The sequence below is a fragment of the Triturus cristatus genome, chromosome 11 (assembly GCF_964204655.1).
Source record: "Triturus cristatus chromosome 11, aTriCri1.1, whole genome shotgun sequence".
In the NCBI taxonomy this organism is placed as follows: Eukaryota; Metazoa; Chordata; class Amphibia; order Caudata; family Salamandridae; genus Triturus; species Triturus cristatus.
Window position 1 is genome coordinate 653,976,056 of NC_140594.1, and position 144,179 is coordinate 654,120,234.

The 144,179-nt window shown below is 44.8% G+C and overlaps 1 protein-coding gene and 1 pseudogene across 2 annotated transcripts; one reads left to right on the top strand and one right to left on the bottom strand.

Moving 5' to 3' along the window:
- The first annotated feature begins 13,271 nt into the window (after nt 1-13,271).
- On the top strand, nt 13,272-120,738 carry RNF168 (ring finger protein 168). Of its 2 annotated transcripts, none has more exons than XM_085634184.1 (7): nt 13,272-13,709; nt 26,401-26,735; nt 28,314-28,390; nt 49,665-49,841; nt 71,330-71,460; nt 74,784-74,868; nt 119,449-120,738. In XM_085634184.1, the coding sequence occupies exons 2-7, from the start codon at nt 26,432-26,434 to the stop codon at nt 120,376-120,378; spliced, it is 1,704 nt and encodes a 567-aa protein (XP_085490310.1). In that variant the 5' UTR covers nt 13,272-13,709; nt 26,401-26,431; the 3' UTR covers nt 120,379-120,738. The 2 variants fall into 2 exon arrangements, with proteins under 2 accessions (XP_085490310.1, XP_085490309.1); XM_085634183.1 differs by having other exon boundaries at nt 13,466-13,603.
- A 1,205-nt stretch (nt 120,739-121,943) lies between these two features.
- Nucleotides 121,944-122,639, bottom strand: LOC146785250 (cell division cycle-associated protein 4-like; annotated as a pseudogene).
- Between the last annotated feature and the right edge of the window lie 21,540 nt (nt 122,640-144,179).

A 144,179-nucleotide genomic window follows, 5' to 3' on the forward strand; every position in this document is an offset into this window, starting at 1 on the left:
TGGCGTGTCAATTTCAAGTACAATTCTTGTCATGTGTAGTGAAGCTGACTTACTGAAGTCACAGATTCCATTTAAGCGAGTACCATCACACGCAGCCCTCACGCTGCCATCATCTGAAGGGAAAAGTTTTGTGACGTATCACGTTCCATGTCACTGGCGTCTATTTTGGCAGAAGTCTTGTTCCAATTTGATACGCTTCATTGTATCCTAGTGCTTGCACGATGTCAGACGACGTACATGGCCATTTTGTAGGAGAAAAAGGATATTGTAACTGTTATTCAGCATTACAGTGTTTGAACGCAGTGGGGTGACGAAAGCAGCCTTCGAAATAAGTGGAAAGAGGGCAATTTTATCGGAATTCATTATTACAGGATTCTATGGCAAGACCAGAGGCTAAGATTATGCTTCTCAATCTTTACTGCATAATTAAACAACAGCCAATGAAAAAACAGTAACATATAAAAACACTACAAATTCGATGAGGCTTTGAACCACGCCTCCTTCAAACAAAAATCATATTAGTCCAATGTCTACAAAATAGCGAGGCACCATCTTACTGCCTCTTTCTTTGTTGCTCCCCAGTCAAGATAAGTGCCTCGTTATTTTGTATACATTGGTTAGGAATGAATTGCTTATATATGGCTTATATTTACTTTTATAGGAATGTATGTTACATATTGTTTATGCTCACAATTGCCCTTGTTAATGCATACCACCCGATTGAGATAACCGCGTGTTCCGTACCAGGAATGTTCTTCTTTCCTTTTGGGAGTCCGCTTTTCCTCCATGGTCATTTATCATATCCCCTTGGCGTGTGTTGCGCCTTCCTTCCCCGTTCGCTTTTCAGCAGTTTTCTGCCCGCAATCGTGGTCCGAGTGGCCGGCTGTGGCAGCCACGAACTGCGTTGTTCCCTCTGGAGTGGCCCCTCCCTGGAGCGAGGTCGCGTAGGCAGCCTAATTGGGCTCCATACGCGTACCTCGGGAACCTGCATGCCAGAGTGCATGCGGCAGCCTCCTGGTCGACGAGCTGGTGACGTCTGACCCGGGCTCGGATAACAGGTTATTTCCTCAACTAATTGACTATGTTACAGGGCCAAAACTTTATTTATCTCAAGTTTCAATGGAAAGACCAGTGGTTCCTATATCCATCCCTACCCTTTGGCCTCTCCTCCGCCCCTTGGGTATTCACCAAACTCCTGAAACCTGTGGTGATACGATTAAGGGAAATGGGAGTTTGCATGATCGTCTATCTCGAAACCTAGGCTTTGAGATAAATCTCAAAAAGTCCATAAACGAGTCCCTCTCAGGAGATAGAGTTCCTGGGATTCCTGATCCACTCAGTGTCAGCTCAATTACTACTTCCCCCAACCAAGATAACATCTATCAAGAGGGAAATCAAATCGACATTGTCGAGATAGATGGTTTCTTTGAGGTGCCTAGCGAGGATTGTTGGCCTACTGGCCTCCTCCATCCAGACGATCTTCCCAGGGACGCCTCACTATTGAGCGTTACAGCGCCTAAAAATTCTCTCTTCAACAGAACTTCAGCTACGATCACTCCATTGCTCTGACACCAGAAGCGCAAGAGGTGATTCTTAGGTGGCTAACACAGGAAGCGTGGATGGCAAGGCCATTTTTGGAGTTTCTCCCGATGTAGTCATCGAACCGGATGCCAGTTGTAGGGGCTGGGGCACAAGACGCGGAGATTTCGCTACCGGCGGTCGCTGGTCAGCAGAAGAATCGAACAAGCACATTAACTGTCTTGAGTTGTTGGCGGGCTTCTTCACCATCAAGTCGATCTCACCATTGAAGAGCAATTGTTGCATCCCCCTCCGGATGGACAATGTGTCAGCCATACGCTACATAAATTGCCTAGGAGGGACGAGATCTCGTCTGTGATCATGGTCATAACGGAAAGACAACTTAGTGCCAGACTGGAATTCCAGAGAGACTTCAGCGACTGGAAGCTCGAGCCATCAATATTTCAAGAGATCATGGCTATTCAAGGCCCTTGCCTCATGGATCTTTTCGCCTCTCGTCTGAACGCTCAACTTCCCAGACTCTACAGCTGGAGACCGGATGTGATTGGAACTGGCGCCTTTCTCCATCCTTGGGGATCTCAGACGCATTACGCCTTTCACCCCTTTGCGATGATCCCGAGAGTAGCGGCTCAAGTCCGCCGTCAGTCAGCATCGTTGGTCTTAGCCATACCTCTGTGGAAGACACAATCTTGGTTTCCGACTTTTCTGGAGTTGTCAGTAAATTTCGACTTCCTGTATTTCCACAGCTACTCCTGGACCCAGTCGGGTCCCCACAGCCGTTGATTCTTCTAGATCAGCTGGTTCTTATGGTGTGGACAATCTCAGGAGACACAAATTGGGCTCCCTCCACCCGTAAACGATATTCTGCTGCATGGAAACGTTGGATGGGTTGGGGCCTTCAACGGGAGGTGGATCCAATTTGAAAGATGTTGTGAACTTCCACTCAGAGTCCGGACTGTTACAGGTCGGTTAACAATCTTAGATCTGCTTTGTCTTTCAGATATAATCACACAGATGGGAAACCGGTAGAAATCACCTGTTTTTTTTCAAATTATTGAAGGGCATTAGGGTCGCACAACTCCCCGAAACCGAGATACACGCAATGGGACGTTTCTATTGTGTTGTCTTTATTAGAATCTTGGTCTGAAAATAAAGATTTATCATTAAAACAACTTTCTGCGAAACTTACTATGCTTTTGTGTCTCATCTCCTGTCGGAGAGTGTCAGACGTACATGCACTGGATATAGCAGGTAGGTTATTTTCCCCTCATGGTGTATCATTCAATATATCCAAGAGAACTAAGACTATGTCACGTTCAATTGATTACCCTGCGTTTCTTCATAATGACAAACTATGCGTGGTGAAATGTTTAAAATCATATGAAGAACGTACTTTGTCTCACAGAACAGATCCTTTAGGGCCTGTGCTTTTATCTATTCAAAACCCTTTTTGTCCTGTTTCAGCAGCGACGTTAGCTCGCTGGATCATAGCTGAAGCTGGTATAGATATTTCTGTATATGGTGCTCATTCGACAAGGAGCGCAATAGCGTTCAAAGCCTTTGCCATGGGATCAAGATGAGCAGATATTCTTAAGGCAGCTGATTAGTCGTCTGACTCAATGTTTAAAATATTTTATTACAAACCAATTTGACATGTTTCTTCTGTTGTTGTTGATCAGCTTTGAACCAGCATAATCTGAGCCTCCGGTCCTGGCATAAAATAGAAAGGTTTCCATCATAGGCAACAAGAATTTTAGATTCTATTAAGGACACGGAGGCAAGTATTATCCCACCCGGTGGGACAGGTAAGAATGAGTTCTTAACTGCCATGATATAATATGATATATTTGACATGTTTTTTCCCTCCCTTGAGATAAGAAGGTTCTTGGGTTCTATGATACTCAAACTTCTTTTTGATTTCCGGAACAGATTCCAAACAGAGTTGAATATGGAATTGATCAGATGGCATTCCGCATCCCTATGGATAAGTTGCCTCTTTTGGGACCTGCTATTTTGAAGCTGGAACTGTATCCTGTTTTGATTCACTTTTAAGAAGACTACTTGTGTAAAGAAAGAGGCAGTAAGATGGTGCCTCGCTATTTTGTAGACATTGGACTAATAATTGGTGTTTGGAGGCGTGGTTCAAAGCCTCATGGAATTTGTAGTGTTTTCCTATGTTACTGTTTTTTCACTGGCTGCTGTTTAATTATGCAGTAAAGATTGAGAAGCATAATCTTCGCCTCTGTGTCCTTAATAGAATCTAAAATTCTTGATGCATATGCTGGAAAATGTTCTATTCATCTTTAGATTTAACGAGCGCGACTGCGTTTATAACTAATTTTACACCTTGCAAACCCAGTAAAATTCACACAAATCTCCACAAGGTTCTTGACCATTGGTAACATTTTTAAAGCTACATTATATTTCCAAGGTACTTGACAGCTGCATTTACACATGTACCACGGTGAGCTTTGAAACATTTTGTGAGATGACTTTACATTATCTGTTTTGTTTAATCAGTTCACAAGACGTTTCAGAAGATTGTTGTGTGTGCGCTATGGCTTCGGGTAATACATTGAATTTAACAACTCCTCAGCATTTTGCACCTTTTTTCCCCGATAATTCCTTAAAATGGTGAGGAGAGAGAGAGTATTTTTTGAATTATATATCAACTTTTGATGAGGATGATGATGATTTCACTTCTGAAAGGAAAATATTGTTACGCTTGTTAGAACCTTTAGGGTTAAGAGTTTACAATCAAATTGTGAAAAAGCCTAGAGGGTCAGTTCAAGGAGATGTATTTATGATCAAACAGGAGGATTTGGATATTTACTATGCACCTACTGTGTTTGTGGTAATCGACAGGTACACATTTTATCAAAGAAAGCAGATAAAAGAGGAGATGGTTGAGGAATTTGTATCTGCATTGAAAAACTTAGCTTTAATATTTAGGTTTTGTTCTCTACATGACAAGTAAATAAGAGACCAGATTGTGATGCATGCCATCAACGCTTCAATACAAGACAATTCTTGGACCTATGGTGAAGCTCCATTACCAGAGGTTAAAGAGACAGTTAAGCGAGCTGAACTTACACGGCGATTACAAGAATGAGGAGAATGACAATAAAACGGAGCCTAAAGAGTGTGTTAACAAAATAAAGCAGAGTCAAAAAACAACTTTTAGTCCAGAAAAGAAAAGTAGTCAAACTAAACTGATTGTTAGGAAAAAATATTTAGACTACAGTACAAATATTAAATGTTATAGATGTGATTTCAGTGGGCATCTGGCTAGTGACAAAAAACGTGCTGCACAAAATCAGAAATGCTCTGCATGCTGGCTAATAGGGCATTAACAGAAGGTATGTAGGAAAAAAAGTGGGATATGCATCAGTGAAAGTTTTGGAGGAGAAATCACATTCTATTGACTCTGAAAATGATCAATGAAATATGTGTGTTTTAAGTATTGATAATGTCACAGAGGTTTCAGAAATTCTTGGTGGAAATCGTAAATGAGATATAAGCATAGGAGGAGTTACAATAACCATTACTGCAGACTGTGGATCACTCTATACTCTAGTAAATGGAAGGATCAATTTGTAACTGTTGTGGGGGGTGATCTTGAATCACCTGATATTTCTCCTAAAAGCTTCAACTTATTGGTTATAGAGTATTATTGTTTGCATTTAAAAACAGAAAGGCAGATTGAAATTAATACACCCATCTCAGGTGGGATTCTTAAAACACAGGCTCTCCAGTGACAACACACGTCTGTTATGTCATACCATAGAAAAGGCTACACTCCTTGAATCTCCCACGGTTGCCATCACAATGGATGTGGAGAAAGCCTTTGATAAATTTGATTGGAGGTACCTAAAGGCTGCTCTGGAGAAGTTTAATTTGGGCGATAACCTGATCAAAATGATAATGGCTCTCTACCACAATCCCACTGCTAAAGTTAAAGCTGGAGGTGTAGTCTCCTCTGCATTCAAACCTGAACCAGGGGACATGGCAGGGCTTTCCTCTCTCGCCCCCCCTTTTTCTCCTGGCTTTGGAGCCTGTCCTCCAACATATCACGGAAAATAAGGACATTACTGGTGTCACCTTTGGTGACTGAATAATAAAGCTTGCTGCATACGCAGACGATGTATTAATTGTCACTGAAGAAGCCTCCACTGCAATCCCAGCACTGATGAATACCATACACCATTTCTCAGAAATATCTGGATAGTCCCTTAACAAGGACAAATCCGAGGTAAAACTACTTAGTCATTATGGTGATAAAAGTATTCTAAGCTTGTTTGGTCTAACCTGGCAACAGAACTCTATCAAATACATTGGTCTCGAGCTCACAAATGAACTAATCACCACTCTACACACTAATGAAAAAATGTTGTCTAAAAAAATAGACTCACTTCTAGACAACTGGTCTTGCAAATTTTTATCATCGTGGGGAAGAGCAGAGACTCTAAAGATGATGATAACCCCTCTCGTCAATTATCTTACTAGCATGCTGCCCATGTTCCTATCAGAATTATTCTTAGAAAACATTGACAAAACCTTTAGCAAATTCCAAAGGAAGGGCAAAAAGCCCAGAATCTCTATGAAAAAGCTCAAGCTGGCCAAGGATAAAGGGGAGATCTCCCTGCCCAACTTCAGAAACTATCAAACGGCCTTTTTTTGTAAGCAGGGTGCAAAATGGTTTATTGATATCCCATCACATGTACCACCCTGGGTGACGATAGAAAAGTCCCTTATACATAACATCCCTCTCGCTGCATTAGCTACGATGGACATATCACACGTACCGCACTCTAGAAACATTACACAGAACACCAAAAGAGCCATCCTACTCCTTGATTCACGTCTGGAGGTCAAGATACAACACTCTTATCTAGCCTCCCTATGGTATAATCACACACTCAAAATTGACGGTTCCTCATTTTTCTGGTCAGACTGCTCACACAAGGGCATCAACCTAGTGCAAGACATTTCCGAAAACACTTCTCCTCTACCATTCTCAACCTTGCAAGATCGGTTCAATCTTGCTAATCTAGATTTCTACAAATTCCTTCAGCTTAAAGTAGGGCTTGCCAAAAAGAGTCCATCGGGTACTAATCTTTCTATCACTACCCTCCTTAACCATCTATCCAATGTAGGGCACCTGGTCTCGTGCATATACAAAATTCTCTTGACGAACCAAAACAAAACTATCTCGTAATCAATGGAAATGGGAAGCTGATTTTATCAAGTTAAACAGCCTTTAATTGGGCCGCCAACAACAAATCCCCCTTTTCACATAAAATGTTGCCTATTCTTTCACAAACTAAATATATGTTAACAAATAGGACTTACTGGACTCCCGCAAGACTCTTCAAGGTAGGCCGTACAAAAGACCCCATCTGCTGGTGCTGCAGCAAGCATGAGGGCTCCCTTGCGCACAAGCTATTCGAGTGCCCCCTCCTCCAAGACTTTTGGGTTAAAGTGTTTGACTACATTACACATACCCTAAAGATTCTCCCCACAAGAGATTTCTCATATATTATACTGGACCCTTTGGATCCCCAACTCAAGGAAGATAATGATCGGTTCCTTCTGGACTTACTCCTTACTCTAGCCTGCAAACTAATCCTAAACAACTGGAATAACTTCAAGGCGATCTCTTTTTCTAAATGGTAAGAGTGGCTAACTGTTCTTAGAGGCGCTGATAACATTGCTCTCTAAATTTCCCCTGGGAGATCTTAACGATGCTCAATTTGGAATGCGCTAGACACAAGTGCCTTTATTTATAAACCGCCATGACTTCTTCCACAGGCAAATCCACCTCCCCCTCAAATCTCTCCTTACACGCTGTATTTGACTTGCCCATGCAACTTCAACTTGATATACACTAGGCCCTACAGCCATCAGCACCACCATCTTCCCACAATCATGTGAGGCAAAATCATTTTAATCACTCCTGTGCATTCTGATATGTCATAGGAGTCAAGGTAAATAACTCTGCCTGTTTTTAACCTGCCTGTTTCTAACCCTCATGGTCATATAAATAGTGTTGTTTAACATGTATGTACTGTATTGTAGCTCACACCATACGAAATGTAATGACATGCTACGCAACCTTGATGGTATTCATTACTACATGACTATGTATTATCCCTAGTGCAATGTACCGATCAACTCCTACTGCAGACTGTTTACTATATCATTTTAGGCACAGCCTCCACCCCCTCCCCTTGGTGTTTCCTACCCTTCCTACTGTATATTTATTTTGTTTACCACTGTCTATTTCTGGCTGCAAAATGTAATAAAATACTTTGAACTCAAAACAAAGAAATGCTCTGCATGCAGACTAATAGGGCATTAACAGAAGGTATGTAAGAACAAGCATTGGCATAGCCAATAGGTCTCGCCTTTGGAACCTTATAAGTATTTAGTTATGCAGCACAATATCCTTGGTGCAACAACATCAACTGTTGCATGGCTAAACACTTATAAGGTCCCAAAGGCGAGACCTATTGGCTACACCAATGCTTGTTTACAAATGAAATCAATTCAGAGGGGAGCAAGAGACTAAGTCTGTAGAGGGTCAAAAGATGAGATATTTATTTGAACAAATTCAATTTTAGAGTGCTCACATAACAAGTAAAGAAAAGCATGGTGTGAAATAGTGATAGTGGATTTTTTTTAAAAAAAGGCATCGAATTGACAACAATATAGTGGAACTCCATAAATGATTTATACATATTATGAGGAGTTCATATTGTGGGGTGGTCGACGTTTCGAACCCAATTATTGGGGTTCTTCTTCAAGACAATGGTGAGCAAGCTGAAAAAAGGGGGAAGTGAAAGTTTAAGACCCTGTATACATGTATGCAAAAATAATACTGTGTACATTCTTAGTTAAAAGAGCAGTCGCTCCCTAAAAGGAAAAATTACTACATTTGACAAGCATTGTAATCATACATATTTTTAGGAAGTCAAAATTATTTTAGGGGTTCATAAAGTAAAACAAGGGTAGGGTTCACTGGATTTCACTGTTGGTGTTTGCTAATATAGCTATTGTATCTAAGTAACAGAAAGGTACAATTACCACGGTAGCAGCTAGAAAGACGGCAATCAGACAAGCAGCAGGTGGTATTACTCAATTCGGTGCAGAAAACAATCAAGCTAAACGTCTACTAGGTCCAAGGAATTAACATAAGGAAACTTAGGTAGCGTGGGCGCTGACTGCAAGTCCGATAGAAGCGCGTTAAACGGTAAAAAAGGGAACACAGTGGTAACTGAATTAAACCTACTTAGATTGCATGGAAGTCAGAGAAAATTGGAGAAAGAGGTCCGAAGTAATCTAGAGATCGGGGGAAAACAAGTTATGCATTTAGCCTTGCGATTTAGGACAAGGGAAATGTCTGAGGTCGGGTGAGGGCGCAAAAACACGTACTTTTATTAGCTGTAAACCCGAAAGAAGCTGGGTGGTTGCTGGGGACAGTGCTCCATTGCGGAAGTCAGGAGCTCCTCGTGGGCAGTATTAATTTAGAGCCACACTGGGGAGAGAAATAACTATGGTTGGAAAGTGAAAGGTGAGATGCCTGAGAATGGGGAGGGGGCGAGTCAGAAACTTACTGAAAAGGTATGAAAAAATCAATCAGATATTAGGCTGAGCAGCTGGGCAGTGTAGAGACCCGCCTTGGCAGTATCAATCTGAAATATAGATAAATGTGAATTAAGAGCTTCAAGAGCCGAGCGCTCTAGAAAACTATAAGCGCGGGGGGGTATTTTAAAATAGAACTTACTTCTTTGGCGAGGCGACAGGGCATTAAACGGGTGCCTGAAGCCGAGCAGCCGGAGGCGTCCTGCTGCTGATGCTGGCTGTTGAGTGCGGAAGTAGCGCCGTGTGTGTGTGCTAATTATACTAGGGCTCAGCTGGAGGGAGCCTCGGGCATTGCTAATTAGGGAACCTCGAGCGCACATGAAGTTACTTCCTTGAAAAAATGCCTGTTGCATGAGTGATTTAGTGGAGGAGTTAAAATGATATGCCTCGTATGCCTAATCGGCGGGAAAATACGAAAAATGAAGTATTGCAGGGCGGAAAATAACAGAATAGTTATTTGAGGCTGCAAGGAAAACCATACATATTATTCCGGGTGATTCGGAAGGAAAATGCCTGCAGCTGAGTGATTGAGTGGACGAGTTGTTGAAAGCTGCCTCGTATGACCAATCGCAGCAAAGTACAAACAAGCACGGTTCGATTTCACTTTCGTCCGTTGTGAAAGCTTTCTTGTCTTTATGGGGCCATGTGTTTGAAACACATGGCCCCATAAAGATAAGAAAGCTTTCACGACGCACGGAAGTCAGACGAGCCGGTCCAAATGGGACGGCTCAAAAAGCCAAACGAAAACATCACGACCAGCTCTTTTCCAATGGCTGGCCACCGTTTAGCATAAACGGTGACGCCAGCCAATGGAAAAGAGGGGCAGGTCTTAAAGCCCTTACAGAAAATACTTAAAAACATTCAATATTACCAGCGAGACTGCGCAAGCCACGCAGGCGAGACCTAAAAAAAAGTGGGAGATATGCATCAGTGAAAGTTTTGGAGGAGAGAACACATTCTATTGACTCTGAAAATGATTAATTAAATATGTGTGTTTTAAGTATTGATAATTCCCCAGAGGTTTCAGAAATTCTGAGTGGAAATCATAAGAAACTAAAATATTATAGAAGTATAGGAGGAGTTATAATAACCATTAATGCAGACCACTCTATACTCTAGTAAATGAAAGGACATGGAAGGATCAATTTGTACCGATTGTGGGGGGTGATCTTGAATCACCTGATATTTCTCCTACAAGCTTCACGGGGAACCTAGAGTATTATTGTTTGCATTTAAAAACAGAAAGCTGATTGAAAAATATACATAGCTAAAATTGGACCCTTGGTTTTAGGATGGTGGGAACAGGGGGAACTAGGAATCATTCTAAACCCCAACAATCCTGAACCGGTTTTATTAAGGAGGAGTTCAAAGAGACAAGGAAATTTTAAAAGATTTCCTAACGTTTTTTTAGGAGACATTGGGCAACTCAAAGGGTTCCAATACAAGATAATTTTAAAAGGCAATGCTGTACCATGTATACATAAAGCCCGTAACATTCCAATGGCCATAAGGGATGAAGTGTTCAAAGAGTTGGACAAGTTGTAGGGATAATAGAGGCAACTGAGTCTTCTGATTTGGTTTCCCATTGGTGGTCGTTAGACAAGCCAATGGGAAACTTTGATTAGGTGTAGACTTATGAGATCTTAACAAAAATATTTTATTAGACCAGTTTCCTTAACTAAAGATTGCTTAGCTTTTGTCAGTTACCAAGGACATGAAATGGTTTACAACATTAGATTTGACTGCGGCATATGACCAGGTACCCTTGCACCCTGACTGTTGCAGATGAACAGCTTTTATCACATTTGGATGTTTTCAGTTTGTGGGGGTCACTTTTGGTCTGGCATCTGCTGCTGCGATGTGCCAGAGACTGATGTTTCAACTTTTTAAGGGAGTCAAACATGTTATATTTTTCCATGAAGAAATTCTGGTGATAGGAAAAACAGAGAGGGAACACGATTCCAAATTCAGAAAAGTGATGGGGGTATTACAAGATCACTATTTGACTGCAGTGTATGCCAAGTTTAAACTAAAAAAAAAAAAACACTGGTACATATCTGGGACAGGAGATTAGTTGGAAGGGAGTAGAACCAAATGCTATTTTGGTTGATGCAATAATGAATGTCCTGGCACCGGTTAACAAACACTAAATAAGAGCTTTTATGGACATGGAGGAATAATATTCCAAGTATGGTATGAATTTTTCAAGTAAGACTTTTCCCTTTAGGAATTTGTTGAAAAACGATTTGAGAGTTCAATTGATAAGGTGAATGCCAGAATGGTTTTCAGTTAATCAAAAATATTTGCAATGCACCCGCATTGCAAGGGTTTGACCCAGAGGTAAACAGTGTGAGAACCACTGATGCTAGTTGTAAGGGATTAGGAGCAGTTCTGACGCAACTAGACAGAACTGGTAAAGAATGTGTCATTACATTTGCTTCACGCTCTTACCCCCACGGCGGAAAAATACACTGTAATCGAGAAGGAGGCACTAGCGTGTGTGTGTGTGTGTGGGGAGTAGAGCATCTTAAGGCATATGTATGGGGGTCAAAAATAACTTCACAGTGATCATAAACCTTTAACCAAAGCTTTAACCACTAAAGGTTAAAGCTTCTCCCAGATTGGCTTGCATGTCCGTTGAGTTATTGGATTACAATTACCAGGCAATTTTGTAATCTTATCTGAGAACACAAAACCACTTCCATATATCTGCCTGCTGAAAATGGTGTTGTCGAGCGTTTTAACAGGGTGTTAAAGAACACCATTAAACTTGCTAAAGGGGTGAATTTGTCATGAATAAAGGAAGTTTGGAGCACAGTTTTAACTTATCGCATTACAGTGTCGATCAACAGGGTTCAGTCCTTTTGAGCTAATGAGGGGACACACACCTATCCTGAAGGCAAATGCAGGTATGATTTCAAGGATGAGTGAATAGGCACCGTTGGAAGTAAGGAAACATTTTTCAGTTACTCAGAAGAGCAAGAAGTATTATGACAGGAAACACAATTGTAAAAATGTTGTGTTACAGGTAATAGATTAGGTAAGAAACCAGGTGTGTACAAGAAGGTGGAAGGAAGGTTTTGACAGCCTTTAAAAGTAAAAAAAAAAAAAAAAAAAAAGATATTTTGCAATTCGGTTTTGTTGAGTGATGGTAAAGTGTGGAACGTCAGTCACATATCCAAATGAAAAGCAATGAATAGCATGGGAACAGAAGTGCTGAGAGACACGAGACCGGAAACTGATGTAGTCCGTGGATCAAACAGGAAGCAATAGTTGTGGAAATGGAGCCTTTCATTGTCGGAGGGGGGGTGTGAATAAAGAAAGAGAATGTGAAGCAGGGACTTCAAAAAATTGAATCTGGGGAAGAAAATCTACAGAACGATAACCAATGCTTAAATCAGGTTGTGAAAATGAGACTGAGAATAACACAACCTAAATACAATTCTAAGATTATGTAATTATTAATGAAGGATCATATTGTATCTTGTATAGTGTCTCACCTTATTAATTGCTATAGTATTAAAGAGGTTTTGCTTATACTATAAGACTTGTGATAATAAGTTACACAATTTTTGTGAGGGGAAAGTGTTGTGGTGTAAATTGTCAGTGTGCATTTTTGATCCAATGGTCCTTTCTGGCTTATAGTTTGCCAGGGCATTATGATGTCATATCGAATACTTGCATTAAGGCTGTGAGGAGCTGGAGGTAGGAGCCTGTCATTTTATCTGCTTACATCTGGGGGTCTCTATATTTAATAAAGAACTTATTAATAATTCTTCTACTTGTGAGCAGCATTCCTACATGGGGACGGTAGAAACCAAACAAGGCTCGTTATGGACTTAAGGGTCTAACCGGTCCTGGAGCTGAGCCACGCGTCAGGCTCGAGCTTTCTTTCAGTGGTTCGCCAACCTTTACTATCTGATCATCCATCCGCCTGCTTCTTTTCACTCGTCTGCCTTTTTTGCGCTCCCCAGGACACGCCATAGCCCAAATCTCCAGAACCTTTCATTTTATTTCGAGCACCCTCCATAGACGCTAGTATATTCCTCCTTGGCGAAGTTCCCGTCTAGCCCGCTCAGCTGCGCTCTGCCTTTCCGGCCCTGTTTCTCACTGCAGAGGACGCACTATCTTCCAACGGTGATGCTGACTCGGCAAACAGACGTGCAACGAACGATTCTTGTTCAGACCGGAAGGTTGAATATCTGCCCGGGCTTGTTGTGTAAATCGTGGGCGGAAGAGGAGAAAGGGGGCGTTAAGCTGCCTGCACGAGGAGGTGTTCTGGGAAAGGAAGAGGCGGGGATTGGAGAGCGCGAGAAGAGGATCCAGCGGGAAGCTGCTGCACAGCTGTCGTTAGACCCGCCTAAAAACCGGACAGCCTCTTGTTGATATTTGGTCTCATGCTGTTCCCGCCTTTTCGCTGGTACGCAACGCTTCAGTACTGCATACTCTGGCGGTTTGTGTGCCTTCTGTACTCTATTCCTGGACAGGGTTGTGTGTTCGGGGCCAACGGTGTTATCGCAATTTTGGTGAGTAGGGGGCGGGTCCGTGTTGTCTTGACTCAGACTGTGTATTGAGCATCCAGGCCACTGTAACTTAAGCTTAGGTGCTCCCAAAGAGACTATTCCGCTTCTTTTTACAGGTGTAGTAAAGATTTGTCACGTCACCTGCAGCGTGTTAATACTCCCTCTCGGCCCCGGCTCCAGGATTCCCTATATATGGAGGATCTTACAGGTTCATGTGGGAAGCAGGCAAAAATCACTAAGCCGTTTAGATGGTTTATTTAGATAAGGAGATCTGTTCAGTATGGACATGTCTAAGAAGCGAAAGTTGCATATCTTGGATCTAATGGGAATTAGCTGTGATAACGCTAATTTTATTGGGCTCTTAACTACCTTCTGATGGAAGCTTTCTGTGGGCTGTTATTAAATGTCTCACCAGAACATTCACATTCTATCACCCAGACAACAGGGATTCCACAATCCAACCATAAGTAGATTACAACAGCTGTCTATTTCTACAGTGGTGGGAGCGTCGTAGGGTGCCCTGCTGCTGAGTTGTGGGTGGATGATCGTTGTGCCAACACGAGCAGTGGCGAGAATCAAAATGACGACTCACAGCAGATGTGATGCCGATCCCGGGTATCCCATATATATATCACAGATATTCTTTGTCATTAGGCTTAATGAAAACCCATAATGGGTTGGGTCTCCCCCCCCCCCTTCCCATGCCTCGGTGTCAGCTTCATCAAGTTTTGTAGGGCCCTGGTGAAAACCTGCTTGAGGGCTTCATCCTTGATCTCGTCACAATGTTTTCGAGCATCAATACACTGTTTTGTTGTAAAGCTAATTGATACAGTGTCATTGGTTCAGTGTTGAGAATACTTCAACTTTTTCACAGGATTGGCAGTTATTAAGGGATTTTAGGGGCATAAATGACAAATGAGCTTTATTCCTTCAAAAATTGTTTACTTAAGTCTTAAACCACAATAAAGCATAAGACCCGAGGACCAAGATGTAGGGGAGGTGAAAATAGAAATCGGTTGTAATTGAACATTCCCCACCAAGAAGTTTACTGTCCACTCAACATTCCAACCCATACAATACCCTGCCCAAAAAATTACTGTAATGAAGCGATTGAGTTGCCAAAGAATAACATTTTCAGAGTTTAAGTGCCACTGTCAAGGCCCACAGGTGAGGAGAACAACACATCCAGCCGTCACCAGATCCAATCGCTTCTCACTGCACATTTCAAATGACGTCTAAAATGACATAGCCCCCATTCCATTATAACACCCACTATTTTATAATCCATACTACATGCCCCTTTTTTAAAATATATCACAAGAAAGAACAAAATAATGTTAAGCATAATAAAATCACAATAAAAGAGAAGAAATGGATGCAATACCGTTGCAAAATACGAAGCAATAGAAAAAAAGAACACAATATTACATACCTTACACAGGCCTCTAAAAATTACAACAATGTTACTAGACCTGCAGGTCTAGTGACTTAAGTGTGTGTGTGTGTGTGTGTGTGTGTGTGTGTATATATTCATTCAACCTAATTGTAATTCTCTTGACCCCAAAATGATGTGATTATGGGAAAATATTTTAATTAATTGAGCTGCCATTGTCATCATTATCACATAGAGCACCTTCAAATAGGAGAGTTCAGCATGTCTGCTGTACAAAAACTCTCTTGTTTGATTTAATAGACTAAACGTTTGCTCCATATATAATGCAAATCTAGCCACATATATGATACATGCGAGTCCCTGACTTGCTTCTTATTTAAGTAACAGCATTGTCATCGGGGTGGGGGCAGGACTGTTTCTCAAATCAGGTTAAAAACTACCACTTTTAATCAATACATAACTAAAGCTTGAATTGGTAGCACACTGTAATTTGCAATCAGCAGATTTTACATTGAAAAGGTCACACAATTTCCCACTGACATGTGGTTTTACTAATAAAACTATAAAGTGTACAATGTTCGGAAATAGTTTCTGCAAATGTGTGTGATTTGCACATCACCAAGTAAAGTGTTCTGATTTCTTTTGCTCCCATTTAACTTTTTTTTTATTTTTTTGTAAATAAAACATCGATTTGCTCATTACAAAGATGCCTTCAGGAATATTGTTGATTTGGAAGATGATGAATTGGTTTTCGCATGGGTGCCTTTCTGTCAACTGCTGTCCGCGCACACAAAATGATGCTCACTGTATAACTGACATTTCTATCTGCGCAGGTTTTATGATCATTATGAACTTATGTGTTTATGTATTATTGTGTGACCTGACCTTTTTATGGATATATTTTATCCAAATAAAATAATTGAATTGAAACTCTGTTTGCATCACACTTCTTAATTTAAACAAAAAATGTGATTTCGTAAATTCCAGATCTATTATGAAACATTTGTATTCTTCAGTATAATGCTATTTATTTAAATGTTATGTGTTAGAGAGGAACAAATGACATCTTCAGACAGCCCACTTGACAAAAACCTCTAATTGTAGTAAGAGAGAGAAAAATAAACTCAATTTTCCAAGCAGCAATTAGTAAAAAGACAGTGACATTTGGCCTCTTTCCTTGAACAAACAGCAAATGTGTCAGTATAAACCAGATTTAATGGCATCGTTATTGCTCATTCACCTTCTGAATGAACAGAACACCTGTTTCTTTCCAGCATAAGTTCAATTGCGAGTGGGCGAGGCCTGCTTACAGGAAAGTGGCAAGAAAAAGATGCTAAAATAATACACCTACGCAAATACAAAGGTAGAAAAGTATGAAAATTCACTATACCATTCCTAAGGAAAAGAGAATGAAACAGTACTGTAGTAACAGATGAAAGAAAAAAAACTTGAAATGACATAACCAATCCAAAAATTCTTTATTTCGGCCGTATAGGCCATAAAAGATACAAAAATAAAACCGTTAACATTGCATACAAGAAAATATGTAATCACGCCTGAGAACCATTGGATTGCAAATTTAGAAATAAAAATAGTGTCCATATTTACAATAAGAAGAATGATGATCACAACATTTTCCAAATTTGCATCAACTAAGCATTAATTTACGCCTTTTCGTCCACATGGCTGTCAAGAACTTGCTTACTGCAAACACAATACAATTTGAGGTACTAGTCTTTAAAATTCTAAACGTTTGTAAACCGTTTTTAAAACCTAGATTTCTGCATAACGGAACCACCCAGTACTTCCTATGTTTACTATAGGCGGGACAGAAGAAGAGCACATGCATTTCATCTTCTGTACTACAACTGCATCCTGTGCAGGTCTTATCTACTGAAACTGTCCATTTACTTGTAAACACTTTAAGAGGGAGAGTACCATATCTCCATTTGATAAAAAGCTTTCTTGCTAAAATTGGAAAAACAATATCCATAAAATCCTCAAATTTATAAGAACTTTTGGAAACGAAGAATGATTCAGTAAGGGTGCCAATATTAGGGGCGCATAGTGCCGAATTCAAACTCTTCTCTTTGAAGAGCCCTGCCAAGGTCCTACGCGATAGCTCAAGGCATCCCCTCTCTGGGTCGCTCCACATGTCAAACAAGCCCAAGCGTTGGAATTCACGTTTGACAAAAGCCAACCAAGGTATTTTATCTGCGTTGCAGAGGCTCAATACCTGCTTCAGCTCCTGTCTATAGTGTGACAATTCCGCAGTGGTCCATAGCCTATGCCAGAACCTAAGTGGTTTCAGTGCTAATTCATCTTCTATAGGTAAGAGTCCCAGATCTAATCTTAAAGGGAGGAGTGGGGTGCCTTGTGGAAGTGACAGCAGCCGTCTAACAAAATTAGATTCCAGTTTAGAGATTTCAAGACTAACAGAATGATCCCACAGCTCTCCGCCGTAAAGTGCTGCAGCCCTGGCTTGAGTTTTGTAAATCTCCAGAGCTGGGCTTACTGGCTTAAATGTAGATGAGTTTGAAACCTTCAAAATGCTACCCGCCAATTGAGACAGCTTTAAACGGGATTTTGCTTGTTGTGGTCCCCAAAAGAGGTTTTCATGCAATGTTACCCAGAGATACTGGAACGTAGTGACCCTTTCGAACCTTACAGACCCCAGGGTCGGGTTTAGACGTGTAGATGCCGAAGGATTGAATATCATGTACTTTGTTTTATCAGCATTTATCTCAAGGCCCCTGCATCTGCAAAAGTCCCCAAACCCGTCCAGTATCCGTTGTATCCCCATAGGGGATTTGGAGAGCAGGAGGGTATCATCAGCAAACATGATTGCTGGTACCCTCCTGCCCGCCAACCTTGGTGCATCATTATTGGGGAGACTGTCAAGATGCGAAATTACACCGTTGACATAGAGGCAAAACAGGGTTGGTGCTAGGACACAACCCTGTCTCACCCCCCTGCCAACTGGGAACCTAGATGACAATGCCCCGTTACTTCCGCATCTGACCTGAGCAAAATTCCCATCGTGGAGCCTTATCAGTAGATGCAGAATTTGTGGTGGAACACCCAAGTCCTGGAGAACCCCCCACAATTTCTTCCTTGGTACTAAATCAAACACGGCCCTGGGGTCCACGAATACCATGTATAGGCTGCCACCCTCGATCTGACATAACTCTAAAATAAAATCCTCCAACTTCTTTGGTAGTCTCACAACCCTTTTTAGGTCTCGCCTAGCTATTGCGTACCAATCGCTATGCGAGACTCTAGTAAGGGGCTCTCAAAAGTGCTCCCAAAAGTGGATTGCATGGCGAGCATGCACACAATCACGTGCATCGTGCCGCCATGCAATCCGTTTGGCATCGTACTTCAAAGGGTCCGCTCCCCCGCCTGGAATGCGCGCCCCCGCCAAGCGCGCGCGCCACGCTCCGCCGGGCTTGTCTTGTTTAATTAAGCTCTGATCAGGCTCGTCTTCTGTTGTTTCTTATTTAAAGGATGTCATTTGTCAATAATATTAGCGCTTCGAGGTCGCGATTGTAAGGGAGGCCGCGCGCATTTCTTTTTTCTTACGGCATCATAAAACTGAATGTCTTGTAGGCTTTATTTATCATAGCGGCGGGTCACTGATAGACCCACGCTGTCCACTTACAGTTTGAAATCCTCATTTGTTTTCCTTCCTTAGATGCACGCCCTGTTTTCTTTAATAAACACAGCACCCGGCGCATTTATTTTATTTTTTAATTAGGCTCTGATCAGGCTCGTCTTCTGTTGTTGCTTATTTAAAGGATGTCGTTTGTTAATTATATTAGCGCTTCCAGGTCGCGTTTGTAGGGATGCCGCGCACATTTCTTTTTTCTGTACCGCATCTTAAAACTGTATGTCTGTCTCATCAGGAAGACCCAATTATGAAAACTCCCCACCTCCCTTTCCTCAGCTTTTTGTTTTGTACACATTGGTTTCATATGCTTTATTGTGCATGCTTTATTATGGGCAGCAGCCATGCATAAGCACACAGCATGGCGGCCGGTTGGGGAGGCCGTACGCATTTCTTTTTTCTGCACTATACACCTCAGAGCTGAAGGGAAGCAGTATGCCTCTGTTGCCACTGCAAAACCCACTGGAGGTGGGGCACAACAGAGCACGTTGCCTTAAATGGCGTCCAACCGATGCCATGCTTTTAATTTTGCCTGTTTTTCCATCCAACTACAGTGATTACTTTCTAAAACTCTCCGATCTCCCAATAGCCAGCCACAAGGCGACGGTCATATCACTGTAGACAGGGTAAAACACTGGTATGTTGCCCAGTATTAGCCCACAAAACAATGCCATCGTACAATTTACAGCGTTGACTACGTGTGCACAGAGCTTTATCAGAGTGCACGGAATGCTACGCTCAGATGTACAGCGTGTTCATTATGTTTCTAACGCTCCACAAACCAGCATTGGCATAGCCAATAGGTCTCGCTTTTGGGACCTTATAAGTGTTTAACCATGCAACAGTTGCATAACTAAATACTTATAAGGTCCCAAAAGCGAGACCTATTGGCTATGCAAAGCGGCCGTGTGGCCGCAAAAGTGAAAGTGATCGCGATCACACATCAAGTGAAAGTAATCGCGGTAAAGCGCCCGCGCACATGCACTGTAGCTCTAGGCTGGCCTGGTAGCACTTTTTGGAGCCCTCTCAATAAGTCTCGCCAGACCAGCGCATGCGCTGGGTCAGGCGAGACCTAAAAACACTTTTATGGGTAGGTATCTAGGGAAGCGATTGTGTGGTTTTATTGCCCCTCGTCATCTTTTGCAATTCAAGCTGTATGATTAACACAGCTCAGTGGGAACTCTGCATGTTACTGCGTGCAGCCGGTAGGTCCGTTTTTGATTGGTTATTTCTGTCTTTAAGTTCATACTGACTGTGTCACGTCTCAAACTGCTCCCTTGTGACAACGTCTCACGACTAGCTGGTGCTATCTTCTCACACAACTGGCTAGTGCAAACTTCTCAAACATGTATGCCCTGCGTGCCATCTTCTGACACAACTCACTAGTGACGGTTTCTCACATTGGCACAAGTGCTTCATAGTGCATGCTTCAGACACCATACACCCGTTCCAAGTCCTTACATTAGACACACAGGCCAACTCTTCCCACGGCACACTTCGGTATCACCTTCTTGCGTTAAACACCTGAGAAACTTCTCAGACTACAGTACACCTGTGCCAGGCTCTCAAACTTCACACCAGTACCACTCCCTGACCGTCACACTTCTCATCAGTGCATAGTTCTGACACTATACTTCAGTTCCAGCTTCTTACGCTTCTCCGTAGTGTCATTTTCTTACATACTCCTTATACTGCACACATTTGTTAATTTTGCACCCTGCCCTAGAGTTCTTATTCTTTGCGCTACTAACCGCTGCACAGCACACCAGTGTAATCTCCTCTCGCTGCTCATTATTCAAAATAGCCCCTGCACAGCACAACAAAGCAAATATTTCACACCAAACCAGACTCCTCACAAGGTCCATTATTAATCAATACAATGAGTACGAGAGGAAGTTTTCACTGTGTTCACTAGTGCAAGCTCTTCACATACCCACCATTGCCCACCACCGATTATCCTTATTGTATTTTCACTAATCATCTGTGCCAGTTTTGTATACAGTCCACCAGTGTATGCACCTCATACTTGCAACTACTGAAAAAGTACTCCCACTGCCCATCAGGGTCCGCTTCGTAGCATGCTTATCCGCTCAGTCTCCAAACAGCAGATAAGTGTGCATCAAACCTCCTGATTCAGTGAGGAGTAATCTTAAGCCACGATAAATAGAGTGCGTTACACGATTAACCCATTCATTCATTCATGTAACAATTCAATCATTCACTATGTGCTACATTACTGCAAAAAAGCGAGTGGAAGATAAATCTCAACTCATTTGAATGCCGTTTATTTGGCATAGGACAAAAAGACGCTCACTTTATTCATCACTGAGAACTTTTTCCACTTCGGAGTATAATCGAATTAAACAAGGCAGGTGGCCTAAAGAGGGCCCCAATCTCCCTTGTTTTGGGGGACCTGCCTTTTATGAAGGGAAACTTGCGTTTTAATAAAAAAATAACTCCTGATTAAATAGTGAACGTGTTAGCCTTCTTTCTCGTTCACTTGTGCTGCTTCCTGTAGGTGGCGCTCCTTTCTAATGACAGTGCAGCAGTTGCAGTGTCATCGATGCCTAGGGGTCTAAGGGCGGCACTGCTCCCCAATTATGGCTATCTGGGAGATTTGGAGTGGGGACACATTTTCTTTCCTTGCTTTGCGGCTAATGATCCTGTTCTGCGCAGTAGCATAGCAAGGCTCTGGTCCAAGCAAAAAAACTGCTGAGGTAGTAAAAAACGGCAATTATCAGGGTTTCATGTGACCCGGCGCCACTGCACCCGCTGTATCAATGGCAGTGATTCCTTGGTGTGTCTGCAGATCACCTGTAGTTCTTGGGCCTGGACTTCGCTGCTGCTCCCCCAGGGTGTGTCTGCGCTGCTCGAATCGGAACTGTCGTAGATAGACACTGGAGGTAGGTGTGCTGAGCACCCTCAAAATAATCATGCTTCAGTTCAGAAGGCGGCATAACAAATACATCATTTAAATCATGTTCTTATCTCGTCAAGTTTCCCGTGGCTTCAAGGACACAGGTCAAATGTCAGGCTATGTCTTTTGATAAATTGTCACTTATTCTTTTAACGTGGAGATTGGAGTTTACTTTTATTTCTCTGGCTGTTTGTGAGATGAACTATCTGACAATTTTCCTTAGGTGTAGGGAGTGTGAATAAATAGCCTGTAGGATGTCATTTTTTCAAACAAACAACATTTAAATGCCTGTAAATGAAATGTACAAATATTTCAAATTATATCCGCTAATAAGCGCAAATGAAGTACAATTTTTTGTGATTAGGAAATGTAATGTGATGCAAAGATTTTAATAGGATCAGAAGAAGTCAAGACACTTAACTTGCTGATGTGAAATGATTTCTTTTTCATTAATTTACTTTTATAGCAGTTGCGGTACACCACTCTTTACTTATACACATATTAAACTAAAGCGCAGTTTGCTGAGATTGGAACAATAGTAAATAAATAGAAAAAAAGACGGCAGCAGACAACATTTTTGGCACGTCCTGCTTGAGCTTTAAACATCTAAATCTATAGCGTGGCATGCCACCATTGCTACAAGTGTCAATAAATAACAAAACAAAGGCAGGCAGACGCCACACTTCTTTTCCATTTACAAAACCAATAACTCTCCATTTAACTAATTAATGCGCGACCTATTGCATTGCAGATGCTTGTTATGTGAGGAAGTATTCACAACATCAGAATTAGTTTCATTTCTTGTTTCATCCTGTTCTAACACCTGGTCAATTCTGTTATCACTGAACAACAAGTTGTCACCTTCATCCTTCTCTTACTCAAACATTTTTCCTGCTCTTGTTTAAGTACCACAACTGACCTCTTGTTTCACCAACCTTTGTTTCGCAATAAAACAGCAGAACCAGTTACTCTGTCCACCTGAGCCCGAAAGCGAATTTAGATGCACCTTTAACATTTGAAGTGGGTTTGACAAGTTAGAGGGAAGTTGTATCATGATGCGTGTCATAGAGCCAATCCCAAGTTTATTGGAGTTGGTGATTGGGTGCGCATTGTACCCAATCACCAGCTCCAATAAACTTGGGACATTTGAACCAGGCAGACTCGGCCAGCAGCGTGCCTTTCACTGCTTCTGTGGTGGGACTCAGTCCCCCAGCAGCCCTCAGCTTCGGGAGGCGGAGCCAGCCCCCCTCCCCCAACGCTTCACGACGACAGGGAGACTCTGGCAACGTGGGACATGGGTGCGCGCGGTCCTGTCTTCGCCCGTCCGTGGCTGGCCAAGGCTAGGCCACGTCGCTTTCATTTGCAAAAAAACTCTGAGGCCACCTAAGATCCAGCTCGGCTGCCCTGCAGTGGCGGTTGAAGTCTACGGTCAGTGAAGTGTTTTTGCAGCTTTTGATTTTAGTTCCGCACATTGCAGTTCCCTACACCTTTCCTCCTTACTCCGTTTTCCTGTTGCACAGTATAGAGGGGATCCCTTTGGCTGTTTGGTGCAATCATGGGGAAGCGGGCATTCCACGATCAGGTGCTGGCCCAGCCACTTACCTCGTCTCTGCCTCCTACATCAATTGACAGAATGTTACAGAGGGCAGTAGCAGTAGTGGCAACTGAAATTGGACTCGCTGAAAGACGGCTATCCTTAACCCCAGACCCCTGTTGCTCAAAGACTGGTTCAGTCCCCCGTCCAGCGGGCGCTGTCTTAATAGCGTAATTCATTTTTGATTCAACAGGAAATGTATATTGAGGCTGGAGCCGCACTTAAAGAGCATCTGCAGAAAGGGGGTGAGTTCACAGGCCTCCTCAAGAACGATAAATCCAAAAAAACAACTCACCCCCACCCCCGGTAGCACGCCTAGACACGCTGGTTGAACTTTGTGAATAACGGGCTGTGGGGGGGCTGAGGCTAGTTGCCAGACAGCCAATCACAATACAATGTCCTTACCTAGGCAAGACACACCATGCGCTCAAAATGATGCCCTAGCCACAAATACTCTTCGTGGTAATTGTGTGAAAATGAAAGGTGGTTTGCACATTCCAACTTGGCACTAATGAGCAATAACATTCAAAAGCGTGACCCTATGAGCCGTAGGGAGGGGGAAGGGAATGAGTCCAGCAGAGTGGACAGGGCTGATAGGGGTTGTTTTCCCACCATAAACCTATTCCCTGCCTCGTCTCCATGTGTCCTCGTATTAGCAGGGGTACCCCAGATTAAAATAAGTCAGAGGGAAACCCAGCACAAACTAATGAATACATGTTTGTTTTGGCTGGTCAGACACAGGCAGTTTACTTACGATAAAGCAGGGGAGATTCTCATGACCTGCAGGGTTAGCTGGGTAGGAAATGGATCTAAAGACATGCAATGGGACTGCCTTGTGATCAACTTTAGAAATCCAATGATTGTCCACAGACTCTTGCATACAAACTATTCCAACCAGGACTTGGGCACAGGGATAAGGTCCCCTGCTTGGTTACTTCTATAAATCCCATCAAACAACATCAATTAGGGCATACAATAGCCCAGTGCAGGGCATGCGGAACCCAAACCATCAGCACATGGGACACACGTACCAGTTACCCAGACCCCTGCTCTTCAATCTACCTATATCCAACAGGTTTTGGGTCCTGGAGGAGGTAGACTGACTAATAGAACAACACGAGTCTGATAAGGCAAAAAACCTTGAAGGGAGCCCCATGGAGAGGGTAAAGCCCTACACGGAGCCATGTAGCCTAAAGAGTATCCATGGGGCGGGGATTAAAGTACAAAGATGCAACCCGAATCAAACATCGGAGTAAGGGACAAGGGGGGGATGCAGGGATGGGCGAACGGTTAAGAGTCAGTTATGTAACGTTAGCCAACCTGGCTCACCCATCAAAACCCCTATGATCTCAGCCCAGGGTAACAGCAAAGGAATGCATGAAGGCCTAAGTCCTCTAGCTAACATTCTTCAATCTAGTAGTGAGCAATCGTGGCCAGGGGGAGAAGCCCAAGTGACCTTCAGAGAGTGACATTGTCCCCCAATATTGATATCCTTCCTGTAAATCAAGATTAACATGGAGCACCAACAACGCTGAGGGTACTGTACTCAGAAATCCAACAGAAATCACTGCAGGCTTTGTCAGGGCTTTATATCTAAAGCAAAGGCATATTCTGTTCAGGAGGAACATCTCTCTAGTTTCTTCTTTCCGTCACCTGGGTCAGATGACCCTAGAATTTCACCCAAGAGTGTGGTTTGAAGCTTCTGAGATCGTGTATAAGTGCTGAGTTTTGTGCTTAGTACCTAATCCAACGTTGATATTATTTATCCAAATGTCAGTTGGGTACTGTGGGGGGCGGGTGTAGTTTTAGATGTAAAGCCCTGACGAAGTCTGCTGTGATTGGGACAGCAATAAAAGGAACACGTCTTGGCGAAGGGGCATGTCTAATATGATTGGAATAAAAGACCATTGAAACCACAATCTCGCCTTTGGATTTCTCTGTGCTTGAAGACGTCGTTACTTGTACATTTTGAGCAGAAGCTTAGATTAAATAGAGGCTGAATAAACAGTCTCAATTGCACGTCCAGGGCAAGCACCTAATGTAGTGGACAAAGCCTGCTTTGAATTGCTGTCAATCTGTCTGAAGCTTGGGCTACACGTTATAACCTCTCTCCTTACATCACAGGCAACTGCTGCATTCAGTAATTAGCAAAATACTTCACTAAGTGGGTATGCCTAAAGCTTGATGCTCCTTGGCAATTCAAAGGTTGAAATACTCTAGTTGGCAATGTTTCAATTATTTCAATAAGTCATTCAAACACATTGTGAACTTAGTCTAAGCTGACCCGGTCACCCACAGTACCACACACTTACTGTTTAGGCCACGGCCAATATGGATTCACAGGTGAATTTCTGCTGAGCTGCAATAAGGAGGGAAACGGGTCTTGGTCTTCATGCCACATCATAGACTTGATGTAGAAAAAAATAGATGGGCTGTTGAATGTTGTTAAATGCTTTCAGCATCTCTAATACCATAATGTCATGCCGCTTTGTATTTGCCCACATTAGATGGATCCTTGTGCTTAATAATGTGAATGTTGTGCACTTCTCTGTAACATAAAGGCTACAAGGAACCACTAACTGGAAAATACTTAAAACAGAATATACTTGGAGGCTGGTATGCCCAAATCCATTCTTTCATCATAGTCATTCTTTCATACTTTATTTTACTATGTTGCATGTTTTTATCAAGGAGCGGGCAGTGCAGCACTTCACAAATTTCTTTAACGAGTTATGATTAAAATTGTACTCCTAGACAGGACTGATTGGCTTATACCACAGACATTTCCTCATAATTGTAGCTGTTGGTAGTTTTGAGGTAAATGTATAACTGACTGGTGCCATCCTGAACTATGGCGACATATTTAAGATGGGTGTGATGATGTTTGACTTCATTGGATCAGAAACGCTATTACTTGGAATGTACAAGCAGATGTCACTCTAGCTGGATTTTCTTGATATTTATGAATTCATTACCTTACCCCAATTTCTGAGAGCAGGATATGCATTTGTGCAATATAATTCGAACAGTTTGTACCGCATGGTGGGGGATCTCACTCATTCAAGTTTTTTGTTGTTGTGTCCCCCCCCCCCCGCTTTTTTTTTCTCTTGTTTCATTTTGCAGTTGCTGCTGATGTGTCCTGCTTTGAGGCAGGATGCCAAAGCCCAGTCAGCTTCCGCTCTCCCTATCAGATTGTCTCTGCCCTATTTGCAGGGAGATCTTGCTTGAGCCGGTCACCTTACCCTGTAGCCACACTCTCTGCACGCCATGCTTTCAGATGACAGTGGAGAAAGCTAGCCTCTCCTGCCCAATGTGCCGTCGCCGGGTCGCCACCTGGGCCCGGCTTCATGCCCGTTCCAAGACTCTAGTGGATGTCGAGCTGTGGGAGAGGATACAGAGGGAGTTCCCAGTTGAATGTCAGCGACGAGCCAATGGCCAAGACTCCGACCTAGAGGAAAGTGAGTACTAATATTAGTAGCACCGGATTAGAAGAAAATCTGCCTTCATTGTTTTGCCTCGAAGTTAGAGTATTTACAGATGTGTCTGCCTTAAAGCATTCACAATATCTGTTATTGCATGCTTGTTTGAGTGTGACCGTGTTCTCCTGTCATAACAACATCACTTGGACTGATCCAGAGCAAACCTGATTGCAAACATTGTGACTAACACAGAGCAAGGACACTGAGCCTTTCAGCTGTAGGGCTATATGGTTGAGGATTAGTGCCAGGAATCGGTTCTCTGTGTGCAGGGCTCTGTATCTTCGGAGCTCATTGCAGGGGTGGATGGCTTTGTGCTTCGAGGGCTCGTTTGTACTAGAGTTGGCACCTAGTATACAAATGTTGTCAATTCTGTGCGTGACTTCATTGATGTTAGTACAGAAACACATACTTCCAAAATCTAGAGCTAGTCTATTTGGAGACTGGCACAGGGAAATAGAATATTGTCCCTATGGGACTGCCTTATGTGGTGATTGGCACAGCTACTGAGCCTTCTGCTTGTAGGCCTGGCTTTTGTGCAAGATTGGCACATGGATACACTGTTTTCTGCATCTGTGGGTGGCTAGCTTGTAGAGTTGCTACCGGAATATTGAGCCTTCAGTTTAAAAGACTGGCTATCTTCGAGCTTATTGAGGCAGGAATAGATATTGTAGTACCAGTGGTTCTCTGGGTAAAAGATTAGTTGCAGATGGATTGGCACAGAATACAGTTGTTTTGCATTTAGTCTTCAATATTTAGGAAACAATTGCCAGCTGGATTGACACTTGATTATTATACCTTACACTGTTGTGAGGAGCAGAAAGAGTGCAATGGAGAAGTGAAACACATTTTCCTGTCTTGCTGGAAATGGGCAGAGAATGATGCATGGCAATTTGTAGGGACACAGGACAAGCCTACCAGTTTAAGATTAAGAATGTGACCTTGTATTGACTTGCGGCTTGTGTAAAGGGAGTTGGTGGTTTAGGTACGATCCTGCCCTTGGGATCAGTTGGTGCTTGAAGCTTAATTTTTGTTAAAGCCCTAGCAAAAATGGGAAGTATGGAATCTGTATTTTTTGGGTATTGCCTGAAATCCATGCTATTTCATGGCTTGTGAATGGTAATATATCCATGAGACTAAAAGCAATAGTGTTTTACAATGTTTTTAATTGATTAATTTTTTTCTGCTAGTAGTGCAATGAGCAGCGAGTCATTCTGATTCCTAGAGGTGGTTTCTTCAGGGTCGGCATAGATATTTTATTTGTGTGTGTGAAGTCTGCTTCTTTTGACTGTAGACAATCCACTGAATTTTAATGGACATGACTACTGAACTGTCTCTTTGCCTTTGCAGACGTTTGTCGCAGAGATGGCTCTAGAATAACTGTGTTTTGTCTGCTCTCTCCTCTTGTAATTAATATTCTTAAAAGTAGCAAAAACCGGAGTAGACTGTACCAGTACCTCCGCCATATAAACAAATGCTTCTTAAAAACTGTTTGAGTTTGCAGAGCTCACAGTACATCACTTTTGTATTAAGGAGAATTGTCTTTTCCCCTACACATAGTGTGCACGTCTTATCCAGCCCCTCTTGTGTGTCAACCTGGGGAGTTGAGACAGGAGTACGAACAAGAAGTGAGCAAGGTGAGTGTCTGTATTATGTTTTCCATTCGCTTTAAAAAAAAGTTTTTTTCACAATCCTGTTAATTTGACAGTCACTTGCATACTCGCATTGGGCTCCCCAGTATTCTGTTTTGTTTGTACACTGTAAAAAGCTTAGACTACCCTTAGATCCTCCAGTTATTAGATTCTACTTTCAATTTTTTTTTGCATTTTTTTTATTTTAAGTTTTCTTTCTCTGTACACTAATAGCATGCAATAATTAAAGAGGCAAAACCTTACAACTTTGAGAATTCATAATCTTATAATTAAACTAAAGAGTTGAAAGGTACTTTAGTGAAAGTCATTCAGTAATCTATTTAAAAGTAGGATAATTACAGACCGAAGGAACTAACAACCATTAAGACTGTTAAATACAAGAAAGTTCAAACTGAAGAGATGCAGCTGTAATAACGTGCATACAGAGAGTGAGTCTCAAAGGCATTTCACATAGAAAAAGGGAATTTCGCAGTCAAGGAATGTTAGCGTAAAGTCTGACCAGAATAATATCCATATTTGAACCTGCCCACTATTTTATTACAGAAGGCTGGGTTCTAAAACTGATGGGGGTGCTTTTGGGTTGTAAGAAATGCTTTACTGCCGCTATTTTTGCTACTTTGAACTAAACAATCCTGTTTTTATTTGCCATGTAAAACATTTTGAATTGTTTTATTACAGCTCTTCTTGAACATTTTAACACATTTTTACCTTTGTTTTCCAGTGTTCGTATATTTTGTGAGTTTATTATTATGTCCCATACTGTTTTTGGGCTTCTGTCAAAGTCCCATTGGTGTATTTCTTTCCTGAGCCTTTAATAGGGAGTCTCTACTTACTAGGTGCCATCTAAGGGATTACTAGGGTACTTGTATTCCGTTGCGGTCTAATTTACAACCGTCAACTTTGATAGAAGCATGGGCGTAGCTTGTCTGCATGCAGCGGGCCCACCGATGCGGTGCCACAGGCAAACCCATCTGCATCCGTTTACGTCTGGACTGGGCCCAGGGCTAGGAACCCTTCCAGTGTTATCAGAGAATAATGTTGAACTTATTGTGATATGCCATCATGTTGCACACCTCACCCTGACCCCAAAAAGTTTTTGGGTAACTACTGTTTTCTGAAAATGAATTGAGCCTGTACCACCAACAGGCTAAAAACAAATCCGATAACCACCGCCAGTAAAACCAATGGTTGCCGCTCCACACCGATTCCAACACTACAATGTGCACTGATAAATGCGCACTCCCTAGTTATGCATTACGATTAAATACATGATTTAGTTATGAAACCTGGTTTAGACCGCCTATTTGTTACAGAAACCAGGCTAAACACTGCCTTAGCTCCCGAGATCTCTTTGGAGTTTCCATTGAGATGCGGCATAAAGCACATGGACAGAGTTCAGAAATTAGAATAGTGTGTGTATCTTTTTTGGGCTGCCTGGAGGTTTTCTCATACAATATTGCTCTGATTACAGAGGTTGAATACCTAGCTCTTCATCATTAAAATACCCCCTTTGCTGCATCCTAATTTTCAGACCACGCAACCCTGTTGTCTCTTGCATCCCCTATTTTTTCGAATCTATGCCTCCCTTCTAAACATTAACATCCCGGTGGTGGTTTCAATATTCATATTGATAAACTCCGATCTAGAAGCTCAAGCTTTTAGTAACATCAGGGATGAAATTAACCTAGAGAGCCCCCCCTATTGGCCCTACTTGTGTAGCTGGTGTGAGAAAGTGCCATCTTTCTTGCATGTATGCCCCCACTTTTTGCTGAATTGCTGAATGTACTTTGACTGAGTGTACCCTGGACTCCTGCCAATCAGTTACCCAGGGCCTATGTTCCTTCCCTAAAAACACTAAACCCAAATTGGCAAACGCTGGCCACATGTCAGCCCCTGGTAAATGGTACCCTAGGTACCCAGGGCCTTGTGACCAGGGAAGGCCTCTAAGGGCTGCAGCACTCATTGTGCCACTCTTAGAGGCCCTGTACCCTTACACACACACACTGCCCTTGCAGTCTGGGTGTCTGGGTGCAAGACAAGACAAAGTCGACATGGCACACATCCCTGTGTGCCATGCCCATCACCTACACTGCCATGGCATACATCAGCCACCCCTCTAGCTGGGTGTCCTATGCCAATGGTGTGGGCACATGAGCAGGAGCCCTCTGCCCCTACAGTACCCAGGTCCATTCCTGGGCACTGTTAAGTGCAGTGCTGCCATTTAAGAGTACATGGTGCTGAGAGCTCGTCAAACACGAACTCCATAGCACCATAAAGGCAGCACTGAAGACTGAGAAGTTTGATATCAAACTTCTCAGCACATTAAACCCACACTGATGCCAGTGTGGGATTTAATGTACCAAGCACCCCAGAGGGCATCTTAGAGATGCCCCCTAAAACCTAACCTACAATCCACGTCTGCTCTGAGGCTGCTTAGGCTGCCACACAGCAGACATGTTGCTGGACCCCTGGGTAGGAGAGCCCCAGCTCTCCTGGGCCTGCAACAATGCACATCCTGGGCGAGGTGCTAAATCTTCTCCCCCAGGATGGGCAGGGGGAAGCTTCAAGGCATGCCGCCTCTGTGAGCTTTCCCAGGCCACTGCAACCCCCCACTATGGCGGGAAGCTTGTCCGGAAACCCCAAATAAGGACAGGGGATGTGCCAGCCTGCCAACCCCACCCCTCAGGTGGGGGAGGCGAGGTGAACCACATCCCGGGCTCTCGCCATCTTGAAGATGGGAGCCCTACCCAATCAGGACTAGGCTACTGCCCCCCTCCCACAGGAGAGAGGCAGGATAGGGGGTGTACCCACCCCAGGACAGGGACCCATTGGTCCCTACCCTTCACCTACCTGCAACGCCCCTAAATCTAGTATTTAGGGGCACCCTGAACCTTCCTTTTCCAGATTCCGAAATACAAAGAAGAGCAAGAAGAAAGAAGACCTGCCCAGCAGCTGCTAAAAAGAGGAAGACACCAACTGCTTTGGCCCCAGCCCTACCGGCCTGTCGACCCTTGAACCTGCTCCTGCTCCAACCCGGCATCTCTTCTGGCCACCAACATCATAAACCCCGGAGGACCCGGCTACCTTTTGGATCTAAGCCCCTGGGACTCCCATGAGTAGAGGCTCTACTCAAGACCTACTTCGAATCCCTGGCAGCAGCCCGGAACCGCGAACCCAGCACACTCTGCACCAGCCAAGCCTGGCCGTTGCCGGAGTGAACAAATACCACGAGGACGACCCCACGGCGTCTGTGACCCAGAGTCCGGCACCCGAGGACCTCCCTCGACACTCCTGAAGAAGCCTGCAGCCTCAGAACAAGGTGCCCCCCCCCCCTACCGCGATCAACAGAAGACTCTGTACACCCTGTACCTATTAGGGAACAGTATATACAGAGCCATTTTCTCACATTGGTGGATCCGCGGTGGTATACAAACTTGCATTTGTTTGACTACTTGGTTACCATCTGATCACACGACAGAACTCTTAAAATTGCCTTTAGAATTCTGATTGGTCTTTTCCAACATTACTAAAAGTCTTGCTAGGGCCGTGCTTAAGTCCGATTAGAATTGTAGAAAAATAAGTCACTATAGTCAGGGTAGAGGATTAGAACTGTCAGGTTAGAATGACTCAAACAAACCCAGCTGTTAGTGACAATAATAACATAGACCTGGTGGAGGAGCTCAACCTCACACCTTACTTACACTTGTCTTTCAAGTAATTGAGGTCCTTATGCAAACTTAAAAATTTACCAATGGGCCTGCATCCAACCAAACTAGGGCTCCAGGAGCTCTTGGCTGAGTATGCTAAGGACCACCCATCTGAACATGGTGATAGCCAGTCAGATGAGGAAGGGGAAGAAGAGGAGGTGGAGAATAACCCCCCTATACTGTCCCCTAGGGAGGAGAGGGCACCCATACCCTTCAATCCAAGAATTAGCATCTGGGCATCTAGATTAGATTGGAGCTAGAGTCCAGGCTCCTGGCTCTAGAAAAAGAAAGGAGAGAGAGAGAGATGGGTTTAGCACCCATCAATGGTGGCAGCAATAATAACCAGCATTGGCATAGCCAATAGGTCTCGCCTTTGGGACCTTTAAGTGTTTAGCCATGCAACAGTTGCATAACTAAATACTTGTAAGGTCCCAAAAGCGAGACCTATTGGCTATGCCAAGCGGCCGCGAAAGTGATCGCGATCAAACATCAAAGCAGCCGTCAAAGTGAAAGTAATCGCGGTCAAGCGCGGCACGCGCGCACATGCACTGTAGCTCTAGGCTGGCCTGGTAGCACTTTTTGGAGCCCTCTCAAAAAGTCTCGCCAGACCAGCGCATGCGCTGGGTCAGGCGAGACCTAAAAACAAGGATAGGGATGAAACTTCTGACCTTAAAATCCCCAAAGGGATTGTCCCTAAATTTGAGGAAGGTGAGGACATCACCAAATGGTTCACAGCCTTTTGAGAGGGCTTGTGAAATCAGAAGAGTAAAGAAACCCCTCTGGGGGGCACTCCTGTGGGAACTGTTCTCTGGTAACTGCAGAGACAGGCTTCTAACCCTCTCTGGGCCAGAAGCAGGATCCTATGACCTCATGAGGAAAGCTCTGATTGAGGGATTTGGATTCACTACTGAGGAGTATAGAATTAGATTCAGGGGGGGGGGGGTCACAAAACCAAGACCCAGTCCTGGATTGACTTTGTAGACTTCTCAGTAAAGACACTGGATGGTTGGTTAGCTGGACATGGTGTGCAGGATTTTACTGGATTGTACAATTTATTCATGAAGGAACCTATATTAAGTGACTGCACAAATGAAAAGTTGCATCAGCATTTGGTAGACCTAGGTCTAATTTCTCCCCAAGAATTGGGAAATAAGGCAGACCACTGGGTCAAGACTAGGGTGACCAGGACAGCCACTGGGGGTGACCAAAAGAAAGTGGTCACAAAACCTCCCCAGGGGAAAGGTGGTGAAAATCCCCAAGATAAAAAATTTGAGTCTTCCAAAGGGACCCAAAAGCCCTTTCAGGTGTGTGGGACCCCAACTACTCCCTATGTGCCTCAACCCTATAGGGGGAAGAACTTTGATCCCTTAAAGGCCTGGTGTAATAACTGTAAGAGGTCAGGACACATTACTGTAGATACATCTTGCCCCCACAACAAAGCCCCTAAGGCACCCAGTACAGCTACTCCTGGGGCAGCAAGTATACAAATGGGATCAGAGGTGTACCCTGAGCAAATCTGGGAACACACTGAAGCAAGTCTAGTCTCCTTGGGAGAAGTGGAGTTTGCCACTGTAGCTGTGTGCCCCCCCCAACTTAAAGAAATGCTTACAGTACCCCTGGGTGAATGGAACTAGGGTAGAAGCTCTGAGGGATACAGGTGCCAGTGTCACTATGGTGAAAGACACACTGGTTTCCCCTGAGCAATACTTGATTGGGAAGACTTACCCAGTCACCAATGCTGACAGTGTTGCCACTAGTCATCCCATGGCATTGGTGACATTAGGCGGGGGGGGGCGGGGGGTTACTGGCCTGAAACAGGTAGTGGTCTCTCCAAAGTTGCCAGCTGCATGTCTGCTTGGAAATGATCTGGAAACCTCAGCCTGGGCTGAGGTTGAGCTAAAGGCCCATGCAGCCATGCTGGCCATCCCTGCATTGGTGTGTGTGCAAACCAGAGCACCGAGCAAGAAGAAGGGTGAAAAAGTAGGTCTGGAGCCTGAAATAATGGCCCAACCAACCAAGAGAAAAGGTAAGAAGACTGGGGAACCAGCTTCTACACAGCAAAACATTCAGGATCCCTCTCCACAGGGAGAGGATTTGGATACCCCTGAGGGAACGGAGTCCATGGAGCTTGACCCTTACCAGGTTGAACTCTTGGGCCCAGGGGGACCCTCTAGGGAAGAGCTGTGCCAGGGGCAGCGAGACTGTCCCACTCTTGAAAGCCTGAGGCAGCAAGCTGTTTCAGAAGCAAGGGGAGATGTCAGTGGTACCCACAGAGCTTATTGGGAAGAGGGATTACTGTATGCTGAGGCAAGAAACCCCACTTCTGGAGCCACCAGGAGGATGGTCGTGCCACAGAAGTACAGGGAGTTCCTCCTAACTTTGGCTCATGACATCCCCCTAGCTGAACATCTGGGGCAATCCAAAACTTGGGAAAGGCTAGTGAGTCACTTTTACTGGCCCCAGATGCACCAAAAGGTGAAGGAGTTTGTCAGCTCCTGTGTTACCTGTCCAGCCAGTGGCAAGACAGGTGGCCACCCAAAGGCCCCCCTCATCCCACTACCAGTGGTGGGGGTACCCTTTGAAAGGGTAGGAGTGGACATTGTGGGTCCACTTGAACCGCCCACAGCCTCAGGGAACAAATTTATTCTAGTAGTAGTGGATCATGCTACTAGGTACCCTGAAGCAATTCCACTTGGGACTACTACAGCTCCTGCTGTAGCCAATGCCCTCCTGGGTGTCTTCACTTACTTGTATGACTGCGGTACAGTTTTGTTCTTTACCCAGGCATTCCACTGGGTTCTCCTCGTCTCTGTTTGCACTAATTAAGGGGCCAAACTCGGAGCTCTCAGGGTCTGTGGAGCCTGCTTTTTCGATATAGATTGTCACGACGTGTCTCAGCCATGCTTCTGCGTGTACAGAATTACGCCTGTCTACTTTTCCTTTCTCCAGGCTGGCTATGAATTGCCAGAGCTGACGTTGTTTATGTGGTTTTGAGAGCTCGTGTATTGTTACCCAGTCTTTCTCTATTTTATTTTGCTTAAGTGACCATAGCAAATTCCTACGCTTTTTAGATAGGTCTTTACACAAATCGCTTGTTTCTTGAGTTCCTACCATTCTTTGTGCTCTTTTGGCCTTCTTTAGTTTACGTATTATTGTGTTTAGTTTTGTGTTATTGAAGCTAGGTTGAGAAGTATACATTGTAGTTCCATATGGACTGACTTGATGGCTGTTGACAAGTATAGATTTTAGAGTACCAATCCACCTTGTCCAATTATCCACACTGGGTTGAGTTCCAGGATGCTTGTCTTTACGCTCTTGTTTTTCTTTCCATCCGTTAAATAGCCTGACCTGATGCTTGTTCCATTTTAGCCTTCTAACTAGTGTGTGTTCTTCAATCCCGGTTGAGTGCGATACTACAGTTGCTGGTTCCCTCTGTGTAATGCTGGAATTTAGTTCCACCTGCAACAGTTTGTGATCACTAGTTTTGTGTGATTTTTACTTCAAAGTTGACTATTTTTTGTACGAGAAGGCTGCATAAAAAGATGTAATCAATTATGGAGCAGTTCTTAAATGTGGGTATGCCCAGGTGTTTGGAATCCAAACTTTTCCAGGTTTCATTAGCTGATTTTAAGTCATAGTTTTGTAGAAAGGAATTAAAAGCTCTTTCAGAACTGGTTAGACACAGCCTTTCATTCTTGTATATTCCCAGGTGGTGCAGATTAAAGTCACTTACAATCACTTTGGCCAGTAACGGTTTGCTATGAATGATTTCCTTTATTAATGTTATCATATTTTTTGTGGCTTCCATTTTTTCCTGACCATATGCATTTAGGTACGGGTTTATAACTAGGATTGAGGCACTATCATCTCTATCCTTTTCTCCCTCTATTACAAGCGCCTGAAACACTTCAGACTCTATTTTTACCCTTTTTACTGTTATCTGTTTTATATGTTTTACATAAATTGAGATTCCCCCTGAAGGTCTACCAAACCGATTCTGTTTGGTTGCTAGTTTATGGAAGCCGGCATAGCCTTCAAGGTGTACATAATCTGTGGCCCAAGTCTCTTGTAGGCATATGATATCTCCTTCCTGTAATATTTTTGTTACTGTCTCATGTTTAAGTGCTTTACGTAATCCTGCCACATTCCAAGAGATGATTTTGAGCTTGGTGGGTGATTTATGATTAATGTGTGGTGTACTGGATGTTTCTGATATTGTCAGTGTTGCTGTGGAAGGCCCTTGTTGATTCCCTAAAGTGTCTGATATGTCCACTTGGTCGTCAGGAATTAAGAGTACCACTTTGTAACTCTCTGCTTGTCCTACTAAATTGATCGTTCCTTTGAGTTTTTAGTCGCCCATCTTCATTTACTGTCCTACGTGTGGTCATGTCCTCCTGTCTCCTTACTGATATAGTTAATTTCTTGTAGTTTTCGTCTAAGTTTTTTTTAGGTGCCTCGTAATATCCCTTGGGGGTGCTCTTTCATGGTCATTGTATGCGTAGTTATGTTTGCCGGCTCCAGTAGAATTGATGGATACTTTTCTTGTTCTGGTGCACTTACACCAATACCCCAGCTTTTAAAAATATCTTTTTCTCCAAGCACCGCTTCAGACATATGATGGTTTGACCAGGTCACTATGGTATCTTCTTTACTGAGGTCTTCCTCTTTTAATTCAAATTGGACACTCTCTATATCCTCGCATTTTATGTGAGACAGAGAGGGTTTGTGTTGAAGAAGCCTTAGTAAATTCCCCCTGTTCAGTGTGTCATGTCTCCCCTTCGATTTGTACTGCGGTTGAATGATTGTTTTACACATATTTCTGGTGTGTGCGGAGGTTAATGATGTGCCTAACACGTGTTCAGGATGTGATGTTTCTTTGCGGTGTGTCTCACCCGATACATTGTCCGTCTTAGTGGGCACAGTTTTTTTTTATTTTTTTTTATTTTTTATCCCAGACCAGATTCATTAAGCAACCCATATTCAATTTTGTCTCTAGCAGTTTCAGTTGTTGTTTGTACAATTTTCTTTGTTGCTCTGCCGTTTTCGGTGGGCTTTGAAACCTGAAACACTAGTGGGTTTGATGTTGCGTTGTCTGTATGATCGCCTTCACCCAGGGATTTATTTTGTTTTTGGGTCTTAATGAATATAGGGTATAATTTGTTTGAAGGTTGCTTTTCCTGATTTGAAGGAGAGTCAATTGTAACCTCCATGGAGCCGTGAGTGGACTGACCCCAACTCCTTCTAATTTGTGAGGACTTTTGACGCTTTCATTGTTTTTTTAAATTTTTTCTTCTTTCGTCGTGACAAGTTTACATCGGTATACTGATTGGGTTTCCCTGTTCCTTTTCCTTATCGGGGATTCCTTTAGTTTCTATTGTTTGAAAGGTGATTATTTGGTCCATATTTTTGTTTGTAGTTAAGTTTGTACAATCCTTTTTTTAGATGTTTTCTTGGCTGATTTGCTCAGTTATTGGAGTTATTCTGTTACCTACTATTTGAACCGATTGTATTTTTAGATCTTCAATTAGGGTGGTGAGCACTTCGGGATTGACGCCAATTTGTCAATTGTTGGCCCACAGGCGCAATCTGTGTTTTAAAGAGGTTGCGTATACGTGGGCTCGTGTTATCAACTTGTTCAAGTTAGCCAATTTTTTATCAATTCCGGATATTGTTGTTGCCATGATGTTGAGCAAATCTACTTGGACATCCATCTTGTTTGATTGATAGTTCAATGCCTCCAGTGTGAGTTGAGATGTTTTAAAGAAAATATCCCATATTGTTCCTGCGTCTGTCATTGCTTCTGAATGTGTTATGTTAGTGGTTTGGCCATGATTGACCTTTACCGGAGAGTTATTAGAAAAAGCTTCACTTTTGGCTGTTGGATGGGTTTGAGTTTTATCTATGCTATTTGGAATTGTGTGCTCTAAAGTTTGAACCAACCAGCTGTGGGCTTCTGCTCCCTCATTTCCTTGATTTTTTTTTTTTTTTTTTCTTTTTTTTCTGCTGGTCCCTCATTTGTTATGGTGTTTTGTATGGTGGGTGACAGTATTGTGTAAGTCGATGTTTGTGTTTTGTTATCAATTACACTTATTTCCACATGTTGTTCCACGTTTTGAGAGAGGTTTAAGGGGGGCTTGTTGATTATTACCTGTACCTCAATTGGTTGTTGTGCCCCAGTGCTCTGAGGTTGCTCTCGATTTTTGTAGTAATTGTTTGACGGGAGTTTCAGTGGAATTTTTGTCCCGTTGTAATGAGGTCTCCGTTCATCAGGAGTTCCTGGTCCTTAATGGACCCCCATGATTGGTCCATTTGTTCTTTTTGTGCTTGGACCTGCTGGGGCCCAGTAAAGGTTACGGGCTCTGTGTTAAATTGATCATTCTTTGAGTTTAAGTTAATAATTCCTGAATGAATAAACGGTGGGATTGGCGATGGTAACCGGTGATCCCATCCTTCCTGCTCATCATAATGGGATAACATTGCGTCCGCCGGGTCTTTTAAAAAGTGAAACTTGTTTGGTATGCTAGTTGATTTTGCAAATATTCTGTATACTGGCGCAATTAAGGGCTGTGCCGCACCTTCTGATTTTACTTTATTTTTTGCGGATAATCCTTGGAATTTCTTTTTCCTTTTTGTTTGTGTCTTGCAGTCGGTGTTCTACTTTATACCGCAGCACCGGCCTGGTAGTAACCCGCCGCGGTTGTTGAGATGAACGTACTTCCGCCTGTCCCCAATTTTTTTTATTTTATTATATTAGGATTTGCCCTCGATTTTGTTCTTGGGGATTTTTAATCTTTTTTTCCTTTCCTTTTTTTTTCTTCTTTTTTTGGGTCTCTGTAAAGAATACTCCGTTTGCCGCTGGCCAGTACACCCCCTACGCTCCGTGGGCTATAGGCTGGAATAAGCTGCACGCTTATACCCTTCTGTGATCACAGATGCCAGAAATACTGAGTGCTAAAAAAGGTGCACTATACACTGTGAGCTGTGTCTTAAGGCTTTAGCCACCAATAGTCATCACCATAGTACCCACAATCAACACCGAACTCCAGGTAGGGGGTAACAGACAGATGCAAAAGATCACCACTCACCGGTCTGTGGGGGTGCGGTGTAGAGGTGCAAGACCTCAGCAGTCGCCAATCGGTCCGTGTGATCAGGAGGTAGACAATAGGTCCAAGGTAGACAATAGGTCAAAGGACGAGGAAACCAGAGAGGGGCAAAGAGATGGCTGACACCTGCACCGCAAGTCACGGCTAAGACTAGCCTCAGGTCCTCCACCGCTGTTCCAATCTGCCAATCAGCCAACCGCCACAGCCACGCCCACAGCCTACCCCCACATTGACCTCTAATGAAAGCGGGGATTTAAAGCTGAAGCCTGGGCCGAATCAGGGCCTCTCTGGGACCAATCCAGACCCAGCGCAGATAGGAGTGTGCGAGGTGGGGGGGGGGGGTGAGCGAGAGCCGCCGACTAGGAGCTACAGGCTGTGAGGCGTCTCTTCGTCCTACACACGGCCCACAAAAAAAAAACACGCACCGGACTCTAGACTCCGGACTCTAGATGAGGAGAGTAACGGGAAGATGCTGTGACCAGTTGGCAAGTGTTGTGTGGCTCCTGCCCCGTTGAACAGTAAATTGCGACTCCGGCCGCTTCAGAAAGGCAAGGACAGGCAGTAGGCAAGTGGGCAAGTAATCTGCAGCACCGGCCGCTGGAGTTATCTTGCGGATACCGCTTCAATTTGCAAGTGTTTTGTGGCTGCTCCTCCGTGGGGCCAGTATCACGGCTTCGAGCGCTTCTGAAAGGGGCAGATGGCGGGCAAACACTCGGCGACACTCGACGGCACCAGCCGCTCCAGCGAGGACGGACTGACCCCACTGTGTCCGGCAAACGCCTCCACCAACCTCCGCTGCGTCAGTAGGCACTCGCGGCTAGGCAAATGGCCCCCCCTGCGGCGGGCACTCGGAGAGAGATGCGGGAAAGATGCGGCCGCAAAATCCCCCGCGGCACCAGGGATCCATATACATAGTGGTTTTCAAAAGAAAGTGACACTTCCCTCTCTGTTTAGTCGGTTGAAGTTGATCCCTTTTCTTTTGTTTCTCATCATAAGTATAATAGTGAAGGTATCATGGCTCAATTGTCTAAATCCCAAAAGTCTGACAAAATGTACCTATTTAAATAGAGTGCTGGGCTTCCCCCAAACTGAAAACCACAGTCACAAGCATTTTTCAATGCAATCTATCTCGCATTTGCTAGAGTTTGAGCTATTGGCATTGTAAACAAGACTGCCTGTTATTTGTGTGTTTTTGAAAACCTGCAAGCAGTGCACAATCACGCACTTTGTAGTTACAGTTGTTGCTTACGAGAAGCAAGGCTAACAGTAACTGTCCATCGTTTACTGCAAGCCATGCTTCTCATAAGCAAAGTTCTTGTTTACGCACCGCTTGCAGATTTTCAAAATGCATAAATAAAAGGCATTGTCATTTACAATGCCAATAGCTCAAACTTTCGCAAATGCAAGACCTATTGCATTGCAAATACTTGTTACTGCTTTATATTTTATAGCTAGCTGTCTTTTACAACTAGAACGAATCTTCTGGTGTGAAATACTGTCTATTGGTTCTTGGCTGTGTTATATAAGCCTGTTAATAAATAAATAAATAAATTATATGCACCCATTTTTCACTACATTAAGGCCACTACAGCAGCTGCCTTATGGCTTTCTTACAAGAGGGTGCCAGATCGCATCAATGGCCACAAACACGGCATTGTTGCTAGGTGAAAGGACGCTCCAAAATAAAAATCAATTATATGAATATCGGTAAATATTATTCATGAATATCATTCATTTGTGACTTTAAAAACCCTTGCACTGACCCTGCGGATATCTATTGTTGAAATCTGTCAGAGCATCTAAACATTATTTAACTGGGAATGAAGAAAGGGGGGGGGGGTCCCATGGCTCGACATGACGTAGATGAACACAAAGTCGCATTCTAGGAAGCCGTTGACACACTTCCTCCTAGACACGACCGCCTACTATGCAATTACTGACAAGGCAGACAACAGAACTCTGAGTGCCTGCGAACACCAAACAAATTCAGCAGTCTTAACTTATCCTGGTATTTCGAGCCAGCCTTGTCTCCACCAAGCGCCCCCTCCCCCTACTGGTTATGCAGCAGCCACGTGAAAATAGGCACAGATGCTGGAACATGATTCGTATTTAAACATGAGCTTTAATTAACACATAAAGGAAGGAGGTATTTCAGACAAAAAAATATTTCTGTAATTATGATAATTGCAACGCCCATAATAACTACCTGATTTGCCCCACTGTTTACTCACATGGAAGGTTGAGGGTTGGTGTGGTGATCTATTTGAAAGCTGGTCTACTAACCCAATCCACCTTTGACGTGCTTCTAATGCACTTCGCTTTTACCAATGCCTAATAGAGTAATCCCTGGTGAGTTTTCACAATTTCTCAACCAGAACACCGACTAGCAAAATAAACACGGGAATGAATTCAAAGACAGGGCAGGAAGTGTACCATAAGTGTCGACCCTTTGTCACCACTCACACAGAACCATGATCCTTAATGTTTGGGAAGTATTGCATCAGAGTGAAAAGTTCAAAGAGAACAATCTGGAGCCCGCTCAGTAGGGTATCAAACCAATGATTTTTTGGAGATCTTGAGTTCAGGTGGGGAACATACGATTAGATCAGCGTATGCGATTCTAGTTAAAACTAAAGTGGATGATCTAGATAAATATAAACATAAGTGGGTGGAGAAACTTCAAGGGGGAATAGATGATTTCCAGGAGTCGCTGGAACTGGGATGTACCATACTATGCTCGGCCTCCCTGCAATCGCAGCATTATAAAACATTATTTTCGTTATACCATACCCCAGATAGAATTGCTAAATGGGGTGGTACTAGTGGGACTACCTGCCCTCGCTGTAGCTCGTCAGAAGCAGATATTATCCACATGTTTGCTACCTGTCCTCAATTATACACGTTAAAAAGGGATATTAAGAGCTTTTTTGCCCTTGCACTAGGGTTACAGGTATCGTTAAACCCCCTGATGATATTATTGGGAATCGGAAATAGCGAGCTAGATAAAGAATTTTTATTTATGGCTATGGCGGTGTATAGACTAACTCTAGCCAGGGCATGGGTAGACGTAACCCCCCCCCCTCCATGCAAATATGGTTGGCAAATTTAATCTCCATATTTAATTTAGAAAAACCTATATATGCCAGGAAGGGAAGAATTGGGAGAGCCTTAGGCTTAAGAATATGGAAGCCATTAGCACGGTGGAGGGACGGGATAGGGTAGAGAATAGAAGACCGAGGGGGTCTTGTTTGTTTTTTGTTAATTTTCTTTTTTTGATTAAGTCAAGTTACGATATGATACGATTACTTAAATTTAAACTTTGTGGATAAAGTCTCAATGGTGTGTATGATACCTCTATCAGGGGGAATATGTATTAATGAATGTAAATGTGCAATGTTGAAAGTAAAATAAAATATATATTAAAAAAAAAAAAAGAGAACAATCTGGAGCCCGGTGAGTGATTGCAAGGGAGGGGAGAGAGAGCAGAGAGTGAGGTCGAGGAGCAGGAAAAAGACAATGAAAGACCAGCATTTGCAATGCAATAGGTCTCGGATTTACGCAAGTTTAAGCTATTGGCATTGGAAACGGCAATGCCTTTTATTTAGGTTTTAAAAAAGAATCCAAAATAAAAGGCATTGTTAGTTGCAATGTCACTAGCTCAAACTTGTGTAGATGCGAGACCTATTGCATTGCAACAGAGTACAGGTCTGCCAAACTCTAAATCAGTCCCAGAGGCCCATATTTTCCAAATTAAAACTGACCCTGCTCGTTATGGGATTAGTCCAACCCATAATCTAGTCACCCCACACATTCTCATCACCCTGTGGCCCACTGTTTTAGTTGAGAAATGTGAGCCCCCTTCCCGAATCTTACTAAGTAAACTACGCCCCTGGCTCCTTAACATTTATATGAGCTCTCTGGCACCTGTGATTCGGGCTTCTGTCATACATGACCACACTCTACTACCTAACCTGGAAGAACACTGCTAACCAACTTAAATCGTGGGGTTTATGCCTTTAGGCACAGAAAAGAAAACCTGCGATCCATACTCTAATCACCTCCAGACTTGACTACGTTAACTCATTTGTACCTGGGTCTGCCTAAATATTTAAGTAGGAAACTTTTATTGGGGGGGAAGAAAGAGGGAACCAAGAGAGGGAAAGAAAAAGGGTAGAGGGGAGGGAGGAGACAAACAGCCTGGCAGTAGAGGAGAACCAGAGGGAAACAAGACTTTTGGAGGAAAGGCGAAAGACCGCAAGAAAGAAGGAAAAGGAACGTGGGAGCGGAGGAGAACATAAGGGAGGAGGAAAGATGATGGAGAGGGGAAGAGGGTGTTAATGAAGGAGAGCAGGAGGGCTTGTGCTGGCATACAAGAGCAGCGGACTGGGAGGTGGGCAACGCTGCATCGTGTTTTGAACCAGCGCCTTGATACCCTCCTGGGTGAAGGTGCGCTCTACAAATTTGCATAACATAATATAAGACAAGTTGCTGCTGGAACTTGGATGAAGAACTAAGAAAAGCAAAAAAAAGTGTTATGCAGAGAGCTTGAATATATCTCCGCCATCGGCAATTACTTGGAGCCACAATCTAGTGCATAATTTTTTTGATCACCGCTACTTCAGACGAGCCATATACAAATGAGCCCCCAGTAGGAGCCATCCGGTCGAAACTTCCATGCCATGTCTCCAAAAAGGGGAATACAAGCAACCAAAGGCTTGTTTCAGCTGTACTGGGCCTCACAGTAGGGCAGAGGTTCCGTCCTAGGGACAGTGAGGTATGGTACCCATGTCTGACAATGCCTGTCACACATACGGAATTTCACTTAAAAACAGGGTGCCAGCGGAGCAAATGGACAAACCCAGTGAGCTCTGGACTCCTGTTTGAGGATGCGCGTCCTACTTGCAGCCTTTCACATAGAAACCAGTGTGTCCCACACTGCCTGGTGCACCTCATGAACTGCAGTGGCTGGGTGCACAGATGGATGGATGGAGGGAGGGTGTGTGGGACGCCTCATGCACAGCTTGGCCACTGTAGCTCTTATGAGTAAAATGAAGGAGTGGGTATGAAGCGCTTCACTGTGTACTCCTGCCGCCAGCCACAGCGGGTACTAACTGAGATGGAGGGAGTTTTATTGTTGCCGACTGTGGATCGGGACCCTCGGTCTGTGGTCCAGGGCAGATGAAACCCGCTTCTGGAGATAAGGTGCGCCTATTCATGCTTTAAGAGAAGGTATAGGGTGTTCTTGGGGTGTGAAGGTGCGGGGGGGGTGGCTGTGTTTATATGGGTGAGGTAGAAGGAGGTTTGTTTCAACTGCTGGAGAACAGCGAGTCTTTGTTTAGAGGTGTACAACAGAGGGGCTCTTTATTGCTAGGTGTTTAGCGGGACGCATGCGTTTCTGTTGAGGGTTGGCTGGTTACGTGAGGAGAGGGATGTTGTGTTGATGGTTTCGTCTTGTTTCTGGTCTATATGGTAAGGACAGTGAGTCCTGTGTGAATGGTATTGTTTGAAGGGCAGTTCCTACATTGCAGTGTGTGTTTTAGTGTTTGGGCAGTTTTCATGTGTGAGAAGCTGTGTTTTTGAGTGACTGGGCACGCATTGTTGGGGGAGCGTAGCAAAGATGGCAGGGGCCCTAATGCAAGAACAGAAGCTTGCCCCAGCCTCCGGATGGTTCATAGAAGACAGTAACAGCTGCTGTGCCATGAGCCCCTCACACCCCTCTCGTTCCGGTGCCACTGCACCTGTACTGATAACTTCTCACCTGCTCTGTCCGCTCCTCCCGCTCGTGCTCAGCTGCTCGAGCCACACTCTCCCTGTTTGTGAAGCCCCCCCCCCCCCCCTTCCTTTGGGTAAGTCTGTCCCCTGAGCGCCTAAGAACAATTAAGCAGGAAGCACAGGTGCTGCTCTATCAAACACAGCTGAGAAAAAGACGTGAGTTACTGGCTTCTTAAAAGCGAAATCAAGTCAGAACAAAAACAAAACCTGGAGCTGCACTCACCTTAAATATGACTTTATTTGCGACGTAGTAGATACCCCTCATATTACTAAGCATACGAATGCCAAAAACGGTAGTTTCAAGGAATAATGCAGCTCTCAGCTAAAATGACTCGTAACTTGCAACTCCTGATGCGAACAAGAGGCATACTTTTGGCGTGCATGCGTGCGATGTATAGCATCGCACGCATGCGAGAGGGACAGGTCAGGCAAAATAGAGTGCGAATGCAGCCAGCCAATCAGAGGGGGGCAAAAAACATTTACAAATGCATTAGGACTCGTATGTACGTGATCCCTATTGCATTGTAAATAAAACTGTGGTCCTCCAAGAACGCAGGAACAAGAGGTGGGGGGGGGGTGGATTGTGGTGGGCAGAGAAGTGACAGACTGCGGGAGGGAACGGGGGGAGTCAGGGGAACGGAACTGTTTTGAAAGTAAAGGGGCTGATAGCCATGGAGGGACAAAAATTACGTAATGGTCCTCAGGAGGCGGGACTAACTTGCCGAACACCGATCAGAATGCCGTCATTACGATTTCAGCCAATTAAAAAGATAGCCGGAAAGTGGGTGGAGCTTCCCCACTATACTGTATACAGCATCTCTCGACGAGACGGCATGCGCTGCCTAGTCCGAGACCTAAAAAACCAGGTCCGCGCTCGTGAAACTGGAGCTGTCCTGAAAGTATGTTCACAGTTATTAAACAAGCAGGGTGGGGGCGGGAGGGAAGTGCACGGAATAAAACAGGCGCACAGCGGATAGGAGAAAGTCCTTTCAGAAAATAGTGCCACAGACTGTTAATAAAACCTGCAGAGTAACAACACAAGTAAGTGGGCCAGTAACTAATGTAGACAAGGCAATACTAAAGAGGGACTACTAAGCCTATTATTGAATCAAAGCAACTATTTAGAAAGGACACTAACGGGATCCAATTGAAAAGATGGGCGAGTAAATGGGCGGAGCTTCAAGTCCCTACCTGAATACAGCATGCCTCGCAGAGCCGTGCATGCGTTGCCCAGCCTTGACCTAAAAAGGGTGTAGTTTTTCATTATAGAAAACAGGCTGGCGGAGGAAGCCCTCCATTATTTAAAAAAAAAAAAATAATTGGCGTCATGTTGGCTGTTATCCTTTGCATATCCTCAGATACCATACTCAATAAGTGAATTAAGAGGGACAGTGCAGTGCATAAAAGGTGAATGAATAAAGGTGCAAAGATTTATGACAAAATGTAAAAAAAACATGGTATACACACAAGTTTAGTTGATTATTGTATCATATAGTTACTGAATTCCAACCACAACAGCATTTTTAAAGCGTGTTAGTGCTAATAATAATTTCTGCAGTCCATATAGTAAAACATTAGAAAGTTGACGTGTCAACCCCAATGGTTAAAATTGAGCAGGGTCATCATCAGGATAATTGTCCAGAGATACTTGAAATGAAAAACAATCCAAACTAATTCCACAGTGATCCAATATGAACAATTATGAGGATACAACCTCCAGCACCCAAGGAGAAACAAAACCTGAACATGGCAAAAAAAATCCCACTGAAAGGGACAGCCGTCTTGTAAGAAACGGAATACCTCACAGGATTTAAATAAACCCTCCCCCAAAAAGGTATCGGGACCTACTCTTAATTGTTTAAGGCCCGAGGGCCATCACATAGGATTTAAGTTATCCGCGCATCAAACCTGTCCTCCGCAATTACGGGCCATCTACAGTTCTTGATATTAGGGGTGCATTATAAGCACATAGCGGCAACAGAATTTGTTTTTTCCTACTCCTGCGAGAGTTGTGTACACCGCCTTCAAAGCATCAGCTACATGGTAACTATACAAAATAAACTGAAAAGAGGAAGGTACCAAGGTTTTTCACACACCTGTTACAATTAGATTATAATAGCTGGATCTATACCCATATCAGCAATAATGGGTCTTGGTTTCCCTTGACTGACAGTTGAAGGCAGAGTGTAGGTACTTAAATGCAGAGTGAATCAATCCTTCTTAATATTAACATATATAGATACTATTTAATACAAATTTAGGTATTGTTGAGTTGTCCCAAGACTTTGCAATTGGTAATAATTCTTGTAACCTCTGCCCAGTTGATTAAGAATAACCCTACTGAAGATTTTAGTTCCAAACTCAATTATAGAGATTAGTCAAAGATTCTTTGGACCATTTCTGCCATCCTTTTTAAGGATTGGAATAATTATTGGTACATGATATTTATTGTAATTATTGATATATGGCCTGGAATATGGAAAGACATTATTTGTACTATTATTTAATACCACAGATGACAAAGGCCCCTAAAACTCAACATTATGCTTAAAAAGGTCCGTCTTGATGCCATCTGAGCCAGTAACCTTATTATTTGGACTTGAAACAATTGCTTCACCTTCTACTTCAATGAGAAAAACAGTCAATTAGATTGAGGTGGATATATCTGATGCTTGGCCTGCATAGATGATGACGTAGAGAAAACTGAAAAAATGGGCACTCAAGTGACTGCCTGTATATTTGTATATAAATCCCTAATGTGTTGGAGACTGAAGGGCTAGTTATTAAAGATTTTCCAAAGAGTCAGAGTATCTGTCCAACTAGAACCTTCGAATAATTTGTCCCTCATTTCAGTTTGTAATTCCCTTTTCGTGTTAATAAGGCACCATTTATAACATTTCCTCGTACTGCTGGTATTCCTTGGGAGCATTTCCAGTCACATTTCCAAGAAGTATCACTGCATTTAAATAAAAAAATTTTTATCAAACAATCTAAAGGTGTACAAATTAACATTTTTGCTTATTACAAAGAGCAGTGAGTGCAACCGGTCATCTGGTCACTAGTTTTTAAAAACAGACTTCCCCTTATTTCTAATGGTATCCTGGAGAGATTAATGTTGATTTCTAAATGGCAAAATACTCACACTTGTAGTCCCAAAAATCTGCTTGCTCGTTTTTAAGCATCCACTAACAATCATCTGTTATGCATGGTTGTTCTGTATGCTATGTGTTGGTTCTGAGAGGTTACACATGCAACAGAAAAGTTAAGCTAAATTTGGTTTGCAGCCCTACTCTCTTCAGCCTCCTGCTGTACTTTAAGTGATGCAACGCACTGACCCATGAACTACAATGCCTCCGAGTTAGGCTTGCCCTGTCTGCTCCTTGCTTTGTTTCAGAAATCCGATAGACAACAAATCAGCAGTTTTCTGCGGTCTTTCCGGTTGTGCATGTCAGTGGCAAACATTATTCGTGAAGGACCATACTGCATGACGTATTTGGCATATTTCCTACTTTTAAAATATTTGGCAAAAGACTCACAATTGATGGACGGAATGCAGAACAAATCAAAACATTCACCCCCAGTCAAAAGATCTGGGTTAAATCCATCATTCTTTTGCTCACCACGCCACCCCAGTTTAGACCTGGCCATATGCAAATCAGTCTTGACCCGGTGCCTCATGGGAACAGTCCGGCCCGAACTGCCAAGCCAGAACCTCCCTGGACCGGAAACAAGCATCCTAGGACCGGTTTCAGGGTTTCACCCCTCTTCAGCCAGGATAGCTTGATTCCATTGGCACACTGAGCCCAGGACCCACGTCTGGGCATACCTGACGCACTTAGGGCAAGAAAGCAAAAGAGACACAATTGATGGACGGAATGCAGAACAAATCAAAACATTCACCCCGAGTCAAAAGATTTGGGTTAAATCCATCATTCTTTTGCTCACCACGCCACCCAAGTTTAGACAAATTGGAATGGCATGGTGAGCAAAAAAACGATTGATTTAGTCCCAGATCTCTGTACTGGGGTGAATGTATGACATTGTTCTACATTCTGTCCATCAATTGTTCTTTTTGTATTTGTCACCCTGAGTGGGACGGGTATGCCCAGTCGTGGGTCCCGTGCTCTCCATGCCACTGGAGTCAAGCTATCCTGGCTGATGAGGGCTGAAAGCCCGAAACCGATCCTAGGATGCTTGTTTCCAGTCCAGGGAGGACCTGGCCTGGCAGTTCGGGCTGGACTGTTCCCATTGGGCGCAGGGTCAAGACTGATTTGCATATGGCTGGGTCCAAACTGGAATGGCATCACCATTCCAGTTTGGACCCAGCCATATGACCCAGCAAAAAAACGAAGGATTTAGGCCCAGATCTCTGTACTGGGGTGAATTTATGACATTGTTCTGCATTTTGTCTGTCTATCAATTGTTCTTTTTGCATTTAAAATATTTGGAGCAAAAGGACTGAGAATATTTATTTTGAGGTGTTAAATGCTTTTGGACATGGACATAATCTAACTTTTATTTTCATTTTGGAAGATGTTTTAAGTTAACGTATGCGGTCCTGTCGTGTGTTGCTTCGTGGAAGGGGAATGTGTCAAAAGATTAAATTGTTTGCTTTTATAAGGTTTTTGCCATCTCCTCTATCTAGACCTTGAGGTTTTTCTTTTTTTGGTCCTTTAGGTTGAAGCAGAACGGCGAGCCCGCGAGGAAGAGGAAATCAAGGCAAGTGAGGCACTGATTCAGAGGCTTTTAGCAGAGGAAGAGGCAGAGACGGTCCTGATGGAATTAAGGAGACAAGAGCAAGAGGAGCAGTTGAGGCGTGATGAACAGTTAGCCCAAATGCTCAGTGGTGATCTGGTGAGTCCGGGATTGATCTCGATGTACATACAGAAAAAGAATTTTGAGAGCCTGGCCTGCCAGTCATTACATCCTCTAAGCTTATGTCAATATGCTACCCAGGCAGAAGGGTCCTTATCCTCCGTGTTTCTGCAAAGCAAGGATCTCTATAGGTTTGAGAAGGTACTGGATCCTATTTCCCCTGTACTGGCCCGAAAGCTGTTTCTCCAATGGAGATACGGCACACTGCCTTTCCGGTCTTTTACAAGCACCTGGTCATCGGCTCCCACCACAAAGCAGTGTCCGGTTTGTGATGCTACGGAGGAAACTGACTTGCATGTGTCTTTCTTCTGCCCAGCCTATAAGGTAGCAAGAAAATACTGGCTCCTCCCGCTGATAAGGAATATGGGCTGCAGGGAATATGCACCAATGTACAGGATTTTAAAATCGGATGTCTCTGGCCCAACTGTCTTCGCATTAACAAAATGTTCGAGGCATATGAGCTGCAGATTGTACACTTAGCATAGATCGCCATCTGGTGTTGGGCCCGGATGTTTGCAGTTTGTTTTTCTTCTTGGACAGTCTTTGGAAGTCACGAGTTTGGTGACTCCTCCTTCGGTCCGTACTGCGCATGGGCTTCGGCTCCATCCTCAGATTGTTTTTTTCCGCCATCGGGCTCGGATGTGATACTTCGTGCTCCGGCTTCGAACTTCTACGGTTCCAGCCTCGACGAAAAATCCTCGTTTCTTCATCATCATCTTCATCTCTCGAAGCGGCACTTTTCTCCATCCCGTACATCGGCACCGGCCTTCGGGCCCTCCTCGACTCCGGTCCCGGCCGATGGAAAGGACTCCGTTCAAAAAGTGCCCAAAATGTGGGTCTAAATTTCCCCACACCGACCTCCATCAGGTGTGTAATCTTTGCCTCTCTCCAGAACACGAGGCCAGAGACTGCCCCGCCTGTAAGTCTTTTCGATCGAAGAAAACCATCCGGGATCGAAAAACTCGACGCACCATGGCGCACTCATCGTCTGCAGCTCCACCGGACATCTTCGGAGACGGCGCCGAAGCTTCGGGGCAAACACACACCGAGCAGGAAGAAGACGTCGTCAGCGCTTCCGAGGCCGACGACTCCGACGTGGAGGACATCACACCGGCGCAGCGGGCCGTGAGTACTGTGCCCCCTCCCACCCCCGCGCCCAAAACCAAAGAGACTCAGGTTACTCCCTCGCCTGCCGGCCTGGGCAAAACCAAGACCAAAGCTTCGATCGCCCCACCTTCGGGCCCGGTGTCGAAGCCTCCAAAGTCTCACGGCAGCTCGGGATCGAGCCAGCCGACGCCCGGTGCCGAAAAACAGCATCCGGCACCGAAGAAAGCAATATCCAGCTCGACTCCGAAGCCACCGGTGCCGAAGCCTGGACTCTCGGTGCCGACCAAACACAAACACAAATCTGTCGGCACCGACGCTCCGGCGCCGAAAACTCCTTCGACGCCGAAAAAACCGGAGGCCCCAAAAAAGCATGGCGCACACAAACCATCGAAGCCCTCGGTTCCGAAATCACCGGTGCCGACGGACGATTCGGCGCCATTGGCTCTGTTTACACCAGACCCTTTACAAAAGACTCTGTCCAAAGTTCCAAAGACTGGGCTATTGACTTTAATTATCAAGAAAAGACGCCTTGATACTCCGGCTCCTCCTCCACCACCCAAACGGAAGGACTCTGCTACTTCTCCCCTCAGAGTGCCCTCCCCACTACCGCCTCCTCTACCTCCTCCACCTCCTCCACCCCCTCCCCCTCCCAGGTCTCCGCCACCTTTACCTCACTACTCTCCGACCCCGTCCCCAGATCCGGATGACGGGGACCCGGACAATTATCCGGCGGACGCCCCAATGGATCCCACTCCACCAGGGACCCCAGACCCATGGGAGGATTACAATAACCCTGATGTACCCGATATTCCTCAGGACGACCTATACCCATCCAGGCCGTCTCCTCCAGAGGACTCCTTAGGGTTCCATCATTTAGTGCAGAGAGCAGCACACTACCATGGGGTGGACATGCACACTGAACCAGTGGAAGACGACTTCTTACTGGATACATTCGACATACAGGAAAAATCCACTTCTATCTTACCCATGCTTAAGGGTGTCACCAAGCATGCCGCAGAGGTGTTCAAAGACCCTGTCCGGGCCAGGGTACTAAACCCTAGAATAGAGAAAAAGTATAAGGCGGCACCCACAGACCCTGCATACATTAAGGGCCCTGCTCCCTTAGATTCCCTAGTTGTCTCTACAGCTAGAAAGCGGGCTAACTCCCAGTCCTCAGGAGAAGCCCCACCACCAGACAAGGAATCCAAACTCCTAGACGCGTCTGGCAAGCGCACCGCCTCTCAAGCTGCAAACATGTGGCGCATTGCAAACACACAAGCGCTACTTGCGCGCTATGACAGAGCACACTACGACGAACTTGAGGCTCTTATGCAGCACCTCCCCGAGAAACACAAGCGTAGGGCTCATGAGCTAATACAGGAGGGTAAACTCATTACAAACACCTCCATTAAGTGTGCCCTCGATGCAGCCGACACTGCTTCTAGAGCCATAAATACCAGTGTCCTGCTTCGTCGCCATGCCTGGCTCAGGATCTCAGGGTTTAAGCCTGAAGTCCAGGCGTCCATACTCAATCACCCCTTTGACCAACAAACTCTCTTTGGGCCCAAGGTAGACGAAGCGTTGGAAAAGATGAAAAAGGACACAGACACAGCAAAGTCTATGGCGGCACTCCAAACACAAGCCTCTAAACGTTCCTTTCGACGCTCCTCCTTTCGTGGCACAGGCAGAGGCTTCTCCACCGATAGCACCTCTACCTCCTACAAATCCCCTCCTCAAAATACCTTTTCAAAGGGCAACCAAAGGGGTGGTTACAGAGGCAACAACAATAAGGGCAGGGGCAAAACTAACAACACCCGTTCTGCCACCCCGCCCACACAATGACTTCCCTCCGCTCCCCCCAGACCATTCCACTCCGGTCGGGGGCAGACTACAAAACTTTATCCACGCATGGGAGTCCATAACATCGGACAAATGGGTGACCCAAATCATTTGGTCAGGGTACTGTCTCGAGCTAACATCTACCCCACCCAATATCCCACCAAGGCACCGCCCAATGTCTCAAGAACATTCCACACTGCTCAAACAGGAGGTACTCTCCCTCCTCCAAAAACACGCTATAGAGCAGGTCCCCATCAATCAGCAAAATCTAGGGGTTTACTCCCTATATTTCCTAATACCAAAGAAAGACGAGACCCTCAGGCCCATTCTGGACCTCCGGCCTCTAAATGCCTACATACATTCAGACCATTTCCATATGGTCACCCTACAACAAGTCCTCCCGCTCCTCTGTCAGGGAGACTTTCTCACAACCTTGGATCTGAAAGACGCATACTTTCACATTCCAATACACCCCTCTCACAGGAAATACCTCAGGTTCGTGGTGGACGGGCAACATTACCAATTCACGGTTCTCCCCTTCGGGGTCACCACCGCACCACGGGTGTTTACCAAATGCCTAGCGGTAGTAGCAGCACACCTCAGACGTCAACACATTCACGTCTTCCCTTACTTAGACGACTGGCTGATTAAAGCCGCGTCTTACCACCAATGCGTGCAGCATACAAACAGCACCATCCAACTGCTCCACCAGCTAGGCTTCACGGTGAACTACCAAAAGTCCCACCTCATACCATCTCACACAAAGCAATATCTCTTGGCCACTATAGACACCTCCAAAGGTATTGCCTATCCAAACTCAGCCAGAATCACAAGCATTCAAGCCTTACGCAAAACATTCCTTCCCCAACACTCTCTTCCAGCAAGAGTGTTCATGAAGCTCATAGGAATGATGGCGTCTTGCATCTTTATAGTGCCCCATGCAAGACTACAGATGCGTCCACTTCAAGAGTGCCTAGCACAACAGTGGAACCAGGCCCAGGGTTAGCTGACGGATCTGGTGTTGGTGGACGGCCGCACACATCACTCTCTGCAGTGGTGGAACACCACAAACCTTTCCAAAGGGCGGCCGTTCCTGGACCCGGTTCCTCAGGTGATTCTAACAGCGGACGCATCGCTCTCCGGCTGGGGAGCGCACCTCCTACACCTCACAATGCAAGGTCTATGGACGCCACAGCAAAAATTGCTCCACATCAACCATCTGGAGCTCTTGGTGATCTTTCTAGCCCTAAAATCTTTCCAAAAACAGATTTCGGGCAAAGCAGTCCTCATTCGCACAGACAACATGACTGCAATGTATTATATCCAAAAACAGGGGGGGACACACTCACCCCAGCTCTCCCGCTTAGCCCAGAGCATATGGAGATGGGCAATTCCCCAAAACATCTTTCTCCTGGCACAACACGTTCCAGGCGTACAAAACACCATGGCAGATCTGCTCAGCAGACAAACGCAACAACTACACGAATGGGAACTGCATCCACAAGTTCTTCGCCCATTCTTCCAACAGTGGGGGCATCCTCAGATAGACCTCTTCGCCACCCACGAAAACAAAAAATGCCCAAGCTTCGCCGCCAGATACCCACACCCATTGTCCAAGGGCAATGCGATATGGATGAACTGGTCAGGCAGATTTGCATACGCCTTTCCACCTCTCCCACTAATTCCATTAGTGGTCAGGAAGCTACAACAGCACTCCCTCACACTCATTCTGGTAGCTCCGACGTGGGCCAGGCAGCCGTGGTACACCACGCTACTACAACTATCAGTGGTACCACATCAAAAACTGCACCTATCCCCATGCCTCCTAACCCAGAACCATGGAGAAATCAGGCACCCGGACCCAGCTCAGCTCAACCTGGCGATCTGGCTCCTGAAATCCTAGAATTCGGATACCTTAACCTTCCCCCTGATTGCATGAACATCATCATGGAAGCCAGACGTCCTACCACTAGAGCATGTTATGCCGCAAAGTGGAAAAGATTTGTTATTTACTGCCGTAACAATACAATCAACCCTTTAGATGCATCCATACAGCACATCATATGCTATCTGCTCCATCTTCACAGGTGTAACCTGGCATATTCATCCATACGCCTACACCTAGCAGCGATCGCTGCTTATCTACAAAACAGACAGCATTTATCACTCTTCAGAGTGCCCGCTATTAAAGCCTTCATGGAAGGCCTTAAACGAGTATTTCCTCCCAGGGCACCACCTTCCCCTGTATGGAATCTAAATTTAGTTCTTACACGACTAATGGGTCCGCCCTTCGAACCAATGCATAAATGCGAGCTACAGTTTCTCACCTGGAAAACAGCTTTTCTCGTAGCTATCACTTCCCTTAGAAGGGTTGGTGAAATACAAGCGTTCACTATACAGGAACCCTTCATACAAATACATCACAGCAAGGTCATACTTCGCACAAATCCGAAGTTCCTGCCCAAGGTCATTTCCCCCTTCCATCTCAATCAATCGGTGGAATTACCTGTCTTCTTCTCGCAACCTCAATCTGTTGCAGAAAGAGCCTTACACACACTCGATGTAAAAAGGGCCTTGCTATACTACATACAAAGAACGCAACCCTTCAGGAAGACTAAACAATTGTTCGTCTCCTTCTCTCCACCACATAAAGGCAACCCCATTTCTAAATCAGGGATAGCTAGGTGGATTGTAAAATGCATACAGATTTGCTACCAAAAGGCTAAAAGAACATTATCTGTTCCGCCTAAAGCCCATTCTACAAGAAAGTTAGGGGCTTCTATGGCCTTTCTAGGGAATATACCCTTAGATGACATCTGCAAAGCAGCCACATGGTCTACACCGCACACCTTCACAAAACATTACTGTGTAGATGTGCATTCCAAGCAGCAAGCTAGAGTGGGCCAGGCTGTACTAAAGACACTATTTCAAACCACTGCAACGGATACCGGTGGTCGCCGCTAGGGTTGGGTACTGCTATATAATCTATGCTAAGTGTACAATCTGCAGCTCATATGCCTCGAACGGAATATGCTACTTACCAGTATGCATCTGTTCTTGGCATGTAGAGCTGCAGAGTTGTACACGCCCACCCGCCTCCCCGGCTACCTGTATCCGTTCCAGTACATCTTATTTAGATACTACACACATGGGTTTCTCACTGTGATTACCAAGCTCCATCATTTCCCTGTTGGCGAAAAACAATCTGAGGATGGAGCCGAAGCCCATGCGCAGTACGGACCGAAGGAGGAGTCACCAAACTCGTGACTTCCAAAGACTGTCCAAGAAGAAAAACAAACTGCAAACATCCGGGCCCAACACCAGATGGCGATCTATGCTAAGTGTACAACTCTGCAGCTCTACATGCCAAGAACAGATGCATACTGGTAAGTAGCATATTCCTTCTTACCAATGTTTGGCATACGCGTAACCGTATTTTAAAGGCGTTGGGTCCCTCTTAAAAATTTTTTTTTTTTTTTTTTTTGTATAGTTTGTATAGCATTTTTAGCACATGCATTCCAATGGTTTTATCTTTTTATGAAATGATTTATCTGTGATTGTACATGTGTATTGTGTATCTTTTATGGCCAAATGGCCGAAATAAAGATTGGAAACAGAAACAGCAAGTCAAACTCAGACTTGGTACTCAGAAAAGTGAGCCAAAGAATGAGACAACCTGCTTTTGTCATGCTGAAGGGATTCTGAAGGTGCGTCCTCATTGTGAACATTGGACTGCTCTCCATGCTCAAGGTATATCATGTAAAGCAGTGGCAGAGTACTGTGGTTTGTGAGTCAGTAGTGTGACTAGACCGTCTTTATTTCTGGGAGAGGCAACCCTACTATCTTCTCTAATGGAAAAAAGCTGCTGTTATGGGAAGCCCAGAACCCTGTGCTAACATCTTGTTTGCTTGTATGTGCAGTGAGTATGTCTCATATATGTGTTATTAGTACGTTGTATTATGCAAGTCTGAGTATGGGACCAATGAGATCCATTTTAGATGCCCTGGTTTACCCATTGACGAAGATGGAGGATGGGCACAGCTTCACCAGACAGTTGAAGTATATTGTTTGCATTCATGTGGCTGGATACCCACAACCTTAAGTGATGGAGGATGGAGACCCTGGTACATTTAGAAAGTCAATGAGGGCTTAATTAGTAAGGGGCTGCTCATTACATCACGTGCACTGCCATTTGGTAAATGGTAAGGTTGATGGGTGGGATTGCAGATTGTGATGCTATGGAACGATCTAAAACCAATCTGAGCAGATTGAACTCTATGTGTCACCTTTTCTATGATCATTGCTACTTCTGGGAACAGAATAAGGCAGTAACTGAAAGGGTCTTCGTAGTTTAACTCCAGCTTTTTCAAGAGGCTTAACCATCCAATTCCAGTGTTTCAAGAGGATTGAATTATCGGAGAAATAGAAAGGGTTAAGGTGGATAAATCAAGATTAATAATTGTATGGAGGGTATCTAGACAGGTGGGCCAGATTTGCACAATTTAATCACAGAAACTAGCTCGGCCAAGATGGACTTTCAAACTGATTTGGCCAACATTGAGCCCTCGTATTGCGTAATTAATTAGCCTAATGGGTGCTGAGCAAGCACATGCCTTGATCCTGCAACACGTATAATCTTTTGGCTCTGCGAAATTAATACCAGCTTGGAACTTCAGAAGCTTCTGTTAAAGATAAATAAATAACTGCAGAATTCCTGTAATATTTCCGTTTCAGCCACCAGGAGGAAATTGCCTGCAGTTCCAGAGGACCTTAAAAATGTCTGAGTTACCAGCTCTAGATGTATGGTCATGGTAATATATTGAACTCCCTTTCTTTATGGCTGATTTTTATACGTGCAGATTTGCATGTAAACAGCCTAAGTGACGGATCAAGTAAGATGTTTGGTGGTATGTGGGTCTTTGGGTGTGTCTAAGTGTGTATTAAAATTTCCCAGAATAATGGCCATCGACTGAGCCAAGGAGAATTCATTACAAATATCCACAAATTTCTGAAAGAAATCTTTGGGAGGGGAAGTGGGTTGATCAACCAACATTATGTGAACCGGGGATGCAGGGTGCATAATGCTAGAAGCAAGGTGTTGTATAGTGCCTTTGAGGAGAACATTTTAACATTAGACTTTAGAAGAAAGTGCATAATATGACATTCAAAGGAACGTTTCAGAGAAGGCAAGGATGTCTAAATTAAAACTATATGCATACTTAAGGCCATGTTTGACCCAGGAAAGGGTGATTATGTAGCCCTCCTTCAGGTGCCTTACTGCCATAGAACTTACAGAAAATTTGGTTCATGGCTTGGAGATCTGATCACAAGCAATATCGCACTGCCTAGGAAGTGATAAGATAGTCCTCAGTAGATTTAATAAGATTTCTATAGCTTTTTGGGAAGCTGAGTGCCTTATAATTGCTGATGCCTACTGCTGCTTGTCGTCACCAGGATAGTGGCCTGTCCCTGGCCCTTGCTGGACACAGACCTACCTGCCTTTGGCATGATCATTCCATGGACATGCTAATGCCCTGCTATTATTGGAAACTATACACATGGGACTAGTCAACTAGAGCGCTACACGCTACTGAAGATGGTTGCCTAAACTAGTCAACCAGGAATTGAGACCAATCTGGTGGGATGTGCGCAGGGTGCACCAGTGAGCGAAGCCTCTTAAGACCTAGTTCCCAGTATAGCTAGTGAGGCAATAGTCACAAACTCTTCAAGAAAAGGGCAAGGTAGATAAAAAAAATTAAAAAAAAGTCCTCCGTTAAATTAGTCTCTTTAATACAATTCTTTAAAGTACAGCCATACAGAGTAAACTGGTATCAGTCAAACCGTGCCAAATCACTAAAATACAGATTCAAATTATCCATATTCTTAGACTTCCTGGATGCGCTAATGGTCTTTTCTTATAGGAAACTACCTGCAGTCTGCACCTGAATGATTCCTAAACCCTAGTGTATTGGGTACTGTAGGCATAGAATCCGGACCCTAGCACAGAGAGAGAGAGAGAGGACATGGCATGTAGGGTGTTGTAGCATCTTACTTTTAAACACAACTTGGATTACAACCCTGTATTATGTTCCCCAGTGAATTGTGTAGTATTGAGTTCTGCTGTGAGATTAAACGTACTGTCTTTTTATATAAACGGTAAGTACTGGGCTGGATATTATATAGTTGTTGATTGGCTGTTGTTGTCTGAACTTTTGTCACCCACACTGAATCCCTGGAAAGTCTTTGCTTGCCCTCGCTACAGTTCAGTGCAAAAAAGTTGTAGTTGGGCCAGTTTGCAGAGCTGTAGGAAGATGGGTTGCCAGGACATAAGTTGCAAAGGACTTCAACAATCACGGTTGGACCCATTAGCCCTTGTCTAACCTGTGGGCATTCCCCTATCTCCTGTTGTGGCGCTACTTGGCGAACTCTTATGAAGGACTTGCATCCTCACCTGAGGAGCTGAGATATTTGGGTGATGATTTTGATGTGTCTGACTCTATTTCGATCCTAGTCTTCTACTTATTAGACCTCATGACCTCACACATCCTGTGGGTGCCTCACACTTGATGGCAGATGAGCTATCCATTGTTGCCTGAGGAGGCAGTGACTGCAACACCAAGTAAGTCTCTTTACTCAAGTGCAAATATTCCAGTCTGCATCAAGATCTGCACTGATGGATAGCTTTCTTAAGCCATTTGAGGGGTTGCATATTCAGCATGCCGCATGTTCTCCCAACACACCCCCAGTATACAGCTACCAGGATTGCGAATGCCTCCTTGTTGCGTTTAGGAGCTTATGCCGTCATGTCACCCAGATGTGGCCTTTGGTCTTTGACAGAGCAGCATCAGCACATAAATGTACTTAAACTGCAGGTATTTGTCTTCAGCCCCTTCTGCCTCAGGGAACCACTTACAATTTCTGTGAAAGAACACCGCTATCATACAATATATCAACACAATGGACGGTGTAGTGTCATAGACCCTTTGTTGGGAAGTGAAGTATTTCACCCGTGGAAGTTATCACAGCAACTCAAATCTTCCCTCTAGGGTCTCGCCTAGCATGTTCATTCAACATAATGATGAACATTCTCAGTCTGATCTCTGAAGAACCTTAATCAGAAGCTACCTCGAGTGACACCACACTCCAGATGAGGAAGTGTCGTTGGGATTGTCATTCACTCCCCACTTAATGTTTCCCTGGAAAATACCTTAAGGTTCAGCTGATCATGGACCACACTGCAAGCTTACTTAGACCAGTCCAAAGGCCGAAACATGTTGATCATACACTAATGCAGTTGTCTCTAATGACGGCGGCTGCACTATTCGCTATCTGTTTTTAATCCTGTCACAAGGTAGCTGAATAAAGCTTGCCATATAGCTAACCTTGTAGCCAGTTTTAACCACTTTCACTTTAGCACTGCACTTAACTCTGAGCACACCACACTCGCATAGGGTTTTAGATTAACCCTCCTTTCCAACATCAGACATCCCTATGCTCTTTTCTCGCAGTGAGGGTGTTGTAGCCCGTGTCTAGACCAGGTTCTTTATGCGAGGAGGCACCCCTATGATGAAGCATGACACCTCTGGTGTGTGAGGGGAACTGTCCTTTTAAAAGGGTTCCCCCTCTAGCACATGGTTGACAAAACCCACTTGCGCCTCGGACTTTTATCCTGGACCCGTGGGTTCTTTTGTTATAGATAGTTTTCTTGATTACATCTCTAGTCCATCTGATACATGGTTGCCTGCTTCGACTGTCTACTCAGAACTTAAAGCCCTTTTTGTTCGACTCTTGAGTTTTCTGCCTAGGTAATATGGTCCTTCACACCTGCATTCTTCTTACAAAAAGTCGTGTCTGCACTTCATACGGGCCAGTCTATTACCCTGCCATATTTTATCCCTCCGTTTCCATACCAAACCATAAGGAGTAACATTTGTACTGGCTTGACTGCAGTCAGGTGGTGCCGAGCTATTTGGCTCACACGCGACAGCTCTTTGTGTGCTTCATTGCAGCTAAAAAGAGCAAGGTTGTGAATAAATGTATCATTCCGCGTTGGGTCACCCCTTGTATTGGGATTTGCGGTGCCATGGTAAAAAATACCTCTATAGGGCATTCATGGTCACATCAGGGCTGTGTCTTCTTCCACACCTCTTTCCAGATTTGTCCTGTTTGCTGACAACTGACCAATAACTATGTGGTTGTCATTGTAAACGCTTTCAAAACACTACTGGCTTATGTCACATACATGGATGCCGTGACAGGTACTGTGCCCGAGGTATGTTGCATGATTCACTTCGTTAGCTGGCATGTCCCAATCCTGTCTCCAAGGGAAGTTTTGCTTGGGGACTCATTATTAAAGTGAGGATATACAGGAAGATTTATCCATCAGAAGAAAATGTATCTTCCATACTAATATGTTCGTAGCATGTGTTGTAAATACACATGCTCTGCATACTCCTGCCATCCAACGTTGGCCTCTGATGTGTGCAAATGATTTTTCTTTAAAAAATAAATTAAAATCTTGAGTCGCAAGATGCACTATGACTCCCCCGTTAGCGGGCAATGCTCATTGGCACCGACTCCATGTTAGATTATTTTATTCCTCCATCGGTTTCGGACTTTCTGAATTGTGACATGGTCTCCATGCTTCCTCTCGGGCCCAGATAGTGTAATCCAATTCCGATCCTCAGGAAAAGCATTTGTTGTCCACATTCCTGTCTGCGACAATCTCCGGAGACAGACTTGATATCGACTCTTCAGGCTGCGCATTCCTTGTTTTCTGGTGATTTCTCTGCAAGAATGTTGCCATGAAACTAATGCCATTCCCATGCTTTCCCCAGAAACAGAGCAAATATCTGTGGTCCGATCACCACAAAGTTTGTAACCTTTCAACTGACCACGACAGTGTCAGGCCTTTCTACTCTTCTGTTTGAAGAAGACCCTTCGGTATCGACGAGAGAGAAGGTTGGTCCATTAGAAGATGCAGATGCAAGTCTCCAACCACACCCGCCGACCTCTTCGGAGAACACTTTATGAAGAAATATCGAGTATATTGTTCCCAAGAATTTTTTTTAATGAGAGAATATTTTTTTTAAAATCAATTCCATTATCTTTGTCATTGAAAACGCAATATGGATTTTCATCAGAAGTTTTTATTTTATTGAGCATTCATTGTTTTAACTCTATTGACATCCCAATTAGGCTCTGGTATGTTTATCAGTGTCTTTTCAACAATATCCGGTATGTTTATTTACTACAGTTTTTCTATTAATTAATGACGAAGGAGCTACTTCTTTCTGCAGTGAATGATCCCAATGAAAGTTGAGCAGATGATTTACGGGCCTATCTCCCAAGAAGAGTAGAAACATTTGCTGTGAACAGATTAAGCAGGTCTCCGTTCTTGTTTACTATATTGACAGTACCAAGCCCTTTTGTAAAACTGACTGGTTGTTCTTAGCTAGACCAGCACAAGGGTCAGCCCATCTCTAAAAACAGCCATTGCCAGGTGGAAAGTCAGGTGAATCTAAACTTGTCATTTGAGAAAGCTAAAATGGCTCTCTTTCCCTGTTACCCGGTGGGTGCAATCTACACGCTAAAAGGCAGCAACCATGGCTTTTATGGGCAATATTTCATTAGCTGATGTATGCAAAGCAGCTACTTGATTCATCCCATATACCTTCACTACACATTGTTTGGATATCTTAGTTGCACAACGGGCACTGGTTTGCCAACTGGTCCTCAGGACGCTATTTCAGACAAATGCATTGTCTATGCTCTAGCCACCGTTTGTAGTGCTACTGCTTTACATATCTGATAGAGACTACTAGCCGCAGATTCCTTAACGTAGAATTATCCCCAGGCGTGAGACTGGACCCGGAAAACTTTCTTGCCCAGCATCTCTGCGCGCCGGGAGGGCGGAACTACGCGACTCCGTCAGACGTCAGTGAGGTCGCATAAGCCCCACCCCGGCTCGCTGACATCAGTTTTCTTCTTTTCTAGCGTGCAACACAGACCCGGATCGTGTTCCTGGCCTGTTTCAGGCCTTCTTTTCCCGCTTTGGGCGTTTTTCTTGGGTACAGTGTGCGAATGCTTTCGGGCTTCAAGACGTGATCATCTTGCGCGCGCCAGAGGTCGGTGACGGATCCTCACCCCATCTGCATGTGGTGTCTGGGCGAGCACCACAACTCCGCGGATTGTGAGGTGTGTCAGCAAATGAAGCTGAAGTCCCGGCGAAAGCACCGGATGAAGCTCCTTTCGGCACGCATGTCCTCCGCGGATGGCTTCAAGAACCTTCTCCCAGGCCGCAAGGGCGTCGCTCACCTGTTGGTAAGTGTTGCAGTTTGTCCCCGTGGCCTGTTCCCCGGCCTATTGGGGGGGTGTGTGTTCTCCGCGGGTGGTGCGGCCCCACGCTTCACCATCCCATCTGCCGTTCCCCGGCGCGGGGGCGACCAGAGCCCAGATGGAGGCCTATGCGGCGGCCTTGCAGGCCTCTTTGGCTCCTCCTTCTCTTCCTGGGACATCTGCGGATCCCTTGTCGCGTGCGGGGACTTCTGTGGCGCCGGCGGCTCTGGCCCTGGCACCGACCGGTTCGGATCCAGGTTCGGAGGATGTGGGGCCGTTGGGGTGCGGCCTTCGGGGTTCCCTCCTTCGGATCCGGACGCCACTGCCTCGCCGCAAACCCCCGCAGGGTCCCCGTGGTGTCACGGGAGGTTGCCAGAACTCGTGGCGTGTCCTCGAGTCCCCCTCGGTCATCTGGGCAGTCGGCGGCCTTGTCCAAGGCCAAGGTGACGCCGCTCTGGCGGCTGCTGACCCTGGGGGTGTCGCAGGGGCCGGCTTGGGGTCGGGGCGTGTCCCCGGGCCCCCCTCGTCCCTCCACGCAGGCGGCTGCCTTGTCGGAGGTGGAGTCTGCGCCTTTTCGGCACCGTTCCTTGGCCGCCCCGACCCAGCTCCGGTCTCCTGCGCCGCTCGTTGTGGCGGAGGTCTTTCCAGTGTCCCCTTCGGCGCCGGTCGACGTTGACCTGATGCCGGTCGCGGACACTACGGCGTCGGGTCGTTGAGTAGTCTTCGGACGCCCCTTCGTCTCCAAAGGTTTGGCGGTTGTTGGTTTCATCTTCTGCGGAGACGGGCCGCCACGTCGTGGAGTTTTTCCCCGGCGTCTTTCAAGGACGGTTCATCGCCATCGCCGCACCCGCAGTCTTCGCCGGAAGGACCTCGGGTTCCCCATTCCTTGGTTCCCCTCCTCCTTTCCGGACTTGGCCTTTCCTTCCTCCGGTTGGCCTGGGGGACGGCCGCCTTAGCTTGCAGCCGTTGCCCACCGAGGAACTGCTGTCCCCGCCACGGGGTCCTACGGAGGCCGGTGCTGACTTCGCTCGGGCTGTCTCCACGGCGGCGGGGATCTTGCGCTTTGGCAATCCAGCTGCCCATTTCCCCACGGATCATTTTCTGGAGGTCCTCCATCAGGGTTATGGGGTTTGGGAGCTGCTTCTTCCCTTTGAGGCTTCGCTCCACACGTCTCTTTTGGGGATTGAGGGCGGCCCGCCATGGGGGATCCGGTGCCCCAGCCCCTTCTGCACCACCACCGTCCCGCGCCGCATGACCCTGTCTGTCTTTCCTTCTACCAGGGGCCCTCTTTTACAGGCTGCCTCTTCCTCCCTGCCATCGGGGTTGTCTGCCACCCCCCCCCCCTCCCCGTCACGAGAGGCCCGCTGGTTAGATTCCTGGGGGCGCAATATCTTCGCCTCCACTAGTGCGGCTTTGCGGGCCCTTAACACTCTGTGTACTAGCAAGGGCCACTTCTTGCTTGTGGGACTCTGCGGAGTCCCTTATGTCGGCCGCTCCTCAGGAGGGTGCCTGTGTTGATTTCAGGCACCATGTGTTGGATGGCCGGGAGCTGGCGGCCTTTATTCTTAACTCCTCCTCCTCAGTGACCTGTGAGTCGGTCTGTGTTTTGGGAGGTGTTTATTATATAGCTTTATCATGTGCTGCGAAGGTGTGGTCGTCCTTCAGACTTTGCTCTCCGTGGCGTCACGGTATGTCGCAGGTGCGATCTTCTTGCTGATAGTTTTGGAGTGGCTTGTGTTGCGCTCCGGTATGTCCTTCTCCTGGATCGCTGTGTACCTGGCCTAGTCTGGCCTGCTGTCTGCGGAGTAGCGTTGTAGTGGTTTTGCGCTTCTGTCTGCCTTGGTCCTCTGTCTGGTGTTCCTGGGGGGGGACTGGTTTCCCCGGTTTTTGTGTTCGGGTGGATGGCTTGGTCCATTTTCCTTCTTTCTTTTCTTTTTCCCTTCTTTCCTTTCTTTCTCCTTCTTTCCTTTCTTTCTCCTTCTTTCCTTTCTTTCTCCTTCTTTCCTTTCTTTCTCCTTCTTTCCTTCTCCTTCTTCTCCTTCTTTCCTTCTCCTTCTTTCCTTCTCCTTCTCCTTCTCTCCTTCTCCTTCTCCTTCTCCGTCTTTCTTTCTCCTTCTTTCCTTGGGGCATGTCCGAGCCCTTCTTGGCCCTTCCTGACCTCTGCCTTCGGCCGGCGTCTAGCTTATCCTGGGTGCGCCGTTCCGTGGTGTTGCCTGCTGCTGGCTGTGCATGCCAGTGCGGGCTTGTTTGTTCTGCTACGACGTTGTGGCCTTTGATGTATTGTTTTGTGCCTTTCTTCTTACCTCTGCACTTTTGGCGTTGTAGCCGTCCCTGCCTTGTCCGCTGTTTGCGGCGGGGGGAGTGTGCAGCTCTTCTGGCAGAACAGATGGTCCAGTGGTAGTTCCCAGGGGCTTGGAGTGCTTCTTGACAAGGGTTGAAGCCCCAGCGGGGGAAGTTTGTTTTTCACTGTGTATGTGTTTCTTCAGGTGGGTCCTGCCTCCAGTTCTACCTCTTCTCCCTGGGGTTGAGGTGGTCCTTGTGTTCCTTGAGGCTTTAGGGCGCTGTTGGGCAGTTCTCCCTTGGTTGGGCTTAGGTTTTCCTGGCCTTTCCCTTCTTGTCCCTGTGACATGTTCCCTGCTGGGGCCCTGTGTCTCTCCTGGTGGGGAGGCTCTCTCGCAGGCCCTCCTCCCTTCTGGGTATGGCTAAGGTATCTATTCTACGTTAAGGAATCTGCGGCTAGTAGTCTCTATCAGATGTACAAGTTACTTACCTTCGGTAACGATGTATCTGGTAGAGACGATTCTAGCCGCAGATTTCTTCACGACCTGCATTTCCTCCTCGTTCTGCGAGGACCCTCTGTTTGGGTTTCTGCAGTCGCCTCCCTCTGGGTGACTCGTCTTCTGTGGGTGTCCTCTTCGTTTCTCTCGGTCAGGCATCCCTCCAGCTGGTTTCTCTCCAGCGTGAGGGCCTACTTTTGCTCCTTCCCTTTGGTGTTAGAGTTTCTGATCCGCAACCGGCCTTCCTTGTTAGGGGTTCTTTTACCTGTCCTTTGACTTCCCGCTCTTTTCAGAGGTTGTGGCCCTCCTTGGCGGTGTAGTCTGCGGAGGGATTGCTGTCGCTCCTCTGTTCCTTCCCCTTGTTTTTGCAGTTTCTCTTTCTCTCCTCTCTCCACGGTTCCTCAGTGGTGCACTGCTATGGCCTGCTGTTGTCGGCTTCTGATGCCTTGGTGCCCCCTGGGTGATGTTTCTCTGGTTTTTTTCGCGCACTGTTCCCATGCTCTTCTGTTTTGTTGTGATGGCTCCGTGTTGTGGTGCGGAAATGTTCTCCGAAGCAAACTGACGTCAGCGCGCCGGGGTCGGGCTTATGTGACCTCGCTGACGTCACGCCTGCGGAGGACGTCGGGCGGAGTCTCGTGGTTCCGCCCCACGGCGCGCAGAGTTTCCGGGTCCACTCTCGCGCCTTGGGATAATTCTACTTTAAAGAATCTGCAGCTGGAATCGTCTCTACCAGATACATCATTACAGAAGGTAAGTAACTTGTACTTCATGCAGAACATGTGTATGTACATCAAGACATGCTACAAATGGAAAATGTTACACTGTAAGCTTCTGTTCATAGCATGTAGTATTGTATATTCACATGCACCCACCCTCCACCTCAGAGGCATGTGGCTGTGATCACAGATCTTTCTCTTTACTAAATAACTTCCTTTACACGTGCACATGTCAACCATACTTTCTTTACTCCCCAATCCATACTACTCTCACCCACTGTATGAAAAACAATCTAACATGGAGTTGGTGCCCTTGCACATTTCCAACGAATGGTGGAGTCAGGTCATCTTGTGACATGAAAGACTTTCTTTGAAGACAAACTTGCAATTATCCGGGCCCAACAGTAGATGGCAGCAGTATGCAAAGCATGTGAATCTACAGCATTACACGCTATAAATAGATGCTTACAGGATACATAACAATTTTTTTCTGGTGGATACTTAATCTTCCCTCAAATTCCCCACCACTCTACCTCCTCACCAATGAGCTAGTGGCGTGAATATTAAGATCCCAAGATTTTAGACATGCCTTATGGTGTGTTTGTTGCTGTCAGTTCTCCTCTGCATTCTACGATGGGGCAAGAGATCAATATCAAACTGACACTAATCTGCCTGTTGGTGCTTAAAATCCCCGGTCATGACACGTCTGGAGCAGTATTGGGCCACTTGGCTTTGCTCGAGAATCATTGCTGAGGAAAGGTTTTCTGGATCCGTGTGAAGCATGGAAGGAGTATTCATAAGAAGGGAAATCTGCAGGAATATTATGCATCAGTCAAAAACCTAGTTACCAAAAGCAAAGTCACTTTTCCTTTTGTTAATTGCATTTGGTGCCCTTTGGCTGAGAAGAGTTGCCCCTAAATGGACCCATCACAGCTTCCCCTGAGAAAATCTGAGACGGTGGCACCAGATATATCTTGAACCTCCTTTCCAACCATTGGCAGTTTCCTTTTTCTCGAAGTACAAAGTGCTTGAATACTTGTGTGGTGAATACTTTATTTATTAAACTGAGTTGAGGCCTTTGACCCTGTCACCAGGCAGGTCGCTCCCCTCACCGCCACGCAGCCCCCTGTGTGACCGGTGCTCGCTGCTCTGCCACCCGGGCTCCTCCCGCATCGCTGGTAATCCTGCTTTGTCGCCCTTTGCCTCCTATCCATTTTGACTTTTGATTTCTGTACCCCCGCTCTCCCTATTGGCGTTGTTACTGTCGTTGCTCTCTGCCCCTGTGTTTTCGCAACCCCCGTTGACCGTTTTCCGTCGTGCCCCCTTGCCTCCCATTCACCGCCCCGCTCCCGCCTCACAGCTGCTCCTTCCTCCCTTCTGCCCCTCATATGGAGGCCGTGCAGCGGGCGCGCCAAAGGCAAGCCCGTCTGCTCCCGTCCGCGCCGGGACCGCACCCAGCGCCAGAACCCCGCCGCCCTCAACGCACTCAACACTGGTTGACCTGCCACCAAGCCACCCCAAAGCGCACCCATGGACCCTTCACCTGCCAAGCCTGCAAATTCACCTGCCTCAGAACCTCCCCCCCCCCCCCCCCCCCTCCCCCTCCCCCTGCCCGCCGGACAAATCAACAACCATCTCCTCAAATGCATCCTCCTCAACACCCGCTCCATCCACAATCACGCCATCGAACTTTGGGACCTCCTCGACACAACAGCACCAGACGTCGCCTTCCTCACTGAAACCTGGATGAACGCATCCTCGGCCCCCGACATAGCCATAGCCTTCCCGGAAGGCTACAAGATCACCCGGAAGGACCGCATCAACCAAACTGGAGGAGGAATCGCCTTCGTCTACAAGAACACACTCAACATCACGACCAACACCGAAGACACACTCTCTGCCGCCGAACACCTACACTTCCAGATTCACACCAACCCCAAGACCACCCTTAGAGGAACGCTCATCTACAGACCCCGGGCCCGCGCACACAATTCAGCGAAACCATCACCGACTTCATCAGCCCGCACGCCCTATCCTCACCAGAATACATCCTCCTGAGGGACCTGAACTTCCACCTGGAGAACAACAGCGACAACAACACCACCACCATGCTCGACAACCTCGCCAACCTCGGACTCAAGCAACTGGTGAACACCCACCTCGCTGGCCACACGCTTGACCCCATCTTCTCCGCTAGCAACCACGTCTCCTTCAGCCACTCCACTGAACTACACTGGACTGACCACAGATGCATCCACTTCACCTTCCAAAAGAATACATCCCACCACCGTACGCAACAAATCACCCGCAGAAACTGGAGCAAAATCACCACAGGCCAGCTCCTCTCATCGCTGAGCCTGAACCCGCCAGCAAACACCGCTGACACCAACGAAGCAGCCCACAACCTCGCACAGTGGATCACCAACTGCGCCGACGACCTCTCACCACTGAAGAACCCCACAGGCATGACCGGCAACAGGAAAACCTCATGGTTCACAGACGCCCTCAAAGAATCAAAGAAATCCTGCCGTACCCTCGAAAAAACCTGGCGCCACGAACGGACTACAGGAAACATGACAGCCCTCAAGAACGCCACTCGCGAACACCACCAGTTGATCCACACCACCAAAAGGTCATCATTCAAAAAGCGGCTCGACAGCTACACCCACAGCAGCAAGGAACTCTTCAGCATCGTCAAAGAGTTCTCCAACCCCAGCGCCACCAACAACGACATCACACAGTCACAAGACCTCTGCAACTCCCACGCTACACACTTCCGCTGCAAGATCGCAGACATACACGATGGCTTCGGACCCCTGACTTCGCCTCCAGTCACCAAACCAACGACGCCCACCACCACCCTCAGCGCCTGGACCCCCATCAGCACTGAAGACACCACCCTCGTCATGAACACCATCCACTCTGGCTCCCCCTCTGACCCATGCCCACCTCATATCTTCAACAAAGCCGACACCATCATTGCACCCCACCTCCGGAATGTCATAAACAACTCCTTCACGTCCGCCACCTTCCCTGAGAGCTGGAAGTGCGCAGAAATCAACGCCCTTCTGAAAAAACCCCAAAGACCTCAAGAACTTCCGCCCCATCTCTCTTCTGCCATTCCCGGCCAAAGTCACTGAGAAGACCGTCAATAAACAGCTGTATGCATTCCGCGAGGCAAACAACTCGCTCGACCCGTCCCAGTCCGGTTTTCGAGCAAACCACAGCACCGAGACCGCCCTCATCGCAGCCACCGACTACATCAGGACCCTGATGGACAACGGAGAAACAACCGCTCTCATCCTCCTAGACCTCTGGGCAGCCTTTGATCTTATGCCATCGCACCCTAATAACCCGCCTCCTCAACACTGGAATCCAAGGAAAGGCCCTGGACTGGATCACCTCGTTCCTCTCCGATAGAGCCCAGAGAGTCCGCCTCCCTCCCTTCCGCTCAGAGGCCACCAAGATCATCTGCGGCGTACCCCAAGGCTCCTCGCTCAGCCCAACCCTCTTCAATATCTACATGAGCCCCCTCGCTGCCATCGCACGCAGACACAACATCAACATCATCTCCTACGCCGACGACACCCAGCTGATACTCTCCCTCACCAAAGACCCAGCCACCGCCAAAACCAACCTCCAGGAAGGGATGAAAGACGTCGCAGAATGGATGAAGCTCAGTCGCCTGAAGCTTAACTCAGACAAAACTGAAGTCCTCATCCTCGGACAATCCCCATCTGCCTGGGACGACTCCTGGTGGCACACAGCGCTGGGCACCGCACCGACACCCACGAACCATGCACGCAACCTGGTATTCATCCTGGACTCTTCCCTCACAATGACCAAGCAAGTCAACGCCGTCTCATACTCGTGCTTCAACACCCTGCGCATGCTCCGAAAAATCTTCAGGTGGATCCCCACCGAAACCAGAAAGACGGTCACCCAGGCCCTCGTCACCAGCCGACTGGACTACGGAAACGCGCTATACGCAGGAACCACTGCCAAACTTCAGAAACGACTCCAACGCATACAGAATGCCTCCGCACGACTCATCCTCGACATCCCTCGACACAGCCACATATCCGCCCACCTAAGAAACCTGCACTGGCTCCCCGTCAGCAAGAGGATCACGTTCAGGCTCCTCACCCACGCACACAAAGCGCTCCACTACATGGGCCCCGAATACCTCAACAGCCGCCTCTCGTTCTCCACCCCCACCCGCCACCTCCGCTCCGCCAACCTCTCCCTCGCCACCGTCCCACGGATACGCAGAACCACCACCGGAGGAAGATCGTTCTCCTACCTGGCTGCCAGGTCATGGAACTCCCTCCCCGCACACCTACGACTGACACAGGACCATCTCACCTTCAGGAAACACCTCAAGACCTGGCTATTCGAGCAGTAGCAGCACCCCCCACCCCAGCGCCTTGAGACCCTCGCGGGTGAGTAGCGCGCTATATAAATGTACTGATTGATTGATTGATTGGCCCTTTATAGCCATAATTTGAATTGAAAAAAATGATCAAATTAAAAATGGTTTGAGTCCATAACTGGTTTTACAATACAGCCGTAGCAGAAACATTTTACAAGATCTAACTTGGCACTGCTGACAATAAGGCCACTGTGTACTGAAAATGTAAGTTTGGTTGGGAGTGTTAATCCCTCTACTTATTGTTTTCCTTCCTTGTAGGCTTCCAGTGGAGAGTCCAGCTGCAGATCTCCTGAAAAGGGCTCTCCTGTCTCCAATCCTGCCAGACCTACATCATCCAAGTCCTGTAGAGAAACAAAAAAACAAAGCAAGCATACTGGAGATATACAAAGGTGAGGAGTCTACTAAGTCGTGTGATGAGAAATTAATCTGCCTCTGAGGAAACTGCTGTTCACCGATGTGCTCCTTGTGAACTTTCTCTCTTCAGGAAACCTTTAAACAAATAAAGAAAGATAAGCCTCTGGTTCCAAAATGTACGTGCAAATTGTCTTGTACTTTTGCACCACACATGAGGAACGTGTGTGCTTATTTCTTGTTAATAACTTTTTAGCTTTAATTGAAAAATTATTTTGAAATTGTAAATCCGGCTTGTTTCGGGGACAAGAGAGCATATTTGCTCACCACTCAGTTGCTTACAATTGGAGGCTGAGCGGCTGTACAACACGGCCCACCTACCCATCTCATCATGTGCTCGGTCTCTTCCTCCTTCCTTACCTTCTGTCTGATTATAGAGCAAGGAGTTATCATTGTCTAAATGCCAGGCCTCTTCCCAGTTTTTTAATCTTTTGTTCAGTTACTAGTGTTCAGTATTTTCAGTCCCTGTTGTGTGCGGGGTTGCTGGCATGTCAGTGAACTCCTGAAGATTGTTAACCTCTTGCAGACTTTGGAACCATTGTTTTAAGATTTGGTTCCTTTGTTCTAGCAATTCTACTGACAGAATGACCGAGATGGAAGCCTTTTACGAGGCACTTTCAGTCCCTCGCATAGTCTGAGTGGCCTTGTATTGGGGATCTGACAGAGACAAACTTGTGACTGAGTGCCTGCCAGAGATATCTTGGGGTATCAAACTGGGCTGTGCTTCAGGTTCTCATATGGCCTTACACTGTGGTCCTATTCAAGATGCCTTTATGCCGTACACTAGGTTTATGCTTGGAGAGGCCTAGCAGCCTTTCCATGGTCTTGTACCAATATGTTTAGCCCTTGCACCATTTGTTTTCTTTTTCTTTTCATTACCAACCTTTGTCTCTTGAACCCAAGTGCCAGGGCCCAAAGGTTTGCCCAAAAGCCCAAGGACTGTTATTTGTCAGCATGCCAAATAAGTAGGCTGCATAGTCTAAGCTCTGCCTCCTGACTCTTTAATCTACCACAAGACACTCCCTTATCCATTATCTCACTCTTGCAGGCTCCTGCTTTCTTTCTGTCACCCTTTTTCTGTCTTTCTTTTCCTTCTTCCTCCCTTGTGTGTTTTTCATTCTCTTGCTCGGTCAGTCTTATGAGGAGAAATAAGTGCCAGTCCCCACAAATGAGCACCTCTGAGCCCCACCTGCAACCACTGGCTCAAATTAAGCACTAGTTCTAAGCTGATCCTTGGTCTTTGCATTGAGGTACCACCTGAGTTGTTCTTGCATCCTACAGTAGACCCACTCCTTGATAGCGATAACTGTCAATTTAGTGTCTACAGGATTTACCACTGGATCTCTGTGCCCGCCTAGATCCTCCTTGGATTGTTGTCTCTGAAATTGCTTTCACCACTGAACTGGTGCAGAAAGAATGAGAGAATTGCGAGGAATTGTTTAAGCAGGAGGTATAGAGATTCTGAAAACCTTTTGGCTTTTAACGGTGCATACTAGAAAAGCTCTGTTGATTTATTTCATATCAAATGAGCAGTAGAAATGAGGGACAGGGAAATGGGTTAGATCTTCCATTGATCAAGATCTCTGAGCGGAGAGGTATAGAAGAGGCTTAGGGGTGCACAGGTGTGTAGCTGGACATTACTGGGATTGATGGAAGACTGATACTTTAGAAAGGCATTGAGAACAATATTATGATGAGCAATAAGAATACTGTTCAGGTTGATAAAAAAAATAGACATGGGGCACCAGAGCCAAGCATGGGTTCTGACTGGTAAATTGCTGTGGTCCAGACCTCAGTATTATGTCGAAGCTCAGGCATTCAGGTGTATTCACATGCACTTGACGATCAGGATACTTGAAGAGTCCCTGGCAAGTAGTCCTGAAACTTGGAAATCTGCAGCTAGGGGCAGTGGCAAAAAATGCAGCAGTATGAAGAGTAGCAGATGTCTGAAGCAACCAGAGTATCTTTCCACCCTTACTAATTTTGTATTCCCTATGAGCTGCCTCCCATCCGTAATACCTTTGTGCCTTATCTTTTTATTTTGCTTAAATTCATCTTGTTTTTTCACTTTTCTCTGCCTTTCATAGCCCACATTTTACCAATACAGCTACTGCATTATACCTCACTTTCAAGTTTTAAACTGAATCTTGTGACTGCCAAGAATACAGGCAGGCTATATGCAGTTCCGGGGTAAAAGGTGGTGTATTTTTCAGGAGGCAACATATCTTCCTACTCTAGGTTTACTTCTGCTTGTTTTAGCTGCTCACCTGCCTACTTTCCCAACACCAGGATCTACAATACTTGCCTAAATGCAACACTCCCAAGTCCTCTTGTCTTGGTTAGCAGTCACCTTCTTCGTTGCGCTGTCACTGACCTAGGTGTGGTTCCCTACAGAGCCGATCTCTTCGGAAAGAGAAGAGTTGTTCAACCTAAATTCCCAAAAGTAGAATGGAACATTGTTGCCACCCATTAAGTTTCTCAGAGGAGGGCTTTGGGAGGAAGGCACAGGTAGCGCTTAGCTGGACCAGACACCCCTAATAGATTAAAATAGCTATCAGTTTGACACACTGGGCAGGCAGTGGGCCCCTGCAAGTTGCTGGTAGTAATTATAAGCCAAGAATTTTTGGTGTCTGCTGAACAGCCTTTACCCTTGGGGATACTTCTGAATGGCGATTAGGAATATGATATGCTGGTAACTGTTTCATTTTGACATCTATCCCAGAAGCCTTTCTGCTTTCCTAAACCCTACAGACATTGTGGAGTCGTTTTGAGTCCTTCAGTATGCCAGTCTTGTTCCTCCTCTGTGTCTCCTACCCAACTTCCTTATAAGACAAAATGTTAAATGCTCTTGATGCTGCAACTCTTCAGAGTAATCATAGTGATGTTGAACCCTAGGCAATTCTGGTTTCTTCCTTCGCCATCAGGATCAGGTATCTATACCCCCGCTGATAGCACCGGTTAGTCTTTAAAACCCAGTAAAACTATTTTAGATTGACACTAGATGATAAAAGATCTGTGAATGTTTAACAGTTGCTAAGCAAAAACCATTGTTACAGGTAACCTTTTTGCGGAGTACGTCTCTACTAGGATGCAGTGGAAATTAACTGGGCTGTCTGTAGTTGGGATGGAATTAGGCAAAAAATGTGACGGATGTATTTGAAATATTAGTTTGAGCATGGCATTCTCATGAATTTTCAGAGAACTACTTATTTTCAGGTGTTTTCCATGCTGTGTTAAAGAGGATCAACTGCTGTTACTTAATTAACATGTTTCACTAACTGTGAAGCCTTAATTTCTGCAGATTCCTGTCACCGGTTCATAATGGCAGCTCTTCTTCATTTCTTTCATCTGAGGTTCGAAATGAAAGCACAAAGCAAGAATCTGTGGTAATGTATAGATCTTTAAATTCTATGACCTTTCGAGTGAGCCAATTGGTAGCCCCATCGATGACAATAAATAGTCTTCTGATCACTTTTACCATAACATAAAAGTAATTTCTGTAGCATCTTGTGCGTTGTCTAGGTAAGCATCTAACCAATTTTTAAATGGGCCATAGGCAGTGCTAGACTGCATGGAAAGGCTTTGCATCAAAAGAGACTGTGGTAAACAATCTTTTTGATAATTTAATAAATTGGTATGATTTTCCTACCTTGCATGGCTATCAAAATAAATACAAATTAAATAGGTTACTATAAGTGGGCACAATCCATGTAATAAGTCAAATTAGCCATAGCCAGCTAAACACAAAAGTTTGGAATAACACTTTGAGGCTTGGGGAAAGCACAACTTTGCGCACAAATATGGTTCAAAGTGTGGGTGCATCGCTTGAAAGAGCTTCGTACCAGCTTTCACTAAAATATTCATGTTAGGGCAATGAATTCTCTGTGTATGTTTCCCCCATCCTCCCCTGGTTCTTACCGTAGCCAAGACATTAAGTAGTTAATCTACGATGGATATTTGGCTCCATGATTCGGATAGACATGGAGACACAGTCAAGGCTTTACACAAAAAAGTATATGTAAGGAGGTCACAACTTTATCACAGTTGGAATAAAGTTGTAAATCTCCAGGCAAGTGTCAGGTTTTTGTAAAGACGCTTCACTAAGATCTCAGAATGTAAATGCTTAAAAATTGAACCAATCAATATATACAATAAAATATAACGTAATGTTTACAACCTGAGGCAACAGTTTTGTCATTTCTCCAGCACTGGATCTTTCATAGACCTGGAAGTTCTGATGTCTCTAGTCTGAGTCCACCTTAACCCAGTTTTCTACTGTGTCATGTGTGAGGCAGTTTGAGAAGAGCTCTTCTTTAACCTCTGTCTAATTTTATTTTGGATTGGCCATGACCTCTACTTCATTTTCCTTAGATCGCCTTCCCTTCAGCTTTCAGTAAAGTTGTTTTTAATGAATTGTTGGTGTTTTATCCACATTACTGGCCCACAGGGACTTCTGCCTGCGACCAACTTACACTATGTTTGATAGTGAGAAAAGCTGTCTCTTCAAGCCCTGTTCAAAGTGTGGGCAGGAGAAGATCTACACTGATGGTCTGCATGATCACTGTATTTATTATCTTTATGCTACTTATGTTCTAATCCTACGGCTGGAGAAGATGGGTTTGGTTTAAATCCTTCTCCAGTAGGAAATCTAGACAGCACACCGTGTGTCAGTGATAAGAGAGGGCAAAAATGATCTGTTGTATTAACCATTGAAGTGCTATTCCGCCATTTATGCTGAAGTCATAGACCCGGACCCTTTTCAAGTCTATAAAGCTTTATAACGTAGTGATTTTACTGAACAATAAAGATATACCTTTTGTGTTGATTAACACTACTCAATTGAGTTTGTATACATACTACAATGAACCAAAGAAAAAATTGAAAAAAGCATAAATTTCAAGTATCACAGCACATAAACTGAACTGTTTTATTGTTTGAATCTTTTTCAAAATTAAAAAAGGTAATTACATCAATTTAAGAACACTTTTCATTATATATCTGTGATAAAGCGCCATCTTTCTTGCATGGTATGCCCCCACTTTTTGCTGAATGTACTTTGACAGAGTGTGCCCTGGACACCTGCCAATCAGGTGCCCAGGGCCTATGTTCCTTTCCCTAAAACACTAAACCCAAATTGGCAAACCCTGGCCACATGTCAGCCCCTGGTAAATGGTACCCAGGGCCTTGTGACCAGGGATGGCCTCTAAGAGCTGCAGCACTCATTGTGCCACCCTTAGAGGCCCTGTACCCTTACACACACACACACAGGCTGCCCTTGCAGGCTGGCGTTCTGGGTACAAGACAAAAGAGAGTCGACATGGCACACAATCCTGTGTGCCATGCCCACCACCTACACTGCCATGGCATACATCAGCCACCCCTCTAGCTGGGTGCCCTATGCCAGTGGTGTGGGCGCAGGAGCCCTGTGCCCCTACAGTACCCAGGTCCATTCCTGGGCACTGTAAGTGCAGTGCTGCCAGTTAAGAGTACATGGTGCTGAGAGCTCGTCAAACACGAACTCCACAGCACCATAATGGCAACACTGAAGACTGAGAAGTTTGGTATCAAACTTCTCAGCACATTAAACCCACACTAATGCCAGCGTGGGATTTAATGTACCAAGCACCCCAGAGGGTATCTTAGAGGTGCCCCCTAAAACCTAACCTACAATCCACGTCTGTTCTGAGGCTGCCTAGGCTGCCTCACAGCAGACATGTTGCTGGACCCCTGGGTAGGAGAGCCCCTGCTCTCCTGGGCCAGCAGCAATGCACATCCTGGGCGAGGTGCTAAATCTCCTCCCCCAGGATGGGCAGGGGGAAGCTTCAAAGGCATGCCGCCTCTGTGAGCTTCCCCAGGCCACTGCAACCCCCCACTCTGGCGGGAAGCTTGGCCGGAAACCCCAAATAAGGACCGGGGGATGTGCTAGCCTGCCAACCACACCCCTCAGGTGGGGGAGGCGAGGTGAAGCACATCTCCGGGCTCTCGCCATCTTGAAGATGGGAAGCCCTCCTCAATCAGGACTTGGCTACTGCCCCCCTCCCACAGGAGAGGCAGGATAGGGGTTGTACCCACCCCAGGACAGGGACCCATTTTTCCCTGCCCTTCACCTACCTGTAACGCCCCTAAATCTAGTATTTAGGGGCACCCTGAACCTTCCTTCCCCAGATTCCAGATTCCAAAATCCGAAGAAGAGCTAGAAGAAAGAAGACTTGCCCTGCAGCTGCTAAGAGGAAGACATCAACTGCTTTGGCCCCAGCCCTACCGGCCTGTCGACCCTCGAACCTGCTCCTGCTCCAACCCGGCATCTCTTGTGGCCAGCAACTTCACAAACCCCAGAGGACCTGGCTACCTGTTGACTCTTAAGCCCCCTGGGACTCCCATGAGTAGAGGCTCTACTCAAAATCTACTTCTAATCCCTGGCAGCCGCCCGGATCCGCGAACCCAGCACATTCTGCACCAGCCAAGCCTGACCTGTGCCGGAGTGAACAAAGACCACGAGGACGACCCTATGACGACTGTGACCCAGAGTCCGACACCCAAGGACCTCCCTCGACACTCCCGAAGAAGCCTGCAGCCTCAGAACCAGGTGCCCTCCCAACCGCGATCAACAGAGGATAAGATTTCCCGACACCAAAAGGCACCCGGTGCCCCACGGCCCCCTGTGCCCAATCCCGGGGTACCTACCTATCCTCCAACTACCCAACTTACCTCTCGAAGTGGTGGTAGCACCTGAAGAATCTTCGTCCCCGAGCTTGCAGTCTTTTTCTAAACCGGAGCTTTCCCATTGAAATCAATTGAGCGCCCGAAGGCTCAAAAGCACCCTGCACCCAGCCGCCTGAGTGGCCCTGGCAGTGCAACCTCTACACCTATCTACTTCCCCACTTGCCCTGAGTAAGTGACCAGGAGCCCAGCTCCCAAAGCCGTGTGACCTGCTAGTCAGCAGCCACCAACCAAGGCCCCCCTACCTCTCATAGGATAACATTGGGCCTAACTCCCTCTGCACCCGGCCGCCCTTGTGCCGCTGAGGGTGAACCAACTGTAGCTACCTGACCCGGGGAGACCCCCGAGTCTATGCCCAGAACCTTAACTCTGCCAGTCGAGTACTTGCCTTTAAACCAATAACTCAATTTTCTCCATAGGGTAACATTGACTGTTTTTTCCTGAAATTTCTTCTAAGTGTGGACTTTTCAAAACTTTAAATATTCACCAAAAATCAGCCAAGTAGCGAAATTACTCACCTGCTATTAGGTGAGCTCCCAGTGCTGGATCTTGTTGCCCAGCACTGACTCGGGAAAAATACTTACAACTGTACTTACCAGTAACCCAATTTTCTCCCAAAGGAAATCATTGACTGTTTTTCTGTGAAATTTCTTCTAAGTGTCAATTTCTGCAAACTTTAAATATTCTTAAAAAATCGTATAATTTCTGAAAATGTAATTATTTACCTGTTTTGTATAAAGGTCCCCGTACTGAGTCTAGGCACCCAGTACTGGATTACAAAAGTAACGAGAACATACTATACCTGCAACTTGAATTTTCTGCCATAGGGAATCATTGACTGTTTTCTATGAAATATTTTTTAAGCGTCGACTTTTAAAATAGCAAAATATTGTCTAAAAATCATCACAGTAATTAAGTCAACTGTTATCACTTGATTCCAAGTACTGACCCAGGACTGAATCTAGGATCCAGTCCTGGAATTCCAAAAGTAATCTATTGCAAATAACTTGAAACTTCCATTGAACTCTATGCATTATTGTGTTTAAAATTGTGTTGCCTATTGCAACCACTTGTAACTTTCTACAAAAGCCAACTGCATATTGTAAAAGTATTTATATAAAGCATCTCATTCTGAGAAAGTATATGTTCGAGGCATATGAGCTGCAAGATTACACACTGTGCATAGATCGCCATCTGGTGTTGGGCCCGGATGTTTGCAGTTGTTTTTTCTCTTGGAAGTCACGAGGTATGTGACTCCTCCTTTGGATCGTATTGCGCATGGGCTTCGGCTCCATCCTCAGTTTTTTTTTCGCCATCGGGCTCGGATGGGATCTTCGCGCTCCGGTTCCGAACAGTTTCCAGTTCCTCTATCGACGCGCAATCCTCACCCCATTCGCGGTATTGTTTTCGATTGTGATCTCCACACTCAACGCGGCTCTCATCGATCAAGACCTTCGATTCCAGCCATCGACGATAGCCTTCGGGCCTACCCAGGCTCCGGTCCTGGCTAATGGAAAGGACTCCTTTCAAGAAGTGCCCTCAATGTGGGTCCAAATTCCCCCACACCGACCTTCACAAAGTCTGTAACCTCTGCCTCTTCCCTGAACACGTGGCTCGAGACTGTCCGGCGTGCAAGTCCTTCCGGTTGAGACCGAAGGGCGAGAAGAACCATGGCACACTCGTCGGCGACGATTCCAGATGACATCTTTGGGGAAGGCGTCGAAGCTCCAGAAGGACAACACACCGGCGAGGGCCTAGTCAGCGCCTCCGAAGAAGACGATTGAGGACATCACTCCGGCACAGAGGGTGGTGAGTACCGAAGTCGTCTCCTAGCCTAGCATGTCCCAGGAGTCCAAAACACTATGGCAGATTTGCTCAGCAGACAAACACAACAACTCCACGAGTGGGAACTCCACCCGCAAGTTCTTCACCCGTACTTTCAAATGTGGGGGCATCCACACATGGACCTCTTCGCCACCCACAAACGCCAAATGCCCAAGCTTCGCCGCCAGATGTCCACACCCATTGTCCAAAGGCAATGCGATATGGATAAACTGGTCAGGCAGATTTGCATACGCTTTTCCGCCTCTCCCACTCATTCCATTAGTGGTGCGCAAACTACAACACTACTCCCTCGCGCTAATCCTAGTAGCTCCAACTTGGGCCAGACAACCGTGGTACACCACACTGCTGGAACTATCTGTAGTATCGCACCAAAAGTTACACCTCTTAACCCAGAACCATGGAGAGATCAGGCACCCGGACCCAGCTCAGCTCAACCTTGCGATCTGGCTCCTGAAATCCTAGAATTCGGTTATCTAAATCTTCCCCCTGACTGCATGAACGTCATTAAAGAAGCTAGGTGACCCACCACTAGAGCGTGCTACGCGGCCAAGTGGAGACGTTTTGTTGTGTATTGTCACAACAATACCATCAATCCCCTAGATGTGTCCATTCAACACATCATAGGCTATTTACTACACCTACAAAGATGCAATCTAGCCTATACGTCCATTAGACTGCACCTTGCAGCCATAGCAGCTTATCTACAAAACAGGCAACATCAATCACTTTTTAGAGTACCTGCCATTAAAGCTTTCATGGAAGGCCTCAAAAGAAAAATTCCCCCCCAGAGTGCCACCCTCACCTGTGTGGAACTTAAATATTGTTCTCACCAGACTAATGGGACCTCCCTCTGAACCTCTACACAAATGTGAATTTCAATTCCGAACATGGAAAACAGCCTTTCTTGTAGCCATCAATTCCCTCAGAAGGGTCAGTGAGATACAATCACTTGCCATTCAAGAACCTTTTCTCCAAATGCACCATAACAAGGTTGTTCTCCGTTCTAACCCAAAAATTTTTCCCTAAAGTCATTTCTCCTTTTCACCTAAACCAATCTGTAGAACTACCAGTATTCTTCTCGCAACCGCAGACCGTTGCAGAAAGAGCTCTTCACACATTAGATGTCAAACGAGCCTTACTCTACTACATCGAGAGAACACAACCTTTTCGTAAGACCAAACAACTGTTTGTCTCTTTCTCACCACCACACAAAGGCAACCCCATCTCCAAGTCAGGGATAGCTAGGTGGATTGTCAAATGCATTCAGATTTGCTACCACAAAGCAAAACGAACGCTATCCGTTCCCCCCTAAAGCCCACTGTACACGTAAAATAAGGGCTTCAATGGCATTTCTAGGGAACATCCCATTAGATGATAGCTGCAGAGCAGCTACATGGTCAACACCGCACACTTTCACTAAACACTATTGTGTAGATGTGCAAACTAAGCAACAGGCTAGTGTTGGCCTGGCTGTACTCCAAACATTATTTCAAACCACTGCGACAGATACGGGTGGTCGCCGCTAAGGATGGGTGCTGCTATATAATCTATGCACAGTGTGTAATCTGCAGCTCATATGCCTCGAACGGCAAATGCTACTTACCAGTATGCATCTGTTATTGGCATGTAGAGCTGCAGATCTACACACGCCCACCCGCCTCGCCGGCTACCTTCATCTGTTCCAGTTTATCTTATTTAGATACAACACACATGGGCATCTTCATTGTTATTACTACGCTCCATCTTTCCCTGCTGGCGAAAAACAATCTGAGGATTGAGCCGAAGCCCATGCGCAATACGATCCAAAGGAGGAGTCACATACCTCGTGACTTCCAAAGACTTTCCAAGAGGAAAAACCACTGCAAACATCCGCGCCCAACACCAGATGGCGATCTATGTACAGTGTGTAGATCTGCAGCTCTACATGCCAAGAACAGATGCATACTGGTAAGTAGCATTTGCCTTAAATACCTATTGTTGGTTCTAAAATAAAACTAGCATATATTTCTTTATATATAAACCATTGGCCTAGAGTTCAGTTATTGAGTGTGTGAGACTATTTTCTGACTGAGTGTGTGCAACAAATGCTTTACACTCCTGATACTGCCTTACTGCTCGACCAAGCTAACACTTTAGAGAGTAAGGTTATATCTAACTTTAGCCTCTGCCAAACCTCTGGGTACTGTGGACTTTGTACACCCTGTACCTATTTGGGAACAGTATATACAGAGCCGCTTTCTCACATTGGTGGATCAGCGGTGGGATACAAACTTGCATTTGTTGGACTACTTGGTTACCATCTGATCACACGACAGAACTCTTAAAATTGCCTTTAGAATTCTGATTGGTCTGTTCCAAAAATACTAAGTCTTGCTACGGCCTTTCTTAAGTCCCATTTGAATTTTTGCTGGAGATGAAACTCAAAGGGCCTGTACATAATAAGCAATGTTTCATACTAAGCATATATTTACAGTGGAAGTTAAATGAATGAACAGAAACCTATACACATATGACAAAATGGTTCATAATTACAGAAGAAAAGATCAAAGCCATTTCATATCATGTTACATAAATGAAATTGTTGTGAATAAAAGGTGATAATGTTTCCCTGGAAGTGTTCAAAGAAGTCTGTTCTCTATGAATAGTTCTACTTTAAGCATATTACTTTGCCATAAAAAGAGAAATTTCAAATTTAGAGAAAAAAAAGAATTGTATGAGAAAAGTTCCAAGGTTTTTCTTTGTTTTGAAAAATGAAGGCAAAATTCATAGCTTTCCCGGTACACTGTGAGCCGAATCAAAAGTCAGTGTAAGGGGCTGGTGAAAACATGAAATCCTCTATTCCTGTAGACAAAAGATCGTCTACCGATGTCGGTGATAGTTGGAATACCTTGTTTAGAAGATTAACTGCGCATGGATTTGAAGCATCGTCAATAGCAATGTTCCTTTCCGATGTTACCTGTGTGCCCGTTGATCCATCTCGTACCTCAGCAGTAGTATGTTGCATCTGTGAGATCTCAACGAATGCCGTCATCAGGATTGGTAGCCTCTGGGGACAACACAGAGCATGGGCAGTTATCAATACTCTACTGGACCCGATATCAGTTGGCATAACTGATGGTAGTGTTAGACCGACGTCTAGCACGCATTCTTCACCGCATAGCAGGCAGCGTAGAACAGGTAAGATGCAATCTTGCCAGATTGGTCTGAATGACAGAAACCATGTGGTATTTAATTCTCGTAGAGGTAAGCCCAAAAGTTGTACTATGCGCTCACAACACTTTCTCCAAGGTGCTAGGAGTGACGCTGGTGGATTGGCTTGCCATAGCGTAGTTGTAGGAATAAAAACAGGATTCCTGCAACGAGTGCTAGAAATAGCGGCAGACCACCAAACACCGAGTGCACAAAGTTTGGAATGATTCCGAGGACTGCTTGAAAAGGTGTTAACAGTCCTGAACATATGGTCTTGATTACATGCACAATACCGCTCGTATCGGACATGTTTAAGATGCGTCCCAACATTTCTGTGAAATGTGTAGGGCAGTTTGTACTTCACAGAGCCTGTATCTCAGCCGAAGTCCTTGCAATTTGTAGATCATAGGTTGCTTTGGCCAAGGTCAAAGGCACGGTTTGTTGTAAAAGAATGGCTTTCCTTCTGCTTAAAGTATCAATTCGTATTGAAGAGATGTTCAGTGAAGGCCATAAAGGCGACTCCCTGACTGTGTCTATTTGGGGGAACAAGACTTGCATACAGCAAGTGACCCTGGAACCAACCGTTACCAGATATGGGATGCCTGGCAACAATCCACAACAGCTCTGATCATTCAACATGAGGTAACTCCCATTTGAAAGTTGGCCAAACGTTGGATTAATCACAGTGGCTGGTGAACCTTGCAGGTGGCAGGATAACTTTGCAGTAGAACCGCTACAGGCCCCGTGTAAACTAATATCCCGACATATGAGTGAACCGCTCAGTGCATTTTCACAGCGTGTACTGCTAAGAAACACTTCACGCCCCCCGCTCCAATGTGTGTGTAAGGTAAATCCCAGGCTGTCTTGATGTATTCTTTACCCAACCTTTCATATTTGCCTGCTTGCATTTGTTTGAGGCAATACTGAAAATGGAAAGTTGTAACAGGCAGAGTTATTTTGCCATAAATGATCCATTCTGTAGCTGTTTTTTCTGCTACCGTTAATAGCAATTCTTCCAGTTTTTCAATGCTCAGCACTGTATACTTTGCTCCACTTTGTGCCAGTTCGATCTGTTTGTCATTGAGATCGTATTCTGAAAACAAATGACATGTTGATGAAACGCCAAGGCACATAGCCTGCACGCAAGTTTTGTAGCGTCCAGCCTAATAACAGGACAGAACGTAATTGAGACTGGCCTTGTTGTATTAGGACCAAATCTTGTTCCACAATGTCTATAGCAGAGGCTACAATGTTGCCCAGTGAATATATCCTGGATGAGTCATTCACCCATTGTCCACCACAGCGAGAGATTTCTCTAAATGAATACAATCTATTTCTCGCATTCTTTCTGCGGCGTCTGCTTGGGTAACCTTCCATATTTCATTATAAGCAGCATAAATGCCGGCATAGGTTGAGAGTACCCAAGCACACGTAGAAATATGGTTTAAAAAATTATTATGTAAATTAGGCATGTAACGCAATAGACAAATCTCCGTTTCTTTCTTTTGAATTTTTTCAATTTAATATTCTCGTTTTCGTAGTGGTTTCACAGTCTTCACAGTGGTTCCCAAGCCAACACGTGTTTCGTCGCCTCTAGTAAAATCGTACATGCGACTTGTTCACGGCTAGGTACAAATTGATATGATATTCCACATTAGTCCAAATGTTATTATATATATGTTGCAAACATTTGTTAACAAACTCAAACAAATGTGCTCCCAGGGTAGGTGTCAACGTTATGGGATTTTTAACAGGTGGCGGTATCCCAAGGCTATGGTGTACATAAATGCACCAGGAGATCAGGTGAGTACTAGCCTTTTCAGATAAGAGGGTGACTATCCGAACGTGTATAGATTTAGCGTATGGGTGGTGTATGTGAAGTATTTCTATATGTGGTGAAAGTACGTTCCATGTGATGTTTACCAAATGTTTCATGCGGTATGTAAAGTCTATAAATGTCGGCTAAGGAGTACAGACCGAAACGGCTAATCAAAATATGGACTCGCTAGGGGTATAAATCGATATAGTGCTATGCTGGAACAAGTGGAAATGTAAAATAACTGACCTGAACACCGTCTTGTAAATAATATCTGTAATGTACAAGAACAGGAAAGAAAAGGATACGTGGCTATGAATATCCATGTCTAAGGACACAAGTGCAAAATAATGACAATGCCGACGAAAAAATTGTATGTCCGGATGAATAATACATCAAGTATGACGGTAATTCCAAGTCATACATTCATGCGACGGTGGGGGGGGCAGGCCCTTGTAAGGTATGTACTTCCAATTAACAGCGGTATTCGGAACTTATTAGTTCGAACCCCATCTAGTAAAAAAGAAACCAAAATTGTCTCCGTATAAGTATGAATACGTCTGTTCTCACCGAGAATGATAAAGTCCCTAAATCAGGAAAAAGGTAAGCCACATATATGTATGTGCCCAGTGTGCTAAAAGTTCTATCCTTACCTCCGAATTGAAGAGAACGTTTCTGCGATGTGAAGCTACCTCCTCGCGTCTGGCTCCGAATTCGAGTTGCCGGTAGACGTAACTCGGCGTGTTTATCTCTACCTTCGAATGTCACATGACCGTAAATCGGTCATACGTACATATCTACGAGCTTCCCACAACAGGCGCCATTTATAAGAAGGTCAAAGATAATGTTTTCAATAGTGTCCAAAGACCCCAATAAGGGCAATGTAATTCCTGTATATTATCTTATATCTGGCAGAATTCTGTATATATTAACCCTGATTTGCCGGTAAATTAAAAGTCGCGTAGTCCGGTATGCGACAGTACTGAACAAATCAATATTAGTATCCTACTAGTACAAGGATACGTAGTATCAACATGAAGCCAAACGTACGAGTTCTAGATCGTGATTAAATTGCCACTCTCAAAGTTTATTTCGAACGGTGAATTTCAGAAGACTGGCAGCCATTTTGGGTCAGGATGTGTTCAAAGTAGTGCAAACGAAGGAAACTTTATTAGATGCCTAACGCGAACACATACCGAAGTCATTAAAATCTCATGTTTCTCGTGATGCAAACGACAGAAGAATATATCCATTAGGTTCATGTATGTCACATATTAGTGATATGCAATATATGCACCTAACTAGAAATGTTAGTTTAAATATGAGGAAGGAGTAATCCCAGAGAGAGAAAGAGTTCAACGCCTGTTCAGTGGCTGAGTGGACCCATTGCTAATCATAGAAGATAGGAAATGCACCTGTGGGTTTTTGTATATTCAGGCTTAGAATTTTTGTGTGAAAATTCTTGTCTATAGAAAAAGACTAAACATACCGGACTATGTGTAATTTGGTAATGACTTTTCAAACGTAGTTGTTAGTGACTATAGTGCATGAGTGAGTGACATCTTTAAACAGTATAATTACATAATATTAGGCAAGGAAATTCTATTTCATACATACTTTTGAAAATACGTAGTTACTTAATCATTATATATTCATGACAAGAGATGATATATCAGTATGGTTACATGTAAGGCCTTACTTTCATTTGCCAAGAAAATAATGCATCTTCTCATCAACATTCATCCTCATGTCAGTCGTTCGTAGTTTCAGAATCCAGGATGCTTCGTTTCTGCGAAGCGTGAGTTCTCCATTTCCCCCTCTTGGGTTTCTCATGGTCTGTTCTATACCATAGAATAGAAAATCCTTATGTATACCCTGTGAGTGGCATTCCAGGATATGTGTCGCAATTGGGTATCTTTGATCGCCCTGTTTTACCGCCCTCATGTGTTTCCCTATCCTGACACGTAAGGGACGTATCGTGCTACCCACATATTTTTTGTTACATCTACACACTGATGTATACTACAAAACTCGTGTTGCAGTTGATATTCGTATGAATTTTGTAGCGTCTATCGTTAGGACCCATGAACTCCGATTTCTTGCTGTACGTCCATTTACAAGCTGAGCAGTGTCCACACCTGTGGAAGCCCACCATGTGTGTAGACAACCAGTTCATGCTGATAGTGGGTGTGGGATAGCTAGGGCTAAGGAGACTTCTGAGACAGGTCCCTTTTCTATAGGTAATCTCTGGTTTGTGGTCAATCACCCCCGTCATGGTCTCATCTTTCTTCAGGATATGCCAGTGTCTGTTCAGGCTTCTGACTAGCACATCAGAAAGGTTGTTAAAATTCATAATGAACCTGACTTTGTCGTCATCTTTCTTTCTGCTAGTAGTGTCTCTTAGGGTCGTTTCTCTTTTGATCCTCCTGATCCTAGATTCAGCTTTCTTTAGAGTAGGTGTGTTGTAACCTCTAGACTTAAAACGTTTGGTCATTTCTTCGGTACATCTCGTGAATTCAGAGTCTAGACTGCAGTTGCGTCTGGCTCTAACAAATTCCCCATAAGGGATGGCATTGATCTGGTGCCTAGGGTGTGCGCTAGATGCATGTAGTATTGCATTGCTCGCTGTGTCTTTACGATACAGTCTGCTGTTAATCTGATTATTTGCTATATATAGCTCTGTGTCAAGGAATGTTACCCTCACCTTGCTATGCTCGTGTGTGAATCTGATGTTCCAAGTATTGTTGTTGATGTGTTCAACAAGTTTCATAAGTTTTTCATCGTCTCCTGTCCAGATCATCAGGTAGTCATCGATATATCTGCCCCAAAAGAGGATGAATTCTGTCCATTCCGACCCATGATGGCCCCAGATCCAATCCTCCTCAAACCATCCCATGAAAAGGTTGGCGTACGAAGGAGAGAATCTGGAGCCCATGGCAACTCCCTGTTTTTGGCGATACCATTTATCCTTAAAAAGAAAAACATTGTTGTCAAGGATAAGTTCTATCATGGTAATTAACATCTCTGTATGTTCCTATGTGCTAGCAGATCTAGTGCTTAGAATTTTCCTGATTGCTTTCAATCCACATTCTCTTCTGATGCTCGTATATAGAGCTGTAACATCTAGTGTTACAAGTGTCATGTCAGGCCCCCACGTAATGTCCGATATGAGCCCCAAAATATTTTTGGTATCTCTTATGAATGATGGAAGGTTGTATACCAATGGTTTCAAGAAAATGTCAACATATTCAGACATTCTTTCTGTGGGGCCTTCAATCCCTGAGATGATGGGCCTGCCCGGTGGGAAGGGTAGATTTTTATGTATTTTTGGGAGTGTGTATATACATGGGAATCTCGGTTTGTTTACCTTTTAGATAGCTATATTCATCGTGATCCAAAACACCCATGCCATACATTGTTTTAGGTGTCTATTGATCTGATCTGTAAGTTTCCAAATTGGATTGGTAGTGAGGTGTTCGTAGCATTCCAAATCTCCCAATTGTGAGAGAATTTGGTTATCATAGTCTGGGATAGACATAATGACGATATTGCCCCCTTTATCTGCCTCCTTGATAATTATGCTGTCATCAGTTCTTAACTTTTTATTGCTAGTCTCTCACCATGTGTCAGGTTGTCATTCCTTAAATGTGGCGTGTGATTTTTTTTAGCTCAAATCTGTCTAAATCATTGTTAACCAACTTATGGAAAATATCTATACTGTTCCCACTTTGTAAGGTGGGTGTCCATTTAGACTTTTCTCTCAGACCACTCTCCACTCGTGCATCACTCATCACATTCAGATCCCGCATGACAATATCTGCAGTTGTAATTTCATCCTCACAATCTGTTAGTGACAAGAGTAGCCTAGTATCAATAATTTCCCTGATAGTTATCTCACTCAATGGATGAAATTGTCGATCAACAGTATTTCTTTTATTAACTTCATTATCAAACAAGAAATGCTTTTTGATTTTCATTTTCCTAATGAATTTAAACAAATCTATTTTCAGATCTACCACATTCCTGTGACTTTTGGGACAAAAATTTAGACCTTTTTTAAGGAGAGCTTCGTCGTCAATTGTTAGTATTTTGGTAGATAGATTGATTATACTGACAGTATCTACTTTCTCCTGTTCCATGACCTCGTTTTTATGCCTGCCTTCTCTTCTTTTTCTACCTCCTCTCTTTCCTCTCCTAGTCTTGGGCTTATTAGGGGGCGTTTGTTCTGTTCCCTGTTGCCTTTCTTGCCTTCTTACACTACTTTGAACACATCCTGACCCAAAATGGCTGCCAGTCTTCTGAAATTCACTGTTCGAAATAAACTTTGAGTGGCAATTTAATCACGATCTAGAACTCGTACGTTTGGCTTCATGTTGATACTACGTATCCTTGTACTAGTAGGATACTAATATTGATTTGTTCAGTACTGTCGCATACCCGACTACGCGACTTTTAATTTACCGGCAAATCAGGGTTTATATATACAGAATTCTGCCTGATATAAGTTAATATACAGGAATTACATTGCCCATATTGGGGTCTTTGGACACCATTGAAAACATTATCTTTGACCTTCTTATAAATGGCGCCTGTTGTGGGAAGCTCGTAGATATGTACGTATGACCGATTTCCGGTCATGTGACATTCGAAGTTAGAGATAAACACGCCGAGTTACGTCTACCGTTAACTCTAATTCGGAGCCAGACGCGAGGGGGTAGCTTCACATCGCAGAAACGTTCTCTTCAATCCGGAGGTAAGGATAGAACTTTTAGCACACTGGGCACATACATATATGTGGCTTACCTTTTTCCTGATTTAGGGACTTTATCATTCTCAGTGAGAACAGACGTATTCATACTTATACGGAGACAATTTTTGTTTCTTTTTTACTAAATGGGGTTCGAACTAATAAGTTCCGAATACCGCTGTTAATTGGAAGTACATACCTTACAAGGGCTCTTGCCACAATTGCTTAGGGAGGTTAGTGGTTCTCCCCAACCCTTGAGCACCGTAACTAATTCTGAACTCCACAGATACCGGGTGTACTCGCCATATGCGCCTATTGTCTATTAACAATACCACTGCCCAGAACGTAAACTACATAAATGCCGGCATATATGAAACGTTTTTGACGCGGTTTTCTTGGACCTAGCAAGAAATCGCTACGGTCTGCTGCTTCTTTAAGTAAAGATAAGTGTTGTTCCACATCCTCTAGTGTAGATTTCGGTAGCCAATCAAGGCATAATTTTCCTACACTGTTTGTTGTTACTACCCCTGGAACATAACGTGGGTCTGGCCTATTGATTGTAAAACCCTGTATTCTGTTCAGGAATCTTTATTGACAGATGTTTGTGTCTGTGGGCCAGAGCAACCATTTTTCCCATTCAGGATCTGATCTGTTGTTTTGTAAAATAGTATGTACGTCGACCTCCCCGTGTGTAGTGCTATTACTTGCAGGTGTAGGTATGGATGGTGTGTTCATGTCTTTGATCTTGGCTAACCCAAGGCAAGACGTTTGTTGGACAGTGTCATTCAATAACATTATTTGCTGTGGGATTATGCAGACTCTAAACAAAGCTTCTATCCCCCGCACTTGCCAATCTTTTGTACCCCAGACAGATTTTGTGTCCATTGTCTTTCCAAAAGTCGAAACCCTGTCTAGACAGTTGGGCATTAAAGGCTGCAGAATAAATGTTTTGTATTAGTTAACATATTTTTCGTTCCTGTTTTGTTCATATTTTTAAAGAAAAATGTTTCCGGATTGGATGTATTGTACCCTGAAATATATGGAAACTACATTGCATACGTTTTTGAGCTACCCCTTGGTGGTGTAGGACAATGTTCCCATTGGTTATACATAAATACATTTCTAGGTGTTGCAGATCTATGCAAGAAATGATGACCATAGCGGTTGTAACAAAGCTGTTCATAGTCTGTTGAACCCTCTAAGTATTCATGGTGAGAGAATGCAGCAGACTTTTCTAGATCAGACATGTTATTAACAGTCTCAAAGTCCCAATCATCAGAATAAGTACTGGAGGTAATAAAGTCAAATATTTGAAATGTCATTAAGTGTGGAATCTTCAAAAGTTTCGACGGGCCGAATATATCATAATCCGTTTTGTCCCAAACTATACCTTCTTGTATAGGAATGGCTGTGATGTTCACTGCTGACAAGTCTCTTGCTTCACGATGGGATGATTTGTGTGGTTTCAAAAGTAAGTTCTAAAAATACAAAGGTATGCTGTTCCTAAGAAGGCTGTCAATGATTATGGAGATGTATGAGTCAGGAGGAGATTCCTCCTTTAGGAAAAAGACCCTCACACATCCGGCAGACTAGCTGTCATATATCGTCAGCATGTGGCCCAGATGTCATGTTTCATCATAAGGTCTGCTCCGAATCGGGGCGGCGCTGCAATGCCCGATGGGCGACCTTAATGGCGCCTTTTAGTGGAGATCTTTATTCCATTCATTGCCGGAAGGTGAGTGCAGGTGAGGGCCCTAAAGTTAAATGTGTGTAAGACTCAGTGTGTTAAAAGTAAGTAGTGGAGATCCTAAATAACAAATTTTAATGAGGGAGGTCCCACTCTTAATTAAAAACAATAACGTGCGTAATCTTCCAGTGAAGGTGTCTGAATTACGCTCTAGTGAATAGTGGTCAACATGTTTCTTGCAAAGGTCAAATTGACCGCAATTCTTCAGGACCAAAAAGTTCACACACTTATTGGTAGTGGTAGCAACTAATACTTACCACTGATACAGCACCCTAATAAGTGGTTACTTTAAAATTTATGATAATTGCGCCTGTATAAAGAAAAGAAAACAGGGGGACAAACATACAAATCACATAAACATATTTACTAAGAACAATCTTAAGTAAAATCGCCTTATTTACTGCACCAACAAGGTGTCATGCAGTGTTTGTGATGTGAGGGTACATAGTATAACACAGGAGTGGCAAACAAACTTATTAGTGGCTAAAGGAAAAAGTTACTTTTGTCTGGTACGCGCTACTGCAGAAATAGTGTATGTTTAGATATTAATACATTGTGGATGTAGAAATTGAGAGAAACCTTATCAGTAGGTACAACTCACCCTGTTGTTAAAGGCGTCCGGTTCCAACGAGAAGGCGCTGAGTAATGACACTGAATAGTGCAGTGTCCTGTTGACACAAACGAAGGACAAAGAATGCACTCGCATAGATCTAGTGTGTGTATCGTTAATTTACACAGTGTCATCCTTAAATAGCAGTAATCCCGAGATTATATTAACTGCACAATAATATTCATATCCCGCCCAAGGGGGAATCTAAGTCTCATATAAATATCTTAGAGCTAGTGAGACATCGATCGAAATAATCGTTATCAAGGCTGGGTAGTCATACAAATCTGGGCTATTACCCTGTCCTCAGCAAAAGATAGTATGTGAGCAGACGGAGTACAAGATGACCCAAAGATTGTGGTATTACTCACGACAGTCCGCGATGTGGAATGCCTCAACTCCTACCCTTCGTCCGCGCCAGCTCGGTGGACAACAGTGGTCACTGGCGGGGGGAATACATAAGGGCCGGGAGCAAATCAGCGGTGTGAGTTAATCTGAAAACGCCAAGGAGGAGTAGTGCGCGGAGTGAACTTCCGCTTTGGTAGGCCCGAGTATTTCCGGAGTAGTGATAGTGAGTCATAAAGAATATGACGTCACGTCCTACCAACGCTCGGGGACACGAGTGTAAACCAATGGGTAGTGGTTTACTCGGTCCCGTCTCGTAGCAACAGTCACCTGGTAACAGGGTGACATGACTAAAAACCAACATTCAAGAAACCAGCTATTCTCGGGTAATCTAAATAGCGTTGTATTCTACTAGGTTCACAAATATCGATAGAGTTAATTACACGGGTTCAGGGACACGGAAAAACAAACGTCACCTGCATAGCAACAGTCACCTGGCAACGGGGTGACGTGACTAAACAATCTCAACATTCGAGAATCAAGTTATTCTCGTGGAATCTAGGTAGCGTTATTATTCTACTAGGTTCAAAAATATCGATAGTCATTTCACGGGCAATACAGATAAAGAGAATGTGTAAAAAACCTACAGATTCCTGTTGTTTAAAAAGTCAGCCGAGGTAGTGGGAGCCCTAATCCCGATCAGTCATTGACGATGGAGTCACGGGTAATTCAGGTACAGAGAGGTGAGGAGAATGTCCAGATTCTTACTGTGTGATCAATCAATGATGCGGGCCCTACTCCGGATCTTCATTAACAGTCAATAGTTATGCTGTATGGCCCATTGTTTAGTCAATCATCTGGTTTAGGTATTCAGCAAACTAACCCAAGGGATGTCTTCATTCAACCCTTCAAGGTGGGAGGATAATCTCATTACCCACCTCTGTTCAAAAGAAAACAATTTAGCCTTGCTAATGTTCTTAAAGGATTGGAGAACTGTCCAATGTAAAGAGTCAGGGGAATGTTTCTTTTCAAAAAAATGTGTTGTCATTTTTGTGTTCACTCTGTTGCACCGAAAATTGCTCCGGTGTTCAATAATTCTGGTTTTTACTGGTCTCGTGGTCATCCCTATGTAGGAGAGATTGCATGGGCATGAGATCAGATAGATGCAATTTGGGGTGTTGCAATTAGTGTGAGTTCTGCATTGCCAGGTGAACCCATTGGAAAATTCGATGCTTTTCGTGACTTTTGTTAGAGGGCATACTACACATGAGTCGCAAGGGTAATGGCCCATTACAGGAGGAAGGTTCCATAGAGTGGCCTGCCTGATATTGTTAGATGGTTTGCGTCTCGTGTGTATGAGTCTGTCCTTCAAATTGGTGGTACGTTTAAAAGCAAACCGTGGGGTAGTCAATGAAAGTGCCCCGGTATGGAGGATGCTCCAATGTTTCTTGATGATCCTTTTGAGTTGGGCCGAATTCGGCGTGTAAGTGGATACACATGTGAGGCAGTCATCAGTTGTGCGTTCCCTTGGTTCTAGTAGCCCTTCCCTGTTATTATTGCGGGCACGTTTAAATGACTTATTAACATCATGGCTCTGATATCCCCGTTGCAGGAGATTAGTAGTGAGGATCCTAGATTCCTTTATAAAGTCAGGTATAGAACTACAGTTCCTCCTGATCCGGGGGAACTGTCCAAAAGGGAGATTTTGCTTAAGAGCTACAGGGTGGTAGCTGTCAAAATGTAACAAACTGTTCCTATCGGTGGACTTCCGGTGGAGTGTGGTGCTCATCGTATGATCGTTTAGTAGGATCAAGAGGTCCAGAAAAGGAATTTGTTGGTCAGAAATAGTACTGGTAAACCTCAGGTAGGGGTTTAAGGTATTGACCCATTTACAAAACTCCTCACAGTGGACTAGGTCACCTTTCCAGAGGATCAGAATATCATCAATGAATCTCTTCCACAGTAGGATGTTGGATCTGTAGGGATTCGACTCATTGTGAATAGCTCTGTCCTCAAAAGCTGCCATATAGATACAGGCCACACTCGGGGCGAAGGTGCTCCCCATCGAAGTGCCCTGTATCTGATGGAATAATTGGCCCTCGTATTCGAAAAAATTCTCTGTTAAAGCCAGAGATGCACATTCTAGGATAAAGGGGCAGGGTGTAGCTGATACCCAATCCAGCCCACTTAACACATCCTCTATCACCTCAAGGGTTGCCCTTTGTGGAATGTTGGTATAGAGGGCCTCAACATCCAGGGTAATGAGATAATCCACTTGCCCCTGGTGTTGAGACCCCTCTAGAAGTCTGAGAATATCCGTAGTATCTCTAAGGAAAGAGGGAGTCTTCTGGACCACCGGTTTAAGAAAGTGATCAACAAACTGAGAGAGGGGTTCGAGAAGGGATCCAATTCCGGAGACAATTGGTCTCCCAGGAATCGGACTGAAACCCTTGTGTATTTTTGGAAGACAGTAGAAGTAGGGAGTTCTTGGTTCAGTAGTGACCAAAAAGGTCGCCTCCTTAGTAGTGATCCAGCCATGGGTCTCAGCATGAAAAACCATAGTGTTAATCACTGTACTGAGTCGAGTAGTGGGTTCCTCTGTGATCGGTGTGTAGTATTTCCTGTCACTGAGTTGGCGTTCACATTCCGTGCGGTAATCCGTAGTTGACATGATTACCGTCGCTCCCCCCTTGTCTGCTTGTTTGAATTTTTAAACAACAGGAATCTGTATGTTTTTTACACATTCTCTTTATCTGTATTGCCCGTGAAATGACTTTATTGATATTTTTGAACCTAGTAGAATAATAACGCTACCTAGATTCCACGAGAATAACTTGATTCTCGAATGTTGAGATTGTTTAGTCACGTCACCCCGTTGCCAGGTGACTGTTGCTATGCAGGTGACGTTTGTTTTTCCGTGTCCCTGAACCCGTGTAATTAACTCTCGATATTTGTGAACCTAGTAGAATACAACGCTATTTAGATTACCCGAGAATAGCTGGTTTCTTGAATGTTGGTTTTTTAGTCATGTCACCCTGTTACCAGGTGACTGTTGCTACAAGACAGGACCGAGTAAACCATCACCCATTGGTTTACACTCGTGTCCCCGAGCGTTGGTAGGACGTGACGTCCTATTCTTTGACTCACTATCACTACTCCGGAAATACTCTGGCCTACCAAAGCGGAAGTTCACTCCGCGCACTACTCCTCCTCGGCGTTTTCAGATTAACTCACACCGCTGATTGGCTCCTGGCCCTTATGTATTCCCCCCTGCCAGTGACCACTGTTGTCCACCGAGCTGGCGCGGGACGAAGGGTAGGAGTTGAGGCACTCCACATTGCGGACTGTCGTGAGTAATACCACAATCTTTGGGTCATCTTGTACTCCGTCTGCTCACATACTATCTTTTGCCGAGGACAGGGTAATAGCCCAGATTTGTATGACTACCCAGCCTTGATAACGATTATTTCGATCGATGTCTCACTAGCTCGAAGATATTTATATGAGACTTAGATTCCCCCTTGGGCGGGATATGAATATTATTGTGCAGTTAATATAATCTCGGGATTACTGCTATTTAAGGATGACACTGTGTAAGTTAACGATACACACACTAGATCTATGCGAGTGCATTCTTTGTCCTTCGTTTGTGTCAACAGGACACTGCACTATTCAGTGTCACTACTCAGCGCCTTCTCGTTGGAACCTGACGCCTTTAACAGGGTGAGTTGTACCTACTGATAAGGTTTCTCTCAATTTCTACATCCACAATGTATTAATATCTAAACATACACTTTCTGCAGTAGCGCGTACCAGACAAAAGTAACTTTTTCCTTTAGCCACTAATAAGTTTGTTTGCCACTCCTGTGTTATACTATGTACCCTCACATCACAGACACTGCACGACACCTTGTTGGTGCAGTAAATAAGGCGATTTTACTTAAGATTGTTATTAGTAAATATGTTTATGTGATTTGTATGTTTGTCCCCCTGTTTTCTTTTCTTTATACAGGCGCAATTATCATAAATTTTAAAGTAACCACTTATTAGGGTGCTGTATCAGTGGTAAGTATTAGTTGCTACCACTACCAATAAGTGTGTGAACTTTTTGGTCCTGAAGAATTGCGGTCAATTTGACCTTTGCAAGAAACATGTTGACCACTATTCACTAGAGCGTAATTCAGACACCTTCACTGGAAGATTACGCACGTTATTGTTTTTAATTAAGAGTGGGACCTCCCTCATTAAAATTTGTTATTTAGGATCTCCACTACTTACTTTTAACACACTGAGTCTTACACACACTTCACTTTAGGGCCGTCACCTGCACTCACCTTCCGGCAATGAATGGAATAAAGATCTCCACTAAAAGGCGCCATTAAGGTCGCCGATCGGGGATTGCAGCGCCGCCCCGATTCGGAGCAGACCTTATGATGAAACATGACATCTGGGCCACATGCTGACGATATATGACAGCTAGTCTGCCGGATGTGTGAGGGTCTTTTTCCTAAAGGAGGAATCTCCTCCTGACTCATACATCTCCATAATCATTGACCGCCTTCTTAGGAACAGCATACCTTTGTATTTTTAGATTGATGCCCGGGCTACGTATGCTGGACCTGTCTTAAATAGCCCCCTGTTCCTTCTTGTTATATATTGTATTCAAAAGTAAGTTCACATTTTTACTTTGTGTCCAAGTGAATATATCTTCCATTTATCTGCATGCTCAGAGTCCTTACTAAAGCTAGCCAAAGCAGAAAGAAAAGTATTCCAGAAATTATCCATAGAAACCAGATAAGACTTTTTCAGAAGATGAAAGTCTTGTGCTCGTTCTTTGAAAGTTCTTTTGGCTGGCTTTGTTTCCGGTTCGCTTGGATCCTCAGAAAACGTATCAAAGTTAATGAAATAGCCAGAGGCAGTTCTGTCAATGGTTGAAATTGCATCACGATTCGTTGAAATCGCTGGTACCAGTTGATCACGTGTTACGTTTGTGTAAACGGGTGTATTAGGACGAACTGTTATTTGGGTTTCAAGAGGAATGCGTTCCATAGCATTGTTGCTTAGTCCTTCATTTCTTACTGCTGAATTCTCTAGGGTGATGAGTCTTTTAGTTTGAACCTCTTGGATAGTAGCTAGAGGAGTGCGTCTGCTACCTGGTCGGCGTCCACAACGCCTACTGCTTAGTATTGGCCACATAGTGTGGTTTGATTAGGTCCATTGACGCAAATCTTTTCTCCTTTTTTCCAGCAAGGGGCGGCAGAAGTACTGTTCTTGTTCTGTGGATGGCTAGGACATGTACTGGGGTTGTCTGTAAGAAGGCCCAAATTCCTTCTTGTCCACAATCTTCTCTGACTAGATCCCCAAGCTTTGGAATCCATACAGGCCTTGCTGGGATGGCTGGAATTTCTCCAGGGGTGGTTGGCTTCAGGAACACGTTGCTTTGTCCGTTCTTAGTTCATTTAAGTCGTGCATAACAGCCAAACTATCTTTGATATCAAATGGGTTATTTTCCACCACTGTGCCTTCACATTCGAGATCTGGAACCCACATTCTTATCCCAAATAGGATTTCATATGGAGTGACTCCCCCTAGAGAACTTCTTGGCAAATTATTTAATGAGCGTTGGACCCCATAAAGATGTTTACCCATCCATCACCCGAACCTAATACCCTAGCTGTTATAGACTGCTTTATGTCCCGGTTTTTCCTTTCCACAGCAGAATTTCCCTCTGGATGAAACGGAGAGGAGTACCGCAATGCAACGCCCAAACTGGCCATGGCTTCTTTGTAAGCTCGAGAGCTAAACACAGGGCCCTGGTCAGAATTTAGCGTGCCAATTGCGTATGTGCCGATAAAGACTCGCAAATCTTTTATAACAGTTCGAGCGTCAGCTGAGCGCTGAGGCCACTTCCATAGGAACCTTGACTTAGTGTTTGTGGGATTGCATTTGTCCAAAAGGACGCCTGCGCGTAGATAGTCTAATGCTGTCTAACAATGGTGTCTGTACTGGGCAGGCTACTTCGTAGTCTGGTAGCGTTCTGCACTGCGATATCTATTTCAGTCTATGCAGTTATTGATGAAGATGTGACTCAGTGTATTTATTCCAGGCCACCAGTACATCTCTTTTAATGTTAATATTGTTTTAGAGATCCCCTGATGTGACAGACCCTCTCCTAGATTTGCTTCATAAATCAAAACTGCTCTACTTTCCATGTTTGGAATTACCCTATCCCCTACTCCAGGGATTCGAGCAAACGGAACGTTGTTCGCATCAATTATATACGAGTTTTTGACTGGAAATGTTTTAGGTAACGCTGCACCACTGCCTTTGCTTGATGCATTGACAGCCAACAATAGCTCACTGTCTAATCTCGTTTTTGAACGAGTGATCGCAGCTACGGAAGCCGTTTGCACAGCCCCCTTCGCGGCTTTATCAGCCAATTAGTTCCCTGCAACTTGAACGCCATCACGTTGATGACTCAGCGGGTGTATCACGTGAGTGTTTTGTAGTCCGTTTCACAACTAAACTACTTGTTCCCAAAGCGTTTTATGCTTGATTGTGCCATCTTTTGCATCTTTGAAACCATTTTGAAGCCAATTCTGTAAATATTCATTGTATGATTGAACACAGTAAAAAGAATCGCACACTATAAGTGTGGGGAATTCGCGATCCTTATTTTCAAGTGCCAATTTGAATGCTTGTAGCTCAGCTCACTGAGCTGTACAATCTCCTAGAGATTGTGTTTTAGTGACCATTGGTTGGAATTTACCATCGCGCATGCGACCTTCAACGATTGCACATGCTGCACTGTAAGCTTGCTTACTTTCCGTAGTGGGTTGTGCTGATCCGTCAGTATAAATTATAAATTCGTACTGATCAAGAGGGGGAATCTCAATAGGCAGAGTACATTCATGTTCGTATTGCAGGAATGCTTGTGTTTTTATATAAGCATCAAAAACATATTCAACATCCGTTGCAGCAAGAAAATTAACCAATTGTATCCATCTTGGATGTAAAGCTTTTGCATTTGGAATGCTCGCTTTTGTAACTGCCTCTAAGGCTGGTACCGGAGTTACGACAATAATGCGTTTCCCCTGAGCTAGAGCTCTTTCTTTTGCTACAGCGGTTTGAACTGCTGTCAGAATTATTTCTGTCGAAATGAAGCACATTTCCGCTTGTGTATACAAATGTGATTTGTATGCAATTGGTACTTTTTCACCTTCATTTAAAGGTAAGTAGGTGAATCCGCATTGACCCGAAATTATTCGGATCACTAAATAGCGTGTATTTACGCGTGTTTGTAAGTGATTTGTTGCTAAAATGCCAGCTTAAAATTATCGCAAATTATCTGTGTGTTCCTGTGTCCAATTTTTAATTTTGAAATCAGATTTGATTAATTCGTAGAGCGGTTTAACCCTTTCTGCGTAGTTTAGAATGTAAGTCCTTCCAAAATTCAGGAAACCTAGAATCGACTATGTTTTTCAGCGTTTTTGGAGGTTGGAGTAGCGCACACTTTTCTAAAAAGTTAGCTGCCAGGCTTTTGCCTTCACTTGAAAGCGCATATCCTAGAAAGAGGACATTGAGATGGGCAATTCTGGATTTTTTAAAGTTGAATTTATAGCCCTCAGAGGCGAAGCCCAGTATAATGGTGTTCACCCTGTTCAAGCGCCTATCCAGGTCATCGTCTGTCAGATAGATGTCATAGACATATGACCATGCCTCGTCATCATAAATTTGTAGTAACTGTTACCATTGCTGAGAATAACCCCGGGTTGTTCTTGAACCCTTGTGGGAGTCGACAAAAGTGACGCTGGGTCCCCATTATTGAGAAAGCTGTCAAGTACCTACTTTCAGGTGCTATTTTTTTGACAAAAGAAACCATTTGAAATGTCTAATGTGGTTTTATGTTTTTTACGCACAAGGTTATTCATTAATGCTCTACTATGTGCATTTTGCACTGCGAATGTCTTAGAACAAGTGTTCAGGTGTCTGTAATCCAAAACTAGACGATTTGTATTGTCTGGTTTGGATACAGGAAACAAAGGATTGTTCATTGATGAGGTGCATGTTTCAATCACCCCTTGCTATTAAGTTGATCTAAGATCTCCCTGACCCGTTTTTAGCTTCTTGCTTAATTGGGTACTGCCTTTGTGCAGTAGGTTGATTTTGATTTATTTATTTTTATTTCTTTTTTCTGTATCTTGTGGTGAGGTGAGTCCTCATCCCATCCTACATGATTTTTGTATAATGCTGGGGACTGGGCAACTGCCCATTTCCTGGCATATGTATATTTTAGGTGTATTGGAACATGGTTGGAGAAGGCTGGCATAATGATGTCTTTGCCATGTGGGCACTCCCTGACAAATTCTGGTGGCCAGTCCTGTTCTGCTAGAAGTATATCATAACCCCTTGAAAGTTTCTCCCAAAAGAGCGCTTTCACTTTTCTTGGTGTGTCTTCCTCCATCCGGAGTGTTATTTGATATAACCTTTGTGGCGTACTAACCCTGGTGTCTACAGTCTCATCTGTGATGTACTCATTCAAATCCACTATCTCCAGAAGTTCCTTCAGGTTCTGGTGAGCTATTGTTACTTCTGCTGCACTGTCCAGCATTGTCTGAGCCCATTCTCCGTTCTTGAGTTTTGTTTTCAGAATTCTCGACATGTCTGATCTTCAGACCTGCTACCTTCTTCTTGGTGAATTGAGGATTTGGTTTGTTTTTCTGATCGTGTTGATCGTCTTTGGACTTCACGTGTTCTTCTTTGTGATCTGACCGTCCTCTTCTTTTGGATGTCTGTCTGTGACGATATCTGAAAGGTACGAGAGGAGCGTGTATAAGTATCCTGATATCTGTCAGGTTTTCTCAATTTATCCCTATTCCTGAGGTTATACCTCCTTTCAGAGGGCTCCTTTTGAGGAGACCTACCTCCAGGATTGAGAATGTTTCTCTTTTGAATGTTGTTTGTTATTTTCCCACTGCTTTTTAGATGATGTAGGATTGTGTTTGATAGTCATTCTCAGGACCTTCAGACAGTTGTGGTTTAACTGGTTTTCCACCCAACTATCACTGCCTAATTCTTCATAGGATTTTTCTGGGTAGTTCTTGTTGATGTTCTGTTACATCAAATTCCCTTAAGCGTTGGCGGATCGCCACTGATGCTGCCTCCCCTTTAACCCCTTCGCTGCGGCGGAAATTCCGCCGCAGCGCTGGAGGGTGCGGGGGGGGCAGCGCGGTGCTCATGACGGAGCCACTCCGTCATGAGCCACGGCAACCGTGGCTCATGACGGCGTGGTTCCGTCATGAGCACGGAACGAGTTAATATTGGATACTATTATTGTTGAGACCTGGTCGAAGTTTTTTAGTAATTTCATACCTAAATTCAGAGCAGGTTCTGCCCGTATTCATTTTGAATTTGTTTCAGGACATCCGGTATTACCGCAATAGACGGAACACCGTGTGTTTTAGTATAGATGGCAGCAAAGACTGTGCCCCAAGTGGTGCAGTCTTCCAGATGTGGTGTGATCCCCATTGGTAAACAGATTGTTAGTATTCTGTGTTTCTCATAAGGGCTAGTATTAGGAAATACTGCTTCGATTTGTGTAATTTTTTGAGCTATCCAGAATGGAATTTGTTCACGTTTTGTGGGCATTTTACCCATGACTGCGTGTCAAGTCTGTGGAGTAATTTTTGGTATATTCCCCTGGTGAGGGGTTTGATTTGGAACGGTTAATGGTGGTTGGACTGTGAAAGTCTGCATGACCTATTGGACTAACTGTCTGTAAATGTTTATTAACTCTTTGAGTTGAGTGAGTAATTCATCGTCTGGCATCTCTTCGATATCAGGATGAGGTGTGTAGCCGGCTAAAATCGGCCATGTTTCTCCTGGTCTACCTAGTGGACCGAGCCTGGTAATGTGATTGTATTGTTTTAGGGCGCCTTTAAACCAGAGATTATGCTGCTGGTACGTGAGTGGGATTTCAACATCCTCAAAGGGAATATAGTCCTCAGGTGGTTCATCTTCTTTATAGAAGTGAAACCCTTATTACTGGATTTGATTCTGGGAATACTATCCATGAATAGAATACCTCTGTCTGAAAAGATTCATGTGCCTCTATCACGAACACTGCTCTACCACCTCTTGGTGTTAGGCCATGTTTTATAAGTTTTAGAGTGATGCTCTCCTTAAATTTGATGGATGTTTATAACACCCTCATCAGTTTCAATTAAACATTTAAGATTAAAAGCTGTTACGACTTGGTCAGTGGCAGCCTCACCGGTCACGGTATTATTATCCCCGTTTTGGGACTTTGTTTTTGAAAAATGTAGAACAAGTTTCAAGGAAACAAAGATAAGGTGCACAATATTTTGGAACACTGTATCCTTGAACGTTGAACAAACCAAACAGCTAATACATAGGATTTTCGTCCTACTCCGCTATGGCGGATATTAACCCGAACCACTCCTGACGTCTTGTGGAGTATTATGAGTAGGGGTCTCTGAGAAATGCACGATTGAGTTACTTCCATATCTGGCGTTAAATTACTGCTTTACCAAACACGTTGGGCGCCATGTAGTGGAGTTCCTATTTCCCTTATAGGCTCTGCACATTGGAATAATATGCACTATAGTTGTGGCATAGGACTGAGGTCAGTATGCCTCTATCGGGTACATTAAACTTAATTACTTTGTGTGGCAGCTAACTCAGAGGCCACTAGAAACTCCTTGAATAAACAAGAAGGGAGTAGTGTCTGGCAACCGCATAAACATGACAACTTTGTTTCCCTTTAGAATCGGAACATGTCTCAGAATCGTGGAAACAGATAACCGTTTCACTCAATCGTGCATTCTTAGTTTCTTCAGAGTTACACAGAAATAGACGGGCATTTCAAGAAAAAGGATTTATTGAACAGTCTTGTTTCTCATGTAAGAGATATGAGCTGTTACAATCGCAAGACAGTATGCGAGATATAATACATACAGTGTAAGCAGTAAGAAGAAAATTGTCTTCTAGTTATGACATATATATTCAATTACACATACATAAATAACCTAGGCTAAAGAGTGGATACTCATCGGATGCTTCTAAATGGTTCTACCCCAGTGTACCTAACCCAAGTGTTGTATAAGGTAAGAAGTAGGTGCTGTATTCTAAAGTATGGTAAGCTATAGTTTTGCATATGCCAAGAGTCCCTCTAGGTTCTAGTCAGCTCCATACCTTAGAATGAGAGAGGTGGGAATCTCTTTCCGGGTCTCAAACTCTTAACACCCCGCGACGGGAGTCCGAACACTGGAAGCTGGATTCTCGGCAAGCAGGGATGACAGCGTCTGGTCAGTGCGTCAGGCGGGGACTCTAATTCCTTCTGAACTTGCCGTGGCGAGCCGTATCGAGCTTTGCAGCCGAGCCGTGGGTTGCCATGGTAAGGGAAGGTACATTTATACCTGGAAAGTGCTTAGAATGTAAGCATTGACGTAAAGTCAGGCAGAGGAAGACGTCATGAATGAACCCCTAAGTAATAGTAGTTCATGCATAATAGATGAGATCTTGGAGAAATCCATAATCCTAGCTAGGGAAATTCCCACTGGCTTAAGGGTCTGGTTTCTAAGAACTCGTTGTGACGTTGGGATGGACAGATGTAGGTGATCATTCCTGTATTTGGATAGCATGGCTAATGCCTAAGTAAGGACTGGGATTCTATGCCTAAATAAGGGCAATGCGAATTGTGCCTATATAAGGACATGATTTATTAAAACCTATATACGGACATCTAAATCGAAACACAACAACTGTAGGGGTAAAGGGCTCATGCACCTGTACCCTCACCACTGGTATAGTGCACCCAGCTAGAGGGGTGTCTGATCTATGCCAGGGCAGTGGGTTGTAGGCATGGCACACAGAGATGTATGCCATGTTGACTCTTCACTTTGTTCTGCACCAAGACACGCAGCCTGCATAGGCAGTGTGTGAGTGTCAGGGTACAGGACCTCTAAGGGTGGCACAATAAGTGCTACAGCCCTTTGAGGCCTTCTCTGGTCACAGTGCCCTGGGTACCTGTGGTACCATTTACCAGGGGCTGACCTGTTGCCGGAGATGCCAATTAGATTTAGGCTTCAATGCAGTTTTAGGGAAAGAACATAGGCCATGGGTACCTAATTAGCAGGAGCCCAGGGCACACTCAGTCATAGCACATCAGCAATTCAGCAAAAAGTGGGGGCAACCATGCAGAAAAAGGGCCCTTTCTCAGTGTATCAAAGCATAAAAAGGTTTGATACGCTGAGTATAGTCTGGAATGCAAGTCCTGCTGAAATTTAAGAAACTCAGAAGAGATTGCAATTGAGCACACTTTGCCCAAAAATTAGGTGCTAAATCCCTGCCTTCATTCGAGATGGAGATTTAATTCATCATCTATCATGTCTGTCATCGATCTAGGAGAAAGCATCAGTATCAATCTCATTCAATAGGAACACAATATGTGCTGCAAAAACCTTATGGCTATTCTTGTACCCCATGGGAGTCTCGCGTATCACCTCTGGGAACCGAGGGTGCTGAATTGGAACATGGACCGGCTCTCAGGAGCCAGGTTATAACTGAAAAAGCCATTTGAAACATCCAATGTAGTTTTAAACTTCTTACGCACAATATTATTGATCAATGCTGTACTATGCATATTTTGTACCTCAAAAGTACGGGAATGACTATTCAAATCTCTATAATCAAAACTATGCAATCCGAACCATCTGGTTTCAAAATTGGAAAGAGAGGATCATTCATGGCAGAGACACAGGGTTCAATTACACCCTGATATTCTAATTGAGTTAGAATCTCTTTAACAGACGCCTTAGCATCATGTTTAATTGGATATTGAGGCTAATGAAGGGGTGCCTTCATTTCTACATTGTGTGTTCTGGCCGTGACCTCACCTGCTTGTGTGGGGAAGGATTGCTGTCCCTACGGATCGTCTCCCTCAGGCTGCCTCTCCCGCCATCCCATCGCGGCCGCTGCACAGAGAGGAAACTACACCTCCCAGCAACCTCTGCGGCGGAAGTGGAAGCCGCCTGTGTACTTTCGCGCCCGGAGGCGCTATAAACAGCTGCTGGGTCTCTGGCAGAGCGGGTGCCTTCATTTCTACATTGTGTGTTCTGGCCGTGACCTCACCTGCTTGTGTGGGGAAGGATTGCTGTCCCTACGGATCGTCTCCCTCAGGCTGCCTCTCCCGCCATCCCATCGCGGCCGCTGCACAGAGAGGAAACTGCACCTCCCAGCAACCTCTGCGGCGGAAGTGGAAGCCGCCTGTGTACTTTCGCGCCCGGAGGCGCTATAAACAGCTGCTGGGCCCCCGCCTCGCGGGCTGAGCCCGGGCAGAGGGAGGACGGGCCGGGCCACCCCCTTTGTCGTGGCAAGTCAATACACAGTGAGAACTACTAGTATTACGGCCCCCCAGCGTATATTGTGAAATTAACAACTTTGCCGTATTATTTGTGTGATATAGGGTATAGGAAGCAGGCACATTATACCATCAGTCATGGTTAAACGAGGAGCTAAAGCCTCAGCAGACTCCGCCTGTAACACTATCGATACCTACTTGGTAAAAGCAGTTAGTGCACTCACCCAGGAAATAGACCGCACAGAAAAAAGATTATCTATGGGTTCAAACGCACTACTTCCAATTAATCAAGGAAATCAAAATTCCCGAAATAATAGTGCGGTATCTATAGCGTTAATTCCCACCGAAGGAGATGCCACTAATATTAGTACTCCTTCTAATATTTCTAATTCCCCTAGACTGTTTGTCACTGATGCCAGTCCTGTTTTATCTACATCCCCATTGGGAAACAAAAAAGGGGCTCGTAGAAAAACTTCGGGGCAACTTATTGGGCCCAAGAAAAGAGGGAAAAAACCTACTCCTGCCGACAACAAGGCTGTCACACGCTCAAGGGCTAATCTATGCATCTCGGAAACTTTTAACCCGGAGGCGATTTGTGACAAACTTGCTGAACTCATTAGACCGCTATATGAAAAAGTGGATAATTTAGCCAGGGAGGTGGATAAACTAAGAGGAACTATTGATAAAGTCAGGATGCGTGACCCACAAAAAATAGGTATAGAAGCTTCAACTATAACTACGGGTATGGCTGAAAGGAATATAGAGGCTCTAAATTGTATTAAAGAAAAGACCCCCATAAGCCAGCCACGTGGAGAATTAAACAATTCTCCCACTACAGCCGTGGGTGAGAAACCAATAGAAATAGTTACCAAGAGAGGACAACCAAATAGTAAAATTGCACCTATGGAACAAGCAAGACTGGAGAAAGAAGTCTATATGGCTTCTAATAATGATGGAAAAATATCACCTTGCATTAACTTGCCCCCAGAATGCAGTCCATATGTTGCAGTACTTGTGAATATTCCCAAGCTAAGAAATGGCCAAGAGGAGACCAATGAAACACTCAAGAATAAAACACTCCACTGGTTGGCCAACAATTGCAATTTTCCTATGGTAGGGGCTAACCAGATTATACTAGCACAAAGAGTAAGCTGGATAGGTCCCCTTAGAAAAGATTTTGAAGGAGACTGCGTTGTAATAAATTTTAAGACCTGTTCCTGGGCCAAAAATACTCTTAAAAATGCCCCCGCTCCCTCTGCATGGGAATATAACACCACCTTACTACCATTAGGCTATTTCTATAGGCATTTATTGGAATCCAGTTTCCCAATGAATTCTCATCATCCAATGAACTCCCGTTACACAAATATGTTGAGATCATGCCACTATACCCCTGTCCCCACATACAACAGATTTAAAGTATTCGAATCCATGGAGGACATTGATTGACATAATCCTGTTAAAGGCCCTGTTTATGACAGCAATTCCTCCCCTTACATAATGAATGAAGTTTTTAAAGCTGTAAATGGAGAGAAGGGTGCCGTTAACCAGGTTATCTCCTATACACCTATAACAACAGAAGCCGTACAGCTACCCACCACCTCCGAATTAACCTCGGTAGAAGATGCTAGAGGAACTATCTGGACTAACAGGAATGGAAATACGTATGTTATCTCCTCTAAACCGGCAATCAATGACGAAACAGTAGATGGCATTACAACCGCCAAATCCGATTTGGATGGAGGCCTTAGAGTAATCACCTGGAATATGGCTGGCTTAAATAAGAAACTGGATACCCCTTTTTGGAAAGACTTTATTAACACAGGATATGACATAATATGCCTTCAAGAGACTTGGAGAGAGGAGCCTATTTTCATTGAAGGTTATTGTGCATATTGTTTGAATGCAGTAAGTACCACCACTGGCAGAGCAAAGGGAGGCCTTCTTGTGTTGATATCCACCAAACTTAATTCTTGTAAAATTAGAAGCTGTGTGTCAGTGGGTGTCCACTCTCAGGTATTATGTCTTGAGTTTGATGAAGGAAAAAACTTAGTTTTGATTAACTACTATAACCATATATTTTCCAAAGAGAGAGATAAGATTCTGACCCCACTGGACACGGAATTAGAGAGGGTATTGGAGCTCCCGGGTAATCAATCGGTCATTCTATGGGCGGGTGATTTTAACATTAGCCCGTGTATGTTTGCTATGAATGATCTATGTGGGTTACGTAGGGAGAGCGGAAACACACAGGATGCTGACTATTTACATTTCTCACACTGTACGTATGGTACGGCCTTAAACAAGATGTTAGCAAAACACGATTTGGATCTGTTAAGTTGTACTAAAAACAGAGAAAATGCTAGCTGCCCTACTTTTACAGGTAGAGATGCTAATACTTTTATTGACCATATCTTACTTTCAAACAATATTGTTTATTCTAATCTATGGGTAAACGAACAAGTTTTGAGTGATCACAATAGCATTTCCATTTCATTGCATTGTTGGGGTAATAATTTGAGAAATGTTAGTAACTGCATTAACTCTGTTGAAGCTGTAAGACCAAATGGAATGAGGATTAGATGGTCAAGATTATCCCACATGAATTATTAAAGGAATTGTTGGCCAAATGCAGCAAGGAAATAGAGTACTGCCTTGGTGAGGATGTTTTACCACCCATTTTACTAAATAACGTTCTTATGATTAACGAAACAATAGATAGTTTATTGACCAGGAAATTCAAGAGGGGAAAGGAAATGAATTCAGGCTGGTTCGACAACAATTGTACTCGCGTTTTACACGAGCTAAAAGTAGCTCTGAGCACCCAACCCCGAAACCCCACTATTGTCAAAAACCGCAGAGTTAATTATAAACAATCCCTCGCCAAAAGGAAAAAAGAACTTCAAGAGGAGGCCTGGGATAATCTCAGCCTAGCCGCAGACGCAAAAAATAGCAAATTATATTGGGAGACCATCAATAGCACCTTTTTAAAGAATGACAGAGTCCCAGAGTTATCTTCATATGTTAATTGTAATTCATGGATGGAACACTTTTAAATTTTTTTTAATCCAGATGGGACTGTTTTAGATTCTATATTGGATAAGGACCTTTCCTGGCCTAGGTTACTATTGAACATAACCCTTGATGAGGTTTATGAAGGATTAAATAATAGTAAGGGCGGAAAAGCCCCTGGCCCAGATGGGGTCCCGCTGGACCTCTATAAAGCCGAAAAGTATTTGTGGGCCCCTCTTTTAACCAGATTTTTTAATGCAACCGCAGAGGGTCAACTACCCACATCATGGGGCCAGTCCTTAATAATTCCTCTTTTTAAAAAAGGCTCTAAGTCTGAGGCGTGTAATTACCGCCCTATTTCTTTATTAGACTCTTCTATTAAAATTTTGAGTAGAATAATGTTAAACAGACTCGAAAATTGGGCCACAGATAATTTAATTTTATCAAAGGCACAATATGGTTTCAGGAAAGGCCTGGGTACCCTGGAGCAGTGTGTTAATCTTGATCTTTTGATCAATAAATACACTGTTGCCAAGGAAGGTAACCTATTTCTTTGCTTTGCTGACTTGAGCAGCGCTTTTGATCTTGTGGATCATGAAATTTTATGGGACGTTTTACTAGAACTTAACGCTCCAAAGGAGTGCGTCTATTTCCTGGCGCGGCTCTATTCACAGTTATCCTGTAAGGTTCGTTATGGCCCCCAGGGTGAATGCACACCTTTTTTTAAAGTCGCAAGAGGCATCCGTCAGGGTTGTGTTTTAGCACCGTTTTTATTCTCACTTTTTATTAATCAGATTGACTCAATTTTATGTAAACTACCCTCGGATGCTCCCATTATAATTGGGAACGCAACCCCAATTTTATTGTACGCTGATGATGCCGTACTCCTGTCAAGAACACAGGTTGGGTTACAACGCCTTATAGACAGATTTGTGACATTCATCCAAGATAGAAAATTGGTAGTCAACAAGACCAAGACATTTGCAATGGCATGTGGGAGGAAAGCTAAATCAATTACCACCACCTTTTATATTGATAAAGCCAAGATTGAAACTGTCAAATGGTTTTGCTACCTAGGAATAACATTCTCAGGAGATGGGAAATGGATTCAAGAAGATGAAAATGTCAGATCAAAGATGATCAGAAATACTAATAGCATTTTTAGATTTGCTGCTAAATTGGGTCAAAGGAGAATAAAAGAAATGATGACAATTTATAACGCCAGATGTATTTCCGCTGCATTATACGGGGCGGGCGTGTGGGGACACCATAGTGTAAATGCACTACAGAATGATGAAAACAAGCTTTAAAAAAAACTATTATGTGTTCCCCCATCAGCTTCCACTCTGTTAATTCACAAGGAAGTAGGTATAGATTATGTTGCGGATTTAGCCTCTTTACGCCCATTATCACTCTGGCGATCTATTTGGTCTAAAACAGAAACGATCTTTACACAATCAATTATCAAAGATTGCTTGAGGCTTGATAACTCATTATGTATACCCTGGCTGAATTACATTTGTTACTGGTTTGACCTTTTATTCAATTGTAATGTCCGCCTGAACCCTGAGGCATCAGGATTGATATCTAAGAAAGACCTAAAGCTGAAGTTTCTCTCACACAAGAATGCGGCTAGAGAGAAGCAGTCCAGAAATCTAACAACTATTGTACAGTATAATGATCTGAATCTGAGTAAAGGCTTCCAGGTCTACCTCTCCTATGTCACACGTACCTCCCACCGTTTTGTTTTAACGCGCTTAAGATTGGGGATTGTTCATCACTTAGTCTCTTTCCCTCATATGAAAATTAGATCTGATAATATGTGTCCTTGCGACAATGTCTCAAAACAAAGCTGCTGTCACTTTTTATTGTTTTGTAAATTTTATAGCCATTTTAGGAGGTTTTATCTAAAACCCATCTTTTTAAAATATAATGTTCGGTCCACTAAATCTGCATTGAAGTTATTAACAACTCTGGATAGCTCTGATATTTGCTTTTTTACCGCAACTTATGTGCTAAAATGTGTTTCTATAAGGAAGTCTATAATCGTTCCGGTATAGCTCCTGTTGTTCTGCGTATCTTGCACATCTGTCTAGTACTGTTAGTAATTCTTTATGCATTACAAAAGTTTGAGCTCTGTTTGAGCTGCATTTGCACTTTAGGTCTTTACCGTTTTTGCACTATTTATGCACGGCTTTTAGCACTTTGCCACTCTATGTGAATTTGCACTTTATTTTTGAAGGCCCCCCTGTTTTTTATGAAAATGTGTTCATACTTATGTATAAAATATAGTGTATTTTATGTAGCAGGTCTTCTTATATAACATGTAAATTTTTAATATTTGTTTTATGTGTTTGTTTGCTTATATGGTTGTACTTTTCCAACCGAATAAAGCTTTTTGAAATTGAAATTGGATATTGAGGCTGCGGTTGAGGAGTGGAACATATCGGAACAACATGTGGAGGAGAATCCTTATCCCAACCAGCCTGGTTACGGTATAAGACGTGGGCAATGGCAAGAGCCCACTCGGAACCATAAGCATGCTTAGTCCCATCAGGTACATATTGTGAAAGGGAAGGTAACATCACATCTTCGCCTTGAGGATAAGCAAGAACAAATGGGGGACGCCAATGGACCTCTGCCAGTAAAAATGTCATAAGATGTCAAGTTGTCCTTAAAAAAAAAAAAAATAGCATTTATGGCACGCACAATGTCCCCTTCAAGCTGAATGTCTATATGATAAAGTCCATCAGTGGGAACTACGCAGGTGTCAGCGGTTTCAACAGTTACAAAGGTGTCCGTTGCTTTCGCCTCCAGAAACTGGTGGAGTGTCTGGCGCACTATAGTAACTTCTGCCACGCTGTAGAGGAGAGTCACCGCCTAACTTGTCTGCGATCTTGCTATCTCCTCGGTTGTATTGTTGATCAGATGATTCCTGAAAGGAACAAGGACCAGGAACCTGAAACCTCTCAGGAGTTTTAATTTTAGAGCGATCACTTAAATCATATCTACGTTCAGAAGCGTCCGATGGTGGTGTCCCACCGTGAGACCTAGGCTTCTCTTGCTGCTTATTTTTGTCCCATGTCTTCTTAGAAAAGACAGGATGATCCTCTTTTTCAGGAGGGGGCTTACCTTGAGACTGAGTAGAGGGTCAAACCCTCAAGTTATTGCGAACAAAGGATGTATTAAAAATAGGCAATAATAATCTGCAACTCACATTTCCTGTCTATTTCAGCCACTGCCAAAAGGCGTTGAGTAACCATCAAGGACACTGCTTCACCTTTTATATTATAACAAATCATTTTGGAGACCATGGGAAAAATACCGATCAACTTCATCCCCAAATCCAGGGCAGGACCTGCCCCATGTTCATTCAGTACTTGTTTGAGATAGCTCGGAAGAATGCTCTTCGAGGGGGTGCCATAACAGAGTGTATACACTGAGGCAAACACTATCCCCCAGGTGTTGCAGTCGGCCAAAGTAGGAATTAGATCACAAGTCAAGCACATAGTACGGATTCCGTATTTTTCCACACGACGCGTAAGAGGGAAAATTGCATCAAGCTGATCTATTTTCTGAGCAATCCAATACGGAAAGTTCTCCCGATTTTGAGGATGCTTGCCCATCATTAAATTATTAATAATGGGGCTAACAACAAGACCTCCACCGTCCACAGCCTACACAGGAGGCACAGCCCCAGGCATTGCCGTCAGAAAAGTACAGGCAACAAATTGGAACAGGTGTCTATAAAGGAGAACAACCTGAGCATACAACAAATCAACATCCACTAATTATGTGTTGAGATAATTAGGATGCAGAGTAAACTCGGCCGGAACAGGCCATGTGGCCCCATTAATAATTAAGGGGCCCATACAAACAGTTACAATAGGATGGGGTAAGGCACCATTAAAACAAATCTGGTGCTCCCTGGCCCGAAGAGTAACTTGAACAACCGCATAATAACGATAAGCCGCCAGTACTGCAGCAGCAGTATAGGCATAAAAAGACTGATCATTCACATCCATAGCGGGAACCCTGACCCAGGAGTAAAAAAACTTCGAAATGGTGCGCAGGATCTGCTTCGACCAACAAAACAACCGGAGACCCCGCATTGGGGACTCCATGCTGCAACATATGTTGAGTAACCACTGCGCAGCAATGAGCCGGAATCCTTAAAATACCTAGGTATACAAGTGTATAGAACCGCGCCGGACCTTATAGAGGGTAACTTGGGTAAAGCTATCGGATGACTCCGAGCACAGGTCACATTTTGGTCTTCCCTACCGCTCTCTGTGATGGGTCGAGAGGCGATGTAAAAAATGGTGGTCCTGCCTCATTAGTTATATTTCTTTACTAACCTACCTGTGGTAATCCTGACTCCGCTTTTTCACTCACTGAACAGGATGCTATCTGACCTGATTTGGGGCATGGGCCGCCAAAGGGTGGGACTGGCTAAACTACAACTAGATGCTGACCAGGTCGCACTGGGCGCCCCAGATTTCCGTTCCTACTGTTACGCGTGTCCACTACAGTGGCTTTCGTACTGGCTGGCGCGGCGTAACCTATATGAAATAGATTATCCTCCTGCCGACATAGACCGAAGGGGGCTCCACACGCTGCTACTTCCGACAGCCCGAATACCCACCGGTACCCCACCACTCCTATGCACTGCGCTTGCGTACTAGAAAAAAAGCCACTCTCTACACGCGAAGTTGCCCTCCGTACTCTGATAACTTGCCACTCCTAGGCATCCCTACCCCCCCCCCCCCACTGGCCTACTCAGTAAGCAGCGTCTTCTTGCCTGGACTGAGGGAGGCGTCACCACAGTGGGTGCGTTGTTTGATGATGGCACCCTCATGGATCATGGTAATTTCGTCAGATGCCATGGGTTCTCAGACGCACTGTACCTCATACACGCTGCAGTCCTACAATATGTGAAGAAACACAGGGCCCCACAAAGGGAGGCACCTGCATGACACAAGCTGATTCACATGACCTACTTGATGGGAGAAGGCCGCCACCTCACCTAATGGCTATACAAAGGTATTACAGCACATACTAGGATACCCTTGAAGGATCTACGCAACAGATGGTCCACGGATCTTGGCACAGACAATGAATGGGGTATGATCCTAGAATACCCCCAAGAAAATCCCACGTAATGCCAAATTTAAGTTCATCCAATATATGGTCCTACACAGGGCATATCTCACCCCACACCGGTTACAGCGCATATACCCAGCCACGCAACATCATTGCCCCAGATGTAAGTTAGGCGACACAGATTTATTCCACATGATCTGGGCGTGCCCGGTGCTCGCATCTTACTGGTCAGAAGTGGTCACAATGGTCAGGTATGTGGCTGGGATCCTTGTCCCAGACACGCCTGCTGACTGCCTGTGGGGGTTTTCTTGACGTCCCAAGACAGAGGGTGCAGCTTTGCTTTATAGACCTAGCATTACTCGTGTTTAAACACTCCATTACGATGAGATGGAAGTCAGTTACACACCCATCACTCTATAGTTTACACGGGGAGGTGGGGCAGCACGGAAAGCGCTGCAATCTACGGGAGGAAACCCGGGGACTGCGCAAAAAGATAATCTCCCTGGACTGGGATACCATACTAGAAGCTTTCAAGGCCCTTGCACCGCTGCCAGTCCCTGCAGTGCAGGTATAGTTGAAGCTTAATTATCCAGGCCCTTTCCAGCCCACAATGTTAACGGTCTATAAGTCCTGTTGATCTAACACTGTACAAAATGTATAATGGAATGTTTGCAGTTAGGGTGGGGGCAGCTCATGGAGCACTCTGATATAAAGTTGATGTGGGAAGAGGCCAGACGAAGTTTGGGTGGGGGCAGGGGTGGGGTAGTTTTTCACTCATTACATGAATCTTCTTACCATGCGGCAACAGTACTGCAGTACAAAAAGCAATGGACTGCTTAAAGCTCCATCCGAACACCACAGTATGTCAAGCACGGACGTAACAACAACTGTAATGCTACTGTCTACACTTGGGGCTACCACTGTAACCTTAGCAGCCTCTCTAATTCAGACTGTACTGCGTAACTTCTTGTACTTAATATAATTGTATATTTGGCACTGGATGTTGATTGCTGAGGGGAAAAAAAACTAATAGTGTTAAAAGAAAAAAAATACATCTGAGACCGCGCTTAAACTCTGGACTACCTCTCAACCAAGAATCTGTGGTCTGTATTTCAGGACTATTGCACACTAATTTTGGTCTCGTAGACTTGGCTCGTCTGAAGGTCAATAGTGGTCTGGCAGATATTGAATTGCCTATTAAGGGATCCCTTCTAACGAGGTGCCAATGAGCAGAAAGTGTTTTTCATATGCTGAGATGTTCGTTACAATAACCTTTTGATCATTCTCAACTCATTTAGCTCTTTCTTCAAATTTTCTGTTTTCTTTGACATGGTACCTCTCTGAAGGAGGATTTCTTCACGATCTTTGCGATGAACTTTGCTAATGGCACCGTCCAAAATCTTCCTGTTGTACACACGACTTAAACATTTTGTTCTCAGATCTCTCTGTTATTAATCTAGTACCCCCTTAGCACTACAATTCCGTACCATTCTAAGATTCTCTGCATAAGGGATAATACATTTAAGACTATTCGGATGGAAACTGTGGGCATGCAGCAAAGAATTACCCGCTGTGGGTTTCCTATATGTTCGTGTTTGGATCTTGCCATCACCAATGTAAACTGTCAAATCCAAAAAGTGTAACTCACTTTTGCTCATAGTGATAGTAAAGAATAAATGAAGATTATTGGCATTGTGACGCTCGGTGAACTTTCTTGCTGAAGCCTCAGTCCCTTTCCATATAACAAAGAGATCATCAATAAAAAGGGTCCAAAGGGCCACGTCTTCGGACCATTCTACTGCATACTTGTTTCTGAGCACCTGCTCCTCCCACCAGCCCATAAGCAAATTCGCATGGCTGGGTGCAAAGCAGATGCCCATCGCTGTACCTCTCATCTGCCTGTAAATCAACCTGTCAGAAAGAAAAGTTATTATACAGACACCACTCAGTCGTTGACAAGATCAGTTTTGTGTGCTGTGAAAGTATTTCATTGCCCACAACCCATCACTATGAGCAATGCTCGTGTGGAGCGATGTTACATCCATTGTGATAAGGATTTATGAGTGCTCCCAATTGATGACAAAAATCTTTTCCGGAAGTCCCCAGTATCCTGAATATATGATGACTAATTTTGGGCATAATCTTGAAGAAAGAAATAAATAAACTTGGATGTGTAAACAAACTTCCAATGGCTAATATTATTGGCCTTCCTGGTGGATTAACAATGTCCTTGTGGATTTTTGGAAGGAGGTATAGAGCAGGTGTTATTGCATATTCCACTTTGAGGAATGAATATTCTTCCTTGGAGATCAAACCTAAACCTCTACATTTGGCCAAATCCAAACTATTTGTTTTGACTTCTTCCATCGCCAGTTTGGAGGACAAGCAATAGCAATCACTATCATTCAGTTGTCTCAGAGCCTCAGTTTTATACATGTGTAAAGCCCATTTATATAACATTTTACATGCACACGTTTACTTAAACTTGCTAACCAAAATGTACTAAGAAAAACTAAGAGGGTGGGGTCACCTTTGAGAGAGAAAAAAAGTGTTAAAGCTAAGGGGAAAAAAAGTGGGTTTACTGGTAAGTGTTGTGTGTACATTAAATTTCATTTACAAAATTATGCATATACACTGTTACTTAAAAGCAGATTACATTATAATGCGATATGTATACATATAAAAATACACAAACTATAAATTTACCTCCAAAGTTGTTGTAAAGGTACTCTCCTGCTGCAACTTACAAACCTACAGTTGTTGGCAATTAAGTTGCTTTTTTCCTGATCGCCTGCTCTGTCTAGATTCTCAATTATATTTGTTTTGCCAGAGGTCACCACCATTTTGCTGTTCACAACAGCAAGAAGGACATCTGTAAATCTGCTGCTGGTTATCCATATGTCCTTTTCACATGGATATTTTAAAATTAGCCTAAGTTAGTTGAGATGTGCTAACTTAAGTATTCTTTGAAATCGTGGTGTGGTGAACTCTAAGTTGTCACTTGTATGATGAGGTAAGAATAAATAGAATAAACTCCAAATTCAATTTATATCTTCCGATGTGCAAACAGTGGTGACGGGATACCTCCCTGAGAGCAGTAGAACATCCAGGCATTTTTCGTATACTATGGGTAATTCTGCTGATGTATGACTTAAATGGATGGTTTCAGTGAAGAGACTGCTTGGATGCAAACCTCAGATTTCAGCACAGATGTTCAGACTTTTTCCTATGCTGTCTATGGTTTTGCTCTTAAACATCTGGGTAAATCCATTAGAACGCTATGTCCATTTGCTTCGTACTAAAGGCACTTATGGAAACTTAATTAAGGGATTGAAGTCTCACCTGATCAGTTAATAAATGATTTCTTGTTTCTCTCTTCTGGTAGAATGATTTAAGGAGTGACAGGGTACCTCTTGAGGTGTTTTTGTGCTGAATAAATTCACAATTTATACAGTCATTCAACAATTACTGTTGTTCAGGGACCTCATTAACTCCACTAGTTCTTCCATGCACGAGGGTACAATTATTTGCTAGCCATGGGGGTGGATTAGGTTGATGTGTTGATGAAAGAGGGACTGCAGCCGTACAGGTTTAGCTGGTCACAGACAGTTGATTTTCATTCTGTCTACTTTGGTCTGAACCGGCCACTGTTAAGCAGGCTTTTAAGACTAGTGTCCCACTTCCCAAGACACTGCCTAAAGTCACCAAATCCTCCGCATCAGCCTCCTAGTTGGGAGATTTTTCAGGGGTAACATCAAGCATCCTTCTGTGCCCACAATTGCTCCTAAGGAGTCCCATTTACTTCCCTCAGGCTGCATCACTCCAGTCCAACTGATCATTGGGGCTACACTCCACTCCATTGGGTAGAGGGGGTACCATCCTGCCATCAACATAATTGGATCCACTTCGCAGGCTTCTACTCTTTGGCACCTTTGTTCATCATACCCTCAAAAGAGGGGCTTGATTAGTCGCACCAGTGAGCTTCACGCCATTTGTACTTCTCAGTCTTCCACTGCTTAACAGCTGGGTAACTTTCTTGTTTCATACTCTCCGTTTATCATAAAGACATTCACTAAATTTCATCAAAAAATAATCTTCTAGTTTTCTATCAATGCCCATACTGCTCCTCAACTAAGGTCATGCATAGCATCTATGCAAGCAAAGTTTCAATATTTCAGAAGAATACGTTGATTATGTTCAAGTGATCACCTCTTTACCAGTGGTGGTACAAACGCATCCACGCCTACATCCATGAGCACTGTTGCCAGATGGTTCACCACTTGTATTCTAATAACTACTGTTAAAAAATGTTCTTCCGTCATATATCCAAGCACATTCCAAGAGGTGGAGGGCAGCATTTGGGGCTATCTTCAGACACATTCCAGTCAAAGATATTTGCAGGACTTCTACATGAACCACTCCACCTCATTCTGCAAGCAACACGTGTAACAGGTACAGTGCACAATTCGCCAAGAGATCTTAAGGATTCATTTCACTTAATTGTCTGACTTCTGGTTCTACACGTCCTCCACCTTTTCTTTTTTTTTTTTGTTGTTGTTTTTTTTTTGTTGCTGTGGAATGTGCACACAGATAACAATGGGAAAGAGAAAGGAGGATAACTTCATCTTTATGGTGACTGATACTGTCAGTTCACATGAACTTATTTACAACATCTGGTCAGCTAAGCCCCTCTGCGACATCAATCTAAGCATCTCAACACCTCCAGATTTAATTTAAAAAGAGTGAACTCGCAACAGTGTGCACTTTCAAAGGAAGATGAGTTGCGCAAGAAGTGAGGCAATGACCTCTTAGTAGGGCGTTGAGAGGCAATGTTTGGTTTTTAATTTAAAAGGCTGTAAAAAAGAAATTTTAAACTCTTTCAGAAAGTGGCCTAAATAAGTTTGCATAGGAAGATGTTTAGAAAATGTTCACTTGTGTATTTTGACAACTAGACCTGCAAATATTTTATTGCAGTTTCTTTTTAAATAGAATAGGACCAGTCACCTAACAGACGTTCATGTACTAAGCAAGCAAAGCAGTCTAGTGATCAGGGCTCTCAAAATCAAAAATTTCTTACTAGACCTGCAGGTCTAGTAACTTCAAAAATCTACTCGACCTAACTGTAATGAACTTGACCTCTATGAGCAAATGTGACAAGTTAACAAGATTTAAAGGCATTTTTATTGCTCATTCACTTTGTGAGCAGTAAAGATGCCTTTAAATCTTGCTGTCTTGTCACATTTGCTCTGCTTTCAGAGACATAGGTCAAAAGTCAGTCTGTCTTCCTACGTGCCAGAAAGGGCGAGTAGGACCCAATAATAGCTCGCCCTAATTAAAGGTAGCTCGCAAATGCGAGCTGGTGAGTGGATTTTTCGAGCCCTGGTGATTCTTAATTGTGATTTGCAAGCCTTATGTTGCATTACTAATATAAATTTTTATTTTTCTCTCCTAAAGGTCAGAGACTTCACAATTAATGGCTGTGTGGACGAGGAAGAGGCGAAAGATGATGTTGATGAGATGCCGGTGCTTTCTCAAGAGGCAACGTACAACTTGGCTGGAGCCACTTCTCTAGATAGTGACTTGCGCAGAAATATGCCCGAACTTCGTCCTAAGATTGGGGTTTCTGTTCCCATTGAGCTTTATCCCCTGCAAAGGCTAGCTGGAGACTCAATAAGGAAACCTGGCAAGAATGACCCCTATCCGGCCAGATTGTCAATTGACCGATGTACAGCCACGGAACAGAGCACTCAAAGCTCCTTGGATGTCAAAGAGGCCTCAAAAAGGAAAGACTTTGAGTCTTCCCACAAAGGTCATGCGGGTCTGTGCCTTGGCAGGAAACGGCAGCGGATACTCTCAGAATCTGATATCTGCGAGAGTGAAGACATCACAGTGAATTTAGCTGGCAGCTTTGTGTCTCAGCATTTGGTTGACGCTGAGAAGAACATGTATGAGAGGTGGCATCAGGAGGAACAAGATCGGTTGTTTGCCTTGCAGATACAGAGGGAGCTGGACAAGGAGCTAAGCCAGGTGAACAGGCAGAAAGGCTCCCCAGATGGGTATTTGTTACGGTGTCGGGAGTCCTCTAGTGCAGCTGAATGCCAGGTTGATATTTCCCAGGGAGAGACCATTCACAGTGTCAAGAAACAACCAAAAAAGAAGCCAACCCAAGCTCAGGATGGACAATCAAAACCAAGGTGTGACTCTCCCGATGAGAACAAGAAGCCATGCTCTGAGAGCCGCCCTGCATCGCCAGCTAATGTCATCCTGCGCAGAAAGTGTAGAATTCCCAGCGAGTCTCCCTTGTTGGATGAAGGCAAAATCCTACAGTCTAGTAACAAACAGCCAACAATCCTAGAGATGTTTCATCGATCTGCTGCCAAGTAATGAACCTTGGAATTGAACGATCGCATGTTTGGTTTTTTTTTTTAATTACTTCAAGAGTCGAATAAAAGAATTCTGAAAAGAGATTGAAATATTGTGAATTGCACGTAGTGTGAATTGCACATCAGTGTCCATAGTCTATCTATTGAGATGAAGTGGGTAATTCTCTGTGTAAATAAAGTGAGTAATTATTCTTTTATTCGTTCTGCTTAACAAAGGAGGGGGCTGGGTGCTAAAACACTTATGGCCAAAGAAAGAGTATTTACAAGACTAAGTTTCTACAGCTAGTTTAAAAATAAGTCTCTGTAATAACCTCAAGCCCTCCTGTAATGCAGCTGCTCAATAAATCAAAAATCGAATTGACCCGTGCCTTTCTGCCACTGTTTGTGTACTTGTGATGTATTTTGAGTCTCTTATAAATGCTAAATTTCATGTAACCACTTTCCATACCCTATACATTTGTCCATTTACCTCTGCACTGATAAACAATTGACTATTAATTGCTTAACTCTACAGGCTTTTACTCCATGTAATCTTGAATAGGGCTGTTCTTTTTACAACTCATCTGCTGCATCTTGTCTCTATTTTGAGGAGACTGACTTATTTGCGCCCAAATGTATTTAGTAGCCTTTTCATTTTTTTCTTTCAACTCCTGTTTGTCACATTTAGAGTCTAATCTTGACTTGCCATCAATCATACATACTCCCTGCATTATCCAAACAAAACATGCATTTAGTATTTTCAATGCTTGATTTAAACAGGCCTTTAATTACAGTGACTGATGAAGGATACAAAATTCTTGCAGATCTTCTCACATAAATGTATACTGAACAAAAAGCCTATTCAAAGCAAGGAAGTTACACTTCTTGCCAATTTTGATTACAGGTATTAAATGGTGATAGCCGAAACAGGTTAAGGCTCTGCTTTGTGCACAGTAACAATAATACCTCACAAGGGTTTTGAGAGTTAGTTTGGAATGGCTATCACCATTACTCCTCCAATTGTTTTGTAAACCCCTTTAGTCATATGAGGAGAACTGGCATACATTACTGCCCTTCACTCTAGCTTGTCTTCCTAGGGCCACCGTAACAATTAAGTCACTAATAAGTAGGTGATATGTAACATAAAATCTATGTTTTTGTAACATTAACCAAGCCATATAGTAATGCTCGCTGGAATCCACTTTATCCTTCTAAGATAATATAGGAGTAAGAATACATTTTGTTGCAGATCTCTCTGCTATACTGACTTTATAAATGTTTAAAGTGCCTTTGAGGACGAACTAGTGATTTGCAGCAGTGTTCCACTGTCCTTCTCATGTAACTTTGGTTTCACAAATCACTGGTGTGGTTTTATTTCTGATCTACCCATTACTGAATTTCTCGCAAAATATTTATTTATACTAGAACCTTCACTAGGTTGGACACTGCTATTTAACACCTAAATTCGAAAATGATAGGAGCTAACATTTCATTAGGATTGAAATTTTGTTCAGTGTCCTAAATTACCCTGAAATTGTAGTACAAGTCTCTTAATAAAGCACATTTTAACTAGTGTGTACACAAGTTTCAAGATTCAACAAGAATTTCTACAATCTGGTCAATCTCATTAAGTTCTGATTTACAGTTACTATTTGTCGTAGGTTGAGTTGTGAAGGTATCCAGGACATTACAGTGGCCTACTTTGGAATTTCCCATCATTCCTGTAAGAAGTGTCCACATCGGAAATAAATCTTCAACAGAATTTGGAGTTTTATTCTCCAATCTCTCAAGTATCTGATCTATTGACTTCTGAAAATGTCCCCTATTTTCTTGCCGGTTTTCCATTTTCCAAAGATTGTTCTACAGGATTCGTGGTGCTTGAACTCTGCCAACAGCTGATATATCAGAAATTATTTCTTGTGTTTGAATTTCCTCATATTCACTATAACCAGAAGTCTGTTTTCCTTCATGTTCCTTTGAAGAACAACAGAGGATGTCGGTTGAAACCAATCTGTCCAAAGGTGGCTGCCCTGAATTTTGAGCACGGATCATTTGCCAAGTGCCATCTTGCGTCATTTCCTCTTGAATTTGCCGTACAGTATGGACAGAGCGACAAAGGTTTGGTTCTACAAGCATGTGGCACAGCTGAAGTTTGACCAAGGACATGTCTAGCAAAGACTGCCTTTGGAGATTATATGAAGGTATGGTTCTAAAGCCAGCTACTGTTCCTTCAATATCCTCTTCGCCTTCAAAACATTTCCTCTTCATGCCTCTTGCAAACATAATGTATTGTCTGTGTTATCAGTCGGGCTCTAAAGAGAGAGACATGCAAGAGGCCTGTGTATGGTTCGGCACAGTTCGTCGGACCAATTCACGCTTGCCGCTTCGGCCTTCAACCGCCAAACCAACTCCTGCAGATCAATTAGTCGGGCTTCTTCCTCTGCCTCCTTCTCTCGTAAAGAGCTAGAAGGCATTGAGTTTGGGTCCTGAAATTAATTTTCTAAAGAATGCTTCACTTTTTTTATGGATGTGCCAGTCACCCTTTTCACTTTTTCCTCTCGTCTTTTTTGCTGCAAGTTTTTCAACATACGGTGGCTTTAGCCAGTTTTTAAGGTTAAAGCAGGTCAGACCTAACCTTGCTCCGCATTCATAAGTACCTTGTGTCGGTTTTTCTATTCTCTAAGCATGAGCACTTGTTCCAGGCTAGTTTTCTCCATCAGCCTTGAGTTTGCTTAGAGAGATCCTCTTATAACACTTGTCACAGATTTCATTAAAGCAGGCTTCCATTTTTAAGAAGCTGAAACACCCACAAAATCTGCTAGTGAGGTCAAGTCAAACTGCACTTACGGATCTTGAAAATTAATTTCAGCCAGAAGTCTAAACAATCTTATTCTTTGTTGGGGGTATACGTGTCCATGGTTTGTCAGAATCGAGTACTCAGGCATGCTCCCTATCCCATACAGGGCACACATTTTAGTGATCTCGGGTGAAGCGGTTTTGTAGGCAAAGCAAAGTTGCTTAGCAGGCAATACACCTGTGTTATCTTGACTTCCACATGAAGTCCATAAATAAAGTGTTCGAGGCATATGAGCTGCAGATCACACACTAAGGATAAGATCGCCATCTGGTGTTGGGCTCGGATGATTGCAGGTTATTGTTGTCTTCAGAAGAAATCTTTGGTCACGAGATTGTTGACTCCTCCTCTGGACAACAGTGCGCATGGGCATCCACTCCATCCTCAGATTGTTATTTTCCGCCATTGGGTTCGGATGAACTTTTTTCCGCTCCAGCAGAAAACCTATTACAATCACTCCAACTCTCAAAACTTGAATACTCGACGTCGAACTCTATATCGGACCGACTCCGGACGCGGCTGATGGAAAGGACACCTTTTAAAAAATGCCCCCAATGTGGAGCAAAGTTCCCTCATAGCGATCACCACGAGGTCTGTAATTTGTGCCTTTCACCAGACCACAACGAATCCAGCTGTCCAGCCTGCGCCGCATTCTGTTCGAAGAAAACCATCCGGGACCGGAGAGCTCGACGCCATATCATGGCCAAGCCGGTTCCGGAACCAGAAGACATCTTTGCACAGGACCTCCCTGACGATGACTCCGAAGATCTCCAAATCGTGTCCGAGGCCGACGATTCAGATCCGGGGCAGCCTGTGAGTACCAGCCCCCCTACCCCAACACCACCCAAAAAGACATTGGTCAAGACTCTGCCAACTGGGCACAGTCGCGATCCAAAAACATCTTCTGAAGCCCCGCCCTCGGGTCCGGCTCCGAAGAAAAGTAAGCCTGCAGGTGGCTCGGGCTCGAGCAAACCTCACGTCATTTTGCCTTCGGCACCAAAGCAGGCTTCGGAACCGAAAACTCCATCGGACCCGAAACGTCACTCGGTCCCGACATTTCCACCGGCACCGAAACGTTCTTCGGCGCCGAAATCTCCACCGACACCAAAAGGCTCGTCGGCACCGAAAAATCCGCCTGAACCGAAAAGTTCGTCGGCACCCAAAACATCCTCGGTGCCCAAACACGTCCATAAAGACCCGAAAAAGTCGGCGCAACAGCCGCCTTTGGACACTGAGGAACTCTTTCGACCTGATCCTAAGCAGCAACGGATTTACATAAATCCGAAAACTGGACATGTCACAGCGGTGCCCTACAAGAAAAGGAAGCTGGACTCTCCACCTCCTCCAGCACCTCCAAAGAAGGACTGTGCCACTTCACCCTTACGTCCTTCCTCTCCTACATTACCTCCTATTCCATCCCCCCCCACCCCCACCGCCTGCACCTCTACCATCTCCTTCTCATACACCACCTCCACAGGATGATGATGATTTCTTTACTTATCCCACTGATCCTACTGATCCCTTTACACTCCCGGACACAGCACCAGTAGATGACTGGACTTACCCTATGCCTGATATGCCTGACCCCGCTCCATACCCCTCAACCCTCCCCTCCTGATGACCATTTAGGGTTCGGCCAGCTTATTAACAGAGCAGCGTTGTTTCATGGTGTCACCATGCACACCGACACTCCTGAGGAGGATTTTCTATCTGACACTTTTGAGCAGTCCCAAAAAACAGTCCACATTCTACCCATGATTAAGGGAGTGATAAAGCATGCCACTGAGGTTTTTAAAGACCCTGTCAGGGCCAGGGTCCTCAACCCCAGAATAGAGAAATACAGACCAGCGCCACAAGATCCTGCGTACATCAAGGCGCAACTCCCCCTAGACTCACTAGTCGTCTCCAATGCCAGAAAAAGGGCCAACTCCCAAACGACCGGAGATACACCGCCTCCAGACAAGGAGTCTAAACTCCTGGAGGCTTCCGGCAAAAGGGTTGCCGCTCAAGCGGCTAACCACTGGCGTATCGCAAATACACAAGCCCTATTGGCTCGTTATGATAGAGCCCATTATGATCAACTGGAGGACCTCTTGCAACACCTGCCTGAACCTTTCAAAACACAGGCCACTGACCTCATACAAAAAGGCAAACTAATATCCAATGCCTCCATTAAATGTGCATTAGACGCAGCGGACACCGCCTCTAGGGCAGTTAACACAAGCGTGTTGCTTAGACGCCACGCATGGCTGCGCGTTTCCGGCTTCAAGCCGGAAGTACAAACCTCCATTCTTGCTCAACCCTTTTATCAGGAGCAACTATTTGGCCCGGCAGTGGACACTGCCCTGGAAAAAATGAAGAAAGATAATGAATCTTCAAAATCTATGGGAGCATTGCAGTCTACTCAACCCAGAGGCTCCTTTCGTCGCTCCTTTTATAGAGGAGCTTCCAAAAATGTGGGAACAGATAACTCTTCCACCTTCAAAACATCAGGTCAAACATCCCCTAACAAAGGATATTTTAGGGAAGGGTATCGGGGAAACAATAAAGGCCGGGGACTGGGAAACAACAACACCCGTTCCTCTACAACCACCAAACAGTGACTTGCCACCACTCCCCCCAGACCATTCCACTCCGGTCGGGGGCAGACTTCAACAGTTCCTACCTGTCTGGAATACCATCACTACAGACAGGTGGGTAAGACAAATGATCCAATATGGCTACTGCCTCGAACTCATAAACCCGCCCCCAAACATACCACCCAGACACCGTCCCATGACTTCTCACCACCTCACGCTCCTCAAACAGGAAATACAGTCTTTGCTTCAGAAAAACGCAATAGAACCTGTTCTACTACAGCATCAGGGCACAGGAGTATATTCTCTATACTTCCTCATTCCCAAAAAGGACAAAACCTTGAGACCCATACTGGACCTCAGACTACTGAACCAGTACATACAATCAGATCATTTCCACATGATCACTCTGCAACAGGTCCTTCCATTACTTCAACGAGGAGACTTCCTTGCCACATTAGACCTCAAGGACGCATATTTTCACATCCCTATGCATCCCGCTCACAGGAAGTATCTACGATTTGTGGTAGACGGTCAACACTATCCGTTTACAGCTCTCCCATTCGGAGTAACAACTGCACCAAGGGTGTTCACAAAGTGCTTAGCAGTTGAGGCAACATATCCACGAATTCCCCTATCTGGACGACTGGCTCATAAAAGCCAATACTCTAGACAAATGCGTTCACCACACCCACCGCACTATTCAGACCCTGCACAACTTGGGATTTACCATCAACTATCCCAAATCTCATCTACAACCCTCCCAAGTACAACAATACCTGGGAGCCACCATAGACACAGCCAAAGCCATAGCTTATCCCAGCATAGCCAGCATACAAAGTCTGATCAAAACATTTCAAACACAACACTCTCTCCCCGCAAGAATGTTCATGCAACTCTTAGGCATGATGGCGTCATGCATCTCCATAGTACCCTACGCACGCCTTCAAATGCGTCCCTTACAGGAATGTCTAGCACAACAGTTGAATCATGCCCACGGACAACTTACCGATCTGGTGTTGGTGGACAGCGGCTCACTTCGCTCACTGAAGTGGTGGAACACCATCAACCTGTCCAAAGGGCGGCCGTTCTTGGAGCCCCTTCCACAAGTTGTGCTGACCACCGACGCATCTCTCACAGGGTGGGGAGCCCACCTCCTTCAACACACCACTCAGGGACGGTGGACCACTCAACAGAAACAGTTCCATATCAATCACCTAGAACTTCTAGCGGTGTTCCTAGCACTGAAATCCTTCCAAGTGCATCTCCAAAACAAAACTGTCCTCATTCGCACGGACAACGTGACCATAATGTATTACATACAGAAACAAGGAGGGACACATTCTCTACAACTGTCCCAACTGGCACAACAAATTTGGAGATGGGCAATTCCCCGGAACATCTACCTGCTAGCAGAACACCTCCCAGGGGTTCAGAACCAAGTGGCCGACCTCTTAAGTCGCCACACACAGCAGATACACAAATGGGAACTACACCCCAAAGTCTTACTCCCATTCTTCCAAAAGGGGGACAACCAGACATAGACCTGTTCGCCACACCAGAAAACGCAAAATGCCCAACCTTCGCCGCCAGGTACCCACACCCGCGATCAAAGGACAATGCAATATGGATGAACTGGTCAGGCAGATTTGCGTACGCTTTTCCGCCTCTCCCTCTCATTCCATTTGTGGTACGCAAACTGAAACAACAGTCGCTGACACTCCTCCTCGTGGCTACCACTTGGGCACGTCAACCCTGGTTCACCACACTTTTGGAACTATCGCTAGTTCCACATCAAAAACTGCATCGCTCTCCGGATCTCTTAACCCAGAACCATGGAGAAATCAGACACCCAGATTCTCAAACACTGAACTTGGCAATCTGGCTCCTGAAGTCTTAGAGTTTGGATACCTCAACCTTCCTCCAGACTGTATGAATATCATTAAAGAAGCCAGGAGACCTACTACTAGGGCATGCTATGCTGCTAAATGGAAACGATTTGCCATTTACTGCGCTAATAATGACATACAACCACTGGATGTTTCCATCCAAAACATCATTTGCTATTTATTACATTTACAAAGATGCAATTTGGCGTATTCCTCTATACGTCTACGTCTAGCAGCATTGGCTGCCTATTTGCAAAATAGACAACACCTGTCCCTCTTCAAGGTACCAGCCATTAAAGCATTTATGGAGGGTCTTAAAAGAATCATTCCTCCAAGGTTGCCACCTTCCCCGGTGTGGAACCTTAACATTGTTCTCACAAGGCTCATGGGTCCCCCATTTGAACCAATGCACAAATGCGAACTGAAGTTCCTAACATGGAAAGTGGCTTTCCTCATCGCAATCACATCCCTGCGAAGAGTAAGTAAGATACAAGCCTTAATTCTCGAAGAACCCTTCCTACAACTACATCGGAACAAAGTGGTTCTTAGTACGAATCCAAAATTCCTCCCTAAAGTTATTTCCCCTTTCCATCTAAACCAGTCAGTGGAACTGCCAGTCTTCTTCCCTAATCCAGACTCAGTAGCCGAGAGGGCACTTCATACCTTAGATGTTAAAAGAGCCTTGCTCTATTACATCGACAGAACAAAACCTTTTCGGAAAACCAAGCAACTATTTGTTGCTTTCGCTCCACCACACAAAGGCAACCCTATTTCCAAATCTGGTATCGCCAGATGGATAGTCAAATGTATCCAAATATGTTACCAAAAAGCGAAACGTACCCTTACCGTTCCCCCTAGGGCGCACTCCACACGTAAAATAGTGGGCTCTGGCATTCTTAGGGAACATTCCCTTAGAAGACATTTGCAAAGCAGCAACAAAGTCTACACACACCTTCACTAAGCATTACTGTGTTGATGTGCAATCCAAACAACAAGCTTCAGTAGGCCAAGCTGTCCTAAAAACTCTATTTCAAAATGCTGCAACTGATACAGGTGACCACCGCTAGGGGAGACACTGCTATATAGTATATCCTTAGTGTGTGATCTGCAGCTCATATGCCTCGAACGGAATATGCTACTTACCAGTATGCATCTGTTCTTGGCATGTAGAGCTGCAGAGCCACACACGCCCACCCGCCTCCCCGGGACCTGTATCTGTTCCAGCATCGTCTTACTTAGACACTACACATGGACATCCTTTCTCTTTACTTCTTACACACTCCATCATTTCCCATCATGGCGAAAAACAATCTGAGGATGGAGTGGATGCCCATGCGCACTGTTGTCCAGAGAAGGAGTCACCAATCTCGTGACCAAAGACTTCTTCCGAAGACGACAACAACCTGCAATCATCCGAGCCCAACACCAGATGGCAATCTTATCCTTAGTGTGTGGCTCTGCAGCTCTACATGCCAAGAACAGATGCATACTGGTAAGTAGCATATTCCTTATCCCAAAGTACATATTCCGTCCTGGAACATGGACTGATCATTATGACTTTTGGTTGTACCGCCAGTCTGCTTGAGGTGCAGATATTCCCTACTGCTGGGTACTTCACTATGGTACTCTGTACCTGAACCAGTGGTCAGCAAAGACTCAGTCTGGGGTAGTTTATTTCTTTATTTTGGTCAATTGTGACCATAAAAGTGCATTAAAATACATAAACCATTACTGCATAATATAAAAGTTTAAAAAAATAACAAAGGAAAAATTCAGAACAAAAGTTATGATGCAAAGGCTAAATTGGAAACTAGCAAGACTAATTTGTATCCAGGGGTTATGTAACAGATGCCCAGTGTCAAAGGTCTCATTGGTGGGTCCACCTATATTGGTAGATGTGTCTCGGACCTCCCCATGGGCTAATCTAAATAATCATCTGTGGTAAGATCCCCCTTTAAGTAGAAATAATAGTTCAATAACTATGCCATTTTCCATTAGTGGCCAATACATCTATAATATCAAATCCATAATAACAGAAAAAAGTAGGCTGGATCTACACTTAGATTTATCGATTGAAGTAGTGAGTTGACCCCACCAGAGAAACAATGCAAAACACAGAACTTAAGACTCCATGTTTACAGAAGCGTATTAAAGGAGTAAAATTGTGAATACACTAAATCAAAAGCCCAGTACCAAAAAAAAGCTGCTCCTAAAAGCATCTACAAGGGAGATTGTATAGATCTATTGCTTAGGATCCAAGAAGAGAACAGGTGCTTGCTCAAAACAAACAAAACTCGTCTGCTAGTGTCCGATTGAAAGACCCTAAGGGCAAGTGGATAGTTTCTTAAACCAAGATTCAAACACACACAATCAATCAATCGGGTTTATAGACCGCGCTACTCACCCGTGAGGGTCTCAAGGCGCTGGGGGCGGGGGGGGCAGCTCTGGATCAGTCGAAGAGCCAGGTCTTGAGATCCTTCCTGAATGTTTGCAGGGTCGGGGAGCGTCTGATGTTGATGGGGAGCTTGTTCCAGGTCTTAGCTGCGATGTAGGAGAAGTCTCTCCCGCATGTTCTGTTTCTGCAGATGCGGGGGAACTCTGCCAGGGTGAGGTCAGCAGAGCGTTTGTTCCTCTTGGGTATGTGGACGGATACTCTCATTGAGGTATTTGGGTCCGATGTTGAGGGATTTGTAGGCGCGGGTGAGGCGTTTGAAGGTGACCCTCTTCTTGACGGGGAGCCAGTGGAGGTCTCGTAGGTGTTGGGTCATGTGTTCGTGATGCGGTGTCCCGAGGACGAGTCCGGCCGCGGCGTTCTGGATAGTTTGGAGTTTGTGTAGAAGAGTTCTGTTGATTCCGGCGTATAGGGCGTTGCCGTAGTCCAGTCTGTTGCTAATGAGACAGTGGGTGATGGTCCTGCAGTCAGGGGGGATCCATTTGAAGGTCTTACATAGGATGCGCAGGCAGTTGAAATTGGTGGACGCGACCGCGTTGATCTGGCGGTTCATGGAGAGAGGAGTAGAGGATGATGCCGAAGTTTTGTGTGTGGTCTGTAGGGGTGGGTGGGTTCCTGAGGGCGGGGGGCCACCAGGTGTTGTCCCAGGTGGAGTTGCAGGGTCCGAGGATGAGGTCCTCTGTCTTCTCTGAGTTGAGCTTCAAGCAGCTGTCTTTCATCCAGGCTGCCACGTTCTTCATTCCTACCCGAAAGCAGTCTGGTGTCTTTGGGATTCTTCGTGAGTGAGAGGAGGAGCTGGGTGTCGGCGTAGGATACAATGCTGAGCACATGCTGTCTGACGATGGCGGCGAGGGGGGCCATGTAGATGTTGAAGAGCGTTGGGCTGGGCAATGATCTTTGATCCATTTGCGTCTGGTTTGGTGTAAAGTGCTAAACAAATAAACATTTTTGTGTTCCTCAATTTTAATGCCGCTTTGCCGAATGGAGTACCTCATTTTGTGATGCACCATTTAGAAGTGAGGACATTTAGAGGTAAAATAGCATAGCAAAGACTCAGTCTTGCAGCGTGTAGGAATCTGGCTCCATATTTACTGAACCAAAGTAAGGTATAGTGTGCACAGAGTCCAGTGAATACCCACATGCTTACAGAGATAAATGTAGATAATACCTTACTCTATTTGTGGTAGTGTGGGTGAGCAGTAAGGCTTTATCAGAGGGTAGTGTTAAGCATGTATTGTACACACTCAGGCAAGAAATTATGTCACACACTCAGACTGAACTCAGACCATTTGTTTGTGTAAAAATACTTTTGTTCTATTGTGTTTTTAGAATCAAGCAGGATTTGGTACAGGTAAGTAAAGTAGTTTTCAAGGCAGGTTGAACAATACAAGCACGCTGAAAGAAAATGACTTTATTACAGGTTTGTAGAATCTTTAAATATAGTTGAATTTACTTTTGGATTACTTTTTCTACTCAGTGTGATATGCCTAGATACCACACCAGGACATTTCCTGGCATCAGTGTGGGTTTAATGTCCTGATAGGTTTGGTACCAAACTTCTTGTGATTCAGTAAAGCTATTATGGTGCTGTGGAGTTCATAATGACAACCTCCTAGACCATATACTCGTTATGGCTTTACTGCACTTTCAATGTCTAAGAATGGACTTAGACACTGTAGGAGTACAGGGCTCATGCACCTGTACCCTCACCAATGGTATGGTGCACTCTCCTAGAGGTGTGGCTTATCTATTCCAGAGGCAGTGGGTTGTAAGCATGGGGCACAGATGTGTGCCATATCAACTCTTCACTTTTCTCTGCACCAATACACGCAGCCTGCAAGGGCAGTATGTTGGTGGTAAGAAACGGGGCCTTCAAGGGTGGCACAATATGTGCTGCAGTCCTTGGAGGCCTTCCCTGGTGACAGTGCCCTTGGTACCTTTTAACAAGGGACTTAGGTGTGGCCAGGGTGGTGCCAAATGGGGGTGCAAAGGTATAGTTTTAGGTAAAGAACATAGGCCCTGGGTACCTTGATAGCAGGATTCCAGGGCACATGTAGTCAAAGATCATCAGGCAAAAGGGTTGGGGGGGGGGGGGCAACCATGCAAAAAGGGGCACTTTCCTGCACAGGCATACATGCATGTCTGCCTCTGGAACACTAGTGAGCTCCCAGATTTTGCTGCAACAAGGTTGCCCCATTCACCTGGTACCATCTGCTGTGGAAGTGGAGAATTTTGGGTTGGACTGGCTACTATCAAGTACCCTTCCATATAAAATTAGGTGGGTCATGGATCAGTTGTTCCTGCAGTTCTTTTTAATTGAGATTTGGGATCATGGATTACAGTCTTGCAGAGGATGGATGGCAGACCTGTTAGGGTTGTTAATGGTACAAAGCCACCTTGAAGTATAGCTGTTCGATCACTCTCAGCTGTTAAAGTCCTGTTGACTGCTTACCCACACTGGAAACACCTAATCTTTTGTAACAATAGATTGTGGGCAATCATGTTAGGACATAGAAATTCAGGTTTATTGATGTCCCTCTGATGGGGTAGCTGGTTCCTGGCCTCTGAGACTAGGCCCTCTGATATCTACTTCTGGAGTTCCTGTCAAGCCTCCTCTGCTTCCTTGCCAGGAGCAAGTAAGTTCTTTGTGACCTTCTTACAGCATTAGGTAATTTATTTTCACGTTATTAAATCTGTAAATGCACAAATATTTGATTATAAAATAATCCATGTATAATGCAATATTTATTAGGATTTCTGGTTCCAGCAGATTCCTGCACGAACACCCCAACAGGCATAAATGCGCCTTTTCTGTTGAAACTGAAATCCACAACGTTTATAAACCCTAGATGGCACGTGATTCCTGGTGATACCGCATTTGCAGTTCTTCTTTTGCCTTCTCCTTGGCTCTGAAGCCAAGACTCTGCAAGAAAACAAAACCTTCTACCAGAAAATTGCTAGAACTCCGGGAGGTACTAAGGGAAATGTCAGATTTCATTGACTTTATGTCCTGTACTAGGATCTGTCCTCAACAAGTAGCTGGGGTTGGGTGAATGTAGTGCTAGAGGCACTCTTATGGTCTGAAACCACATTATGACCTATGATTACCATCATTTTAATTGACTTTGGCGTTTTACTTCACCCTAGCATGAATGTATGTCCTGTAAATGCCTTGTTTCTCTTGAAAGGTTATTTCTTGTAATCTTGCAGTCCTACAGTGGGAGCTGTCACAGAATAAAACAGCCTTTTGCAGCGTGAATCTTTCTGGATTCACTATGCTGTGCATTATTCCGCGGTCAGGTGGTTGGGTCCGGATTTGTAGTCTTTCTTTTGTCTTTTTTTTTTTTTTATTGTGTAGCCCAGGTGGGCGTCTACATCCCACCATTTGGTGCACCTCTTGTGACGTCGTCCTGCTTCCTGCGGAAGTCCCACCTCAGGGCGCCATCTTCAGATTCTTTTTTCCGCCGTTGGGTCTGGATCGTCACCATGAAGCTCCAGAGTTTTTTGGCGAAGAAAGAAGAAAAAGCACGAGTTTCATCGAAGAGAAGTTGAGGAAGACTACAGAAAGGAAGAGCAACAAGCCGGGACGACGTAGGAGGAGGAGAACCTCGAGATCTTCGACGTCCAACGGAGAATGCGCACTCAGGGACACTGGGCGCAGGAATGGACAAAACACCTTTTAAATTCTGCCGTAACTGCCACCACAAATACGCGCAGAAGGACCGACATCCGGTCTGCAACCTTTGCCTGCCAGTTGACCACGTGAGCAAGGACTGCAACGCCTGTTCGGCCTTCACACCGAAGATGCTCCGGGTGAGAGAGTGACAGAGGAGAGCCAACTACAACATGGAGGGCAAGGGAAAGGCCCCGACACTGTACGAATTGGGCCTCTCCACCGACGACTAAGACAACGTCGCCGAAGGACCTGATGACTTCACGGTTGCAGAGACCGATAAGAAAACGTCTGACAAGGTAGGAGAGACGTCGAGCGCTAAACCCTCGACAGGGCCCTGAAAAACAGAGTCAGACTCTCGAAAAACAGTGTAAGTCCTCGAAAGTTTCGACGACCGCAAGTGGATCCAAGGACGAAAGGACCGGCGGATGCTTCGAGAAGTAGTCCCAGGTGCCGAAGACCGCCGAAAGGCAAAGGTCTTCGAAGCAAGGCCAAGAAAGTGGGCGTTCGACTTCGAAAGAAGATAAGGTCGCGTCGACACAAGCTCAAAGACCGACGCTGAACACGCCTCCGAAATGGAGAAGAAAAAGAGGAGGCTCGAATCAGCGATGGACAGTATCCTTCAAAGGAAAAGGGAGTTCGACGAGAAGATGAAAAAATTCACTATCCCAACGAAACCACCGTCTATCATCCACTAGGTCGAGGAACAGGAGGAGTTTGACGCAGAAGAACTGTCAGACTCCCAGAGAGGAAGAAGAAGACCTTTACTATGAGGGAGAAGAATATGAGGAACAACAATCGAACTACGGCTCAGCGCCGTCGACAACGCAGGACCTGGAGTGGCAGGACCTCGACGCCGAAAATCCAGAAGAGCCTGTGGAGACTTACCTTTCGAGGCCTTCGCCGCCAGATGACATAGGGGCTTACAACATGGTAGTAAAAAGCGTGGCTGCAGCTTTTGGTGTTAAGCTGGAGGAAGAAAAGCCAAAAGAAGACTTTTTACTGGAGACATTGCTCCCTATCCAAACTAGGAGCCAGTTCCTCCCCATGCTCCATAGTATCATGAACCAGGGGAACGAGGCGTTAAATGACCCAGCAACATGCAGGTCCATCACACCTAGGACGGAGAAAAAATATAAACACTCCTCCCAGGACCCTCCATACATCAAAGGATCCGTCACAGCAGATTCAATCATTGCATCTACTGCCAGGAAGAGGGCAAATGTCCCAGCAACCTCTGGACCACCTCCAGACAAAGAAAGCAGGAGGATGGACCTGACGGGGAGAAAAATGGAGAGAAACGCGGCAATGCACTGGCGCATGGCGAACTCCAATGCCCTACTGAACAGGCACCAGTACCAACATTGGGACGAAATGGGGGAACTGATGAAGCACCTCCCCGAGCAATACCAACAAAGAGCTGCGCACCTAGTGGAGGAAGGAAAGAATATAGCAAACTCTTGCCTTAAAACAGCGTTGGATGGAGCAGAAACATCAAGCAGGCTGATGGCAATTGGAATAACAGAAAGAAGGCAAGCCTGGCTCAGGATTTCGGGCTTCAAGCAAGAAGTTCTGAACAACATCCTGAACACTCCTTTCAATGGAGAGACGCTGTTCGGGGCACCGGTGGATGAAAAACACACCCAGCTCAAGAAGGAGAACGACACGGCAAGGTCAATGGGGGCCCTGCAATTCAGAGGAATGAGAAGAGGTACCCCGACACGGAGACCCTACGAAAGAGGAGGAAACCAGCCCGGAACGTCACACCAAACATTCCAGCAGGGCCATCAAGGTGTCAATCACGGCAGCAAGCCCAGCAGAAACAACACTGACAGTACTAGCCTCGGGTCCAGTCCTTTCGGAGCAGGGGAAACGGACGAGGCCAGAGACGGAGACCAACCCACCTCAAAGTGACTTCACACAGGAAAGAGTGCTCACCCGCAAAATCCCTCCGAGGGTGGAGCACAAAAGATCAAAGACGAGAGGGTTACACCGACCAAACGCCAATGAACATGCAACACCAGTAGGCGACAGACTGAGACGTTTCCTTCAAGAATGGAAAAAGATAACAGACAAGTGGATACTCGACATCATACAGTTCGGATACTGTATAGAGTTGGAAAGGAAACCACCAAACCGAAAAGCAAAGAGGAGGGAGCACTCGGGACAGGAGCTAGTGCAACTCGTAGAAGAAGCACAAGAACTTCTCCTAAAGGATGCCATAGAGCCAGTACCTTTCAAAGAAAGGAACAAGGGAGTGTACTCAAACTACTTCCTGGTACCAAAGGTGGACGGAACACTAAGACCCATCCTGGATCTACGGGTCCTAAACAAGTACGCAAGGACGCAAAAATTCATAATGACGTCCCTACAAGAGGTACTCCCACAAATGAGAGACAGAGATTTATGTCCACCGTGGATCTCAAAGATGCCTACCTGCACATCCCAATGATCAGGAAGCACAAAAGTCTGTTAAGGTTCGCCATTGGCAAGGAACAGTACTAATTCACAACCTTGGCATTCGGGCTAAAGTCCGCACCAAGGGTTTTCACAAAATGCCTGGCGGCAGTGGCAGTGTACCTGCGGAGGGAAGGGATTCATGTATACCCTTATCTCGACGACTGGCTAATAAAGGCAAGTTCACGCGAAAAGTGCGAGGAACACTCACAGCGGGTCACGAACACACTAACGAAGCTGGGATTCTCAATACTCTGGGGACAATTCTCTATGGAACCAGAACAGGTGAAGATCTTCCTGGGGGCACAGATCAACACCTTACAGAGAACAGTGATGCCCAGCGACAAGAGAACACTGACCCTGCTGAAGGAGACGCGCCTCTACCAGAAGGGGCAAGCTCTGACAGTGAGAACAGCGAGCAAGATCATGGGGATGATGGCGTCCTGCATTCACCTAGTTCCCAATGTATGCCTACACATGAGGCCTTTGCAGGAATGGCTGCAACAGCAATGGTCACAAGCAAGCGGAAGTTGGGAGGATCTAGTGGTTGTAACGCACGCGGTGCAAGGAGAGATAGCATGGTGGAACAGGGAGAACATAACTATAGGGAAGCCCTTGACACCACCAAGCCCAACGGTGACCATCACCACAGACGCATCACAGATAGGATGGGGAACACATATGGACAAGCTCAAAGTGAGGGGTCTGTGGACTCCAGCGGATGCGGTCAGACACATCAACTACCTGGAATTGAAGACCGTATTCCTAGCCCTGAAAGCCTTCCAGAAAAAACTGTACAGCCAGAAGGTGTTGCTACAAACAGACAATACAACAATGTTCTACATCAACAAGCAGGAAGGAACACAGTCATTTCCCCTTTCCAACCTGGCGCAGGAGATTTGGAGATGGGCCATCCCACTCAAAGACCTGCTGGCCATTCACCTACCAGGGAAGGACAATGTGGAAGCAGACTGGCTCAGCAGGCAGACTTTGGCGTCCCACGAGTGGGAGCTCAATGGACAGGAAACGCAAAGGCTATTCAGAAGGTGGGGCACACCGACAATAGACCTGTTTGCAACACACCAGAATGCAAAATGCCAAAGCTTCGCATCCAGACAACCAGAAAAACAAAGGGGAATGCCCTATGGATAAGCTGGTCAAAAACATTTGCCTACGCTTTTCCACCAATACCACTGATACACAGGGTACTCAACAAGTGCAGGACCAGCAACAGGACGCTGATCCTAGTGGCACCACAGTGGGCAAGACAGACCTGGTATTCGCAAATAGTGGAGATGGCACAGGGACCACCACACAAGTTCACCAAAAGAAAGGACTTCCTCTCCATGCAGAACGGAGAGGTTCTACACCCATAGCCAGAGAGCCTCGGCCTAGCGGCATGGCTCCTGAAGACATAGAGTTCGCACACCTTAAGCTACCTCAAAGCACTATGCGAGTGCTCCGGGAGGCAAGGAGACCGACGACACGGAAATGCTATGGGGAAAAATGGAAGAGGTACACGCATTGGTGCAGGAGACCTAAACTGCAAAATAAGTTGACAAAGGAATCAACGGTGCTAAGATACCTCACGCACCTACTAAAGGCTAAACTATGTTCATCCTCACTAAGGGTACACCTCGCAGCGATTGTTGCCTACACACGAGGTGAGACGGGTGAAAGTTTCTTTCCATCAAGAGTTGTAGAGAGGTTCCTGGAGGGGGCAAAAAGGATAGCGCCACCAAAAAGGATGCCGCCGCCGGCGTGGAACCTCAACTTAGTCCTAACGGAACTTATGAAGGCGCCCTTTGAGCCCATTCACAAGGCCTCCCTTCAAATGCTAACAATGAAGACAGCCTTTCTGGTGGCAATAACCTCGCTGCGCAGAGTAAGCGAGCTGCAAGCGCTAACGCTGCAAGAGCCCTACATCCAGATACACAAGGACAGTCGTAATGAGAACGGACCCAAACTTCATGCCGAAGGTGGTGTCGGCATTTCATATGAACCAGACAATACAAATACCAAGCTTCTTTCAGAACCCTACCACAGGCGCAGAAAGGGCACTGCACACTCTGGACGCTAGAAGGGCGGTGATGCACTACATCGAGAGAACCAAGGAGCACAGGAAAACTAAGCAGTTTTTTTGTGTCCTTCGCAACCAGCTTCCTGGGTAGGCCAATAACAAAAGGCACCATTGCGCGATGGATTGCACTCACGATACAGTTCTGCCACAAACAGGCAGGGCAAGAACTATCAGAAAGGGCACGGGCCCACTCCACAAGGAAGAAAGGAGCAACAATTGCTTTTCTGGCAAACACACCCATTAAAGACATATGCCTGGCGGCAACATGGGCTTCAATGCACACGTTCACTAAGCACTACTGCGTGGATATACAAATGAACAAGGAAGCACAAGTAGGACAAAAGGTGCTTCAACAAATATTCAACGACCAACGCTCATCTTCCACCCAGCCGCCACAAAAGTGACAAACCGCTACAAAATCGATGCACAGCATAGTGAATCCAGAAAGATTCACGCTGCAAAACGAATAGTTTCTTACCTGTCGGTGTAGTTTTGCAGCTTGAAGATCCTTCTGGATTTACTAGCGAACCCTCCCACCTCTGCCAGAAAGATGAGGATGGAGAGGAGGGGGGAAAAGACAGAGAATAGAGAACAAAAGAAGATTTGAAAAGAAATGTGAGAAAGGATATAATTGAGAAGAAATACTGTAAATGGCCTAGGGTTAAAAAAAAAAAAAAAAAAGAATCCGAAGATGGCGCCCCGAGGTGGGACGACGTCACGAGAGGTGCACCAAATGGTGGGACGTCGACGCCCACCTGGGCTACAAAAAAGAAAAAAAAAGACAAAAGAAAGACTACGAATCCGGACCCAACCGCCAGACCGCGGAATAATAATGCACAGCATAGTGAATCCAGAAACATCTTCAAGCTGCAAAACTACACCGACAGGTAAACTATTCGTTGCCAAGAATAGAACGTGTGGGGTGTGCATTTGAAAGCCTGAGAGAGGTGTGGAATGTACTTTTTTGGTCCTGAAGTGCAGTGTTATGAGCAGTGGTGCTCAAATGTGCATTATGTTGTACATTGGGAAGTATTATGAAGTTCTTACTATTGGCTTTGACATGGTCTCATGTCCTCCTGAATTCTGACTCTACCTTGCTTGATTTTTTTCTGCACTCACAGACAGGCCCCCAGAGTGTTTGCAAGTTGTTTTGGTTAATCACGTTCAAGGTTGGTATGTGAGAGATTGTTTAATGTACCCTGGAAGGCTTTAGTGAGCTTCTTTAAGATAAAGGCTGGAACATGTGAGAATGTACAGGGAACGTGGGAACTCCTGCCCTGGAATGCTTGCATGGAAACTGACCAGTTCCAGTAAGTTTCCTTGGCCTGAGGGAAAGACTCTCAAACCTTCTAGTGTGTTTTGAGACTATAAAGCTGAGGGTTTTTGACTTAGAAACCGGGATTTTGGAATCCGAATGGGGACGGATGCATCTACTTCGGTACAGCGGAACCCTGGTTGCTGAAGCCCTTATCCCTGGCTGTAAATCCCCTGATCTGGAGTGGGCTAAGATGCAGATGCAGTGTTTGCACCAGGTGAATTGTTTGCATTTTGATTATTGCCATTGAGATGTGTGGCCAGTGGCTATGATAATTTGAGGTGTTTTCTTTGTGATGGGTGAGTGAGTCAAGGTGCACATCCAAAGTAATCATTTGATATATTGAGTGTATATATCTTTCTGATTTCTTGCAGGACGTCCAGTGTCATTTGCTGCTTGTATTTCATATTATTATCCATGCGTTCAACTGTTGCATTTATCCAGTGTGCCGTTATTCCTTGTATATAAATATATATCTCTATATACATTTGAATGTTGTTAATTTGGAATCTGGGCAAGCCTTTCTGTTAGAGAGCATTGCATAAATAAAACCCCAAGCCTTATTCTAAAATGAGTCTTTGCATTTTGTAAAGTGAGACCCCTTTCTAGGTGTTATGTTTTATGTCTTCTGCCTTGTCATGTTTGGGCCATCGTGTGGGGGTGGTATTAGTTTGAAGGCGAGGCAAGACAGTGAATTTTGTACATCATCCAATACCTCTGTAGGTCACACACATTGAGAGATGCACTCCCGTTTTTATTTAAATCCATCACTCTGTATTTGGTATAAATAAGTTTGATCTACAATTTAGACACGAGGTGAAAGAACGCCATTGCAATAGTGCACTTACGGCTGAATCAATAAATTAAAAGACAAGGTAAGTAGCATGCCATTTTCTACCTATCGTAACAAAGTTTCAATTCTTTTAAGGACTCGGAAGCGAGGATTATGCTTTATCTTTCTCCACTTTATTGAATAGCAGCCATTTATTATTCAGTAAACATACTGCATTTCCCATGGAACACTGGGAATGGTAAAAACAATTGTCCAGCAATTCAGTAGGTGCCCAATCAGGGGCCGGTATTCCCCAGCGTAGTCCTTCGCCTCTGTCACCAACTCCTCTTTTGTTGCGAGAGTCACGCTACAGCTCTGTTTCTAAGCATCCAATTTCCAGTTCTCCATTCCTGAGAAAGGAAAGACAATATCAGTCACCTAAACCTTTAATAGATCTAGAAGACTATCAATCTGTCAATTATCTACAGATACAACAAAAAACATAGTATGTATAAGAGCAGATCTATGGGTCATTAACACTGTATAATTTATATCAGAGAATCAAACTCCTTACTAGCAACTGGAAGGTCTTTCAGGATTCATAATGCTTGTGCGGGATAATACTTGCTTCCGAGTCCTTAATTGAATTTAAACTTTTCATTTCAATAGCTAGAAAATGTTTCATTCTATGTCTGGACCGGAGACGAGGATTATGCTAGTTTGAAGTTTACTTACCACTACCTGAGCCATATTCAACACTGGCTTACAATAGAACCTTTTTTAAGCTTGAATCTGGGGACCAGTCTGCCGTGTTCATGATGTCTTCCAAGCATGTTCCTAGAGAAAAGGCTTTAAATGCCAATGCCCCATGAGCTGAGTGTGCACCAAAGATCTTAAGGTCTGTCCCCACTTTCTGCATCACCCTATGTACCCAACCGGCTATGGTCAGGGAGGACACTGCCTTATGCAGTTTTCTGAAGGTGAATAGAAGTAGTTGCTCAACTGGGGGCCAGAATTCCTCAGACATCAGTTCATAGGCCTTCAGTCAATGTACTACTCACATTTTAGGGGAATTCGGGAAAGCTGGGTATTCAATGACCCTAGTGTTAGACTTTGTACATCTGGCCACGGTAAAAGACTCCAGAGGGAGAGAAGGATCTTCTTGTAATGTCGAAGGTTCGAATGTCAAACACTCCTGCAAGACACCATGTAGAGCAACATTGCTAGCTTCGCAGATAGCTCTTTCCTTGAGTAATAACTGCTGAATAACGTGGCTCCGTATGCTAGGAGAGTCTGATTTCCCACCCCCCCCCCCGGCCCCCGTAAAAGCCTACACACAAATGGATGTTTACAAGCCCGGGATCCTTCCCCCGGAACATGACCCGCATAGATGGCGGTATGCCAGACCTTTCCTCAGCAGGTCAGCCAAGAAATGTAAAACTTGAACTGTCTCGGCGCCCACAGAATTGCAATCCCGTCGCAGACACCAACGATACCATTTGTTCTAAACTGACCTATATCACTTGATGGTGCCCTCTGGCCATACCTTGGATAGGAGGTCCTCAGCCTGTGCCGAAATGCCTGGGAGGGACCATTGTCCCCTGTAGTCTTCCACGCTATGCGGTGAAGTGATCCTGCTAGGACCATCTGATGTGGATTCTAATCTGGTTTGAGGAGGAAGAGTCAAACGGGAAGAGAGGCATTGGAAAATACGAAGAAGGTTCCAGAAGAACTGGAAACCAAACTTGAGCTTTCTAGACTGGGGTGATCAGTACCACTACTGCCCGTTGGCATCTGATCTGGGCCAAAACTCTGGTGATCATTGCGAACGGGGGAAAGGCTTAGCCCATCTCTAGTTAACAGTTCTATATAAAAGCAGCCCTGGCAGTCGCCAGGGGATAAGGCCTCCAACAGAAAAATCAACAAAGTTGGTGGTCCAACCTGGAGGCAAAAAGGTGCCCAGGAAATGGAACCCAGCGCTCTTGTAGGTTGGCACAAATCTACGGGAGAGTTTCCAAAGACTGGAGGCCCTGAAGTGCCAGGATTGCCAGTTGGCCACCATGTTCTCCTGTCCTGGAAGGTACTCGGTCAGGAGTGATGTCTGATGGGCTAGGCAAAACTGCCAAAAGGTGGTTATTGAGTCCTACAGGACTTTGGACCGAGTGCTACCTAGTTGATTAATGTATCTGAAATCGGAGACCTCTATCTTTATGAGGACACAGGATTGGATTCTGTCTTGCATCCAACACCTGACTGCAGAGGATCCTGAAAGGAGTTCCAGGCAATTGATAAGTAATTCCTGTTCCTGAGGAGACCACGACCCTCCTGTGGAAAAATATCCACACCACGTGTCCCAGCCTGATCTGCTGGCGCCGGACTGACGAGATACGGAGTGCAGCCAATAACCTCCCTGCCGTTCCAAGCTTCCATGTGTGAACGCCACCAACGGATCTCGCAGGCCTCCTCTGAAAAGACTACAGACTGGGAGTACGAGAGTCCCCTCTGCAGGTGTGTTGCCTTATTGAAGGGCGTGGTAGTGTTAGGGTCCCGAAAAAATCGCCTGGATGGAGGAGGATAGCAGACCCTTCAGACCTGCATTCTGTCTCAAGGGTACTCTGTATCTGGTCAATGTGCGCTGAAATTCGTGCTTGATTTTTGCCGCCTTCCTCGAGGGATTCTCATTGTAGCCACTGTGGAACCTATAACTGGGCCCAATAAAACTGCCTTTTGAGCCGGAATCTGGAAGGGAGTCTTCTCGTTTTATAACAAAGTAAACGCTTTCCGGCAGTGGGACTGCCTCTTGTAACTGGGTTGACAGTTGGTGGATATCCTGTCCCAAAATGAGCATGTCATTGAGATACACAATTAGGCGTGTCCCCTGGGCCCTGAGGTGTTCCACAACCAGACTGAGGACCTTTGTGAAGAACCACAGGGCTGAAGAGAGGCCAAAAGGAAGGGTTGTGAACTGAAACACCTGTTGCCAAACTAATTGGAGGAATCGCCTGTGCAGTGGAAATATGGGGATATCTAAATAGGCATCCTTCAGGTCCAGACGGACAAGCCAGTTGCTGTGGTGTAACACATCGCAAAGGAGGTGGTTCCACTCTATTTCGAAATGGCGATAGACTAGCCACTCTTTGAGTTCGCATTAGTTGAAGACCAGTCTTCGATCCCCATCTAATTTGTTGACCAAAAAATGTTGTGTATGAAGCCCTGTGGGTTAGGTGTAGATGGGCAGATGGACCCTTTTTTGAGCAGTGAGGACATCTCTTGCACTTCAGCGAGCCTGGTGGAAGACACCTCCCAGCTCCAGACAGAGGTTGAAGAACTGCAGAAATTCCGGAAATTCACTGAAGCTAAACTGGACGACTATGAAGGGCGTCTCCGGCAGAACAACGTATGAATATTGGGGGATCCGGAGCGGGCAGAGGGGCAGGCCGCAGACCTCTTTGTGGAGAACCTCATCTTGAATCACCTGCAACCCAGGGGGCTTGGAAAATTCTTCGTCATTGAAAGGGCCCATAGAGTCCCTGGGGGCCAGCCGAAGCCCGGAGCACCCCCACGTCCAATTCTTGCCAGAACCCTCAACTTCCATGATGAGATACTCCAGCATGCCCGGACAGGGCCTCCCCTGAAATACAAAAACTCAGAAATCACCTTTTTTCCAGACTGCACCCAGATGGTGCAGCGACAAAGACGCTCCTTCCGAATCAAGAAGATACTGCGAGACAAGGGTTACAAATATGCCATGCTGT

Bases quoted from the DNA above. Each gene is read 5' to 3' on its own strand.
- RNF168 (XM_085634184.1), top strand. From the start codon at position 26,432: ATGCCAAAGCCCAGTCAGCTTCCGCTCTCCCTATCAGATTGTCTCTGC. The intron at 28,391-49,664 runs GTGAGTGTCTGT...TTGGTCCTTTAG, and splicing joins ACGAACAAGAAGTGAGCAAG to GTTGAAGCAGAACGGCGAGC. The intron at 71,461-74,783 runs GTGAGGAGTCTA...TAATTTCTGCAG, and splicing joins CATACTGGAGATATACAAAG to ATTCCTGTCACCGGTTCATA.